The 110905-nt window shown below is 41.8% G+C and overlaps 9 protein-coding genes across 12 annotated transcripts; 4 read left to right on the top strand and 5 right to left on the bottom strand.

The window, feature by feature from the left end:
* The first annotated feature begins 10639 nt into the window (after positions 1 to 10639).
* fosl2 (FOS like 2, AP-1 transcription factor subunit) lies at positions 10640 to 19080 on the top strand. 3 transcript variants are annotated; one of them, XM_070919966.1, is made up of 4 exons: positions 10640 to 11304; positions 13975 to 14239; positions 14622 to 14729; positions 16299 to 19080. In XM_070919966.1, exons 1-4 carry the CDS (start codon positions 11213 to 11215, stop codon positions 16866 to 16868), a joined length of 1035 nt encoding a protein of 344 aa, XP_070776067.1. In that variant the 5' UTR covers positions 10640 to 11212; the 3' UTR covers positions 16869 to 19080. The 3 variants fall into 3 exon arrangements, with proteins under 3 accessions (XP_070776067.1, XP_070776066.1, XP_070776065.1); XM_070919965.1 differs by having other exon boundaries at positions 10640 to 11341; positions 13988 to 14239; XM_070919964.1 differs by having other exon boundaries at positions 10640 to 11341; positions 13985 to 14239.
* Positions 19081 to 25605: 6525 nt separating this feature from the next.
* kcns3a (potassium voltage-gated channel, delayed-rectifier, subfamily S, member 3a) lies at positions 25606 to 26901 on the bottom strand. Its single transcript, XM_070920728.1, has one exon. The coding sequence runs from the start codon at positions 26899 to 26901 to the stop codon at positions 25606 to 25608; it is 1296 nt and encodes a 431-aa protein (XP_070776829.1).
* Positions 26902 to 29491: 2590 nt separating this feature from the next.
* wdr35 (WD repeat domain 35) lies at positions 29492 to 43304 on the bottom strand. 2 transcript variants are annotated; one of them, XM_070920189.1, is made up of 28 exons: positions 43249 to 43304; positions 43040 to 43157; positions 42363 to 42434; positions 42105 to 42197; positions 41890 to 42018; positions 41620 to 41753; positions 40994 to 41159; positions 40755 to 40900; positions 40398 to 40523; positions 39905 to 40090; positions 39574 to 39609; positions 39408 to 39468; positions 38346 to 38490; positions 37842 to 37911; positions 37385 to 37438; positions 37173 to 37282; positions 36817 to 37036; positions 36632 to 36712; positions 36363 to 36499; positions 35322 to 35525; positions 35005 to 35151; positions 34280 to 34412; positions 34008 to 34118; positions 33032 to 33196; positions 32633 to 32773; positions 32272 to 32428; positions 30926 to 31166; positions 29492 to 30022 (listed from the first exon to the last, which is right to left on the bottom strand). In XM_070920189.1, exons 1-28 carry the CDS (start codon positions 43270 to 43272, stop codon positions 29872 to 29874), a joined length of 3558 nt encoding a protein of 1185 aa, XP_070776290.1. In that variant the 5' UTR covers positions 43273 to 43304; the 3' UTR covers positions 29492 to 29871. The 2 variants fall into 2 exon arrangements, with proteins under 2 accessions (XP_070776290.1, XP_070776291.1); XM_070920190.1 differs by lacking the exon at positions 39574 to 39609.
* Positions 43305 to 45357: 2053 nt separating this feature from the next.
* LOC139297872 (matrilin-3-like) lies at positions 45358 to 59284 on the bottom strand. The gene is made up of 7 exons (XM_070920681.1): positions 58951 to 59284; positions 56707 to 57405; positions 53872 to 53991; positions 48547 to 48666; positions 48092 to 48217; positions 47864 to 47983; positions 45358 to 45591 (listed from the first exon to the last, which is right to left on the bottom strand). The coding sequence occupies exons 1-7, from the start codon at positions 59282 to 59284 to the stop codon at positions 45473 to 45475; spliced, it is 1638 nt and encodes a 545-aa protein (XP_070776782.1). The 3' UTR covers positions 45358 to 45472.
* A 1184-nt stretch (positions 59285 to 60468) lies between these two features.
* Positions 60469 to 66027, top strand: LOC139298118 (G-protein coupled receptor family C group 6 member A-like). The gene is made up of 6 exons (XM_070920990.1): positions 60469 to 60638; positions 60734 to 61046; positions 61290 to 62105; positions 62705 to 62917; positions 63012 to 63129; positions 64843 to 66027. The coding sequence occupies exons 1-6, from the start codon at positions 60469 to 60471 to the stop codon at positions 65766 to 65768; spliced, it is 2556 nt and encodes an 851-aa protein (XP_070777091.1). The 3' UTR covers positions 65769 to 66027.
* Positions 66028 to 67571: 1544 nt separating this feature from the next.
* Positions 67572 to 72925, bottom strand: odc1 (ornithine decarboxylase 1). The gene is made up of 11 exons (XM_070919848.1): positions 72810 to 72925; positions 71579 to 71723; positions 71265 to 71401; positions 70826 to 70999; positions 70511 to 70683; positions 70185 to 70401; positions 70013 to 70096; positions 69690 to 69852; positions 69486 to 69601; positions 69158 to 69372; positions 67572 to 69018 (listed from the first exon to the last, which is right to left on the bottom strand). Exons 3-11 carry the CDS (start codon positions 71364 to 71366, stop codon positions 68880 to 68882), a joined length of 1383 nt encoding a protein of 460 aa, XP_070775949.1. The 5' UTR covers positions 71367 to 71401; positions 71579 to 71723; positions 72810 to 72925; the 3' UTR covers positions 67572 to 68879.
* Positions 72926 to 82305: 9380 nt separating this feature from the next.
* Positions 82306 to 94994, bottom strand: nol10 (nucleolar protein 10). The gene is made up of 21 exons (XM_070920680.1): positions 94912 to 94994; positions 94441 to 94486; positions 94248 to 94346; positions 94046 to 94123; positions 93922 to 93959; positions 93114 to 93250; positions 92919 to 92984; positions 92694 to 92754; positions 91996 to 92081; positions 91712 to 91790; positions 91095 to 91244; positions 90748 to 90814; positions 89898 to 89950; positions 87003 to 87129; positions 85602 to 85681; positions 85365 to 85463; positions 84849 to 84941; positions 84355 to 84525; positions 83688 to 84001; positions 83187 to 83289; positions 82306 to 82476 (listed from the first exon to the last, which is right to left on the bottom strand). Exons 1-21 carry the CDS (start codon positions 94975 to 94977, stop codon positions 82306 to 82308), a joined length of 2184 nt encoding a protein of 727 aa, XP_070776781.1. The 5' UTR covers positions 94978 to 94994.
* Positions 94995 to 96003: 1009 nt separating this feature from the next.
* Positions 96004 to 103030, top strand: atp6v1c2 (ATPase H+ transporting V1 subunit C2). The gene is made up of 13 exons (XM_070920454.1): positions 96004 to 96132; positions 96719 to 96786; positions 97390 to 97475; positions 97793 to 97855; positions 98052 to 98146; positions 99241 to 99332; positions 99417 to 99512; positions 99635 to 99703; positions 100491 to 100583; positions 100675 to 100762; positions 100853 to 100950; positions 101059 to 101188; positions 102941 to 103030. The coding sequence occupies exons 1-13, from the start codon at positions 96004 to 96006 to the stop codon at positions 103028 to 103030; spliced, it is 1197 nt and encodes a 398-aa protein (XP_070776555.1).
* Positions 103031 to 105009: 1979 nt separating this feature from the next.
* Positions 105010 to 106329, top strand: kcnf1b (potassium voltage-gated channel, subfamily F, member 1b). Its single transcript, XM_070920923.1, has one exon. It carries the CDS (start codon positions 105010 to 105012, stop codon positions 106327 to 106329), a length of 1320 nt encoding a protein of 439 aa, XP_070777024.1.
* The last annotated feature ends 4576 nt before the right edge of the window (positions 106330 to 110905 follow it).

Here is a 110905-nt window from a genome sequence, read left to right as displayed (position 1 = left end):
ATAGCTGGTGTAACCCAATCCTGAGAACCGGGCTAAGGACCCCAGGTTCACTGTGTTTCTATTGGTTTTAGTAATTTGATTATCTGGAAATGTGTTAGGGACTTTTAACCTTAGAAATACATCAACTAAGGTGGCTTCTGCATTATTAGCTTATCTTGTGGCCCATTTGTCTAAATCAAGTTTTACACTATATATGTTATGGTCACATGACGCATAGTGCCAAATAAGGTTGCATTTCATCATACTACCGACACATTGGGGCCAGGTATTCCAGCATAGTGTACTGCTGTGCATTGCACTCAATGTAAAGGAGTGAGAGAATAGCACATACAAAACCCACATCTTGTGACAAAATGCTCACATTTTTTCAACACTGCTATCACATCATGTCAGTTTCAAATGTGGCTTTACCACTGTGATTAGATATAGCCAGTTATCCAAAAGCCTACATATGAGCAACAATCTAAAATAAAGCATAGCGTGTCAGTAGTGTGGCGATCTCTCTCCATGCAGCAGCCACACAGCTCCAGTGTATCCACACGTCAGCACTCAGTGGCAGCTCCACCACATCAGGTCTCACCCACTTCACAACCTCTGTGCAGCTGTAAACTGTTGACCTCTATCTGCTCCTTTGGCCCAGTGGGTCATGTCTCGAAGGACTTTTCGGTATAAATACAAAAAGAGGCGCAAACATCAGGGTTGTTGCGGCAAATGAGATAAGAGCAAAGGGTGAGTGAGGGTGGGAGGAGGGGGAGGGGGGCTGATGGTGGTAGTGGGTGGGGGTGAGAGGGTGGGGGATGGCTCATGCCAAGTGACACAAACCCCCCTTGGCAGCCTAATTAAATTTTCCACTTTTCCACACTCACATTAAGCCTCCATCGAGCCAGAAGGAATGGACGCACCAGAGGAGTCGACCCCAGGAAGAAGATCAACCACCGCCCCCGCCTCCTCCCTTCCCATTCCTCCCCGCAATTCCACATTTCTGTGGTATCAATGACTGTTCAACCAACAAGATGGTAGAGTCTCAATTGATACCTTCATTCATTTTAATATATGTCTTTGTACCATTTTGTTGTTTCATTAAGAAGATATTAAGGTTTAAAGAGAAGTATGTTTCAGAGTCTTTCTTGATTGACAGGTGTCTCCATTTATCACTGTCAGTCACTAGTGATTGCTGCTTACTTGTCCATCTTCAGCTCAACTCAGGCTCTACCCTGCCACCCAAATATGTCTTTTTTTCCCGCTCCAAATGATGACAACATGGCAGCAAGCTCCAAAGCATCCATTTAGAAACCTATTGGTAATGTCACCGACTCTGTGGCCGCGTTTCTCTACAATTCTTGACCACCATACAGTGTTGTCCAAAGAAACTAAAATGTTAGGCTGATTCTGCTTCAGCTTCAGTTACACATTTATCTTTCAGTTATCATCAAAGAAGGAACTATGTTACATTTATTTTGAAAGTGCCCATTGTTGATTTATTTTGGTAATATATTTTTGAATGTATATTAGATATAGAGTCATACTTGGTTATTTTTAGATGTTCTGAGGACACATTTAATTTTTTTCCCCTTTATTAGTCAAGCTACTGACACTACAGACTGAAAATTCCACCTTGTTTCCAAAGATGGTTGCAAGAACTGATTACTGTCACACATTTGGAAAATCATTGTTTTAATAACTTGAAACGTCAGTCTACAAAAAAATCTTGGGGCACCTCTCGTACTACATCTTGAGACTTCATGAATGTGATATTGCTTTTTAGTCATCCTGACAGCTAGTGGCTATAAGGACTGAAATATCAACTATTGGATGGATTGCTATGCCATTTTGTACAGACATTCATGGTCCAGAGGAAAAAACCTACTTTGGTGATCCCCTGACTCCTCTAGCGCCACCATGATGTAGACAGTTTTGATTTTTAGTGACATGTCTTGACAACTATTGGATGGATTGCTTTAAATTTGTAACAGACATGTGTGTCCCCCACAGGATGAATTGTAGTAACCTTGCTGATCCCTACACTTTTCAACTACAGTGTTCATCAGGTCAAAAAATGACATTCCCGTCAACCTCAGCTGTACTTTTGTTTAGTGCTAACTAGCAAATGTTAGCATGCTAACAGGCAAAACTAAGATGGTGATCCTGGAAAATATTATCTGCTAAAGTGCATACTGATGTTAGCATTTAGCTCAAAGCACAGCTGGCCCTCACTACAGTCTCACAGAGCCACTAGCATGGCTGTAGACTCTTAAGCCCCATTCAGACTGGATTTATTTCTATGGGGGGGAGGGGGGGGGGTTAATATTACCTGCACTGGTCAGTGATTGTAATTCCCTCCAGAGCACATATGTGGGTGATTGTTTACAACCACCCCAATGATAATTACAGCCGTAACGGTTTTTCAGCGAACTGGCGGGTCCTCCTGTTATTTAAATCCCCTCTGGAGCAATGTTCTTGTATTTTAAAGTGGAACTCTGAGTGTTTTTTTCCACGCGAAGAGCTGCTTTTCCAGCTGCTCTCTGTGAAATTTGACTTTGGTGTGAAAATGGATGAAGTCAGAAATATTTTCTTTTTTCTAATCTGATAGAAACATGTAGCATAGACCTATCTGGGAACCAATACAACCACCAGGAGAGCAAGGCCCCACAAGCACATCAAATGGCCTGCTACAGGTAGGCACTGGTATTCTCTCTAGTCCTGAATGTCTATTGTGGACCACAGCCTTTAATTTCACCAAACCCATCCGATGTTTATCCCATCCGAATGGGGCTTTAGACCTTCTTTGTGTTCAGTAGTGTTGTAGTGTCACTATGAACAAAAGTAGTGTCCATTAAGCCTTCCTCCTTTTTTTCAATGTAAACTCTTTTTACATTTTGTTGGATGTTTCTGTGTCTGCTGATTTTCTTATATATTTAAAAACTTCATACTAAAAAAAGCAGATGTGAGCAGCAATATTTTCAGTGGATCTACTAGATGGAAGAGAACAAAGTAATTGTTGGTTAAAACTGTATTGAAAGTTGCCATATTTCTATCTGTTTACTTACCTCACATGTAATTAAGGTATCAGACATTAGTAAGATTTCACAGAGGCAGCAGTGGGAATCTGAAAGCTCATCAGTTTCAACACTGATATTCTCCCGTTTGATTCCTCAATAGGTTTTTCTCTGAGGACCCAGATAAACCGAGCTAAAACAATGTGGATTATTCTACAGTGAAGATAAGCCTCAGGGTGGCATGTGAGGGGCTGTGCGAGATATTGGCATGCATAAAACTGAACACAAAGAATTCTGTATGTTGACACTAAAAAATGCAAGATTGCATCTAAAGACAAGCCAACATTGCTAATCTTCCCTAAGCTTCGACAGGAAGTAAAGTGAAGTTTTCCAATACAGCATTGCTTGATTAAGAGACTCAGTAGCAATATGAATAAAACTGTTTGTCATTTTTTTCCTTAACAGTAGACATTTTCATCACTTCCTGGGAAACATCTTTAGGTGTTTGTGTTTCCAGACTTCCAGAAAAAATGGGTAGTTAATTAGTCAGCTGAACAGATCAAAAGCATTGAAACTCAAATGTCATCAACCAAAAATCCAAGATAAAATGATGTCACCATGGCGCCCACACTTTTAGTTTAACAGGTGATTTCTGGTAAGTGTAGTGCAGATGACACAACAGAGGTAAAGCAAGATGTGCCAAGACATATTACATGCTTAAGATTTAAAGGTAGCTTCTTCAGCTGAGGTCAAACAACAGCCAGGAAAACTCAGTTCCTCAACCAAAACCCATTAACATTCCAGGCTGCACGGCCCTCAGCCTGCTCTCAAACCAGCATACTCATAAATTACACTGACAACCTTGTTGACGGAGTGAGTTAAACTTGCCCATTGTGTGTGCACTGTGGCTGCACTAAGACGCGTCACTCAGAAACACTATTTGATTTGACTGTTTCGGGCCAACAACGAGGAAAACAACACGCAGAAGGACCAAAACAACATAACACGTCGATATAAAGCCCATTTTTGTCAGGCGGCCAACATTTTCCTTTCCTTGGTATCGGGTGGGGGGACTTCTGTTTTCTTCCACTGAAAACAAGCAGTCCAGTAAAAGTGGAAGGAACACCGGGGTCCTGATTGTTTGCGAGCTGCAGGTGGCTGTGTTGACCACTCTGTGCCTGCTCAGAAGTCCCCCGACCACTCGCGGTCTTTCCTTCTCTCAGACCCTGTTATTTGTTCACTTCTTCCACCACACTCCAACATTTCTCTCTCTCTCGCTCTCTCTCTCTCTCTCTCTGCTGTTTTCGCCCAAGCAGCGTTCCATTCTTCTTTGTCTCGAGGTAGAGCGTGTCTGTGACGCATTTCCTTCCATTGTATCAGGAACTGATACCTTAATGCTTATGAAGTTACTGTCAAGAGTGTGTTCGGGTGTGTTGATTGGAAGGTGCTGTATGCTCAGTACAGGTAAATATGTGTCTCCACTTGGCTATTTGCCTGTGGTCACTTGATTAAACAGGGCTGCCTGGTAAATTACAGAATATAGCTCCTTGCTTCACTGTAATCTCCTGTGACAAAGTGTGTTTTAGATTTGTCAGCTAGTGGGCCTGCACAATGGCATGAAAACAAGTTGTTGCTGAGGTTTAGACAGATGAGGTCACTTGGTTTATTTCCCTATTGCAACAGCAAAATAAGCAAGGAAACATTTAGTTGCTAAGTGATGGCATTTGATAAGAGGCTCCCACCCCCTAATTCCCACCTCACAGCAATTCACAGAAATCTCCTTTTATCTTGAGGTCCAGCAAACAATTCTAGCAAAGGATTTGTTTGTCTCATCTAGAAAATCAAATGGTTAAAAAGCATTTATTTACTGTAAAAAGAGATTCAGCTCCACATCCAGCTGTGTTGATGTGTAGGCAGGTTTCAGGTTGCAACACTAACCACATCTCACGCCCTGCAGGAAAGTAAGCACTTCTCCCAACTGCCACCTTTTCTTTTAACTACATATGATTAATACCAATACAATAATTTTTAGCAACAAACTTAATAATTACCATAAGAAAACCTAGACCCTTCCTCAGATTGGACAGTTTTGGCAGCTGTACTTGTATCTGGAAAATCAATCAATGAATGAACCTACAGAGAATTATCACTCTGCAGCTTTATGGAGCTTTATAGCAAGTTTCAGCTCATTGTGTAGTTGTCCAGCCCTCAACTTCACAGTTTTGGTTTTTTTCAGCAAAAAAGCTCTAAAAAAAACATTACCTGCACAACACCAAAGAGCAGACAGGCGCAGTTAGCGAATAGCTGGTCAACACAGTGGAGCATTTAGCAGCTAAACAGCCAAACATTTCCCTCAGGAGCTGGTAGAAACCAAAAACAGAGCTAAAAGAGTTTGAATATTGAACATTTATCGGGTGGACACAAACACGACTCCGAATTAATGTTAACTTTGCTCCTAACTACTGGATGTGTAAATAAGCGAGTGTTTGCAAGTACTTTATTATTTCACTAACAAACAGTGGGGTGAACTGTGAGAGACCGATTTTAAAGTGAATGGCCAAAATTAAAGAGACAAGGTGTACTGACTTTTAGTCCTCAGTATGGGTCAAACTCCAAAAATACTGGATCCTACAATTCCCATAATGCAGCTCGAGAGCATTTTTTTTTGACCATCCCTGCATGGTAAGCATCCACGTCTTTTAATCTCCACACACCCAGTTAGTAATGCTCCAGTTATAAATTTGACTCCAAGCCCAAACTGAGATAATAAGTAATACATCCCATGACGAATAAACTGATCTTTATATGTAAAATTGGTTGAGTGCCTCTTTAATTACTGTCACTAGATGCCAACAATATACAGAATTCTGGGCATGTTCTACATTTTCTAAAGTCTATCCATTCCCAGTTGAAACTGGTCATATTTGGGTGTTAATTAAGTGTTAATTAAGTGTTTTTGCATATGGGATCTGGCATTGAAGCTGAAACCAAAGGAAGGTTGACATAACATAAATGTATCAGACAGTCTTAATATGCAGTCCAGGTAGACTGTATATGAACAAGAGGAAGACACTGTTGAGCAGCTGCATTTTGGATACCTGAATGTGATTGGCCTTATTGGAGGATATGCAGCCAATGAATTCATATTCTTCTCTCCACAATCCCACACTCCAGAGGTCAAGAATGATCAAATTATCCCTCTGCGCTGTTGTGTTTGACTGCTTTACATGAATCACCAAGGCAACCAGTAAATGAAATCACTGAAGGATGGTTACTTCAATTCACAGGAGCTGTCTGCCAGTCTGGCATCCAGCCTCTTTTTAAAGCCGTGTTCGTGCACAGTGTGCACCCTGATGAAACTGCTGATTAGATTTCTATTTAAAAAGTCCGACTTGCACAAGACACTGTGTAACAAGAGAGCATGTGTTTGCCACTGCATTGTCAGAGCAAACCAAGTCATATGGGATGGTTTCAATAGATTTCATGTCATTGTCAACAGTGTGGGGAAAAAGAAAAGAGCAAGTGTTGCTCACTGGCAGGTCTACCCAGCTTCTGGTATCATGTATTGAACTTAGCAGACATGCATTGCTGCCTCTCTGCTGCGTTGCGTCATAAAATGGTATATTAACTGTTAACAGGCCACTAGCACAACAATAAATCCTACTGTCAGTAATGCTGATTGTTCTTTAACCCACTCTCTATGCTCCTAGTCAGCACTTTGGTGCCTGCGTGTGTCCTGCTGGCAGCACCTGAGCTGTGAGATTAGCCATGCTGATCATGTTGAGCTATTATCCAGGTTAAGGTATTACAACATGACAGGTGAGTGACGCTAAAGGGAAGAAAACAAAGGAAGGCAAGGGCAAAAAAAAAAAACACGGCAGTAGATGTGTAACACCAAACACAATGGTTACTGTTAATTCTGAACTTGCTAACTTGAGGAAACGTTTCAGTTCAGATAAAACGGTCTCCTCCTATCTGTTCCGCTGTGCTGTATTCCTGCTAATTATTTAGCAATAAAGTGACTTAATAATGCTGTAAATGCTGTGAATGTGCCTTTGACTAGGTTTGCAATTCATTTGAATGTATTTCATCCTTCACAAAAACTAAAAATGCACCTGAATCATCAACAAACAACACTGTAATTCACACAAAATTCTTCTAACAATAATTGTAATGATGATGGAGTAGCCGGTGGTGGAAAAAGTACTCAGATGTAAAAGTAGAAAAAAGGGAAGCAATACCTCAATATAGAAATGTTCTATCACAAGTAGAAGTCTTGCATTCAAAATGTTATTTTAGTAAAGGTGTCATACATGAGAGTACTCATTATGCAGCACAGTGGCTCCTGTAAGGGTTATATTACTATGCATTATATTATTGGATTATTATGAATTAATACCTATGCCTAAATGGGTAAGCAGCATTTTAATGTTGTAGCTAGTAGAGGTGGATTTATTCATTTTCTTCTTTTTTAAATATAGATTTAGATTTTTCTGTTCACTTGAGACCACGGTTACATGGATTACTTAAGCAGAGGTAGAACATCAACCTAGTGTAACCTAGAATAAACATTTGGCTTATTCGACTGTAAAAACAGAATTTATTTAAACATAAATGGACATTTTGAATAGTACTTTTCTTCATTATGTATTATGCTTGCAGACCCTCTAGAATATATCCAAGCCCTTATATCTTCCAGGGATCTTGGGGATTCTGGTGTGGTGCTCATAACTACAATATGCTGTATAATCTATAATAATAATAATAACAATGCTTTATATTTTATAAACTGAATATATCTTTGTAAAACCGTCAACTGCAAAGTAGTACTATATTTCTCAAACAAATGTAGTTGAGTAAAAGTACGATATTTCCCTTCAAAACGTAGTGTAATGGACTTTGCTACTCCCACCACTGGTATTAGCCTAAGGAGAATGTGTGATATGTAGGCCTATATGTAAAGAAAATGAAAATAAAATGCACACCATAAAGCACCTTAACTATTAAAAACTAACATGTTCATAGTAACACTCCTGTCTCTTTGAGTGGCTGCCTCAAAGGGCTGTCAGTGACTCAACAAAGGGAAAAACGTTGTAGGACTAAGTAAGGTGGAGTTTAACAGTTGGCAACAACTGACAAAAAAGTGCATTTTCTTATGATATAATAAGTTTGGCATTTTGTACAGCATTATAATTATTTTAATTGTATATGTATTTTTTAGATGCCAAGCACACTGTTGTCTGTAACCAACATACCAAGCAAGTAGATTTTTTAAATAAAAATTAAACAAAATGTTCTCCTCCTGCTGCAGCTGCTGTATACACCTCTGTGCCATTTATCCAAAAAAAAAATCGCTCTCAGACAAAAGCACTTGACCAAGTGGGCGACTGGCCTTTATTGACAATCTCCCTTTAGGATTTCGGATTTAGCAGACGGGCACTTGAAGGCAGCATTAGGGCCATCAACCACCTTGCGTCACGGGCACCTGCAACACGTCGGCCACGGCCAGGTAAGCCTCTTGCTGAGTCTGCTCAGTGTGGACGGCAAGCTAGATGAGATGATCCATATAGATCTGATTCCTTATGATGTGTGATGGAGGGACACCGACGCGTCAGTGGCGCACGACCTGCGGATCAGCCTAGCCTCAGTGCGCACTGACCCCCCCCCTCGAGCATATATATCTGCCTATATCCGTGACCTGACCGTCTCCTTGGGCCTCTGCACTGCAATCGGGTTTTCACTAAGTCCCTGAATCCGTCATTTACCATCAACACCCATGAAGCTAATGACAAATTGGAGCATTAACGTCTGACTGACAGGCATCACATAACGCCGTTTGTTGTGCATTCCAATTTTTGCGTGATATCTCCTACTTAAAGATCAAATTTGGACTCATGTAGGAACAGAACCTGTCACAGTGCCATACCTTGTTTTACCCAAATTGACGCCTATGGGTGCATCTCAAATTATATTACAGCATTAATTATAGGACTATGGCAGATTAGATTTCCCCCAAGCTATTAAGCAGAGACGGTGTCGCTTAGCAACACCGGTTACCGTTCAAAAGCTGTGTCGTTGGCAGGGTGATAAACATTAATCATTAATTAATATCATTCAAGTTAAGATTTATTGAACATCTGCGTGCTTTCTATCGCACCTAACCAAAAGCTCGGGACGCATGCAGCTGTGCTGTGAGTGACTTTAGAGACGCCTCTGCACATGGGGAGTTACAGATCGCTGCACAGGTCAAAAGGTATTGCAGCGAAAATGACACCCAGTAACTTTGGAAAGGGTGACATATTGGAGGGCTTGAGTACCTACAGTAGTAATTGACGTGTTCGCGCTATGAGCAAGCACAGAAACTCAGGTCCCTACGCGGCGAGTGGTCACCTCAGAAAACCCCCTGCAGATTATTTTCCCTCTGCACAACTTCCCCAACTGAACGCTGCTGCTGAAACTTTTTGATGGGAGCGACTCTTTCTGGCAAAGATGTGCGCGGCAAACAGCTTTGAGAGAGCTCACCGTAGCCAGTTATGGTGATACAGATTAAAATAGGAACCATAGCAGATTGGATTATACTTAATGCGCCATTTCATATCGTGTAACGTGTCACATTCTGGGCGCTGTGCCCTTGTTTATGAGGTGCGTCCGAATTACAATTAGCCCACATTTCACTGAGATTCCTTTGAAGCATCCACGCTGCACTGTTGTGTAGACCCAGCCAGTGGGCCACATTCATTTGACCGTTTGCATGGGATCGTGCTGTGTTCGGTGCCATCCCTTTGCGCTCCACGCCACCTCTCCAAATTGCGCACAATGCGTCGCCGCCAAATGACACACAGGCTGGATTGTGCAGAAAGGCTGCATGTCCAATCATTTTGAGTGGTCTTTATTAACAGGAACAGTGGCAGATTAAGCTCGTGTGTCTTCGAGCAGCACGAACAGCGGGCATGGTGCACGCGCGTGGCCTCTCTGCTGTCAATACATTTTAGGCACTTGAGGCTCAGCACAGCTGCGGGTATGGAATTCATGCTGGCACAGAAAACTTCCGAAAGGTGCTTTTAATGCTCTAAACTCACTTCTACTATGGTTGCGCGCATGTGCCGCGCGCCTTTAAACTAGCGCGCGCCCATACGCTAGCTCTTTATCGATACGTTTAAAGCTTTCATATCGTCGTTTCCCTGCACTATAGAGTGACTGGACCGGGACCCGCGCGTTGAGGGCTCCGAGTCCGGAGTGCAGTGCGCGAGGGGAGGGAATCCCTCCAGTGTCTGACGCTACCTTTACCAAGGAAACCCACACGCGCTCTCTGACGCAACTGCCCATTTTAGGAAACATGCGTCAATGGACCAAAGCAAGTCAGACAAATAGTGAACTCCGCGGCACGCACTGACGTCCGTATCAAAAAATAAATCTCTCCAGACATGTTTCAGCCACTTTAACTGTATCACTGCTTTTCGCTTATATCTCCATTCGTCCGCTGGGCGAGGGACGCTCACAGCGGATATTTCTTTTTCATTGCCTTATCCAGAGCCGACCCCTCTCTGGGTGGAAGTCGCAACGCCCAGGCGTGACGTAGGCTGTTTCGTTGGTGTTGAAAAGCCGTTGCAGTTCTTCATAGTGCCATTGAAGTGAGTCATCTCTAGGAAGTGTGGTAAAAAGGAAAAGAAAAAAAAGTTAGAACTGTTCCGTGAACAGCAGAGAGCTCAGATAGAGTGTGTTGTCGGCAGGGCGACGGAAAATATTCAGAGAATCAGCCGGGCAATAGGCTTTAAAGCGAATGTTAACCTGCGTGAGTCACCCTGTAGCCTAACTACGGGCTCACTCGTCTCTGCTGGATGTGACTGCTGAAGGTGTGCTTCTGACTTTAGGTTGAAGTTTACGCACCTGAGAGGATCTATGATAGTGTAGTCCAGGTCTTCCTGTGGCTCAAGAATAATAGAGGCACAGTGAGCACTAGTTTTACAAGCAGGGCTGATACACAGGAAAATATTTATCCTAACTGGTAATATCTGAGAGATGTTTTAGGTGAGTTTAGAGGATCATAATTGCACTTTGTCTTTGCCAACTCTTCTCTGGATATCTGAAATTAACGACGTCTCGAGTCAGAGGATTTTTTTTTCTGTCGGTGCCTTTTCACTGCGAGGATTTAAGAAAAAAAGGAGAGGGGTTTCAGAGCTCAGACAGTCTACTGAAATATTCCTCTTCCCTGGATCATGTACCAGGACTACTCCGGGAACTACGACACCTCGTCCCGCGGCAGCAGCACCTCTCCGGCCCAGCCAGAGTCCTTCACAAGCGGCAGCAGCACGATCGGAAGTCCGATCTCTACCTCAAGCTACCAGGTAACTCAAGGCGAACTGTCGCGACAACTAATGCCCTAACACAAATCTGTCGTGGGGTCCATTTCAAGTGCACAGCCTCTTAAAATTACAAGTAGTTTTTATAATGACACCGCGCCTCCACCCGTTAATTGTTGTTAATAGGAATTCTCCAGGTCGCTTGAGGGGGGGTGGAACTGATGAACCCAAATGACACAGATTGTATCGGTGACTCAACAGATGCACGGCTCGATCGATGCACAAGTATTTTGGACCATTTGAATTCTGTCATAAGCTATCTAAACCCAGTCGGATGACGTGGGCCTACTTTTTTTTTTTTATCAAATGTCACATTTACACACCGGCTCGGTGCGCATGCAGTAAATGGCGAACACGCGGTGATTTTGATCATATAAATAAAAATAAACATGTATTCTTCAGTCCGTCCTTATGGGAAAACACAACCTCTAAAGCTTCAGGTTACACCGGCTGATGTAAGGTGATCTGTGCAGTAGAAGTGGGACACACTGACGTGGATTTGAGCCGGAGGTTTCCAGATGTCGGTTACAGATCCAGTGCGTAAATAATAATTTTCGGGTCTTTGCGCCTGTAGCACCCCATTGGAGACGCATTTTACGCGCATGTGTTACAAGGACGATAAATCCTTTAGAACACCCACATAACATACCCTGAGCCATGGCAATAAACGGTGTCGAGATGAAAACGTATAGTGGATAATGCAACAGGCATGTAGTGCTTGATGCAGGCATTAGCATGAGGGTTAGGATGTCTCATTTCTCTTGGCCACCAGTTAAAGCAGTTTGGAGTGCGCAAAATGCGACATTAGTTCAGTTAAAGTTGGCAGGTATTTCTCTCGTTGGACTATCAGAAATGACATGACCACGGATCAGATTTTAGTCTAGTTTTTTTTCAGGCGAGTCTCTCGCGCTGCATATGGCACATTTTCTCCAGCGGGAAGTATTGAGTAATTAAAAGCCTGTATTTCCTTACTGAGAAAATGTCCAAAAATGAAATCCCCGCGTTCTGAGAGACTGTATAAAAATGCCCACCCCTGCCATCCATCTCCTCGATTTCATCGCAGACTGAGGTCTCATACATTCTCAGTGACATGTAACATACACACAGCCTACTGCAGTCGTGCCAGTGTGAGCATGCCGTGCCCATATGTTCACAAATAATAGGATATAAATCCGGGAAGAGGCTGTTGTTTACCCGTGCCCAAGTCTTCCGTATAGTGCTCTTCTGTGGAAAAGCCTCGTCAAGCTCACGCAACATTACGGTAAACGACTTTTGGCCCGCATCTATCATTGCTCTGGTTCCCTGTAATCACACGCTGGCTGTCTGTTTCCTATTACAGCGGGCTGGAACATGACCTCTTTGTTAGGTTTATTGAGACACATCAAAACAAGGCTTTCCCCCCTGTTTTTATTGGACCAATAGAATTTTATCAGACCACAAGTTTCATCAGTTAAGCCGGGGCGTCTCGATATTTTTTTGTAATGACTGAATGTTTATGTCCTTCACACATTCTTCACCTCTTTTTAATGGGAGTTTTAACACTCTACCATTGAAACCAAACTCGCCGAAAGATCTAATTCTGGCTAACTGTCAGGCTTGTTACAGCTCGCTGCTTCCCCCCTTACTGGAACTCAACGCGTTTCACATGTGCTTAACAAATCCCATACACAATGACTCACCAGATAAACAAAGTTCCAATAGACTGCCGGGATATCCGACGGAAAGTCGGGAATAACGGGGACATGGGGACGTGCGTAAATTACGCACACAAGCAGGAGTCTGTTTGTGGACTCCAGAGACATGAAGTAATACTGATCTCACATCGGTTCTCATGCTTCTGATCATTATAGCAGTTTCACACTTTTATTTTTATGCATTTAAAAATGTGAGGAAAGGAGGGCTCCAAACCAAGCAATAATGTTGTCTTTAGAGAGGAAACATAGTGTCTCGCATCACAATATGGCTTTAGACATACCCACAACTACAGGCAAATGCATCATTTAGCTTTGTATAATAATAAAACATAATAGAAAATAATATTTTTGTCAATGTCACAGATTTTGTATTTCAGAAAAAAACTCTATTCTTCTGGACAATATAAGAAGGTCTATGGCACCATATAACCCTTTCTATTATGTATCTACCCAGTCAAAAGTGCAGCTAACATGTATATTTACCCTCCTTCCAGTCCAGACATGTGTAACACTTCCCCAGTGCCATGTTTTGTCTCATGGTTATTGTAGTTAAGTGGGATACACTGGACACCTTGGGCTTTCCCACATGATTCACATCATGTGTCACTGTTTCACTCCGGGGGGTTACATACACAGTGTTTCGCCTATGTGGATTGAATCATTACTATAAGCTTGAAATGTGGAAAATGTGTGAATTTCCTAACGGTGGGTGGTGGTGTGTGCCCCTGCGATTGTGCTGTCAGCGAAATGAGGCAGGGCGTGTAGATATGAACTAAGATGCTTATGGGATTAAGTTGCATGCTCTGACCCAAACCAGTACACAGGCTCACTCCTCTACAAGGGGATGCCACCCCGCTTTTTGAGGAACAATTTGTCCTCACATGTGATCGTGCAACCTGTCTTACCACATCTCTCTCATTGCTTCTCTTCCCAGAAGTACAGGGTTGACATGCCCGGCTCCAACAGTGCCTTCATACCTACCATCAATGCAATCACGACCAGCCAAGACCTGCAGTGGATGGTACAGCCCACCGTCATCACCTCCATGTCCAACCCTTACTCCCGCTCCCACCCATACGGCCATCACCTGACCAATGGGCCGGGGCTGCTGGGGCACAACACGCTGGCTCGGCCCGGGGTCATCCGCTCCATTGGCGACACCAGGAGCCGACGCAAGAGGGACGAGCAGGTGAGGGATCCGGGATGACAATCTGCAAAAAGACCACTAGGGGATTTTTTCCCCCAATATATAGAATTTGATTTCTTTTTATATTGCTGGACTTTGCTCCAGAATGGCCTTTACAAAGCAATCTGAAGTTTGTTCGTTCTGAAAACAAAGCAAAACGCCTTATTATTTTCATCGGAAATCATTAAATATTGTTTAAAATCGTTTCTTTCGTCATGGCAATACGTTCTACGTGTTTGTATCATTGTTATTCTCCTTACAGCCAGCCGGTACTTCCCAGCTCTTGTTTATACTCTTGCTCTTCGCTCCATATTGATTGTGTGTGTGTGTGTGTGTGTCAAACAGCTTATTTTACCTGCCTTGTTTCTTCTTTACTTGCCCATAGCTCACTCCGGAGGAAGAAGAGAAAAGGAGGGTGAGGCGTGAGAGGAATAAGTTAGCCGCCGCCAAATGCCGCAACCGCAGGCGAGAGCTCACCGAGATGCTGCAAGGGGTGAGTAGAAACCTGAAAACTGGCGCCACCGGATCAGATCAGAATCTGTTGCTGGGGCCCCACTTTGATCATTTAAAAACGTCCACAAATCAGTCATCGGCAACCACCTCTAGCTGATTAACACCCATGCTTCCTGTTTTGGGGGTCGAATTTTTATGTGAGTAGTTGATGCAGAAAATCAAAATGTCAAAAAAAGCAACAAAAGAAATCGTTTGCACACAGAGAACATGTTCCACAGGCGGCACAAAAAAAGTCACACTTCACTGGCAGAAGTCCAGCTTTTTGATGAGTGATTGAACTCCACACCTAAATTTACAACCTCGCAGTACTGGTTTGACTCTCTCTTGCTGTGCCTCTGAGTGCAAGGTCTGAGTGAGGAGATGACAGGCGATGAAAAGCTTTTTGTCTCGCTCAGCTGTAGACAGAGGTAGGGCTGTCTTGCGGCACCGCCTGGCAGACAGTAACGGCAACTAAATGGACTAATTAGCCGAATTGCAGCGAGGTTGAGCTTGTCAGGCCTTAAAAAAAAAAACCCAGGAATGGAATTTGCTGTAGGCAGCTGTCTCCATGAATGCAGGACATTTTGTAAAAAGGGGCCAATTGCTTGTCTTACAATCCCACATAGAGACATGCTGCACTCACACACACAGCCAAACACACACACACACACACACACACACCACAGCCATTGCTTCAAGGGAAAAAAACAAAACGTCTTCACACGCCTGTTTTTTAAAACTCCAAATAAGGAAGTGTCGCTTTCCAGAGAAAAGACGGAGCAATATTCCTGCGACGTGTCCTCTTTGATTCGCTGATATGGTTCATTAAAGTGTCTCAGTGGGCACCTCCCCCCTGCCTTCTTGTGTGCAACTTCCTCATACCTTTGCCCCGTGAGTCAAAGTTCTCAGACAGCATGTCGGCTTATCTTTATCTGCGAGACGTCTAGAAGTGACGAACAGCTTTTGTGGGATCTGCCTTTGTCATTAATGTGTCACATTAAAGGCACGGTTGATGCAGACTTCACATCTCTGAGACACAAACAATGCACGGCCGTTACATGAAACTCAAATCCAAGCAGAAAGCTTCGAGATTACACGTTGTAAGTCTAAATGGCCCATGACAAATTCTTGATTTGACGTGTCTTTGTATGTTCAGGCAACTGCCGCAAACAAATAGTGCCCTCTTCTGGCACTTTAGGGGAACACTCATACGATCCGACCACAGTACCTTATTGTTGGAGAGACTTGAAATTCTGGCATTATCACATGTATTCAAAGCTTTGAGGCTATAGATATTTTTTGCAGCCATGTTCTCAATTTTCTTGGCTTTGACACTGAATATCAATGAAGTTAAAACTATCCGGCTTAGGGCACCTTGGTGGCCTAGAGGTTAAGGTACTAACAATGAACTGCATCAACGTCTGGCTGTTGCATGTCTTTCCCCATCCCTCTATCCCCTTATTCCCTGTCATGTGTCTGCTTGTTGCTGTCAAATGTAGGCAAAAATGCCCCAAAAAAGAATTAGAAAAACAAACCTGCTCATACTCAACTTATTTCCTGTTATTTCCAGGAGACCGAGAAGCTGGAGGAGGAGAAAGCAGACCTGCAGAAGGAGATTGAGAGCCTGCAGAAGGAGAAAGACAAGCTGGAGTTCATGCTGGTCGCTCACAATCCCGTGTGCAAGCTCCCCATCGACGAGCGCCACCAGCAGTCAGGGCACCAGCAGCACCACCAGCAGCAGCAGCAGCAGTGCGCCCCGCTCCCCCTGACCATGCGCTCCAACATGGGCACCCGGGCTCAGATGAACCAAGTGGTAGTGAAGCAAGAGCCACAGGATGACGAGGAGAAGATGGGCAAGCCCCAGCGCTCCGTCATCAAGCCAATCTGCCTGGGTGGCGGCGGCGTCAGCGGCGGGATGTACTGCACAGATGGAGACAGCCTGAACACGCCGGTAGTGGCGGCATCCACCCCAGCCGCCACGCCACATGCCCCGAGCCTCATATTCACCTACCCGAGCATGCTGGAGCCCGACAGCCCCTCGCCCTCCTCCGAGTCCTGCTCCAAGGCCCACCGGCGCAGCAGCAGCAGCGGCGACCAGTCCTCAGACTCCCTCAACTCACCCACCCTCCTGGCCCTCTGAGCGAGGGCTCGGCGCGGCTGAGAAACAAACACTGTGGCTGAAGGCAAGCATGAGGATCAACTGCGTGCCCCCCCCCCCATCCCGCCCCCTTCAGTGTCTTTTAAAGACCCAAGAGCACATTCGACAGTCCAGACCAAGCTGACCATGTGAGCCGTTTCCCCCTCCGTAGGGAGACCCACAAGGGCTACGCCGTGTGTTTCTTCTTGTTCTGCTTCAGTGTACTTTTTTTTAATTTGTAAAAGTGTGTGCACCGATCCTACAAAGTGTCATACCGTCGCCATTTCAACTCCAGAGTGTCAACTTGTTTACTGAGCAGACAATTCTGAAGAAAAACATGCCTAAACCGGGGCAATTGTGAGTTGACGTGACTGCAATTAGAGCGCGCGTTCTTAATATATATTTTTTTTAAATGTCTAAAAAGCCATGGGGCCGACACTTGCACTCCGCCAAGATGAATCAATAAATCACTAAACGAGGTCAGCATTCTACTGGAATTTCTGAGGAGAGACAGAGACAGCAAGCAAAGACTTCCTCTCATCGTTTTTTCCATTTAGATTTTGTCCTTTCATAACTCGGACCTTGATTCAGGAATTGCTACTTAGAGTGTGTACACATTTCTGACGCTCTTTCCATCTCTTTAATTGTATTTATGGCCTGTGCTGATTCAGTTTTATAAAGTGTTTTGTTGAGACATTGTCCTCTCCTTAATCTGCCTGTAGAAAAGCAAAATGGTCCTCCACAGGGTGACCAAAGCACTCCTCAGTGTTGCAAAGGATACGAGCCAACTTTCAATCAATGACTAGTTCCTCAATACTCTATACCTTCTATTTTGCCATAGTGGCTTGACTTTACAGTAGTGTTGGTGTGCTTTTCCTCAGTGATTCTGTACCTGAACTTTACAACCTGTTTATGACAAAGTGTATGTGATTTACATTGATGTCAGGGATATCTCTCATGTGTAGTCGAACCCCAATCGTGAAGAGCGTTGCAGGACTGCGGGCTGGTGTGTGGTCTAGCCAAAGTGTTGCAGAGGTGGTACTAGGGACGATAAACGTCATCGCTTCATTGTCTCACATCAAGAAAAGCTTTGTCTTTTTTCCGCTCAGACGTTTCAAAGACGACGCAAAAGTTTGAACAAACTCCTCCTCCACTGGATTTTCTGTACTCCTGTCTTTGTTACTTACACTCTCTAAATAAAGGTCTAACCTTTTTCAACACTGCCTTCTCAGGGCAGGTCAGGTTTCAAAAAGCCAAAAAAGGTTTGCGTGACACATGCAATTCGTTCGTCTTTGTCTAAAAGGAGGGATTTTGCTCAAATTTTGAAAAAGCCACTGTGGTCTAGACTGTCGCCAGCTGCCAATGATGTCAACCCTGTTTATACTGTGTTTGTAAATCTGTCACTTTTAGTAAAGAAACAATGTTTAAATTCAACTCAGATGTGCTGATTTATGGGTGTATGTACGACAAGGTACTCGGTAAAAACTTTGCGGAAGCCTTGTTGGCTTTGAACAAGGGCCAGTTCACTTTTCGACAGTAAGGAAGGGACAAGAAGACTCTCTCTACAGCTGGCCTGAGATGAAAGAGGGGGCACCTTGAGATGTAATGTTTCTGAGGATCTATGAAGCCCTTCTTTTTCATTATTTTTACCACTGTATCTTAAAGGGATGAGGGTTTCCAATACCGTGCACTGAGAAGGACACAACAGCGATATCTGGGACTTTTTTTGTTTACTTCAAACATTCCTAATTAATATAATGTCAGGGGTCAAAGGGGGGTGTCATCTTTGCTCGAAACCCTTTTTGTTATCAGAGGGATAAAAGCTGTGGTTGGAAGGAAGGTGGTTGGACTTTTGTTGCGCTGGATGCAGAAAATGGACTTTGCAATTCAATATAAGCTGCTGCTACTTTGGAAAGAACATGTTGGCTATTTATCATTTGATGATGTTGGGTTTTAACATCACAACAGCTCTTTAGTCCTGTATGACAACATAAAGAGATGGAACGATAACCAAAAACATTACTGTGGGCGAGTCTGGTATGTCTGTATGTTGAAATATTCTGGAGCCCCTCGACACACATAGGAAAGCCATTGACTGTAGATCTGCTGTACATGTCATCTACTGTCTGTCGCCTGTTTTCAACTACTATTACTTCTTTTCCAAATGCTTTAACTGTTTAAAATGATTCAAAATGAATAAAAACAGCAATATGTATAGCAGTGTTTGTTAATTTAAATGAACAATAATAAAAAAAATAATAATTTCCAACCTGAAATTGTCCTATTTTGTTTATGGGCATGCACTTACAGTAATTCATTTAACTGACACTACACTTCTTTTTTTTAAAGGGCTGTCATTCAGTCTAGTATTCAAAATATCATCATTCTCATCATTCCAAAAATAAGAAAGACTACTACTATTTTTGACTTGGTTGGTGTAATTGAAAGATGTCAAGCTAAAGACCTGGTTAACAAAAAAATGGTGTAAAAGAAAAAAAAAATCATAACAGTACATAATAAATAAAAAACAATAGTGATATTATTTACATTGCACATTCAGAGGTATTTATGTGTTAACTATAGGCTTTAAGTTTAAAATGGCTCACTACTCTAAGACTGTCAAAACAGTTGGATGCAGTGCTGTCTATCTTTCTGCAGGATATAAAGTTGTATCAGCTGCAATACAGTCACACAGCTGGTATATTCACCTTTCATGTAGAACAAACAGACAACAAATGAATTCTAACACAACATCCCTGTGCTGTCATTGTGAATGTTTTGTCCATCCCCATTAAGTCGGAGTGGACAGAATATTAGAATCACGGATGTATATTTGTATTGTTTCACTTTGAAAGTGGACACCGGAAGTGTTCAGGCCGATCATTGTGTCGGATTTGGGCGATGAAGTGAACGGTGTAGGTCAGCGTGTTTAAAATCATGTGTTTACTGCCCTCAAGTGGTCACAGCAGGGAATTACAACACTAGGTTTAAGTGGGAATTATACAGCTATACATGGTGGTTTATATTTTCAGCGGTATCAGTACTAATACGTTGCACGTTGGCAGTAATATTAATACTGTTCCGTTCACATACGTGTCTACTTGTTTTATTCTGAAAGGTGTCACCGGACGTATTGGTATATTTCTGCCTTCGTAAAGTGGACGGCTGATTTCATACAGGATAAACGACTTAACGCCAGAAAATATTGCCTTGAGCCAAGTAGTGGGTCATTTAATTAATTTGGGAGTCATGTTATTTTAAACTATCTTTATTGACGCGATGAAAATTCATAATAAATCGAAGCAAGTCAAATTACTGCATTACTTGCTTTGGGCTCTTTAGTCGATGTTTGTGAATTGTAAATTTTGAACATTTTCACGGGAAGTGCTGGTTTGTCATTGTGTTTAGCTTGATGCAATCATGTGTTCACTGCTCTCTAGTGGTCACAATGGGTACCTACAACTGCACGTTGTCAATGGCTTATGTTAAAACTAAATATCACAATTATAATTATTGGAAAATTATACCACGTAATTCAGTACACAGACCTGCAATAAATAATACACCTGGGAATGTTTGTCCACCTGAAGATCCACACAGTAGTTGTCACATTTCTCACCGGAATGATCACTTCATAATCCTGAGTAAACATGCCATCTAGTGGCTATATCAAGTAACTGCAACTGCACGTCTGGCAATAATACAGATATCTGTACAAATCACGTATTGTTATCATAGACTGATTATTATCAATGAGGCATGCGCAGTTGTAGTGTGTTGGTCACCGTGACCATTAGACAGATGAGAAAAGGCATAACAACTGTCAGACAAAAGACTCCGGGGACGTCAACGAAGGGGCGATGGTCACGTGACTGATGGAGGCAGCTGAAGGCATCAGTAAGCTACATTTTGGTAGCCCTCTTGCGAGCGAGACTACTGCACACTTCTACTTGTACTGTAGAGCTTGAAATGTAAGAAGGTAATCACGGGATTAGTGCGCAACACTGTCCTTGAAAGTTTGGAATTAGAAGAACTCTCTACAGCAAAGGAAAAACGCGGTAATCAACCTTTTCTATATGCACATGGTGCACATCTTTAGGATAATAGCAACGTTTGTGTATTTGTAATAACGTATTTTTCTGCCCTCTAGTGGACGCAGCGAGTAACTGCAACTGCACGTCACTTGCGTCAAGTCAGACATAATCACATAATAGTAGTGCTTCCGCTTTAGACATTCAAAATAAAGCTTTTATGCTACCAAGAGATGTAGTTACACACTATGGCCACTGGAGGGCGATGTAAACACCATGACACGTTGTTGTATTAACCACTAACTCTATTAAGTACCACGGCAGACACGATAATGCTTTTCAAAATCTACCGTCTCTTCTTGGCTTGATTTTATCGCTTTTCTTTTATGGTTCTCACTATTACCGTTACATCCAATTCTTAAAATACAGTTCAATATATATTATTTTATTTGACATGACTGGCAACGATGTGTTCTGTCATTATAGTATGAAACATAGTACAGCTGTACAGCGGTAATGTAGTTGTTGTGTTATATCGTGCGTTGTGGAGTTTATGGTGTAGTAACGTCTTTTTTCACTCTGACTCATACTTTCACTGTAAACCTTGTACATCATGCTTTGGCGGTACTGTATTTAATTATAATCATATAAAGCTAATTTGAATTTGAACATAGAAAACCACCAACAGAAGGCTGTAAAACTTTCAACATATAAGGACTTGTAGTTACGCCCCGTGACCACTGAATGTCAGCATCCATCCACCAGCATCAAGGCAGAAGCAATAGCCTACTGACACTTCCGGTGAGAACATTCAAAATAAAAGTTTACAGAAGTTTGTAATGACCCTGACAAAAAACGCTGTTTTGCCGCTGGTCTTATGTGAAAGGGACCTATATTACTAATACTATTGTTATTGTTGTTATTATCATTAGAGGTATCCAGTATTGTGGGTAGTATATGTATTTAGGATAAAAAAACATATCAGGATCTTCTTAAAGACGTTCTGTACTGACTGGTATTTGTAAAGCACTGCTCCCAAGTGCGTTAATATTCTCAGCTGCCAATGGCGTAGGCATTGATTGCAATTTTCCAAATCTAGCCTTGTTGGTACTAACTGCTATCTGTTCTTTGTGTAACAGTATATCCCACATAATCTACAGTGATCAAAAATCCAGCATAAATTAAAAGATCAGCAATGTGAAAGCCTTTCCGATCAAGTTACATTTTAAATGGTTGCCTTGATGTAAGAGCTTAGTCACTGTTGACTCATAAAATTGATTATGCTATTGTCATCACCTTTCAAATCGAATACTATATATGGAATTATGGAGATTTTACAGCATGCAATGCAAAACATATTCCCCCAGATTACTAAAGATACTTAAATTGAAGACAAACCAAAATGTATTCATGTCAGGGAATCTTGTGACATGTAAAGCGGCAGAATTATTCAATAAAAGACATTAAACGAAGAGAAGAAGGTATTGGCCCGTTGCTCAGCTTCCCATTTAAGTGATGAAATTCGGCAACGCCTCACAGCTTTTTCAGTATTGAACCAAAACCCCAATCTTGCCCGTTAGCCTTGACCCTTGTTATCTTTGTCAGCATAATGTAAATATCCTCTAAAAAAGCAGCCTCGAAGTTTGATGCAATAGTGCTCTTTTCTCAAAAGAATCACATTATATATATAGAACTTCCGTTTCTCCTTCATACTCCTCCACTTTACTCTTGCTCTTGGCATGCTGTAAATGTCTGTTCTTAAACACTTAAAGCGCTCTCCTGCAACCAGCCACCGGGGACAGCTTTGTGTTCAGTCACAGTCTGAGCTTCATCTTTAAAGAAATGATCTCAGCCAAATCAGTAACATCTTATATACACCATATACTGTGCTTTGGTTTTCATTTTATATTGATTAGCTTTTTTCTCTTTTTTTTTTTTCTTGTCCTTCCGGACAGCCCAAAAAAAAAAATCAATCTTCATGCCGTACGGATATCTGATCCTAACATGTGAGACACCATAGTGTAGTTGTGCTCTGTTGCCCACATCCGGCAGCATAGTGACAATGTCTGATCATTTTAATATGTCAGAGGAGTGTAATGTGATTGTGTTTGTGGACCAGCGCTCTTCAGACATCGATAGCTGAAATTCTAGCATGGGCACTAGGATCAATCAAACGGGCTGAGTCAGGTGGTTGGCACGGAGACATCACAGTCCATGATACACACACACACGCGCACACACACACACACACTTACAGCTAAAAAAATCCAAACCAAACAATATGCTACACACTCCTATGATCCATACTGTGTGTGCGACTGTTGGGACCTGGCCACACAGATTCCTCTCCCTCTCCTGTCACTGTCAGGTGTGCTCGGATTGAATCGATTTCTACCCTGAGATCTGATCACAGCCCGGAGTGAATTCAACACACACATGCATACTTGTTGACCTTTTATTCTTCTGTTTCAGAGTGCAGGCTTTTTTTCCCCCCTCCCTCCACTGTAAAAGTAGCATTTCAAGAACACGCCCTTCATTTCAACACAACGTGTTTATTGTGAGCCGATGTGCTGAGTCAGCAGAACAGCCGATTACCCCACAAGGGTAATTAAAGGGAAATTGATTTAAGTCTTGCAACAAGACAGTCATTAAGTGTGGAAGATGAGGCTCCAAAGATTTATCTTAGATGCAATTTAGATGCAATGTATATATATATATATATATATATATATATATATATAATGACTTTCCCTAAACTCATTGGGAGTCAGTTTAAATAGAAAATAAGGGCGTAGAAGGAAAGAGTGATTATGTGGGTGTAGAATATCATTGATTAGACACGGTAACGTGAGTGTGATATTTTCTTTGTCAATATTGGATTGCAATAGTAATAAGAATTCAATAAAAGGCACCATTTGGATTTGATTAAACTCGTAATGTATTTCCAGACATACAGCCTCATTTAATGTGACTGTTTAGTAAATCGACCTTGATAGTATCAGCAAGAGGAGTAAGCAGTGCACAGGTGCAGCTGAATAGGTGGTTAGTGATTGGTTCCTGTGTGGCTACGTGAGGCCTTTGACAAACATATGGAACATAGTATGAAGTGATAGGAGCAAATAGTTGTGAACCAGACGTAAGGTATAGGGATGAGTGAATGAAATAGTGTACCAAAAATCCGACATTTCTTGTTGTTATAATGTGGTCTAAATGATATCATAGAATACTGAACAATACATTGTTTGAACAGCAGCCCAGTTCAATAAACAAGGTGATTCCAGTGCTCTTTTTGTTGGCTTTCTTTGGTTCGTGTCGTCCCTTCTGCATGTATGTTGTCAACATGCATGTTAACATCATGTCAGTAACATCTAACGTCATGCCAGCAGCCTCACGGTGGTCACCATGAGGCTTTTAGTCTTGTTCTTTTAGTGATGGGGGTGCCCCAGCCTCTGTGTTCCTGTGTGGAGACCACCTGGCTCTCCTTCAGTACTGAGATGGCCACAGATATTGCTGACGGTGACGTTCACTTATAAAGACTGAAGCAATTAACTAAATCAAGCGTCCAACACTGTGTGACTTTGAGCGTCAAGGCAGTACGCAGGAGGAGGGACCCAAGCATAAAAGGTGACCACCCCCCTGAGTGCTGACACAGACGTTTATTTAAGGGCTGAAGCCACAAGCTGCTTAGCAATTCCCCGACAGCTGACGGCTGCAAAATACCAGAAGTGTTGCAGCTGCCATTTGAGAACAACCTGACTAAAGATCACCACATTGTAGAGGCCATGCTTTATATTAAAACCAACTGGCCTGAGGTGGTCTACAGTACTGGCATTCTTTAGAGGGCAGCTCGGATATTTGGTCTGTTTTCATCGATCGGCACATTCTTATCTGCGGACGAGATAAGAGATAAAACAAACACAGTAACCGTTGATGAAGGTAACTGCGGCAAGGACGAGAGCATTAGACCACAGCACGATTAAATGTTTGCTTGCATACAGATTCAACACAGACGCATGGAAGAAATACGATAATAAGACAAACCCAGACACATCACTTTATTGTCTGGTTTATTCTCCTCCGTTTAAAGGCTCTCGATACTCATCGCGGGATGAATTGTGAATTCAGGTCCTTGTAAGGAGTTTTATTGACTTCAACTGCTGTTGACCCAGGTACATTGATTAAGAACTAATTACACTGGTGACCAAACAAACAGCAAGAAGCCTCTCGTTGGACTAAGCGATTGAAAGCCTTTTGACACAAGATACAACAGAGACATGAGAACAGGACACGTGGGTCAGCGGCAGATGAGGACTGCAACGGCATGGCGGGAATGGAGATGGGCTCGGGCAGAGGACTTTAACAACTACAGAATGCTGTGTGGTATCTGTTCAGGGGGCGCAAATTAGGAATTTTAAAAACTCTTAAAAAGTCTTTTGCTGTCAAACGTCTGCATTTAATGGCTTGCAAACAGGGCATCGAACTTGGCAAACATGTTGAACTAACCTATTCCCTTAAGCCACGCACATATTTGTCACAACACAATACACTCTGCAGCTGACCCTTTTCCCTGCCCATGTGTCATGGTCACAGCTTCTTTTACAGCCTCTCATGAGTTGCGAGCGATGAAGGAGTTTGTGGGGTTAAAAGCTTTGACGTTGCATCCTGGTACTCTTTAAAAAAAAAAAAAACCTGTACTTGCTGGAGATGGTTCAGTTATTGCTTTGCCTGAGATCTAGTTGTCTCTGCCTCTGATAGAACTTGGAGAATTTATTGAAGATGTTAGTAATGGGCAGAGCCACGATCAGCAGCCCACAGAGGATGCACAGGGTTCCTATCAGCTTCCCAGCGGGCGTGACGGGAAAGGTGTCCCCGTAGCCCACTGTGGTCATGCTAATGGTGGCCCACCACCAGCCGATGGGGATAGACTGCAGCTCCGACTCTTGAGATTCCTTCTCTACAAAGTAAATGAGAACAGAAAACACGGAAATGCCCACAGACAAGAAAAGCACCAGCTGCCCCACTTCACGGGAGCTGTGTCGCAGCGTGGCACCGAGTGAGCGGAGGCCAGGCGAGTGACGAGCCAGTTTCAGGATGCGGAACACTCGCATCAACCTCAAAATCTGCACCACTTTGCCAACATTCTCCAGGTCTGTGTTCTCACCTTCATCCATCATATCACAGGCCATGGTGACATAGAAGGGCATAATTGACATTAAGTCAATAATATTGAGGGGGCTGCACAAGAACTTCCTGGTTGATGGTGCAACAGCCAAACGAAGAATAAACTCTGCGGAGAAGAAAAGAACACAGAGGCTCTCAAAGAAGCCAAGCACTGGGTTCTCAATCTCCTTCTCGTTGAGATCCAACTGATGGAAGTCCGGGATGCTGTGGACACACATGGCAACAATAGAAATAATGACCACACTTAGGGATGCTACAGCCATCACTTTGGCTGAAGTGGAGTAACCTGGATTCTCAAGCCGAATCCAAATATTCCTGCGGACATCTGCACACCAGGAGCCCTCAAACCTTTCAGTGTCCTCCTCCAAAACCGACAGCTCCTCCATAGATGAGTCCAAGCTTTGCAGGTCATCGCTCCCCTGATCCCAGCACCTATCCTCAGCAAACTCCATCAGTTCATAGAATTTGTTGCTGCAGCAGAAGTCCAGGTGGCGCTTCTTGATGCCCCAATACTCAATCTCTTGACAAAACGAGATCACGCACAGCCCGTCCACCAGGTGGATTTTGCCCGTGAGGTAGAAGTTGAGCACATAGCAGAAAAACAGCGGATTGCGGTCAAAGTAGTACTCCATTTCGGAGGGACTGAAGTCGTCGCAGAGCTCCAGGACGGCTTCTCTTGAGCTGCAACACAGAAGGCGGCCCAGGCGCGTCTGTGGGAATCGTTTCAGAACGTTGTGCTCCATCCGCTGTTTGAAGCCACCAACATTGACGTTAATAAAGCGACCATCGGGGCTGTGCTGACGAAGGATCTGTCCATACACCATGATGGAGCGGCTGCACGATGACACTGCTCAGCTGTCTTTGGCGAGAAATCTCAGAGGCTTTGTTGCCTGCGCACAAAGACACTGGAATTAGCACACCTCACACTTTCTTGTAAGTCATTCGATCACACTGAAGTGCATTACAGCAGAGCTGTCGAGTATCAAGTTGCATCTGGGTTTCCGTGACACCCCTGTGGAATGGTTCAATGACAGCACCGCTTGCTGTGCAGTTTTTATTTGCAACCTAGAGGTAAAATGTTTCCATCGGGCATTAGAAATACACAGTTACACTTCTATTTGTGTCACAAAGTCGCACATCATGACAACACTCATACTTACATGCAATGGACATTATTCAACGTTTTGGAGTTCTATGTGCTAAATTGCAACAGAAACGCACCTCAACCCATGAAACTGAATGCATACCAGTGGCTCAGAGCAGAAGGCTGCGCCGGTCGTGTTTTCACGGCAGGACCGCGGTGATACCTGCAGACACTGCCCCGTGTTGTTCGCGAACAGTGATCAGCGCTTGTAGCTCTACAACGAGGGGCGCTGTCTTGCTCGTATTGAGTTACGCACGCTAATAACGCGTTTCAAATTGCGGTGCAATGGCAAGACAAGGTCAGATTTGACACGTTCCTGCAGCAAATAACAGTTAGTCGGTGTTTTAGACTCTTTTAGGGGGGAAAAAAACGACGGCGAGACATAAAAAGTAGAAGGCTGAAGTGAAATAAAAGTTTGCGCGCCAGGCACAGGGACACAGTCCTGCACCATATGATCCTAAAGAACCGTGCACAGATTATTACTTTGCCAAACAACGTCAGGAGAGTAACACCTGCTGTCCAAACATCTCGAAGTAAACGCAGGGACTGGAGTGAATGGTTGGAGCAGCCTACCTGGCCATGCCGTGTCCCGGCGGCGCAGACGTCCTGTGGCTGGCTCGCTGCGCTCAGTCCGGAGTGTGCAGTGTACATTGCAGTGGAGTCCGGCGCAGCTTGTGACAGGACAGGGCTGCCGGGTCATTCCCCACTAACAGGCTGCTTTATGGGATGCATTTGCACTTTGATGTGTTTACAGTGGCCGGCCCGTTTTAAGGCGTCGCTGTAGATATTTGACCATCCTGCAGGTGTAAGTGCTCACAGTATTCCTTAAGGGCTGCTTTCTGTTTCTCATTTGGTTTTTGTTTGTTTTTATCCTGTTGTGGATATTTTGTGTCATATTTGGATTTGCTGTGCTGATCATTTAAAACTTGTTGGAAAATAAACTGATAGAATACAGCAGAGGGGGGGTGTAAGACGTAAAAAGTACTAAATAAACAATTGGTTGCAAAGAGATAAAATAGGATAAAACAGCAATAGGCCTGCAGTACAGTATATCAACCTTTCAAGTGCATCATTTGCACACACACACACACACACACACACACACTGTTTTTGCACGTGCACTTTTTATGCAGTTTGCCTGGCAGCAGAGGGAGTACAGGGAGTAGAAGTGTGCAAGAAACTTAGGGAAGATATGGTGTCAGAAGCTGTGTGGCTAGTGACATGAACACCTAAACATGCCACATTACCATCTGACACGCTTTGAGACAGAGATTAAAGATTATTGGCCTTCATGGGCCCAGTGACAGACAAAGCCGGTTAAAAGATTCAGTAATGTCCAAAAACTCATGTTAAAATCAGCATGTATCGGCACTTTTTTATATGTGGACATAGAGTATAATTCAGACTCAACCTAAGAACAGAATTAATACATATGCATGTAAGAAGATTACTACAATGAGTTGAAGAAACCTGGTGCCATGCCGTAATATTGGAACAGACAAAACTGGGTAATTATTGGTCAAAGTAAGTAATAATTAAGCTGCAGTGGCACACCAAAATACTCTGTAGTACTCTGAGCAACAGCAATGTAATATCCTACTGCAATGCATACCAAATTACAGAAAATATAACTAAATGAACTAAGCAAAATAACTTTTATACAATGACTGCTTGATGCTGTAGCCTGCTCAGTGATGCTATTTACCGGCAGCAGATGGCAGGAGAAGATAGCATCTGAGGCAGGTCAGCGTGGATCACTGAAACGCAACAAAGCTGCGAGAGGAGGAAGAGGAACCTCAGCACAGACTACAGCGGTGGGGCCATGAGGATGTAGTTTTTTTCCTTAAGCTTATTTTATGCAGCCATTAGTGTTGTGTGAATTATTTACCATGCAATGAATGTTAGAAGGTCAATTTAAAACAAACAAACATTGTCCTCGTTATCTGGGGAGCACAGGCATACCCCACTTAAAGAGGTATTTCATCTGGTTGGATGTACTTAAGAGCTCCTTACAAATGGTTCAGCACAGATACCTGTTTGTTAAGCACCATTCCCAAGTGCAGTAACGTTCTCAGTAAACACTACTGACGGTGTGGGCATTGATTGCTTGTTTCCAAATGGACTAGCTGGTGATAATGGTGTCTGTCCTTTGTGAAGCAGTACTTTTCCACATTGTGTACAGTGGTCAAGAATGTGGCATGCCAATAAAAAGGTCAGAAAAATGAAATCCAATCAAAATACATTTTGAAATTGTTGTATTAATACGAGTTTATTCATTGTGTACTTCCTTATAAAAAAGTCAACAAAGCAGTTGTATTCATTCATCTATTTTACAACATTTAAGGTAATAGAAACAAAATTCAATTATCAAAGACATTTCAATTGAAGCTCGCTGAACATGTATTTTGCTATGTTTGGACTGCTGACACCACACATGACAGTTTAGGTGCTTGTTCTGTTAGCATCGTCACAGCTGCCTATTTGAGTATTAACCTCATAGTTGAAACCAAGTGCAGCTGTTTCCAAAAGTAAATCTTTTGAATTCACGTGTTCCACAAACTCAAAACATATATAGACTAAAGTACATTACAATACTTGGAAATGTGGTCTTCCCTCCAAAAATGAATCCTTATCCTTCTGGGATTGACCTTCATGCTACAGGACTGTGACACAGCGGGCAGCAGTTATATTTGCTGATCTCCTGCTCTAGAGCGCAGTGTTTACACACACTGCACATCCAGAACTGGTACTCCTGGATCGGTAGACCGCTCACGATGCATGTGGGTAGTTTTCCTTCCGCCCTAAAAAGGGGAAAAATAGATAAGTTAATATCGTGATGCAGTAAGGTCATGGGAAACGTCAGTAAAAGGGTTAAAGGAAGACAAAAGAGTTTTTAGAGAGTGGTCTGTTAGTCAAATTCCCCTTTTAGTGATGAAAGCATCCACTTCATGTCCCTGGTCCCTGTCTCTATAGCTCTATGTTAACTATTTATTGCCTACTACCTGCAACTGGGTGTGGCCCTCGACACAGTGCTAGTAATAGAATGGCTAAGTATAGCTAATTAAAAATTTTGTTTTATTCATTTAACAGCATTTGGAGTTGGGTCGTGACTAGTTTTTGCCTTTTTCCCAGAGATGGAGCAGAGAACTTTAAAACTATTTGTAGATATAATAGGTTGCCAAAGCCAATGTTTAAAAATAAGCCTAAGAACAGGAATCCTTTGTAGAACATATTTCAGAGGCCATGTGCACTATTATGTGGTGTTGAGTTTACATGGGAAAAATGCAAATAAAGAATAACATAGGCTGTTGTTTACTGCAAAGTCTTGAAACTGTCCTACTCTGGCCACTCATGCTACTGGTTCATATTGTGATACTAGTCATTTAAAAACACCTAATAAAGTGTTATAGCAATTAGTGCTGTTCCTCCTGATGTAGATTTAGACAAACTCATCATGTCTGTACTGTGTCTCTGTTTCTCCTGGTGATCAGTGAATCTGAGGTAAGCTAACCTCACCGTGGAACATAATGACATAAAAACAGCATGCATGAATTTGTCCAAATATGTGAAAAAACTTGCAAAAGTCCTCCAAAACATTTTCTTGAAACGCATCTGAATAATATGATAATGCGATCTTTCTGCCACAAAGTATAGGAAACTAGTCTCCCATCAGAGTTTGGAGCCAGAGTTTGACCTGAGCTCACCCCTCTGATGATATGTCCAACTCCATCATGCGACTATCCTTTGGGGTGTGCTTGGTGAAAATCTCCAGCGCCAGATCCTCGTAAAGCTGTCGCTGTTCGGGGTTCAGGCTATCCAAGGACTCCAGCTTGATGAAGGCCTGTGAACATGTGCCAAAGGCCCGGTTGGCTGCGGAGCAAATGGCGAGCAGAGAGTAGATCTCCACCGCTGGGATGATGTCCTCATACTCACGCAGGTGAAGGGCTTTGAGAGAAACAGTGAGGAGTTAGACTTTCACTCTTTTTGGTTGACTTTAGCTCAAGTCCATAGACTGTCCAAGTAAAAAAAAATCATGAATGACAACTTCCAACCAATAGTTTGACAGCATATGAATGTTTTTCTGGGGTAAATCCCCCTCCACGTCTGAGCTTAATGGTTTGCATTCAGCTGAGATGTTATAAAATAAAGTGTAAACAAACAAAATGTGTCTATTGGCCTCACATCCAAGACAAACCCAGTTTTGCATAGGCCATGTTTTGCATGGGCTGGTAGAAATACCCTCATTATGTACGCATCCTCCTGTCAGTCAAAACACTGCTCACAGTATGTAAAATAAAGCCAGCCAGCTACCCAGCTCAGTTCCATGTCAAGCTTTCTAAAGATCACCATAGGTGGCCAGGAACATGATATTAGTGTCTCAGAAATGGAGGTGATTTTCGATTAAATTTATGGTCTTATTCGCTGTTTTTGAGCCACTTTGGGCAACATATAATTCTAAATAAATCCTAATAATTCAAATTACACAATAAATAGGGGAGGCAATAAGTAAAGCTTAAGACAAGGTAGCTAAGCTAGGCATACATGATATTTAAAACTATCAAGAGACCATTTAGATATGATATGGTAAGCTGCAAGAGCTCAGATTTAAGTTTGTGGGAGAGATAGCAGACTTTGGTCAGATGACCACAAACATTGTTTTTAAAGTTAAGCATTGCGCTCTGCCATGTACAGTATAGCCTTTGATTCAAAAATGAAATAGGAGGCCGTGTAACGAGGCTTTAACTGAGATGAAAGCGAGAGCAGTGACAAAATCAATACTTGCTTGTTCTTTTTGTTTGTCTAGCTGCTTTCTCTCCTTTTACTACTACTTATATCAGAATCATATCTACTTCAAACATGTGTGAAGAGACAAAAACTAAAAACTATCATTTATGACTTTATTTTCTCAATGTGAAAAGAGGGTATACAATATATAAACAAAATAATATCCCATAAACTCAACTCCTCCTCCTGAGTAGGTGTGGAGAATACTGCATATTAATCATTACCTTATATGTGGTATATATAAGTGTCCTATGTGATTTTGTACCTGTGCGCATTGCGTTCTCCATGTAGCCTTCATATAGCTGCCTCTGAGCAAGCAGGAAGAAGTGGTAGGCCTCCGCTCCACGCCAGGCATTGTCCACAATACGGTTGTCTGAAGAGGTTGCATCTTCCTCAAGCAGCCCAGCGAGAGCAAATATTGCCTAATAAACAGCAAATGAAACATAAACACACAATACTGTATACTGTATGCTATACAGTACAGTATATGATGCCAATCTGTACATTTAGAATACAATCTTGACTTTATCCAGCTCTAGAATAGGCCATAAACAACATGTTCAAGCTTTTATCAAAGAAAAATAGAACAATATATGTACTGTATCAAGTATACTGTAATATATTACCTCAGACTTCTTCCCTTTGGCTTTGCTCTGCTGTGACGTCTTCACCTGCTCGTGGTAATTTTCAACAAGACGTGCTGCCAGCACATAGAGCTTCTTCACCCGCAGTGGTCGGGTCCTTTTCTCCGCCTCCTCCTCTGCTATCTGTAACGGCAGCCACAAAGTCCATGGGATGAGCCCACAAACACCACAGCAATCAATTAGCTACATATCAAAATAGAATATATATACATATATATATATATATATATATGTATATATATATATACCAGGTCATTTTAGCTCAGCTCAAATTTTGGTTTTATTATTATGAAGCAGACCCCTTTATCTTAATGGAGAAGCCGCATTTTTTCTTTTCATGGCGCTACTCAAAAGGGAATGGGCATGAAAACATAAGACTACCTTAAACATGAGTTTGGCTGCATCAAGAAAATGGTGGGCTTTCCGATACAGCTCCACCGCCTCTAAAGTTTTATTCTTCTCAAGCAGATGTGAAGCATATTTGGAGAGGAGAGACTTGATCTCCTTCATGTTGTGGGTCCTGGCGAGTTCCACTGCTTTGTTCCACTGTAAGAAAACAACAACATTCATTCAAAAACAAAATTACAACATCATTACTTTTGCCTGTCGCTTTTTCAATATGGTATTCGTCGAATGAGTCCGAAACAATGATCATTAAAGTCAGTGCCATGAATGCTTGAATTTAACTTTCAGTGGAAAATCTGTTTTGAACTAATATCATTTTCTGGCTCCCAAAACTCAAACCCTACTGACAATGATCCATAGCTGTCTTACAGTCAAGGCACAATAGTTAGATAACATGAGAAACTGTTAAACTGTGCTTTTCATTCCAGGGATGAGCCAACAGGAAGGTTAGGAGGAAACCACTAAAGTGACAGGCTGTTCATTTCACTGTCACAACACAGTATTTACACAGCAGGAGAAACGTCAGAGAAGGCAGGGACTGCTAACGACTTCTCCTTCCGGATTAACACATGCTCAATTACAGCACAAAGTGAACGTTCTGTAAACTACAGTCAGCTGTGGCTAAACAGCTGCATCTTACGTTACTGATGTAAAGAAAGTTCTTTCTCTCTCTCTGACCTGAACAAAGAACAGTTAAACAACCATTTTTCTCTTGAGCCAGATGTGAAAATTGACATTGGAAGAGTGTAGTTAGACAGCAGCGTTCACACTCCAAGGCTAAATATCACTCAGGAAGAGGACAGGAGTGGGAGGACAGCAGGTGCCACAGTGACTGCTGTGGTCCAAAGCTGTCGAAGTGTGTGTGTGTGTGTGTGTTTAATCTGAAGCTTGCTGGCATGTCTTCAGATCGTCACTCAGAAACTCTGGCGCCACAGGTCTGTCCGTCTCTCACCTGGTTCAGATGGACACAGGTGTCAACAGCAGCTTTGGGCTGGTTGCACTTGAGGTAGGCGTTCACAGCCTGCTCACACATGCCCACAGTGGCAAACATCTGTCCAATCTCCTGCAACACAGAGATGGAGAACGGCGATGGAGGAGGTACTGTGGAGTTGGTTTTATTTTAAAAAAGGTACAGGTTCAGAGTCATTGATGCCTGAAACATCTACATGAAGCCCAAAGAGAATATCAAAGTTATTTTTGGTCGAACCTGAACATTTGGCTCACCGGTAAAAGTTTATGATTCTCTGGCAGCACAGTGGTGAGCCTTTCAAGGCCATCGTAGTCCTCTAACATGTAGTAGCATTCTGCCAGCCTCTCCTGGTTACGGCCCTGAAGGTAGTATTGCACTGCATTGACCCTTGAAACAGAAAGAATTTATATCTAAAACCCATAGTGATGCAACGTTTACTTTGGTCTTAAAGGATAGGTTCGCATAGTTTTCCAAGACTTAGAACAATACTTAGATGTCCGTAAGTACACTGACAGAATTATTGGTCATTTTAATAATTCCTACTGTCCATACTGCCAATTCCTAATGCTATTCCAGCTATTACGTTCCTCCCAAACGACTGTAACTTTGGAAGACACCCACTTGATTTTGCTAACTCAGACTGCTGAAGCCTCATAATAGCCTCAGCTGAACATCAGAGTGCATTCACAGAATGAGGACTGTGGATTTGGTCCCCCATCGCTTACACTGGAATCATGTTTAGGATCGTTTCACGTACTGTATAAAACAGGAGGGATGACCAGTGATTCTTTCAAGTTTATTATCAATATATGCATTTTTTTTTATGCTTGGAATATACTAAATATACCACATGGTGCTAACGACTTTCCCAAAACAGATATACTATGTATAGCAAAATAAACTTCTAACATAGGTATACATTGTTTATATACTAAATACACTGAACGAGAGAAAGAAAGGGTAAAGAAAATCTCAATACCACTTCTGTCTGTCAGCAAAGTAGTCCCCAATTGCATTGTACGCCTGTTCCAGCAGAGTATCATCACAGTCCCCAGAGCCGGTTTTGAGCAGCTGGAGAACCCTGAACCAGTCTCCCAGCTTGATCCTAAGGCTGATGGCAAGGTCCCTACAAGAAATGAAACATCCGCTAGCCATCAGGCCTAAAGAACTGGTGGCACAAGGTAACACTGACATTGAAAATGTCAAATTAACAAAGGCAAAGAAGGAACTGGATCAATTAGTGGACGTTTTAATTTCACCATCAAATATGCCCCAACAAATATCAGCTAAATGTACCTGCGATCCATATCCAGGTACATCCGCTCCGCTTCCTCGAAGCTGCTGAAGTAAGCTGCCACCTCTGCCTGTTTCATGGGCTCGCTCTGCAGGTTGCCCAGGCGCTTGACAAACTCAATGCCCTGGTAGTCTTTGCAACGGACGAAGGCCTGTTCAGCCGTCTTCAGGTCCAGTTTCTGGAGGGCTGCCTCAGCCAGCAGACGCCTGATAACAGAGAGAAGGGGGTGGTTAGCTACTGTCACCAGTAGGGCATGGCATGATGTGTATGGATAAATCCTTATACCCACTCTAATATGATTCATTTAGATTTAAACTGGAATGGAGCTACTCGTCTCTCACCGATCCATGACTAAGACTGTTACTTACTGTAAATCAATATGTAAGTGGTCTTCACCAAATAATTGTCTGTAATCAAGCCATCTGTGTCAAGCTCAATGATTCTATGACTTATAACTCTATGAGACGAGTGCAAAGATTATCCTTATGTTGTAAGATTGGAACTGACTCCAAAGAGGACGGGCCATTTTTTGATGTTGCCAGATTTTGAGGGATGCTGCAAGAACTGACACACCAGCCAGAGAACACAAATAAGCTACAGCGATCACACTGCAGCTTCAAAAGACTTGCCAGAAATCTGCTATCATCCTCCCACACCAGCATAGCGCATATGTTCAGATGAAAAATGCTAGTGACAGCAGCCATTAATTAATGCTAACCTGAGCTGACAACAAAGTTCAAATGTTTTTCCCTTCTTTCTGTCCGACACATACAATTTAGGAATTGCTTGCTTGAGAATTGATTTTGCAGCTTTGTATCACTACATTAAAATAAAATAACAGTGATACAAGCTATATGTTCATGAAAGCTTTTACATTTGTTGATTAAGTGGAAAAGGTTGCCCAAGAACTTTTTGTGACAACCAGCAACAAAGTAGATGCCTTTAAAATAAAATTAGTTTAGTGTGGTCACAAACGATAACATCTTAAACTCAAAGCCATGTTTTAAGCTGAATCAAAAGCAAAGATCAACATTTGAATTTACCAGAGTCTTGGGTGAGGATTGTCCTCAATGAACTGGGAGGCATCTTCAATCCCCACTTTTTCAATCAATGCTCGACTGTCTCTCAGTGAGCGGATTTCAAAGTTGATGAGGTTGTCTTTGTTAGGCCTCTCTGGATCCTGTCGCGCAAGATTCCATAACTCAGTGTTTAATTAAGTCAACAAAATTAAACTTTCTATTGAAATAATTGATATTAGCATAAGTGGTTATGTTTTAGATATCATCGATAATTTTTTTGACCAAAGGTTTACCTTCAGGATTTCATCGAGCAGGACAGATTTGATTTCCAGGTCTTCAAAGTTGCAAATGTATCCAGATGTTTGGATTGGTTCCTGTTTTTGTAAGACACAATACATGACCGCAAAAACTGCTGAATGTTTAATTCGTGACAACGTGACAGTGCAGCTGTCCATCACACAAATGCCTGCACACTCACCTCTGGGTCTAGGTTCCTGAAAACATACATCCTGGTCTTCTCCATCATGGCAAACAGATCAGGATTGTCATTCGCCCACTTCATGTCCCAAACATCCTTGCGCTCAAACTTGGATGGATCTCCCGCAGATGCCTGGTTTCCCGTGCTGTCGTCTGCGGAGGCACGAACCTCCAGGTCCAACAAAGTCAGCACGCCGGCGATGTCGATTATGGCCAGACGACTAAAGAAAATAATGATTACATTTTATGTGACAGCACTGCAAATGTGAACTTAAAAAATAAAAAAGATTTTATCAAAAAGTGTTCAAATTTCGAATTTTGTCAAGTTGAATCTGCATAATACCAATCAATGCTTGCCTGGAGTTGCAGTTCAAGGACAGATAGTAGGCTCTGTTGTTCAAAGTGTGTTTCTGGATGAGAACAACATTTGGGAGGCTGTATCTATGGATGGTGCCAGACTCACGGCCCTGTAAGTACATGCACCCAAACACTCAGTGTTTTACTTTAATTTTACTTTTCATTTTATTGCATGATTCAAAATGTTATAATTAAAACAGAGATGTACATACCACGATCAGGGTCTTATCTGTTGCTGTAATGCAACAAATGGGATCTCGAGTTGCCTGAAATAGAACAGAAACACACATGCGAGCCATGACAATTTCTCTGTCCTAAAAAAATCACTTTATTCTCATTTAATGTATTCCTTTGTGAGCTAACAATTTATAATAAATTATCAATAAATTCATAATAACAAATAATGTTTAGTTATTCAATTTTATACAGAAACTTCTGTCTAAAAAACTTGTGGCTTGACAAGGTTCCAGTAAATTAAACCTTGTGAAGTTTGTTTTTATGAAATAAGAAAAAAAGGGCTTCACATACAGTAGATGGATGTAACATTGTAGTTTCATAGTATACTGTTTTAAAAATGGCTGAGAAGTGTCTTTGTAGAGTGAATTTTTGATTTTGTGTTACAACCTGGATGTTACAGAAACCTGTGAAACTTGAGAGGTGGTGTCTTACTGTGAAGGCTTTTGCAAAATCTGGACCACTGTCATTGGCTGCAGATGGGTTGCTGTCAATGTGATAGACCCTGGAAAGGCAGGAAGTGGGAACAAATGAGAAAGAGACAGACAAACAGTTACCCATTCCACTGAGGTGAACTGTGGTCCGGGTGCGAGGATAGCCCTGGCAGAACATTAGGTCATGCCTAGCCTGTCTGGAACCTTAGTGGCATTTGATTCAGATGAATGAATCTCTTTCATGGCTCCGTCAGCACCAACACCCTACAGTGAAACAGTGAGCCAGTAAACCCAAGGTTTCACCCACTGACTCACAGAATCTAGCCTTGGTGGTCACTTGTGTAACTTTCCATGATCTGCTTGATGTGTACTGTAATTTCTGACATGGGCATTCTAGTTCGTGCCCGTTCACTGCCTGGCTTTGTTAAACAGTCCTTATGACATTGAGTTAAGATACAGCTCCATCGTACTGAAAATGTTATGCCAGTTTCTGAAAAAAAGTCACCTCTCTCTTCCCTCCTTCTTAGTTCTGGTCACTTGGTTGATCTCCAAGGCTGTTAATTTCTTCGCCACTCTGTATTGCCACAGGTAGAAAGCCTCTTTGGATGCAGCGATCACATGTGTCTTGGTCATGGTGACAAACAGCGGATCTGACCAAGCAGAAAGGGACAGACTTAATTACAAAGATGAAGATCGTGTGTGTGCCCAGCTTCTGGCATCAAACTTTTAATGCAGAGGACTGTGTTACCAATGTCACCAACAGAGAGGAATTTAAAGTCTGTTCTTGTTGATCTCACACCATACAGTTTCAGTACATATAATATAAATGGTAATTAGGTGTTCACATTTTATTTGGGTGGTGAAAAAGTTACATGAAATACAATTAATTCTCTTATAGTGAACTTTACCAAACTGCATTGGAAAAACCTGGCAAATTAACGTTTGTAAATCACTATAAAAATGTCGCATATTTTCGTTGTAGATAAATATAAGATAATACAGTGTGTACTCAAATAGATGATGAGGATCATGAGGCCACAAGAGGAGATGCCTCCAAAGGGCGCACTTGAACTCCCTCTCTTATTATTTACCAAGGTGGTATTGGGTATCTGAAACCCATTCAGACCACTAAGCATTTCAAATCTGCAGACTTGGAGCTCTCTTGGCCTGAGCTTCTCAGCAAACATTTGGCCACGTCAAGCAGAGACAGAATGCTGGGTGAGACATAAAGACACCAGTGACACCAACAGTGCTCACTGTCTGTTTGCTATAGGATGCTGTGGGCCCATGAAAGATGCAACAGTGGGCAGCAGGTGGCAGAACGCCAGCCACCATTTCTCTATACACAGGGTGTGATCTCTCACATTGGCTTGCTGAAATACACCAACCTTATGGTAAATTGGGACTTTGATCAACCCACTGCTGTGCCACCAGAAGATTATTATCAAGTTCACTGTTGCAAGATTGCATGCCATGTGAAAATTCACTTTAAGGGCGTGTTAACTACAAAATTAAAATGAAGTGGCATCACAAGATTAATATTTGTCGCTTTACTGTATGGACTCACCAATGTCAATGTATTTCGAGTCCAGTGGAGTCCCAATGGAGTTGCACAGAATCAAGACATACTGAAAAACACACAGTAGCGCAAACATATTCTACAGGTCAATTTATGATTCTTTATCAAAACAAATGGCCCCCATTTTGAGTGTGTAGTTTAATTTGTACATTACCCTTGCATGACTCCCAGACTCTAACTCTGCATCCTCCTGGGTAGCAATGAATTTGAAAAACAGGAGGCAAGACAGCAGAGAAACATTTGTGATCCGTACTATTACAGCTCACTCTGTATCTCCTACTGTATATAATGTATCTCCCCTATTGTATGCAAGAGCTAGAATTGATCTGTCAAAAGCAATGGGAAAAGCTTGTCGGAATCATACAGCATGTAACTAGCGTATCAAGACAACCTGCAATGTTTTACAGATCATTACAAATCCTGTATTTTTTTGCGTTCCTCTTACTGTTGCCATGTTAGCACATAGCATCCGGAGGTGTTTGTACCTGAGGCTGGGTGTCATCTGCCTTGCTGGCAAGGATGCAGAAGTCCCCTGAGGTGGTGATGGACATCAAGCTCTTGACATATTTGATAAACTTCTCGTTGTTTTTGGTGTCCCAGAAAACCACACAGTACTCTTGCCGCTCTGGCTTTGTGTAGGCATACACCACTGTGCTGCAACAGTAGCCCCACTGTAACGAGACATAAAAGAGCTGGTGAGATTTTGTGTGGGGTTTCCGGGAAGAAATATAATCAAATAAAAGACATGTTCCTACAAACAACTCCTTTGTCAGAATAACTTGGGAGGTATAGTGCGGTAGCTACGTCTTTTAGTAGTAGTAGCACTTTGTACTGTAGGTTCATAGAAAATATTTGTCTTTGTTTTTCAAGCAGTGGCGAGGAGATATAGGTTTTCTCTGTCTACGAGTGTCTACAAGAATTGCCCCCTTCTCTCCCAAAAGCTTTAATCAAAAGTCATACACAAGCGTTAACATGTACCTTGTAGTCTGGTCTTATGTTGGCAAAGTAGATGTAGGAGTCCACAGCCAGGCCAATACGCAGCCCTCCTCCCTCCCAGGCAACTCCTGTCATCTGCTTCCCAGGAACTTTTAGAGTTCTCAGATGCTGTTTAAACACCAAAAAGCATTTTAAGTGCAAAATCAAAAACAACATCTCAACAGCTCAATTCCCAGCCTTCTTGCATTTTCAACCACCCAACAATGTAGAATGGCATAACAACAGAGGGGCGGCTGTGGCTCAGGGGGTAGAGCAGAGTCCATTGATCACAGGGTTGGCTGTTCAGTTGGCTCATATGTATAAAACACTGTAAGTAAGGGAACAAAATCTTCACCTCACCTCTCCAAATGGCGTGTAGAACTGCACGACATTGAATTCCTTCTCCACATTTGAGGCTCTGAGGGAACCCGCCACTGCCAGAACACTGCCACAATGATTCCACTGGATACTGACCACATTCATCAGAGTGTCAATACACACTGGGTCTGAAGAAAAGGGCAGCAGCATAGCTCATCACCACTGGTAAACATTTAATTGAAAAGTAACCTGGAGAATATACTGCAGATTTTATTTCTTACTTTCATCATTCTCGTAGCGCATGACCTGGCATCTTCCATTGTCAAAACAGATAGCAAGACATGGACAGTCTGGTTCAACATAACCACTAGTTCCTGCGTACCAGTGGATGCCTGCTATGCTGACAGCTCCAGTTGCATTGGTGAGACAGCTGATGGTCATTTTCATCTGAAACATAACACAGATGGAACATAAAAAAAATCAACATATGCTAAAATGTAATCGGTAAAAGCGAGCATATGATAGCTAATGATAGGATCGGACATGCTTGAAAAGTCTGTTTGTGTCACCAGAGTCAGAAATGTTCAAGTCCTACACTTCACAAAACTTTACACAATTATTTCTGGATCATCAACAATTTAATATCCCACCATTTAAAGCTTTAAAGAGTGTTTCACCCCACAATGTGCACTCTGATAATGTATAATAATAGATTGATTCTTCCTAAACCTGCTGTTTCCACCTATAAAAATATCAAATGTGCACTGCCACTCCCTCTGCAAACTCTGCGTTGCACCTGCATTTTGATTAATATTTGCATCCTATGAGTCAGAAAGCCATATAGTTCTAAATGGGTACATACTAAAATGGATTGACATTTCTATTTTACTTAAGCTTGTGCACTCACTATGAAGTTCCCTTGATTGTCATAGATCTGTACTTCCCCGTTGGCCATGCCGAAGAGGAGGATCTTGCTATCTGGCGACCACGCCACATGAGCAAGCTGATTTCCCTTTAGCTCCTTTCCCCAAATCCGGTTTCCTACAAAAAAATCCTCAGTATGTGAACAAAGCATTCCTTGTCAAGGGAGCCTCAGCGATTTTATGCCAAATCTGGCTGGAATAATATTGTGATTGATCGCCATTTATTCGCAGACACGCTATGAATCTGTTTTTACCATCTACAGATCCAACAATGACGGCTCCATCTTCATACACAATGCAGATCTTCTGACCATCAGCGTTCCAACTCATGCTCCTCACCACCGACTTGTTCCGGTTGTTGATCATCTCCTCGTACCACGCACCTGAGCAAGGGGCGAAGACAAACAACTGTAAAGGCCCCATTAGTTATTAAGATAACTTGTATTTTTAGTTTGATGGCAGTTATCACCTTTGTAGAGCATCCATACAATGATGAGTCCATTCTGGTCACTGGTTGTCAGCTTTTCATACTGTTCATTCCACGTGACCACTTGTACTGCGCCTGTCAGTGCAGTAATCATGAAGTGTCAGATACATTTCCTATGGCTTGCTCCACGTCCTTGCACCACCAGACTATGTATATACTTTCATTTTGTGGACAAAATGTTAGTTTGTTACTAACATAGTATAATGATAAAAGGTTTGGCAACCACTGAATATAACTCACCACTGTGTCCCTCTAGAGTCTGGTTCATTGAGAGATTACTGGGTGCAGCAAGACCTTTCAGTTTGGCATCATCTGTTGACAAAGCAATAAAAGACTAAAAGAGATCAGGTTCGGAACCTCAACAATGTTCAAGCAATTCTCAGTGAGGGAACTGTTAAAAAAATTAAAAGGGCCACCACTCATCTACAGCATTGGAACAGTAGTTCGTAGATAAACACCAGCAGAGGTCTTATTGTTTCTTGCACTTTACTGTTGGTGGTCTTCTCTGTCTGTTTAACAGCATAATAACTTCATAGTAGTGGGTCTGTCCAACAGACACAGTGGACAAGTTGGTAATACTTCTTCTTACAGTGACTGGACACTGAGGCACCAGAACAGAGCCAAAAAAAGGCTTATGAACGTTTCTGAATATTTCTTACACAATGTAAGAGGCGTGTTTCAAAAAGCCCCAAATCACAATCACATGGTTATTACATAACTGCTTTGATTGTGTCGAAAATCTGCACTGTGTATTGTAGGTGTTCAATACTTTGTAGATTTCCTTTATAATGAATACGATTTTTCATTTTCATGAAAAAAGCTGTTCACGTGTGGCTTCACCATCTAAGGCACTCACACAGCCAGAGAGAGTGTGTACCAGGACTGTGCAGGCTGTTAGCTCCCTCCTCTCAACTTACCTGTTTGAGTTTCAAGCTTGAGCACCCTAAGGAGACCATCGTCACCTCCACATGCAATGAAGCCTTGATCTTTGTTCCAGGAGACACATTTTAGATGGATATTGTTGGGGATAGCAATCTATAAAACACGGGGAATTGAAGCCACATTGTTAACCAACTTTCTGTGTTTTAGCAGACGTATTGATAGGTGGTTAGCGGAGGGAACTGACCTTCTTGCTGAGGTAGATAAACATAGTGATGGTGGCGGTGACAACGTTTCAGCCCTCTGTGAAACCGAAATGAATATCTTATCGCGTAGTTATACTAGTTAATATAACAAGACACTAACCTGACGTGATTTAGCAAAGTAGAAAGCTAACGTGAGCTAACATTAACTTTTTCAACCTAGCTACATCATAAGGCCTCTGGTAAATGTAACGTTAGCCTATACAGTTAGCTTTGCTAGTTACCTGTCTAACGCGACATTTACCAAGTACCAAAGACGGTTAACGTTCAATGTACCTTCGTTTACAGTGAATAACGTTAGCAAATTTATTGGAAAAAAAAGTTCAAATTCGGCGTTTCATTGCTTGTATCGGGGCACTCCAATATCCACAGGCTATAACAGTTAGCTTCCCTCGGTCTCCCGTGGTAACCGTAAACCGGAAGCGTTGGATTTAGGGTCTTTCTGGTAATTGTAGTTTTTCTCTGGAGGTAGACATTCGTTTGAAGAATCGTCACTGCATTATATTATTTAGCCTACTGTAAAAACGTAGTATGTTGACCAATGCAAAACAAAATGCAAACGTGAGTAAAGTGAAGGTATCAAAGTCTTTCTCAAAACGGATTGATTTGTTCTGCTAAAAGTCCATATCATAATTGTATTAATTTTAAATGTGAGTCTGGTAACTAGTGCAACACACAATACAAGAGATTGTCTCAGAATATTTATTTTCCATGTGCAACGGTATTTCCAATAAAAATATACAGGCAAGTTGTTTTCTATCACAAAAGCACCAAAATATATCATGCACATAACTGTCAGTTTACACAAAGACCCATATATCACAAGTGCTCATTTCACTTTGTTTCACATGTGTTCCATGGCTATGACTAAAGTAGAAAATGCAGTACATGTGTGTACTGTATGATGAAAATACTGTACAGTGAAATACTGTTTTAACTGGTTACAAAAACTGAGTGAATCTTAGCTCAAAATCTCACGGTTTAAAAAAAACTTAGTGCATTGAAAATCCTCTTTAATGGCCAGGGCTGCTACCAGAAAACCTTGGTCCAAGACTTGCTAAGGATGCAAAGTACTGAAGCAGTCCAATCACCCCTGAACTCCCTAAACTGTTTTGCCTCTCCCACCAAAACAATTGTACCTGTCTGTTACAAACAAAACCATAATTACCAATCAATGCTGTGCAATAAAGTTGAAATATTTCAGGTATCAAAGAAAAAGATTATAGTAATTCACTGTGAACACTGTAACGCTGCTATGGGCCAAGTGGATCAGGCTTTTTTTTTTTGGTCTTTTCTCTGCGTAATAGTGCTGCAATCAGAGGGGTAACAACAATGCTCTTGTTGTATAAGAGATTAGCTGTTGTGTTATGGTTATGGATGGAAGCTTTGTGTTCTACCAAGAACACAAGAACACTGAGGAAATGCTCTCAGAGCAGTGAATACACAACAAGGATGTGGTACAACACTTTCTCCACCAAAAAAACATTCATAATGAAAGTAGACTTTTAACATGTTACATTTTTTTGAGGTTTACACTTCTATCTATTCTATAACATCCCTAATTATCTTACATAGTTTGAGTCTCAACCCAATGGCTTACACTTTTTGGAGGAACTGTACCTTTTCTTGCAAAAATACAGGTATATGTAAACATTTACACCAGTTATACCTGATTTTACTGTAAGATGTGATAACAGATAGAGCTGAGAATGCAAAATGCAGGGTTATAATACTGCATTATAAATCAATACCATGCAGACCAGACATTTTTACTGAAACATGAAGAGATTTTGAGGGTTACAGATGACTTCGGCTGGTCAAAAAAATTGGATACACTGCTAATCCTATACATGTCTTCTGACATCTTCATCGTTGTTTTTAATACTGCTGTTGGCCCTCAATCAGGTTCACTTTGTCTGAAAGTTCATCAAGTGAACAGACAGTCAAGGAAATAGAATAAAAAAAAGTGTAGATGCAATGTTCATCATGACACTGGGCTTTTATAAAAATATACCTCTACTAATCATCAACAGACACAAACTTTACATTCTGATTCTACTGTCATTAAAAGTACAAATAAGGCCAAATGCTTACAGTAGATGCCCAAGCTAATGCAAATATTTTTAGAGGCACACAATGTACACTCACATAATAATCAAAATTTTAATATCTTATATCAAGTTCAAACTGTAGATCCATCTACGCCTTTCAAGTGAAAAGGATATGTTTTCTGGTCAGCTCCTGGATAGTTGACTGTACTTTTTTCTGGAACACAATCTGAGCTTCACACATGCAGGCATCTTCAGTTATTTCACTTCTCATTTCCTCTGAAAGAATGAGAAAAATATGGAGAAAGTCAAAGCATGTGAGTGGTGTTTCACCATGTTTAGTGTAGCCTCTTTAAAATAGTCAATTTGGCTACTTAGTAGAAAAAAGCAACACAGCCCATCTTATGTTCCTCTTTGTGGATTGACGGCCAACATCTTTTGAAACCCCCAAAGACTTGATGTTGATGTTCAATATGAGAGTATTTCAGAGCTGACAAAATCAGATAAAAGTTATGTGTTGTTTTAAGTAAACATATAAGCATATTGGATATTGATTTAACAATATAGCAGAGATCAGGTACAATCACAATTTTTCTTTTGTGAGTGAAATTAGAAAATGTGTTTAAAAAAACGTTTCAATCACTTCAGCTAGTTAATCACAACCATGGAGTGTTAAGTTACGCAGGTCAGGTGTGGATAGCTTTAAAGAGAACACATGTTAATTATCGTTTGAGCAATATATTCACATACAATAATGACAATCAATAAAAATACAATCAGAAATCACAACAGACAAAAGGCAAATCAATTGCAACCACTTTGTTATTGCAGTTCTCGGTAGGCTCACACCACAACTTCCATTGCCTTAGCAGTCTCTCATTCCTTAAGTCAGCAGCAGCGCAGCACATGTTTATGTCCTATAAACTGTGCTGTAAATGGCTGAATCAGTAGTAGTATTGCTTGTGGTTGGACACAGTAGCTTTGGTTGCAGTCAACTGCAGACTTCTCTCCAACTAAAGAATGCAAAAAAAGAGACATGACAGGTATGATAACTATCAAAATCAAGGTTCACGCATTGTAGCCCTAAATAGACATAGGCAAAGCCCCCTATGAGTGCCATAGGCTTGACCAAACTCCAACCTGGAGCAGTGCACTGAAAGTCACATCTGTGAGCATAGACAATTAGTACTTTATTGTACAGTCTTTATCAACAAAATGGCAGAATGTTGTGTAGGTTGACAGGGTTACAGACCTGCGGTCATAGAATTGGGGTGACAATCCTGAAACTTCATTCTATTTTATACAAGCTACACCCTTAAGGTGAATTTGTGGTTCTCCATTGAGATGTTGCAATTCTTTAACATGGAAGCACAATTGCTACATAGAGGGTCTGGCTGTAGCCAATGCGCACCTCCTCAAAAATGTGAAATGTAATTACACATCATGGCTGTGTGGGCTTCACAACTATAAGGGGAAAAAATGACTTATCTTCACTTTTTCAGTAACGCTAAACTACTTTGTCTTGAAGATATATCACAAAGTATTGAAGTAGTGCTACGGCAATGAAGGGTTTAAATCTAGACTCAACTACAAATCAGTTCTTACACCTAAGGTGTCATTGAAAGGACACTTATGTATGACACTATGACAAAGAAACACACAACAGATCGCCCCTTCAGGGAGCATAGTCCACACACATTTTGGGACAACGGCGACTCCTTCTAGTTAAAAAAACATAACCCTAATCTGGTTAGGTATTGAGTCAACTGAACTGTGCGTATTGTATTTTCCAATATTCCATTGTCCAGATTGATATTGTCAGCATTTAAGAAGATTGCTATAACATCCTGCACTCAGACTGTCCATGTTGCCAGTAATAGCATGGTGGATACCCACCATATGAAGCCAGTTATTCCTCTCTAATCTCTAAATCCCTAAATTAGTGTCCTTGTTTACAGTCAGACCAGCTTCCATACAAAAGGTTAGGCTCATCCTGATTTGCAGACCACACAAATGCAAAGTTCAGTACTACTCAAGTCTATTGACCATTTAAGAGGGCAAAGTCGGGCTGAAATATGATATGATATTGAGGAAATCTACATTGGATTGTGGATCATTAGTAAGCAGACAGACAACATTTGGAAAACTGGCATCTCACCTTAAATCATCTTGCATAGTTTAGGATGTTTTGAGAATGGTTCTTGTCAAGTCAAGCACATGGTCCAACTCGTCTTTGATAAAGCCTCTTCAAGTCATAGGGAAAGAATGTTCAAGGAGCCCTTGGCCAGCTGTTGAAACTTGGTCGCTCATGGTTCCTTTAAGGCCTCATGAAAACCATGTCCATATATGCCACACTTTTTGGTACGTTACTGCCAGTCTGTCAAATTTGATCAGTCAGCCTGAGCTCAACCAGTTTCCCTAGTTGTACAAGACAGCTCACAAGGCAATAATATCAGAGGGTTGGGTGACAAATTCCTGAGGCTAAATATTCAGAATATGGTTTCAATACACAGACACCATTATGTATGTTGAAAAAAATCCAGATCCTTACGTGAGCATGTTTTCTGGTCTGCATTCAACACATATCCCACTCGACACTTGCAGTTGTATGAGTCACCATTGTTGATACAAATATGCTGGCAGTCATGTCCCTGAGCACACGCATCTGAACCTGTAAAGAGAGACACACTTAATTAACTTGGTCTAAGTAGGAGCTCTTAGTTATCATTACTTTAATATTCATGGAACAATGTTTACTTGAAAGGAAGAACTTTCTTACGTGAGCATGTTTTCTGATCCATGTTCAACACGTATCCCACTCGACACTTGCAGATGTATGAATTCCCATTGTTAACACAAATGTGCTGGCAGTCATGTCCCTGGGCACATGCATCCAAACGTGAACCTGGAAAAAATAAAAGCTCACGCCTCGGTGACTTAAGTCTTATGACATCAAACACAATCACTTGGGTATTTGCAGAGCCTTTGGTTACAGTTCCCTTTAAAAGAAATGGATGCCTCAGCCGTATGACCAAACATTCTCATTCATGCTGATCTCAAAAATATTCACAAGAGTTGAGATGTGGTGTGTCCACAAGACAACTCTCCAGTTGCTTTTGGTGCTCTGATGAACCACGCTTTGAAGATCCAAATGTGGTCCTTTGTGGAATATCTGAGGTGCTGGATCACACCACAGACACCAAATATGCATATTGAAACAAATCAGGTGCTTACGTGAGCATGTTTTCCGGTCTGCATTCAATACATATCCCACATGACACTTGCAGATATACGAGTCTTCACTGTTGACACAAATGTGCTGGCAATCATGTCCCTGGGCACATGCATCCAATCCTGAAAAAAAACACTTCCACATCTGACTTAGCCTAACACCATCAGTCAAGAAAGACTGATGGTGTTAGACCTGTTGAGACTAACAAAATTTCCTTTTAACAGAAGGATAATGAAATTCATGTCATGTACTCCATTCCTCTCAGTGCATCAGTCTGAGTTTGTTCACAAGGAGCTAAATGATTCCCAAACCATCACCTAACTTACAAGAGGAGATATGAAGTGCGTCTGAAAGTGGCTTACCCCTTTAAAGCAGTTGTGATAAGCACCAATCAGCCCATTTAAAAAAAGTATTATTATTTTTTACAGTTTCACTGCAGAAAATGACATTCTCTGGAAATCTAATACACTGGCACCAAAGAAGAGAATCATATCTTTTAGAAAGATCTAGGTTCTTACGTGAGCATGTTTTCTGGTCTGCATTCAATACATATCCCATTTGACACTTGCAGACAAACGAGTCATCAGTGCTGACGCAAATATGTTGGCAGTCATGTTCCTGGGCGCATCTATCTGAACCTGAAAAGAAACACTTCTACATTTGATGGGCTCAATTTACATCAATCTAAGAGCCCTTAGTATGATGGGTCATTATGATCAAGCAATTAAAATAACGGTCTCTGAAGCAAATCTGAGATCCAAATCCACAAAAACATCCAGGTGCTTACGTGAGCATGTTTTCTTGTCTGGATTCAAAATATATCCCGCTCGACATTCGCAGCTGTACGAGTCATCACTGTTTATACAAATGTGCTGGCAATCATGTCCATGGGCACAAGGATCAGAACCTGAAAAGAGACATGTCCTCATGTGATATGACATCTCATGACATAATTTAAGCAGGGGAGCCTCTGTCTGGCCATTGTTCCTTTTCCAATTGATGCTACTATCTGTCTCCCAAGTGTCCGACTTATTCAGCCTGACACAAATATCCTGGCAGTCATGTCCCTGGGGATAGGGTATCGAATTTTGAAAAGAGGCACTCCACAGGTACCTGACTTCTAATTACTTCTGTCAAGGAGCACTTGTGGAGCTTTTAATGGGCCACCAATCCCTTTACAATTCATAAACCATACCTCTAGGTCTATCAGTGCAGACCTAGAGGTGTGCAACACTGCACACATGCACATCAAATGTATAAGTAAGATTCAAGTTCTTACGTGAGCATGTTTTCTGATCTGCATTCAAGAGGTATCCCTCATGACACATGCAAAGGTAAGAATCGGCATTTTTGACACAAATATGCTGGCAGTCATGTCCTGGGGTACATGTTTTCGACCCTGAAAAGAGACACTTCCACAGCTAAAATACACAGCTAACTGCTTGGTGATGCTTATGATTGGCCAAAATGTATTAAAAAATGTACAAAGACCATGGCCAAATGCTCAAAGCCTCTTTCTGCATTTAATCAAGTATATACAATAACAACAATAAAGACTGTAGTTAACCACAGACAGCGTACTAGGATATGCATATCAAATCTAATGATAAAGCCCCAGTGCTTACGTGAGCATGTTTTCTGGTCTGCATTCAACACGTATCCCTCATGACACATGCAAAGGTAAGAATCGGCATTTTTGACACAAATATGCTGGCAGTCATGTCCCTGGGCACATGTATTCGAACCTGAAAAGAGACACTTCCACAGCTAAAATACACAGCTAACTTCTTTGGTGAAGCTTATGATTGGCCAAAATGTATTAAAAAATGTACAAAGGCCATGGCCAAATGCTCAAAGCCTCTTTCTGCATTTAATCAAGTATATACAATAACAACAATAAAGACTGTAGTTAACCAAGTGCTTACGTGAGCATGTTTTCTGGTCTGCATTCAACACATATCCCACTTGGCATTTGCAGATGTAAGAGTCATCATTGCTGACACAAATATGTTGGCATTCATGTCCCTGAGCACACGTAGCTGAACCTGAAAAGAGACATTCACACTAGTAACTGACTTAATTGAATTATAGCAATCAAGAAGCCACCAATCGGTTTACATATGACCATGTGCTCTATACTTGTAGGTGCATCAGTCCCAGTCTCCCAACCTCCTGCTCATTCAAAATCTTACTTCCTAATCATTTAGAACAACCTACAACAACTGATGTATGTGGGTCCACGGCACAGTGCCCAAATTAAACTTTTGGAGCAGCACCAATACTTCAAGCAATTTTAATGCACCAGAAAATTGATTCTCTAACATTTATTCAAGTAAAAGACAGACTTTGAGGGAAAACCAAGACACTGAATCCTGACATACATATAAAATTTAAAGTTAAAATTCTGGTTCTTACGTGAGCATGTTTTCTGGTCTGCATTTAACACATATCCTTCGCGGCACATGCAAAGGTATGAATCCCCATTTGTGATACAAATATGCTGGCAGTCATGCCCCTGATCACATGTATCCACACCTGAAAAAAGACACTTCCACAGCTAACACTTCCACCATCAGAACAGGTCAGCATTAACTGAAATAAAATATGACGGCCTTGCCAAATACCTTTTTCTACCTTTAACCAAGCACGTACGTTTCTAAACGTATTTTTTAACCAGCGACACTGCACTAAGGTGCCTGTCCAACAGCAAAACCTTGTAGTTTCTGTATTTCAAGTACTAAAGTAATGATTGTTGTAAACCAAAGACACTGCTCTGAGGCATGCATATTAAATCTCATAAGGCATGTTTGCTGGTCTGCATTTAAAATCCATCCAACTTGACAAAAACATACAATCCAAATCTAATAAAAGGGTAAAGGTGCTTACGTGAGCATGTTTTCTGGTCAGCATTCAATACATATCCCAAATGACACTTGCAGATGTAAGAATCATCAGTGTTTACACAAACATGCTGGCAGTCATTTCCCTGGGCACATGTAGTTAAACCTGAAAACAGACACTCCCACATGTAACACACTCAATCTAATTACATCTGTCAAGCACATATAACTGAGATTTCAATGGGCCACTTTAAACATGCATAATTTGTGGCCATTTGCTCAAACTCCCTGTGCATCAATCCCAGTTTCCTAATTTTATGCTTTTTCAAATAAATATAAGGATTCTTAATAGCTCCAAATAATGGGTTCCACATTTTAGGAAACACCTTTAGGAAACTTGAGACACTGCACCAAGAGATCGACATGAAATCTATTTATAGGGGTTCTTACGTGAGCATGTTTTCTTGTCCGCATTCAACACATATCCTTCGTGACACATACAAAGGTAAGAATCGCCATTTTTGACACAAATATGGTGACAGTCATGTCCCTGGACACATGTATCCAACTCTGAAAAGAGACATTTCTACATGTAAAAAACTGTCTCAACAACCAGTTGTGGTATAGTACTCAGGGCAACCCCATAACAATAGTCACAAGTGCTGATCTGTGCCTGACCCTGGACAAATTCAAGCTGAACTGAGCTTTCACTTTTCAGAATAACCCGAATCCAAGTAGCAACTGCCATAATTGAAGCCAGTGTGGAAGTGCCTTAAGGTGCAGTTCCTTTAATGGCTGCTGTGGTGGCTGTGGTGGCTCCAAGAATACTTCAACAATACCAAAAGACTGGGGAAAACCCCAACCTTTCTGTCATGACAAAAAATGATCTCACCAACTCACAAGCCAATGTATTTCTACAGATTTTGTATAAATACATGATACAAACATGAAGTTCAGGTTCTTACGTGAGCATGTTTTCTGGTCTGCATTCAAAACATATCCAGTTCGACATTTGCAGATGTACGAATTATCAGTGCTGACACAAATATGCTGGCAGTCATGTCCCTGGGAACATGAATCCAAACCTGAAAAGAAAAAACTCCCACATCTGACATGAAACCCTTATTGTGTAACTTAGAGAGCCTATGATTGGCAATTATTACTTTTACAGTTCATATAAACAAGCTACAAGGTGCCCACCGTACAAAGTGCCTCACCAGATCTTGCTATGTACAGTATATGGAGGATACGTTGAAACTTTCAGTCATGCAAAACACATAGGAACTGACCAAAAGATGGATAACATATCTATGAAAAATATCCAGGTCCTTACGTGAACATGTTTTCTGGTCTGCATTCAACACATATCCCTCTTGACATTTGCAGGTGTACGAGTCATCATTGCTGACACAAATATGTTGGCAGTCATGTCCTTGGGCACATGCATCTGAACCTGAGAAGACACACTTTCACATCTAACCAACTAAGTCTAACTACATATGTCAAGAGTCAGTTCCATTTCATACACATGCACGTCACCCTTTAAATGGGCTCCCTATAAGCCAATAGGGCATTGGCTTATAGGGAGCCCATTTAGGGAGCCCTTAAGACTCTAATTAAGCCTTTACTGACCACTCTATGGCCAAATCCCAATTCCCCAATTTGGAGGGCAAGATGACCACTACCCCTCGATCCCCAAAAGGGACACCCTACCCTAGGCCTAGGGAATTGGGATTGGGCCTTTATGTCAGAACAGCCATGTACTTTAGACAATTTCATACAGCTTAATTTAGATTTTTTGGTTCTAAAGTACATAGCCCAAAAGTTGGCAGCAAGAAATAACCCTAATTCCCAGTTCAAAACCCAAGGGCAGTTGGGATGTAGCAGTAATTCTAGCTGACTTACTGAACAATGATAGTCAGTCAAACCTGTGACTTGGAGAGAGGAACTACTTGTCCTTTCGTCCTCTGCTTAAGAGGTGGTCAGACACTCACTGGAGAGACACTCCCACATCTGACGGACATAGTCTTGGGTTCAGTCTAGAGCATGGGCTTGAAAACTAGGCCTTCATCATGTCCTGCTCATTTAATTTGTGCTGAATAGTGTCTGCTCTAATCTATTTAGGGCAACCCAAAACATTAGTAACAAGAGATGGTATGCAGTGTGTCCACAACACAAAATGCCTAACACACTAACAATGTCCACAGACAGCTTCAAAAGCGTATGAACTTGGAATTCCAATATTCTGTCGAAGTCCTTGCATTAAATATTCTGAAAGTTAGACATTTCTACCTCTACTGAAGATTTCCCCATCCAATCCCAAATCATTTGTTGAGCGAGACTCTATCTGAAAATTAAAACTTTTAGATATGTTCAACCTTTTTCAGCAGTAGTTTTCAGATAGTGAATCAAGTAAAAACACAGTGAGATTTTGTGACACTGAGACATTTGGACCAAAACATTAGACAAAAAGATAAAGATTCTTACGTGAGCATGTTTTCTTGTCCGGTTTCAAGATGTAGCCTGCACGACATTTGCAGTCATATGAGTTGCCATTGTTGACACAAATGTGCTGGCAATTGTGTCCCAGAGCACATGCTTCCAAACCTGAAAAGAAACATTCCAATGTCTGATTGGCTTAAGCCTAGTGAAATCAATAATTGTGCGTTATACTTCTGTGTTAGTGAGTTGTAAGTATGTATTGATTAATTGTGCAAGTTTGTAATTCTACAGAGCCATATGCAGGTTAGTTTGCTTGATCTCTGTGCTTCAAATATGGTGATATTATAGTGAATTCATTTTACTGTTTCAGATTTGTTAAGGAGGAGGACGTTACCATTTGACACTACTGGCTTTTGAATTTAAGTCTCCTGAATAACTATCCATCTTAATTTTCCAACACGATATTCCATGCAGTTCAGACCATGCAAGCACAAAATCTACAAAGTCATAATCATTGCATGTCTTTGGTGGTAACATCCCTGTTGTTGTGGATGGACAGAAGTTGGTCTCAGTGAAACACAGAGGCTGGTTGAACTCACACACTAAGGTACAAGATATAAATTTTGAATTTGCATGACATGAAAGATTTTAAGCACAGTGTGCAATAAGTTCAACGCCAGGGAGAAACTTGCATGAATAGCATGGATAACCTTAGCAATTACCTTGCTGGTTTGGGTGGTACCAAAACTTGGAAAGAGAAATTAAAAGGTGACATTCTTAAATAAATGTTTTACTTGTGGACAGTTACTCAAAAGTACTGAGCCGTCGAGAGGTTAGGGTGGGAATTTATATAAATAAATACTTCTGTGTTACCTCGCAATAACTTTTGTTACCTCGCAAAAAGTTTTGCATTCCCCTCCAATAACCTTTGGGTTATCGAGAGTGTTTTACGTCCTCTCAAAATGACTTGTGTTACCATGCAACAAGTTTTTGCATTCCTCTGGTAACCACAGCTGTAGCTCCATGCTTGGCTGTGGGTCCCATACAGTTGAAGCTGTGGCTGGAGCGATGGATACGGTTGTTGCTAGGGACACGGTTACAGTGTGTCTACACCATGGATGCATAAAGAGAACTGGATACAGCGTCGCAGGCAAGGCCCTGTTCATTCCTATGAAAGTTTCTAAGTGGCACATGACGCCAAAAAAGTTCGACTACAGAGTATAAAATTACTACATAGCTTTCGCATAGTGCGGCCCATAGAGCAAGTGCACTAGCGTTTCCTTCAAACTGCCTCCCAACTGCTTGGTCTTGGGCTCACTCACATTAATGACAGTGACAGTGCGTAGGAAAATAATGAGTGAATTTTACAACTTTTAGGACATAATGATTTAAATAAGGGCTATTTAAGTGTTCGTACTGGGAAGCTGACAGCTGAAAATCTGCTGATTTACAGATGTCTCTTTCACAATATAAGTCTATGGAAAAAAGTATTTTTGGGCCAGTGTGCATCATGTGATGGAAGTTATGTCAAATTCACTTCAAAGCCCAGTGCACTTCCTGACTGACCAGACGCCCAGGGTTTGAACCTGTGCTTTTATCAGATATACAGATATGTTACCAAAATATACCACAGGAGTTCAAGAACAGCTTCACCACAATGCTCAGCCAGCCTCCCTCTACGGATCAGAGGGAATGCAAAATGTATTGCAAGATAGCACAACATGATGCCAGGGACTGCCAAAGAATTCAAAGGGAACACAAAACTTATTATGAGAAAACGCAAAAAGTAAAAAGAAATCCCACTGTGACTTTTCGGGGGCTCTGTACAAAATAATTTGACAATTACACTTTTATTTTGAGCCCTTTCAAGTTCTTATTTTCCAAGTTCTGATATCACCAAATGTATCATGGCAATGAGCAGTTGGGCTTGATCAAGCATTCCTGTTGCCTAGCATTTAGTCCTACATTAATTATAAATAAATGTAGAAGAAAATATGTAAACGCTTTACATCATTAGCCGTTTCCTATTTCCCCCGTTTCCATTATTTATGCTAAGCTAAGTTAGCTCCAGCTTCATATTGAGCAGATATAATAAGATATAAGAGTGTTATCAATCTTCTCATCTAACAATCTGCAAGACAGCAAAATGTTGAACTTTTAATTTTTGAACAGGTCTATTGTCTTTTCATTAAAATTAGCACATTTAAAGATAACATATGTTTAAGCAAATGTTTGTGCACTCAGAGGCTAATTCAAGCAATTATAAAAACGTATGTTTTCTTAAAAATGTCTTCAATTCAAAACGCTTCCACTCAAATACATTTTAGTTAAATTTAGTGCAAGCTAATTTAGTTTTTGCCGTGCAGAATGAGTGGATGTTAATGTTCTGTCTAAAATTGCAAAAGCCCAAATTGTAGATCTGGGCAGCTGAGCACGCCTTCGAGTAACTGAGCAGGGCACACGGCATAAGGCAGAAGATGCAACGCAGAATGCAAAGAGCAGCGTGCTCCCTGTGAAAAGTAAAGGCGGCATCATATTAGGGTTTCCACCATTTTAAAGTGTTAAAGGTTGTAGAATTTGCTCTGAATTCGCAGCTCAAACAGTGATCAGAGGTTTGTCTTCTTCTTTAAGTTGGTTAGTACATGACTTATTGTACATGTTTAAAGTTGACTGCATTAACTATTATCACCATCTGCATGGCAAAAGTTAGTGAACACCTTTTTGTGGGAAGTCAAACACAACAAGTAGCAGTAAATCACTGGTTACCTTGCCCTTGTTCCTAAGACCAAAGAAGAGGACTAGTGACTTTAGAATGGAGATTCCCTCTATGGTGCTGCCCATATGATCACAGGTGAAATTTAAAGGACGGATCTGACATACCGTTGTTTCCTTCATTTTCATTATTTATTCCATTACCGTCTTTTCTGCCATCTAGGCCTAGTCCATAACCATCAACTCCGCCATCTAATGGAATATCCGCACTCCCATTATCATCATCCTTACCACACAAGGTTTCCCTAAATTTGGAAGTGAGCTTCTCTATGACACCATAGGTCTCCACATAAAAGACATGGTCATCATGTGGGTGGCTGGCCATGAGGCGGAGGGACATCATATCAGCTCTGTCTACTCCCACTGCATAGATCTCGATCCCAGATGCCCGAGCTGCAGCTGATACGTCCTCCACCTTGTCCTGGGGCCTCCCGTCTGTCACTATGATGGCTACTTTGGCGATATTCGTGGAGCTAGCTCGGGCCCCTGCCGCCGCGGTGAAAGCTTTCTCCATGGCAGTCTTGATGGCCATGCCTGTCATGGTGCCTGACGCGAGGGGCTCAACACGGGCCAGCGCCTGCTTCAGAGCAGACTTGGCAAAATACGTCTTCAGTAGAAACTCAATCTGCACTGTGCTGGCATAATTGACAAGGCCGACCCGTGTGGCATCTGAGCCGATCTCCAAGCTGTCCACCATGTCTTGCAGGAACTCCTTGGCCTTTTCAAACTCAGCAGGTCGTACACTGCGGGAGCTGTCTATAATGAAGACCAAGTCTATAGGCCGATTTCTGCAGTTGGACCTTGTTGCTGTAAAAAAAAAAAGAAAGAAAAAAAGGATATTTTGAATATAAGATGCTCATAACGTTTGAGTGCTACAATTTTAGGAGACCAGAGAAATACTAGAATATCATCACAGCCAATATGTCACCTTCAAATACTGTTGGCTTGAATTTTCCATCAGGTAATAAGCAAACAAGCAAGTAATATTCAGCTTTTATTATTTGAATGGCCCCTCAAAAGGTAGTGCTAACAGATACACTCCCTCAAGTCATTATGGCTCTCATTAGCACTACCAAATCCCCATATTTTGTGTTTTAAGTGTTGATCACTTAAAGGTCAGCACAGTGAGATAGAAATTCTGAATGGGCTGAATACAAGCATACTGCTATAAATGGGAAGTACAGTAAGATTCCAAAAACTTTTCCCAGGAGCTAAAGTTATGCATGAGTTCCAAAAGATTTAATTTTCAACCTCATTATCACTGAACTTTCTTCCTCTTCCGTAGCTGTATCAGAAAAAATAAGCTTAATAAATGAGAAACAAACTTAATGAGACAAATATGTGAGGGGGCAGTGGTGGCTTTTTAAATTTGAATCGTGTATGACACTTCAATTTTCAAATTTGCCAGAAAAGAATGTCCACGACTCCACATCTGTCTTTAGGGAGAACACGTTCGTTATGGCTAAAGTTAAGTACCTGCGCCAAGTCTGATGGATGCAGGAAAGTCCCTCGAGTCTCGAGCAGGCTGCCAGGATGCAAACGGTGCAGCTGTGTGTTGCAGCTGTGAGAGCGGCTGGTGATGGGAGGGCTGGTAGTGATAAAACCTGGAATTAGTGCCACCAGCTTTGCCAAGGGAGAGGGAAAGGGCAGAGGGGAAAACATTAGAGAAGTGGTTTTCAGAATCATCAAAGGCTCCTCGAGCCATCTGTATGAGAAAATACACGATATTACACCTCTTTTTCTTAATCAAAACACAAATGGCAGCTGGAAATGACTCATCTCCTTGCTCAATGTGTACAACATTAAGATTTCATTGTCTCATATTGGCTTATATTGGATTATATCGATGTATCGTTCCAATTATTACATATTTTCACACAAAATTACTACAAAGCATTAATATTCTTCTTGTGCATTACAAAAAGGACAAGGACATTGTGTCAATTCCGGGTACCTGAGTAGAAAAAATAGAAGCAATCTGGCAAATGGGATAGTTGCTGTTGTTATTCGTATGGTTAGAACAGACTATGAGGATTCTGAAAACACCTTTAAAAACAGCAGCAAGTGTTGTTAAGAGATCACAGGTTATGTATGCTTAGCTCTGTGGCTGGAATGTATTGGTAATAGATGACTATTGGCATAAACAGGTGCCTGGTATTATACATTATAATATTATTCATTCAAAATAATAATAATAGGTGAAGTCAGATTTTTTTTTAAAGTGATTAATTGTATGTCAAATTCCTAAATGTGTCAACGACAAAACAAAGTAGAGGGTTACTGCAGGCATCCACAGCAGGTGGATGGATACTGTCAACGAACGTTTGGGACACATAACATCTAGCAACCAACCTGGATCGCCGGTTCTCCCCTGCTTCAGGTCGTTGTTGGCACCTGCCCGGGCACCGTGCTGCTGCTGCTGCTGCACGCCCCGGACTGTGTAATCACCCAGCTGGCCCTCTTGAAACGTTTCAGAACTCGGAAGTTCGTCAGAGGTTTGTTCAATGGACGTGATATCTTCGAAGCGCTGACTGAACCCTGGTGGGACTTGCGGCGACACTCGCGGGACCGAGGGCCTAATTGAGTGGATCTGCCGGTTGCGTGACCCAAAGTGTGAGGAAGCTCCCAGAGTGGCCGGTGCCAGGATGCCAATGAAACAGAGCAGTCCCCACACGGATGAAGTCATGTTGGCTGCGCGCAACTGTCCTTCCCGTCCGCCCTTCGGTCCACTACCACTGCTGACTGCGGCCTATTTATATGATCTCGTCCACGGCCCACAAGGCGTGGGGAGCAAGAGGCCCAATCCAGAGACATGTGGAGGAAGTGAAGGAAGGAGTGCACAAGTGAGGGTGGATTCAGAGCAGCAGAAGTATTACCTTTCTATAATTCCGAGAATGTATTTTATTTGTCCTCGATTTCCAGGATTTAATATATATCATCATCTTATAAAATATGATGCATTGTTCTACATTAAACTACCAAAATGAGTGCATAAAGTAGATAACATGAGTTCCACCTCAACCAGATCAGAGATAATAATCCAATAATATAACTTCACATTCTGAGTACTTAAAGTAGTTTTGCTGCTGAAACAAACTTTTTGTACTTCTACTTAAAGAAAAATGATTAATGCAGGACTTTTACTAGTAATGGAGTATTCTTACAGTGTGGTGTTACTGTTACTTAAGTAAAAGATCTCAGTACTTCTACCACTGGCTCTAATTTTTCCTGATAAGATATTAATGTTGCATGTGTCCCTTCAGAAGTTGAACAGATAAAAAAAATAAACCGTTTTAGAAGCTTTATTTTTGTTGAATGTTAAAGCGAAGTAACTTCAAATGTCCATCTATAGTATTCCACGCACACATTACCTCATATTTTGTAATACGTAATTACCTGTTTATGAGGGCCTGAATTGATTTGAAAATATAATATATCTATAGTATTATTTCCATATTACTCTATCTCTGGTAATTGAATAAATATTATACAAAATATTAGAATGATTCATAGATAACTTAAACATAAGCCTGTCTATTTTAAGGCACAAGATACTAAGTGAGTATAGTCTACAGCATGCTGCCCTCTCATGGACTGTGGTGTAAAGTGTGCCACAGTGGGGGTTTTGTCACTGACACCTGCCTTGTCTGAGAGGAGATCACACAAGCTGTGAATCACCGTGAATGAATCACCCTATTGTTCTATTGCCATTCGAGTGAGTTAGTAAAAGCAAGTGTTTTGCATCAAGTTACAACGCTGACAACGCAAATGATTCTGTGACTTCCCACAATGGCAAGTTATATGAGAGCTTTCGTCCAGGATGCAGTTCACACTCGCATGCATGCATGTGTTTACCTCTGTGTATCCACAATGTTCTTGTTATGGTTATTTGTCAGTATCGTGAGTGTATTTTGCCCTTGTTCAGGAGAGCATAGTCCTCTGCAAGCATACTCTCCTGGAGACATCATCATTGGAGGACTTTTCCCTATTCACACACAAACCGACAGAAACGCAACGCAGGGACCACTCACCTGTAGTGAGTAAGTATGGCCTCACTGAAATAAGTCAATTTGCATGACTATAATATAACTGAATCATTTCGGAAATGTCATCTGTCCTCTGTCAATTTTTGCAGGTATGATTTCCAAATGTTCCTTCGCTCTCAAGTGATGATATACGCCATCGGAGAAATAAACCAGCGCACGCCAAGGGTTCTGCCTAACTTCACCTTAGGATATGACATCTATGACACTTGCGGAGATGTCAGCTTTGCCATCAGAGCAACGCACCAGCTGCTGAAGAACCACTCAGACCCTCAGAGCTGTTTTGCACCTGCAAACTATCAATCTGCTATGCCTGAACCCAAAACGAAGGCGGTGATTGGTGAAAGGTATTCTGAAGTATCAGTAGCTGTTGCACGAGTATTTGCTCTGTCATCCGTTGCCCAGGTTTGTTTTCTCTGTACTTGATACTATCCTATTGACTACAGTTAAAAATGCAAAAGATTTTGAATGCCTTTGCATAGTTTGAGGCTAATGATGAGATTATGACAGAATTCCTATCTAAATGTAAGATTCTGTAACATATAATTTAATAATGGTAATAAATAGAATCCTTTGTCTTTACATTTTATGCATCACTGTTACAAACTGCATGCAGGTTTCAACATAATTTATTCCTGTTTGTTACAGATTAGCTATTCATCAACTAGCGAGCTGCTCAGCAGGAAGTTGAAGTTCCCCACTTTTCTGCGAACAATACCTAGTGATGGGTATCAGACAAAGGCCATTGCTAAACTGGTGGAGCTGTTTAATTGGAAAACAGTGGCCATTGTAGGAAGTGATGATGAGTATGGGAAGTACGGCAAAGATAGCCTTGTGGACATCTTAACTGAAATGAAGGATGTCTGCATTGATTTCATTGACATCCTGCCTGATAACTTTTCCCAGAACAATTCCCAAACCCATAGAAGGCTGTCTGCGCTGGTGTGCAGTATCACAAATTCCTCCGCCGAGGCCATCATCGTGTTCACAAAGGGCGCCAATGTTAATGTCATCATGGAAGCAGCTATTAAATACAACCTCAACAGAACTTGGATTGCAAGTGATGCGTGGTCCACCTCGACAAAGATCTCTGCACTGCCAGGCATTGAGAAGGCCGGGGAGGTTTTCGGATTCATCTCGAAGAGAAATGAGGTGCCTGGTTTTAAAGACCACGTCATCTCAATGTTCAAAGGAACCACTAACGCCATTCTCAAACATTACCTGACTCTTAATCCCCTTTGCTCTAATCAGTCCGAGGAGAACAGAGCAAGTAACTGCTCGCCAAGATACAGCCAACAGGGGTCCAAGCAATGTCTGGACCTACTCTGTTTGGCCAATTACATTGACCAGGATGAATCATACAACATCTACTTAGCTGTTCAAGTCATTGTTGAGGGCCTCAGACTCTTGCTCAAGTGTGACAGCCACCAGTGTGAACGGAGCGCCAAATTTACAGCCTTGGAGGTAGGCTACAGTAAAGTTAACTTGCTGAGATGTTTTGCATTGTGCATTGTATTTTGCAATGTGTTTCGTTAAAGCAGTGGTTTGAAATGCATTTGCTTATTCGCTTCATACTCTTGCAGAGTTTTATGAGAATATTGAAGTAGTAACTGGAAGTAGCTAGCCTGGCTCTCCCCAAAGAAAATACCTTTCACCTCCAAAGCTCACTAATTGACAGCATATATCTTGTTTGTTTAATCCATACAGAAACCAAGAATAGTGCGGCACATAACTCCCCAGTAAAACCGCAGCTTACGCTTAGGTTTTTATTTACAAATGAGATATAATGTGTTAGATGTTTCTGTTTCCCCCTATTTCCAGTCCTTATGCTAAGCTTTAAGAGTTAACCGGCTGTTTCCCAAAATGTGAAACTATTCCTTTAAACAAACAAACATGACAATGTCTTTTTTTTGTTGACAAAATATACCTACAATAACTTACACTGGTCATTTTCCAACATATTTGGAAGTTTCCGATATGAAATATGCTAACTAGTAGAAGCAATAACAGCAACATTTCTTTATTTTACATCAGTGTAGTTTTGTTTATGTTTTTCTCCACAGCTTCTTATGGAAATCAAAAAAGTCAACTTCAATGTGAACAACACCCATATATTCTTTGACCCTAATGGAGACCCCCATTTAGGATATGATATTGTATATTGGAACTTTACTGAATCCAAACAGGGGACACACATAAAAACCATTGGAGAATACAGTGCACACAAAACAATCAAATTCCCAGAAGATCTTGTTAGAAATATGCGCAATGTGACGGTAAGGTCAAATTTTCGTCATATATTTATTTCCCCAAATAATTAAATATCATGTTGTGTACTGTCACATACTGATTCTTTTTTGTCTTTAAAAGGTAACTGCTTACAACTGCTCTAAAACGTGCAAACCAGGGCAGGAGCTGAAAAAGCAGGGCAAACTGTGCTGCAGTGATTGCGTTCCATGTGCAAATGGAGAGTTTTCCGCTGTAAATGGTAAGTGTTTTATCATTAATCTCAAGAAAGATGATAATATCTGCAGACTCTACTTTTGAAACAATCAACCTAACTAGATCCACTTCTACTGTTTCTCAAAACTGACATATTGGTCCTACTAGCTAATAGAAAATAAAGCTCTAAAACAGATGTTACCTTTGTCTGCATATGGCAAAACATATGGTCATGATATTGATACTATTTTGATGTATCGATTAAATTTTTTTTAACAAGAAAGGATTAAATAAAATATAAATCTGTGTTAGTTTTCATTAAAGACCCTCCAAGTTTTAAATAAAATCATTGAAAAGGCTGTTTTTCAACAGCTTTACACCTTCCTGGCCCTAAGCAATTGTTTTGATGTTTTCCAGTCAGGATTTCGACCACACCACAGCACAAAGACTGCTCTTGTTAAGGTCTTGAATGACATCCACTTACACACAGACAGTGGAAACGTTTCAGTCTTATTATTAGTGTTATTAAATTTCACTGCTGCATTTGACATGGTCAACCACAGCATATTACTAGACAGACTGGAAAACTGGGTGGGACTTTCTGGCACAGTGCTAATCAGGTTTGAATCCTATTTGAAGAAAAATTACGTGTGGAGTCCTCCAAGCCTCCATTCTCTGGCCTCTTCTGTTCAACGTCTATATGCTCCTATTAGCACAAATTATGGAAAACCACAAAAGATCTTACCATAATTATGCAGGTGGCACACAGATATATATACATAACAACAGGTGGCTATGGTCCCATACAAGCACTCAGTGACTGTATCAAACAAATCAATGATTGGATGTGCAAGAATTAAAGGACTGCAGGATCTAGAAGAACGTTTCCATGCGTTTACCTTCAGTAGGCTCGACTACTTTAATACTGTCTTTATAGGTCTCTCTAAAATGTAGATAAGGTCTACGGTCCTTACTAAGACCAGGAGAGTGGATCGCATCACTCCAGTTCTCAGATCTTTACACTGGCTTCCTGTATCTTATTTTAATCTTCTATTTTGTTCTGTTTTAGTCCTTTCAAATCCCATTTATGTGCGTCTTTTTATATTCTTTTACATCTGGTCTTAATGCCTTTATGTGTTGTGTAAAGCACTTTGAATGGCCTTGTTGTTGAAAGATGCTATACAAATGTATTTGCCTTGCCTGGCTCTCCCAATCATTTCAGACCACCTTCAGCAAAATAACCCTCCTAATTTTCTGACCCCACCTCCACCCCGTTATCATTTTCGCACAGTCCCTAAGTAAGATGGGGGTGTGTATTTGATCACTATTATGATGATAGCCATGTTTTATGTTTTATGATGATAGCCATTACAGGAATACTCCCTTAAGAAGTTGAGGTACCAGTTATAATCCAAAAAACTGTTGATACATCATTACATAATGCATTCAAAAGTTTACATACTAAACTTTTAAAAATTCTCTTATGTGTGTAGTATATCACATGTGATGTTGCACCCACCGTACCAACCATATTGTTGCCTGTCTTGGTTTCCCAAATGTCCAAAGACATTTTGCATGAATTTGCAAGTATTGCATAACCTTACTGTCACACTGCTGTACTGTAATGGTGATCAGGTGCTGTGGCTTGGTACTTCCTCATTTATGTAAAACAAAATATTCTACATGTAAGAATATCTCACAATCATTTTCAAAGGCGTTTATATTAATACTCTGTACATTTCTTTGTTTATTTCTATAGGAGACAAGTGTAAACGCTGCGATTCAGATAAGTATTCATCTCCACAGAGAGATAGGTGTTTGGACAAAACTGTTGAATTCCTACACTGGTCAGATCCCTTTATCATCATTTTGAGTTCCTTGGGAGTCTTTGGGATAATTGTTACCATTGTGTTTGCTATTTTGTTTACAATCTATCGTAACACTCCCCTTGTGAAAGCTGTTGGAGGTTACTTGTGTTTCTTGGAGCTTTTTTCCTTGCTGGTCTGCTTCTGCCTTACATTTACCTTCGCAGGAATACCCACTGCAGCCTCCTGCATGGTAGGCCTGCCTCTCTTCGGCATAGCCTTTTCCCTTTGCATCTCCTGCATTCTGGCCAACCTGCTCCAAATCTTAGTGGGCTTCAACTTTGACCTGAAGATAGGGTCCTGGATAAAGAAGCTCAATCAGCCAGTGGCTGTGGTGACCATTGTCTCTGGAATCCAGTTGGCCCTGTGTGTGCCATGGCTCTACTTTTGCCCTCCAGAGCCTGCTCAAAAACATTTTGGCAAGATCATCCTGTACCAGTGTAACAAAGGCTCTAAGAAGTTCTTTATAGCCATGTTAGGCTACAACGCTTCCTTGGCCCTAATTTGTTTCCTGTTTGCATTCAAAGGTAAACAGTTGCCCGATTTGTATAAAAATGCAAGTTTAATCACCTCCAGTATGATGCTGTTTTTAATCATTTGGATCCTCTTCATCCCGATTTATATCAATTTGTTTGGGAAGTACAAACGAGCCATTGAAAGTGCGGCCATTCTCATTTCTAGCTACAGCATCCTGGGCTGTCACTTGGCTCCAAAGTGTTACATTATGGTGTTCAGGAAAGAGATTAATAATGAGAACGCCATTACTGAGTACATCAGGAAGCATTATGAGCAGACAGACACGGCTGTGGTGAAATCCTAATCTCACATGCACATCCATAAACTTCTCTGCAGGTGCTGGGTTACAGTCCGCACAGAAATATGTCTTCCTGTGTTGAAATCATAGCCACTGTGTCATTCTCTCTCTCTCTGGCTACTGTTCACGTGCGTGTCTGTGCCGACAAACTTTGGGATACCGGTTAGCTTAGCTTAACAAGCTGTAGCTTTATATTTATCTATTTTATTTATATTTAACAGACAGGAGAGCGGCAATCATCTCATTTGTCCTTCTGTCAGAAAGTGAATAAGTGTATTTCCCGGAATGAGTGTCTTCACATACTGTATGTGTACACTATGCTAATTTTGTCTTGTTATATGCAAGACATTTGCAGTACTACAATCCTGAGAAGCTCTAAAGGTTGTGTCAGTGATACATTTGTTGCCAGAACTCCTTCTTCTTGACTGTCTTTACTGCTGTTACTACCACTGCTGCTTTGAAAAGATTAAGATTGAGATAGTTCCTGATCTTTACTGACCTTTCTCTCTTGAATTTTTTAATTTTTAAAAACCATTTTATGTGCAGGACAAAAAATGAAAAATGGTAGAAAAGACACTGTGGTGTTTATGCAAAGTAAACAAAAATGTTTGACTATGTGATATGGTTACCTTGGACCTACCTATAAATAGTGTATATTGTCCTTTTAGTATATTGTTATATTTTTAATCATATTGTCTTTCAAATATGAGTCAGACACACTGATTAACTGACACATATAACGACTGATGGTTTTGCTTTTTTGCTACTGTAAACATTATTACTCCATTTTGTGTTGTGGGCGCTTCATTAGATTTGGGTAGCATTTTTGTGTGTGTGAGACATTTTATTTGAGAGATGTTTCATCATAAAGGGTTGTATCCTCTGAATAAATAAACTTGCAGTGCACCTCCTATGTACCTTGAAAGAGTGTCTATGGATTGTTCACGGTACTTCTTAATTAATGTGCTACAAAACGGAAGACAAACACGTTGATTTAACCAGGGGTTTGAAGATACATTTATAGGGCCTGAACTTTTCCCTAAACATTACCAGACAGATATAACAGGTACATAAACATGCCAGTCTCCATTTGTAATAATAATAAACATAATTTGTTGGCTAAATTAACTCTAAACTGTGAAGAAGTAGTAGAAAGAAATATAAAATTTGAAAACATAATAATTACAGTACATCTGTACATAACTTAATGGCAAAGAACTGTTAATACTACTGTCATAGATGTGTAGTGCATATACAAGTATATATGAATATGTACATGTATCACACACATATTTAATTGAAACTTCAATTCTCAGTGACAACTGAAGTGAATCTCCAGAACAAAGTTGATTTATCTTTAAGATTAGGCATGATACAATCCAGTTGTTGCATTGTGTAAAATCTATAAAGGTCAGGATTGGCTTGAGAGATAATTCACATTCTAGGCAAAGTGTTTTTGAAACCACATGTCTAAGCAAGAGTGCTATTTGAGTAAAAGGAGTGTTCATTCAACGCTGACAGGGAAAATCAATTATCTTGTGTGTGTCTGAAGTACAGTTGTGAGTGGAAAGGCAGATAAGTGAAAAGGGGGGGGAAAAAACATCCACATCACAGCTATTATTGAGAACAACTCAACGGTGTGTATGCAAAGCTGAGAATGTCACACTGGCAAAATCACAGTGGTTCCTTCTTCAAACACTAGATGGGACTCTTCATCTATCCTGTGGATGGCTTTCTATGGTCTATAGTGCATATACAAGTGCATCAATGCCTTTTGTCCCATATGTACAAAACACACAACTTCCATAATTTGGCTCTGCACCTAATGTTTTATTTATTAATAAAATACAAAACTTCAAAAAGGTTTCCATAGGAACGCATTATGACTTTGCAATCCTGTCTCTTTCATATCCATTTCAAATGTATGGTTAAACACTGTTCCTTAATATCATAAACAGACTTCTTGCCTTCTACAAGATACAAAAAAATAAAATAAGGAGGAGAAGAGGAGAGGCGCTGTCTGCTTCTTGAGTCCCTGTGTTTTAAATGTTAATCTTGAAGATTTGTTTTTTTTTTTTTGGTGGTACCTGTAGTGTCTAGTGACCAGGACAAATATGAGGATCACATGCTCAAAATGGTTAGCTGAAATGTCAATTTAGTTATGCATCTATATTGCTGTCTGACACCCAGAGACGCACTACATGGTGTTTTGACATGTACCTATTAAAATGCCGCACAAGAGTCGCTCTGGCCATAATCAGCAGAGAAGCATTTACAGAACACAGACAACCTACATGACGAACACCCATAAAAAAAAATTAAATTACATAACCATGGTGTTTCTTGATATGTTAACATCTTGAGGATTAACACTTGAGGGGTTCTGTACAGAAGTGGAGATCATGGAAAATATAAATATAAACATAGCAGCCATTTTTGAGGAATTAAATCACCCCTCCAACCACCTCTTTGCAAGTTTCTAGCTAGGGATGTGCCCTCAGCTCTTAACAGGGCTTTGTAGGGTCAGCAGACCCCACCCCCTTACATTTTGCAGGCCAGTCAGCACTGGCCATAAGCTAAGCTGAAAGCAATCTGCTACTATTCTTCGATATTATTCAATTAATAGCATGAGTAACCCTTCACCTCTTGGACTTTTGCTACAGTTTCAAGTGTTGAGTCCTATGGTGACGGGAGACCTTCAGTGAAATAGTTTTGTGATATATTTTGCAAAGCAAAAGGTTTCTCTCCCTACACTATTCCCATTCAGCAAGTAGATTCTCCATGAACTACAGATCTCCAGTGCTTACAGTCATTCCCCCACATTAGGACAGTAAGACTGCAGCAACAAGTTCAAGTACATAGTTGCCCTGTAACACAGAGACACTCGGAGTGTGATTCAGCCTCATTTCATTGAAGGTTGATCCCCAGCTTCCATACAGAACACAGAAATTTGTGCAACATGTCCCTCTCATTCTCCTGTCAAGTAACTGGCCTTGAAATTTCACGTACATTGGGGGAGAAGAAAAAAAACAAACAAACAAAATAGAACCTTCTCCAATAATAACTAACAAAAGGATGCTAGATGTAGAGAACATTGCTGTGATGTACAGTTTGTAGTTAAACTACATGGGCCTGGCAGGGCTTAGTAGGCATCTCCAGGCTGCTCTCCCTGCCACAGCAGGCTGGCACTTCAAACAGGCAAGTCTCCTCTGCAGGAGCTGGCATGCCCTGGGAACAGATCTGCTGCACATGTTGCCTGTAGAAGACAGATAAAAGTTAGATTGTCTAGAACAAGAGACGCACTTAAACCTGCACATTTTCCTCATGGTCAGACAGATGCCAAAAAGTGATCCGTTATTAACTACCACTTTCAGCTTCTGAGACATCTCACTCACCAGGCAGGGCGGGACATGACATAATGCATGTCAGGTCTTTGGAAGCCATTGAAGGTGGAGGAGGCGGCCACGGTGTAGGCACCCATGTTGTCAAAGACCAGCCAGTCACCCACCTGCAGGTCAGGCAGGTTACACTGCTCAACAATGCGATCAAGGCCGTCACATGTTGGGCCCCAGATACTGCAGGGGTACATGACCTCATCTGGCTTTGGCTTCTGTCAGTAGTGAGAAGTGGGGACACGAGGTTAACCATTAGTTTCACCTTTCACTGACCCACAGGTGTCATGAGAAACCTTGTTGCCATTTCAATCCTTCAAATGTCACTGACCTTGTGTAGTGTTGGCAAACAGTGAGCATGGTCATAAAGTATACAGTTGAAGGATCCGTACACGCCATCGTTGACATAGTACATCAGAGTCCTATCATTGGTCGCTTCATCTTCCTCTGCGAAGGAAGCATAAATCATGTTACTACCAAGAAATGTTACAAATCTGCTTTCAGAATAAACCATGTTTCTAATCAGGGCTGTTACCATCAGAGACTGGCTCCTCGTCCATGATGACCTTCTTGGCAATGATGTTGACAACCAGTGTGTAAGCAGAGGCCACATAAAAGCGCCCTGGCTCAGCAATGACCTTAATGCCAGTGTCAGCAGGGAAATACTTATCCAGGGCTGGGTTGATTACTGCTGTGATCTAGAAAGAAAAAAAAAAAAATCACGGGTCAATATCAAACTAAACTGACAAAGGCTGTACTGCCTCGTTTTATTTAACAAAAAGTCCTAAACAGACAAATAATGTTTAGCCTATGAAATGCCACATGGAATGAAAAAAAAAAAAAAAGAAGCAAAGATACCTCTTCAAATTTGAGTTCAGCATCATCTGAACCAGGGAAACCACCTCCAATATCCAACAGGTCCATGTTGAAGCCCAGCTCATCCTAGGTCACAAAATTAAAAGTCCATGTTTATTTTGCTGGGTGGAAACGCACATAAATTACAGTTGCATATGCATAGGTCACAACTTACGCCCATATCAAAGACGCAGCGGGCATCAGTGATAGCCTGGGTGTAGGTCTCGGGATCAGTGCAGCCACTGCCAACATGGAAGCTGACGCCGATCACATCCAGCCCCAGTTCTTTAGCCCGCTCCAGAAGACCTCGACAAGCTTTAAGTGGGGCCCCAAACTTCACACTCAGGCGACACACTGCCTTTGAGTCATCTGTGGCTATACGCAGCACCAGCCTGGGCACAAAGCAGAAACACAGTTAGTGAAAAAGACAAAAATGGAGAATGCAGATAAATACAAATATACCACTAAAGCCTCAACATTATGGATGGTAAAATGTCTCACTTGGCATTTTCATGACAGCGGGCTACTTTCATGAGTTCCACCTCGCTATCAAAGGTCATCATCTGGACTCCATGGGCAGACGCATACTTGATCTGAGAAACTTGCTTGCAGGGGTTGGCGTAGATGATTCTGCTTGGATCCACTCCCAGAGACTGAACCAGCTGAATCTCGGTCTAGTGGGGGATAATGCAAACAGTCAGCAAATAAAGTGCTAAACTAAAAACACGAGCTGCCAATGAAATTTTAGCTAATCAAAAGAGCTTTGAATCATGTTATTCTGAGAAAATCTAGTGCAATAGATTTTCCAACACGCACCTTGCTTGCACAGTCAAAGCCAGTCCCCAGGGATGCCAGTGTCATAACTACAGCCCGGCTGTCATTGCATTTGACGGCATAGAAAGGAGTGACGCGAGGCAGGGACCTCACCCAGCGCAGATGTTTCTTCAGCACATCTCCCAGGTCACAGACGTAAAAGGCGTCCCTGTCATCCTGTAATGTAGTGGATGGAAAAAAAGGACATATGCTTTACAAAAGCAGTGCTGGAACAATACATTTTCCCCAATATAGAATATTACATGATACACTGCAAACAACAAACACTGTGTAATATAAAAACAAATATTTGCACCATCAAGGTCTTAAGAGTTAAGTAAAAGAAACAGGTTGCTTTCTGTTGCATCCTGTTGACATTCATTACCTAACAAAATGGGACCATCTGCATATCCCCTAAACAATGTCAGCACAGGACACTTACAGTCATGGATGACTCATTGATCTTCTGCTCAACAATATCCCGGGCAGAGAAACCCTCCTCCAGGAAAGAGAATTCGAACTCAGTAGGAGTGACAGTGTTCATGGTCACAAGAAGTCCTTTTGATGGTCACTAGAAAACTGGAAGGAGGAGGAGGAGAACACATTGAGATTTCATTCAGCTTTGAGAACAGTATCTTTTTTGTCCTTGATTAGTAAAGTCTATTTTATTTCTCACTCAAAGGAAAGTATAAAAACTATGCAAGTATAAAAAGGTGATAAAGCAGTTTTTAAATCAAGTTGCAAACAGACACTTACTTGAACGACAGATGTAATTTAGTGTTGCCGTTACTCAGGTGCAGAGAAGCCAAGGTGGTTCACCAGTGAAGTTAAATCCCTTCAAATAAGACTCGAGGCCAGGGCCTGCAGAGTAGCCAGTGTGCGTTTTCCTAGAGTGATGATTCTGTAAACAAGAGCATTTAAAAAAGTTTATGGGAGAATCTTTTTTCCTTATTCGAATCGAGGGTCAAAGGGCAGAGGTGTTGTATGCTGTACAGATAGTAAACCCCCTTGAAGCAAAATTGTGATATTGGGCTATATGAGTAAAAACTCACTTGAAAGTATTTTAACATAAATAAAAAAAAACCCCAAGGGGAAAAAGCGAAAGAAGTTGCACAACTAGTTATGGACTCAACTTTAGAGGGTTTAAGGTTCAAGATTCAAACCAGAGTACAATTTACAAAATACATTTATTCTGTTTCTGAACACAGAATTTTATATTTATAAGTTCAACACAAAGTTACGAATTACTCTATTGAAAACATTACTTTAATTTAAAATTGATCTGAGGCATGCGCAAGACATTACATGTCCAATCTACGGTCTTTAATTGCGCGCTCCATTTTATAACTATGGCATGACAACTTGACACCATCTGCACAGGAAAGGTCAAAGAAAAACCAAGGTTTAAGTCCCGCCCAGTCCAGATTTAATCCAATTACAAAGTGGACCCGCCTTTAATTCAAAAGAATGGCATGAAAATGAACCAATCAGTGACTAACAAATGACGCACACGTCAATATGCCGGTTCCGCTTAGAGCTCCTCATGCCATGAGGCGATATAGCATTTCAAGTTACCGTTAACGTGGAGTAACGTTATCCTCGTCTGCATTGCCAATTCGAAAACCTGTTCAACGTAACGTCAACACACCGAAGACTATGATCCATGAAAGGTTGCCATGACGGGCAAACTTTAAGCCGGTTAGTTAGTAAGATACAATACCAACACCAATAAGATAAGAATTAATAACGTTAGCTAACGGTAGCTAGCCAGGCGTCTGTCACATCGGCCACGTAGTATTGTTAGGCAACTCCAGAGCGATTAAATTTGAAATTAAATTGATGTTGCGGCAAAATAGCAAGAATACCCTAACCTAATAAGTCATCTTTTCATTGTAATTTTAAGCCGCCATAACCAAATCAACGTGCTCGCTAACGTTTCTTAAATGTGACGTTCTTAGTAAAACGGGATCGAAAAGTCCTTACTTACCTTAAAAAGCATTTACAAAGAGTTTGTCCATTAGACCAGAATGCTGGGATTAAAAAAAATAAGGCAGTTCCCCTTCCCAATGACGCCTGCTGCTGAAGGTGTAGCCTCTCTGCCAGGACTGAAACTGAAGTGGAAGCCGATAAGGGATCCCGACAGTATTTATAGAGAGCGCGTTACTACGGCAACGCAGCTAGCTGAAACCGGCCTCCCATCCACGTATGAACCGGTTTAGCCTTCGTCACCTCATCCACATGGTGGGAGAGGCAGACAGAGACAGGGACCGCTAGACGACTACCACACACAAGATTACTAGAGGTACCACAGCCAGTTCAAACCGGCCTCCTATCGACGTAAAAAAAAAAAAAGCTTTAGGCTTGTCACTATTGTGGTAAAGTCAAGGCAGACAGGGCCCACCAGTTAACTAGTTAGCTCTCACAGGACTGTCTACTTCTCATGTAAAAAAAAACTGTTGTCTTTCCTGACCTCACTGAGAAAATTATTGTAGAAAAGTCTCAAACTTTCAGAGGAAGTCCAAGCATTCAATAAAAAGCCTGCATCTTTGACTGTGTGTCTTTGTCTCTGACCTTTGTTTGTTTACCTTTTGTTGTGCTTGTTTTAGCTGTGGCCTATTTCTATCTATTTGAGAGCAACAAAAAACTTAAGTCCCTTGTGTGTGTTCACATACTTGACCAATAAAGCTGATTCGGATTCTGCTGAAATGTACCACAGGCATGCTAACCAGGACTGCCTCGCCAGGCAGTCCTTGCCACACTGCGTAGGGATTTGGAGAAACATTATATAATAAGCATTAAGACTTGAAATGATTAAACTAATCGTATAATTTATTACACGTTTCAGTCAGTTTTCAACTAAAAATGCCAAACATTCTCTGGTCTCAGGCTCAGAATGTGAGGATTTGATCATGCTTCTCTTTGTCATATGATAGTAGCCTAAATTGAATATCTGTGGGGTTTGGATTGTTGTTCAGATAAAACAAGTGCTGAGAAATTATAATGGGCCTTCTCATTTTATAGACAAAGCGATCAATCAAGAAAAGAATTCACAGATTAATCGACAACGAAAATAATCATTAGTCGTAGCCCTCACAAGCATGCTTTGTGCTTAAATTGACCTGACTTCATGGCGATGATCATCAGTACAGGTTTCCAGTGGCCAGCTGTGATGGAAGAAACCTGCACTGCTTTTGTGTTAATCCCAGAGATGCTCACTCACGCTGGCAGACAGCAACAGTCTGCTGGCTCTGACTGACGCCACGGTCTCAGTGACATGACCTGGCTGGACGGCAGTCTGCTCAGTCTCGCTCTGAGTTCCTGACCTGCCTGATGAGATTAAAGGAGATCACAAGACGAGAAGGCAAGGTGTCAACACAGTCACGTACGACACAACAACTCCGTAGAGTCAAGCTCTATAGATATAGATATTCAATGAATGCATTCATGAGTATTACTTGAGGGAGTGGTGCATTTTTATCATATCTTGTCCAAGTTTGTAAAAAAAAAACATTTGCCATGAATAGATAAAAATACATATGCCACTGTAAGCCACTGAAAATGGTGTGCAGGATTTTTAAAAAGTATCTTATAGTGCTTTTACTTGTAAGCATTAAAATGCCTTTTCACCCAGACCTCTCAAATTCCTGTTCCCCCCCCCCCCCCCCCCCCCCCCAAGTCTGCACAGTCTAACCAGTCCAAAGGTTGCTTTCATAGACATTTGGTTTGCAAGCAGACATTACCAAATGGAGGAAAATGAAGAATTTGGGTAGTGTGACCCAACAGTACATGTGGAAATGTTGCACAAGCATCCAGGACGCTAACAGGAAACTTTAGGGCTTCATGAGGACCACATATCTGTGGGCTTAATATCTTTTCCTGGTCTTAGGCCACAATCAAGATGGCATTCTGCTCCTTGCACAATGGGGTTTCCAGTCAGGATTTCTGCAGGGTTGGTGAATGAAGTCAATTTTTCCAAGCAGTTTAATTATCAAAAAGTGAAAAGCACAGCCTTTTCTGAAATGGTCAAAAAGTTCAGATGAGGTTAAGCGGCAAACTTGTATGATGACATAATCGGCAACCATTGTCATACATTGCAGTTTTCCTTATAGCTCTGCCCTGAGTCTGAACTTGTTCTAGCAAGCCTCACCTCCTATGCAGAGCCATGCCTGTCAGGCAGGAAGTGGGCCCACACTTGGGGGCTAATTCATTTTCAACAGATGTTTATCAGCTTGTTCAAAATCACAAGATCACAAAACACTTTAAATGTATTACATAGCAAACCCGGGTTAGATTGTTTCTCTTCACTCCAGTTATTTCCTTTTGTTTCTGTTTTTGTCTCTCTTCCACGAAATGTCTGTCTGTGTCTCTACCCTCTCCTTCACCCCTCTCCTTCTTCTCCACTTGTAATGTCTGTCTCTCGCTCTGTGTGGAGTTTCTGTTATCATTACTGTGGACCATTGTGGCCTAACCCCCACATCTACAAGGCCTCACAAAAATACAAGGATGATGATTGTTATTGGCCACCCACAAGATACAGTGCAGTGTACGGGGCCTTGAGTGACCGTGAGTCGTGTATCACTGCATCTGGCTTTGTGTTTCTCTTCACTCCTTTCTTAGCTCGTACTTGCACAGTGAAATGCCACAGTCAGTTTCACTGTTTCATCAACTTGTGTTCCTGTACTATCCAGCTCAGTGTGCAGAACACGGCTTGTGACAATATGCATATGAAACATACCACAGCATTGACTTGCATTCCTCAAGAGAATAAACTGTACTTCATTTGTCACAAGTTGAAGGAAGCTGATGCCTGGAACAAATGACACCACTCAAAGTGAGTTCTTCTACACAATGTGTCCCAACAACTTGTGATATCAGGCATACACATTTATAATTCCTTTTTTTACACATGGTAACAGTAGTTATCTACATCTGTGTCTGGTCTGTCTCTCGGATGTTTCTCTTGTTTACCTAAACTGAAGCGACTTACCTGGTCAAGATGAACTGAACTGAACCGTTTTACTGTCTTACAAGATGATGCCAGATAATTGGAATCTATCAGAGGTTTGAAAAAGAGGTGCACAAGCTTAATAAAGTACATATTTTGATATGCACTATTTGTGATAGTGTGTAACACCTATGATAATTAAGCATGCCACAACTGTCTATTGCACATTCCCAATAGCACACTATGGTTTAGTATGTTTATTTTTTGCATTTCCAATCCTTTTTTGCTCGTCCACCCATCTGCACTTCCTCATCACATGATGTCTTTGAGTTGTCAGCAGTGGATTTTTTTTCTGTCATCTGAATAGAGACACTAAATGTGGAATTTTGAAGATATTTTATTGGTGTTTTGGTCAAACATCATGTTTTAAATGTTTCCATTTATTGAGCTATGACCAGTGTTCCACAGGCATCCATTAATTATCCTGTGACGGTAAATACTACCCATAAAAGGTACATAGTAGTTACATGATAATAACTGTGGCTTCATATAGTTACTAGTTACATTTAAGCTGAGTCGTTTATTCAAGTAGCTACGTAGCTGTGGGGTCAGGGGTCAAGGATTGGACTTCACAAGCGGTTAACAGGCAAAATCCATGAAGGTTTGACCTCAAGATACCTGAGCATTGTCGGCTGGCCCAGACAGCTACTTATGACACCGGAAATCTTAGTGTTTCTCTGCATGGCTGCTGGCTCATCCGAGCAGATGGTACCTGTGGTATATCTTTACTCTTTTGACTCTGGTCCATTTGTCATTTCAGATTAGACAGAGCGACTTTGATGGGGTGAGCCCATGACACACAGATACCTTAATCGACTTAAAGCTCTGATTACAGACTCCCCCCAGACAGCTGGGTAGAGTTAAAACCATTGCACCACACAGGCACTGAACCATGACTAGCCTGCCACAGAAAGGAAATGCATTGTTGTAAACTGTATTGCAGTCCCTGAATTTAGATACAAACCTGATGTCGGTTTTCTCACGTCAATGCAGCTTGGCATGAAAGGTCAAACTGTGTCAAACAATAATGAGACTACTTACTGTGACAAAGACACTCCAAGGGCAGAGTGGAAGGAAATGTCAATGTCTGTATTTTCATAAAACAGACAGACAAAAGGTCCCCTCAAGGAATTCTACGTGTCCCGCTGCACTTGCTTGCTGTGATGGTCATTGTGGCTGTGCTGCCAATGATATCATTGTGTTGCTAATGATATCATTAGCAACACTAGAAAACAAGCTAACTGTCCCGGTGGGTTCATTTAAATAGTGTTGTTAACTTTCCATTGTTAGTTATGAGGCCACTGGCTTCCCACTTCACTTTAGATATGAGGCCACTTTAGACAGTTTCACAGGGACATGACAGTGATAGCTATTTTGTACAGATGATGTACTGCTATGGCCTCCTGCTCCAACAAGTCAAAATGCCCGCTGCGAAAAAGTCCTGTTGTCATTACTGAGGATGTCAGCATGCTGACTTTAGAATTTAGCTCAAAGTAGAGCTGTGCGTGGGTACAGCCTCACAGAGCAGCCAGCATGGCTGTGGACTCTTTGTCAGAAAGAACCATGCACCCATTTGCAGCATCCCTCCACCATGTTACATGGTATTTGGGACATAAGGCCAGCGAGGAGGAATCTTTTGGATGCAAGACAAGAAGATCAAACTTTACACTTCCTTGCTCCTGCAGAGCGTATGATCCGAATTGATTTTGGGACTCCTTGCTGCATAGGAACAGTTGTTTTCTGAAATGACTGTAACTCCATAGACAAATATGTGAGCCGTGTATTTTTGAAATGTCATGGTGAGAATGTTGAGATATCATGCAGCACCAGTGTGTCTTGTATCACTGTGTGACTGGAATCTGAAGGTCAGAATGACTCCAAACTCCCAACCTTGCAATGTTGAAGGTTGTTACAGGCCCTTGTACTTATTAAACTACTTTTACAAAGTCAAAGGCCAGAGATGATATAATACTAACCCTAAAAACCTATTTTCACTCTCCACGCACGGCTGGTACACAGATACAATGCCTTTCAGGTTGTTACCACTCACTGTGGTATTGTTTTGTAGTCGGAATCTCTGTTTTTTTTTATTTTCTGCTGGGGCACTGGTGCTGACACATCTGGGTCACATATTCAACATCACAGTGAAAGCTCCCTGTGACGGTGACCTAAATTTATTTTGCGTCTTTGTAGGTACGCCTTTCTGTCAGATGGACACAGGAAGAGGATGGAGTATGAATGAGAATGAAGAGTCAGTGTGAATACACATCTTGCCAGATTGTTACAGTCCCCTAGTTTATGTTAGGGGTTATTTGTAATCACTGGACTTGGAAACAAGTTTAGGACAACTAGTTATTATATAGAGTGTCAGTTTGTGACTGAGAGAAATCATCCATCAGGTTATCCTTTGAAGGTTCACGAGGGGCTGGAGCCTATCCTAGCTGACACTGGGCTCCAGTCAATCACAGGGGTGTCACAGGGATTTCAGAGTTGCCAGTTAACCTAACCTGCATGTCTCAAACCCCTCACAGAGGCAGCAGGCTTGAAACCAGAACCTCCTTGCTGTGACGCAACAGTGCTAACCACTGCACCACCATGCTGCCGAAAACAGTTGCTCTCAGAGTTTTCAGAGTAAGAACGGTACCATCAAAAGGAATATCTCAGTGGTAAAATCTTATAAATTCTATGCATGGATGTAACAAAAATGTTCAAAATATAATCATTTGCATATCTAATTATCCAAATACTATATTAAATTAAAAGATTTCAATTAAGCCCAATTACGGTCGAAGCGATATCAAACGGTTGTTATAATGAAATTAGCCTTTGACCATGCAGCTGCCCCACTTGCCCTCTTGTCAGCTCTGTCCCTGCAGTGATGAGAGGAGAGCTGTTTAATCTGGCTCTCTGCTGACTCATCACTTCTTCTTCTTTCAAGGTTGAGTTGCCCAGAGTTGGTTGGTGGGCCAAAAAAAAAAAAAAAAAAGTGATCTATTTTCACTGGAACATCTTTTGTGCTTTCCTGGGTTGGCCTGAAGCTCGGTGGACAGGCTGCGTCAGCACATTTCACTCCTTTGATCCTTTTGGGTAAAAAAGGCACAGACTGAAGAGAGGGCTCGCTGCCTCCCATTTTAGGTGTCATGGTTCTACCATTAACACAATTATGTTTGCTCTATGAAAAAGGAGTAGAAGCAAAAGAGCAAACCAGTACATATACATGAACAGGTGCCTACAAAGCTACAGCAAGTTGGCGTGCATTTGTAATCTAATTAAAAGTCCCTGCAATGTAAGTGTCAACAGATAACCTAATCAAGGTTCAAGAGCTTGATGACCTCTGAGTGGGTGCTGTTTCAGAGCGGAGCAGCTGTGCATTTGATGATGTGAAGCCTCCTGAATGGAGGAAGATGTCACAGTGGGAAGCAACAGAGTGGAGTTCATAGCTAATTGTGCAACCACATCAGTGAACATGAGTCACTTTCCTTCAACTGGGGAACCTCTGATGGGATTAAGTAGGAAATTCACTCCCTGCACATATAAAGATCCAAAATAAAACTACTAAGCCCTCAACCAAGAAACAGTGGCTGTGCCAGTTCTAATTGAACGCCCTGTTGCAATTCAACTTTCCACATCGACGCAGAGAGCAACCATTTTTTGTGTGCCATTTTTGCCTTTGTTTTAAGACAGCGGAGAGACAGGAAACATGGCGAGACAGAGCAAGGGGGTGACATGCAACAAAAGTGGCATGCAAAAAGCTGGAATCGAACGGGGACATTGTGATATGTGTCTTAGATCCTGAACCCCAGGAATACATAAAAGAAAAGGTACAAGTCATGTACATGAATCTATTTAGACTGTTAATCAGCGGATGCATTTACATATTTTCTCACGCCACCCAAAAGCTGCCATACTAGCCGCTCTGTGAAGCACAGCTGTGTTTCGAGATAAATGCCGTCATCAGCATGTTAGCATGCTGACAATGACAACATGCTAATGTTTAGCAGTTTTACCATATTCACCATCTTAGTTTAGCCTGTTAGCAGATTAACATTTGATAATTAGGACTAACAAAGCCCAGCTACAGGTATTGGATCATAAACGATAGTACTGGACAGAAACATAATCAGGTAATACATTTATTTAAATATTTTTCCAGAAACAATGTGCTGGTTACTCTGCAGAGTAATGGACACACTGACTCACAGCACTTCCCTTCATGAAGGAACCACAAACCTTCATCAGATATGGTTTGATTCAGTCACATTAAAGGATCCCTGCTTTTTGCTTCCTATGTTTATAATTAAACATGAAACACACCATCATTTGCTATTACACCCAATGTCCTACTGCAGTGAAGCTCTGATTTGCTTTGACTGGAGTCAGCAATATCTTTGATCACAACAAAAACCATGCCTTGATAAATTCCGTGAGAATCTTCTTCAGAAATCTTGAACCACGAGGAATACTGCGGGTCTACATAATGGTTTGGCTTACGAGCCTCTGTGGAAATTCAGTTTCCTTATTCTTTGTAGGAGCTTTGGTTGACCCACTTCCTGTGGCCTGATTTGCCAGTCGTCATGGTGAAGTCAAAGCATCCTGAAAAGAAAATGGGGCAATTTGCCTGGAACCCAGATTAAAGAACTATACCAGATGACGCGTTGCTAAATGATGATGTGTATTTGCTCTACAGTGGGACAGTGTCCCTGGAGTCCCAACACAAAGGAGTGAACTAGGCTGGAGCTTTGTCACCTGGCCTCAGTAACATACTCACTACTGATGGTCATCTCTCAGCAAATACCTGGTTAAAAAGCTTCCTGTTCATCCTTGAAAGGTTTTGTACTAATTAATTTGTGTTTTAAAGTACATTAAAACCTGACTCTGATCTATCTGACTGTTTACAAAGTGACAGGGCAATAAAGGCCCCGTACAAAATTAAATGGGGGGCCGTGTCTCAGGAGGTCGTCCAATGCTCACAGGGTTGGCTGTTCGATTGCCAGCTCCGCCTCCAGTGACCTTGGGCAAGACACTGAATCCCAAATTGTTCCCGATGGTCAGGCCAGCACCTTGCGTGGTAGCTCGCTCGCTCTCGCTCTCTCTCTCTGTGTGTGTGTGTGTGTGTGTGTGTGTGTGTGAATCGGAGGCAAAATTGTAAAGCACTGGACAAAAGTTATATACATGTAATTCAAAGGAATGGTTCGATATTTTGGAACAAGCACTTATTCACGTTGTGGCTGGTGGTTAGATGAGAAGATTGTTGTCTCACAGATGTTTATAAGCCAGCAGCCTTTTAGCCCGGCTTAACATGAAGACTGAAATATGGGGAAGCAGCTTGCCTGGTACTGTCCAAAGGTAAATTGCCTACCAGCAGCTATATATATATCTCACCAATGAAAACGTTAGATCTCATTTGTTTAATCTGTATAAAATCCAAAGTGTAAAAACGACAGGCAAACAGCGGACAACAACTCCAGGAAGCTACAGGTCCCAGCCAAGAAATAGTCTGGCACATAACCATAAAGCAGTGTATTGTCTGTTTTTGCACTCAGGTTTTTGTAGGCAGACGGGTCATGGTGAAAAAGCATGGTGACATCAAATGAGTTCAAATGAGCCTGGGGGCCAGTGTTGGCATGCTAAGGGCTTAAACCCACCTCCCTCCCATTTGAGATGGGCCAATGCTGGAGCAGAGGGTGTTCACACCATCAGCACATTGGGGGATGGGAAGAGCACACCCGGCAGTCCTTCTATTTCCAAGAACTGCAGTTGTTGGCGGGAGAAAAAAAAAAGGAGAAAAAAAAAGAAGAAACCCCCCCCCCCCCCCTTACATCTGACGTATGTCGGCAGAAAACTGCTGCAAAGAAAGCATGCTCTAGTTTGTCTGAGTATTTGTACATTTTGAGCCATTTTGGAAAACTGTATATTTTGATTTACAACAATGAAAACAATGTAGACAAGCAAATGTTGTACCAAATATAATATATAGCACAAGTGTCGTTAACCCAGTGTTGCCTTAACAATATACAGTAATAAAGAGCATTAAAAATACTACCTTTCTTTCACATACACACATACCTTTTTTCCCCCTTCATTAACTGAAATTGTAGGCTCCACTGAGGAGCAGTTGTAAGAAAAAGTTGCACTCAAGGTATTTTTAGATAATGACATAAACATTATATGCACACAGGCAGCGTCATCTTTTTTTAATATGCTCTGATTTTGCAGAGAGCAGTTAAACACATGGCCCGGACCACCCAGGAGCAAGGGGCAGGCTCGTCTGTTCATCAATGTCAGTCTCTGCCACTTGTGCAGAATGTCTGCAGTATGTCTCTAGAGCTTAAAGTCTGCATTCTTCGACCCTCGAAGACATAAGTTGAGTTAAAGGAAGACACTACAGAACTTTGACGAGAGCCAAGGACTGTGCTGGCAATGCCTCCATTGTCCATCCTGGACAAAAGGCCCTGGGTGAGGACTAGGGCTGCCCTCCTCAGAACCGGCCTCTGCCTCCCCCTCTTCCCCTGCCGCCTCCCCCTCTTCCCCTGCCGCCTCCCCGGCCTCTCCCGCGGCCGCTGCTCAGGTGTCCGGCCGAGCGCCTCAGCTTCTTCCTCTCCTCGTGGTGTTCCCAGTCTGCCTGCTGCTGCTTCTTCTGCTGCTCCGACTGGAGGAAAGGAGAACAGAATGATGCATGTTAAAGAATGTTCTGCTGTACATTCATGGAGTAAAGAAACATCTACAACTATTACACACTTCCAGGTAGGGGCAGGGGACGAATTCCATTCAGATGAATAAACAATAACATACCCAAAACAACATGACACGAGTCTTATGGTTTGCGTTTTTCATATATTGTATGGTTTTCAAGGTATTACTTCCCTGCATTATACATTTTAAAGTTATTTTTGTACATTTATTTTCTTTTATATATATAATTCTGTATGTTGTGGTAAGAATGAACCCCTTTACTTGTATGAAGTGGTTGTCTGACTATTGTTAAGGCAGTTGGTCATATTTTGTTCTTGTTTGGGGTTTGTTGACATCACCCATAGTTAATCACCACTACATTTGAGTATGTTATTGGTGGTATGGGAATACTGCCACGTTGTCATTTGATATATGAAATGTCTGACCAAGGTCGCTTTACCAAAATGTAGCTATTCAATAAATTTACTGTATGAAGTTAAACCATCTTCTTGCCGATACATCTTCAGACCACCTTGGTGCATCCTCTCCACCATGGACAATTGACTGCACCAGTTGGTTTACAGTAGATCCAGTGTTTTATATTTGTACTTCATTGCTTTAAACAATGGAGTGGCAGGAGCGGGTTAAAGGAGTGACGGAGGATGGTGCACCCCGTGAACAGTTTACCTTTTTGAGAGTGAAGGTCAGCTGTTTGCTGCCCACAGCGGTGTCGGCCATGTTGCTGGTTCCAGAGTGTTCCTCTAGCTTCAGACGGTCCTCCAAAGAAGCCCTGGAAGAACACACACATTCCTCAGACACAATACACCAAATAACAAACAAAGAGTGCAGTCATACAGTAGTGTTATTATTTGGGCTCTTTACTCGAGCGCTTTAGTTTTGTTTTTTATTTTAGAATATGAATTAAAATGGTCATTTTAAGTCACATTCTTATTTATGGATTGTAAAAATATGTTTTAAGTTTGTAAATCTATTCAGTCCATTCGTGGTGCTATTCTATTCAGCATGCACCACAATGTTTCTTCCATAACATGGACAGGTCAGGTTATCCTGTCATAAACAGCTGCAAAGCTGAAAGCAATCTGAATAATAGTCTGGGTTTCCAAGGGCCCGACACAATAAGCCAGCACTCCTCTAACAGTTCCACTTAATACATTTCCAAAGACATACTTCTGTAGTCTCTGCTTGCGGGCCATGTCGTTAAAACTTCGGAACTCCTCCCCGGATTTGATCTGATAAAACCGAGGCTGACTTGTCTTCTTGCTCCCAGCGATGTTTGAGGTTTTCTCTCCTCCATTCTGTTCGCTCTCCAGCAGGACGGTGTTGCGGTCTGCTTCCTTCCTCTCCTGCCGCCGGCGGTCTCGGCCCTCCTGCAGCAGCAACCTCCGCTGCTCCCTCACCTCCTCCACCCAGCTCTTGTCGTCGTCCGAGCTCTCCTCCTCGGAGCTGGCTCGCCCCTCGGGCTCCTCCTCGTCTTCAGCCGCCTGGACAGAGGTGTTACAAAGTCAAAGTTGTTGATGTGATGTTCTTTCTTGACACTGAGGACAGGCCTGACCCCGCGTCCTAAACAATGTCTAGCAAATACAGTACGTGCAAACACAGAGTATTTCCAATACAAGAACTAAATGTGGAAAGCCACTGTTTAGTTATGCTACTCCCTTCTGGCTCAAACCAATGAAAATGCCTCCAAAGACTTGTTTCCCCTCTCACATGGGAGCAGCTCAAAACTTGGCAGTTCAAGTCTGATGCCCTTCACTCACATACTTGCATTTCTGAACTCCTGGAGTTGTTGGAGTTTCCATACCTGTGCAGAACATGTAACTAAGTTCCACGTTACCTGTTGGGAAGCCTGCTGAGCCAGTAGACGTAGCTTCTTCTTTCTCTTTTGTCCGACCTTGGAGACGATGGGGTTGAGGAGGCGGAACTCCTCACTCTGCTCATCCACCTGGTAGTCGGGGTTTTCGAACATCACCTTGAAGCGGTCGTCTCCCAGGATGCTGGGGAGAGCCTGCCGTGTTGAAAAGTTGAGATTTGGTAAATGATTAGAGTCGATGGTTATGTAGAGGTCTATTTTCATCCCCCCCTTTTGTCTTCAATCAATCAATTTTTTGGTTAAAGTCTCAACTGAGTCTAATTTCATAACACACAAAGTTCCCAATCTTATGAAGAGTTCAGAACAGAATTCAAAGAATAAACAACGACTCAAGACAGATGATGGGTTTTTAAGGAATATTGCTGCGATAAAGACAATATCTTCAGAGTTAATGAATTCAGAGAAGAAGCAGAAATGAAGACTGAACCACCATGACCTTGTAATCTATGTTCACCTACCTTGCCCTTCTTTTTCCTTAAGGCCAGCTCTGCTTCGTCATCACCCTCCTCCATCAGCTTGAGAGCCAGCTCCTTGTTCACCTTGGGCAGCTTCTGTCTCAGTCAGAACAAGTTGAACGGTTCATTACAGACAGTCACACAGAAGTTTTGCTAGAGGTTATTTGTTTTAAACTTTTAAGTCAAGTGTGACGGATGTAAAGAAACTTTGCATTAAGGCGTTGAACAACAGCCTCCGCGCAGTAAACAGTGCAGTTTGAAAGATAAATATTACTCCAAGCAATGCTTAGTGGAACTGATATGTCACCATCAGGAATGTATCCCAACGATGTGAGAGAACTAGAAAAATGTGTAAGGAAGTTAATGGTATGTGTTGTCAATACTGAGCAACAAAAAGTCAAAAACTTGTGATTTGCAAAACATAAAAAATAAAGAGGATAATTTATCAGTTCCGCAAAACTACCTACAAACTGGGTGAAGCTGTAACCACAAATGAGACATTTTGTCAGGACCTCTCACCTTAACCGGCACTCTCTGGGTCCTGGACTCCTCAATCTTCTGGCGGATCTTATCCTTGCGATACTCCTCATATGCAAAAGGATTTGTCATGCTTTTGACCTGCGGCGAAACGAAACAGCAGAACTGTCAAATCTAAACATACCTCTTTGAGAACAAACGCAGGCCTATTTATCAACTGAATTTATCAACTCAGCTAATCATTTAACACCAAACTGATGTAGCAGTTAGACACCTTACCTTGTGATAAAGCCTGATGTCCATGAAAAAGCCATGCATGTAGGCTCTCAGGAGAGATGATCCCACCAGGTGAGACAGACCTGACACAAATGAGGAAAACAAACAATAAAGTCAGGAATTAGCCAGACATTTATGTGAAAAAAAAAAAGAAATGATCTAAAATCATGGGAAGAAATATATATTGATTTTAGCCTTGTTAGTGGTGTGGTTGTATAGATGGCCATGTCAGTGTTGGTCGGTCGGTCCACCACTGTGGTCCAGACTGAAATATACCAACAACTCGTCATGACTTTTCCTCTATCACCACCATGAGGTTGACATTTCTGGTCGAGTGAAATGTCTCGACAACTATTGGATGGTTTGCCATGACATTCATGACCCCTTCATGATGAATTGTAATGGCTTTGGTGATTCTGTGACGTTTCGTATTTTGGTTATTGACAAAATTCCTGCTAAACTAATAACATTCCCATCAGCCTCAGGTATACTTAAAATTAGGATGCTAAAACAGTAAACTAAGATGGTAAACATTATATCTGCTAAAAAGCAGCAGGTTAGCATTGTCATTGTGCGCGTGTTAGCATGCAAGATGCTCAAAGCCTCACTGTGCCTTAGTAGCATGGCTGTAGACTCTTAAGTCTGGTTGTTTTCAGGAATCAAGAATAAAACTGTGATTTCAGTACGAAATGTATGAGGGAAAACAACTGTAGCAATATGTAATAAAGATGAGAGAATCACCACCCTGAGTTACTCACTCTAGGGTGTGGTGCAGGGGGTATGGGAGCAGCAGCAGCGTGCATAGGTCGGGTCGATTGTTAGAAAGCGTGTTTGTTGCGTCAGTCTGCCAACAAGTGAGAGCGTGTAGACAGAGGGACGCAGAGAATGTGGGGTAAGGGCTCTTCCCAGGATCTTCGGTAGGTGTGTTCTGCCCGGGCTGCCTCACGGTTACATAACAGGGCCACATTACGTGGCTCCTGTAAATCAACACCGCTGCTCCCCTGCCTGCCCCCTCCTCTCCTTTGACTCCCCGGCAGCCAACCACCTTTCTGCTTCTTGTCATTTGATCTCTTTACTGCTGAGCCTGCATTCCAATGTTCATTCAACCCTTCCAGGGTCCACTCCCCCTACCCTCCTTCCTCCCATCCCCACACATTACTTTTCTTACCTAAAGCCTCTCAATCATTCACTAGGTCTCTAGTTAGGTAGTCTAGCCAGCCATGCTAACCCCTGAGGCGGCAACATGGCTCAGATTGATTCATAGTTTTGGGTGTAACTTCCAGGGCTGGGATTAAATTCCCTATTTGTGCCGTGATCTCCTTTTCTCTCTTCAGTGGAACTGGTTGTATAACCTCCACACGTGGTGAGGTTTGTGAGGACAAATGAAGGCAGAAGAAGTCTCACCCAGATTTTCCAGGTCCTTTCGGGTGACAAACTTGTAGTCATCATACACTGTGCTCTCCGGGCTCTCCTCCAGTTCCTCTGTCAGGTTGTCAAGGAAGGAGCACCACCGAGGCGCAGGGCCCAGAGCCTAAACACACACACACACACACACACACACACACACACACACACACACACACACACACACGGTTCAGATTTAGACTGTTGAGTAAGTCCGAAACCTGTCGTGTATTTGTTGAAACAAAAATAGTCTAACTGTCCGAGTCGTATCATATCTTTCCATTCCAGCTAGACATTTCCAAGCTCTTCCTTTTTCCGTGGAATTGTGCTGACGTGTAACCCAACACTGGTGATACAGCGAAGGCGTCAGCACAGAAAAGTGTCACTGCTTCTCAGGTTGAACAATCATTTTTCAGTACAATTTACAATTTATGTGTTCACAGCAATAACAAGCCATTTCTTGTCACTATCCTAACATTGTCGCTTCAAATTCTCAACAAGAAACACGCTCATATAATATTATCAAACCACCAAATTTCTGTTATGTTCCTGTCAACATCTGGTCAGGAGTGATCTGGAAGGCAAAACCAATTAGAGATGAGGCCGATTAATCAATTAGTCTATCAACAGATGATTTTGAATTGGCAACTATTTTTTTCAATCATTCAAGTCATTTTTTTTTTAGCAAAAATGCCAAACAGTGCCTAATTCTAGCTTCTCTACTGTGAGAGTTTGATCCATTGTGATGGTAGGTTAAATATATTTGTGTTCCTGACTGTTGGTGTCGGATCAAACAAGCAGTTTGATGGCATCGCCTTGTCTCTGGGAAATTGTGATGACCACTTTATACTATTTTCTGACATTTCAACAACCAAACAATTCATTGTTTAAGTAAGAAAGATGAATTGATAGAGAATTGCTTGTAGGGCTGTGACCACCAATTATTTTCATTGTTAGAACCTCTAAGGGCAGTGGTCCCCCTAGTTTTGGATTTCTAATCTTTTGTAAATCACTGGATAATTTCATATCTTGATCCCTTATTAAAACAATTCAAATAAAAATAATTGCGAATTGAGACAAATAGCTGAACTTTATTTTGTCTACTATCCCTCACAGTAGAGTCCCTTTGAAGGGGGTCCCTTCATGGCCGTTATAGACAGGAGGAATGATTACAGAGTAGGCCTGGGCAATGAAACGATAACGATATGTACCAGCGATAAGACACTTGATAGAATGTTCGATAGTTTCACTTAAATGCAAACCGTCATGAACGTACAAAACGAATACGCCCTGGCTCGTAAGCAGCCTATTGTACGGAGCTGCTACGAGTGACACACAGACAGCCAATCATTTGGTGTCTTGTACGGTTGCACCATCGACATGTGGCACAACAACAGAAACAGCGTGGAGTGAGAAAGCACAGGTCAGCCTGCGAGCATACGTCCTACAGCACTAAAACGATGATGATGAGAGGTTGGTTAAATGCAACTTTTTTTTCTCCTGGTCTTTGATCAATAATGATCAATAATTATCAATAGACTGAAATGAAACGTGATAACATTTTCAGTCATATCGCCCAGCCCTATTACAGAGACCCATAACTCTTTCAATTTACACATGGCATGTGACTGTATTAAATCCCGATCCTATCCTTTAAGGGGTCACAACCACTGTTTTTGAGGCTGTTGTTTCATGAACAAAGTGTGTTATCTGGAAATTTATGGAAGTTTAGTCTGAATTTCTTCTCGTTTGCTGGTGTCGTGTACCTTAATGGCGTTCATTTCTCGGTATTGCTTTAAAACTTCAGGTTGGGGGACTGAAAGACGACGTCTGGCATCTGCTGACAAACCTGGATTGATATTAATTTTCACTACAATCACATATTCCTTGTCAACATCCATGGTGTGTAATCAAACCCATTTGTTTTTATGTCACTATCTAGTGCCATTTCTCAAAGTTCAAATCTTGTTTGTCCCTGCATCCCCCATATGTGGGTATAGAAGGCCCTGAACAAAACACTGAGCTAAGTGAGGGTTAATTAGCTTAAAGTGCGGCAGATCAAAGATCCACTCATGTTATGAAATCTAACTGAGCTGGAATCAATGGATAGGTGGAAGAGACTAAACTCAGTGTTTCTGCCTGTTCTGATGACGGAGCCGTGTGGAGTCACACTCTGAGGTCAAGGTCGACAGAATCCAGCGTTCAGCACCCACTCATTCTTTAGTTTCATCACTGCTGAGCTGATAGCTTCAAGCCGTCTTACAGAGATAATCAGAGGTGTGTGAGGAGCACAGGGCTGGGAGCAGTGTTTCTGATGCAGAGACATTGCATAAGCACACATGGCAGGTTGCTCAAGTTTGCTTCCTGAGACCATTAGCAATCGCACAGCCTTGAAACTGACAAGCTGGAACTAAAAAATGTGACCAATGTCATCAACCTAACCCCCTCTCTCTAATGCAGGACAGAAGGCCCCAAGTTCAGCACATGTCTGGAATATATCCATTTACACAAAGCAAAGTCTAGTTTACTGTACACACACACACACACACACACACACACACACACACACACACACCTTCTCTAGAATAACGCTCGCTATAAGATCATATCAGAGTCACAGGACACTGTTGATGACAACAAGCTTTACTCATTATGCAGCGGGCTTGTGAGAACCAGATTACACGCTATTGCTTGCTTGCTCCTACACATCTTCAAAGAGTCCCCCGGATCACTGAGGCTTATACACACAGCTGTCCTGTAACATCAAATATCCTTTATTGAGCAACAAAGCATTTGTCTCAGATATGTGCTTGTCAGCCCAGCACCTGATGAGCAGGAAGTGAACGTGATCTGGCTGATTGTAAAGTCACCAGTAAAGAATGTAAATGCACTCACCGGGACGTAGAACGTGTTCATCTTCGGGTCTTCATTGGCAGTGAAGAGCATACCTGTCAGTGCGACACAAGATGCAGGCAAAACAGAGTGAGGACGTAAGCAGGGCATTAATAGAGCTCATATGTGGTGTAAACATGGAATTTAGTTCCAATTATATGTACTTGAAGGTCATATTAGCCTTTATAATGGAACTGGTATGTGAAATAATTTAAGTACAGAATTCATTTCTTCCCCAAGCAGAAAAAAACATAAGAACTAGTGTCTTTAACTCGCTGCTCTACAACAGCTTTAGGGACGAAACATAATTTAAAAAAAAAAACTTCAAAGCAAAACCTGACAAGATCAGATTCATTCAGGACCAAATGATGATTTCAATGATGACTTCACCTTCAGTTTTGTTCCCTGTTAAAATGGATTCAATGATGGACAAGACAAAACAGCAAAGGCAAACAGTGCGTGAACTCTACTGTGAGATGGCGCCACCTGGAGGTGAAAGACAGCTGAATGCTGAGGTTGCGACAAGGGTGCACTTTCTGCCCTTTGAAGGCCGATTTAGAGATGCATGCAAGTATGTAGCTGCCAACACTGCTATCTGCAGACACAACACTGAATCCACCACCCAATTTCATTCCTCCCGACCTCTTCTCACTTTATTTGTGGTTGCTTTGCCAATATGGCCTTGAAGTCACTATTCATGTTGGTAGATGTTCATTATGTCTTAAGTATTCTAGCTTTTTAGAAGTTACTTTTCTATGCTCCTCCTCTGGTATTTCAGCTGCTGACACTTGAAGTTCAATGAATGAATGAAGTTCATCTTATCTCATGATCTTGTTGGAGAAGTTGTTCTCACCTGAATTAGGGTAGATGCAAACATCATTGATGTTGGTCTCCGGCTGTATGGAGGAGAACACCTTTCCCTGTGGTGAACAGATGGAATACATAAGAGATCAATGGCACTAGAAAGAGTCTAGACTGATCGTCCTGTCCTGTACTTTAGCAAACATTTCAACACAGTGAACATGCACAGATTTCTGGCAACAAGTTGCCATTTTACATGGGCTGATATTAGTGTAAGGTGACTTGAAAATGCTAATATATAAATATGGAAACACCCCTCATTCATCATTATTCATCATCATTCGCATGCAGCACAAGTAAGGTAAGTCAGGTCCTGTGATAGCTGTAACTGAGTCTTACTGTGTCTTTGTTCCAGAATTTTATAATCTTGGAGTCGGCAGACACGACCAGGTCCAGCTGAGTGTGGAAGTTGAGCGACTTGATTGGCAAGTTGTAGAAGTGGTCTTTAACCAGCAGTGGCTGGCTGGAGCGCAGGTCATACAGCAGCACCTACAAGACCAAGCAAAGGGTGGATAACACCACTAAAATTACTATTTAATTCTGCAAGAAGTGGGTTTCCAAATGCTAAAACAATACTGGAAAAAGTTAAGGATGTGTTCAAAACCATTATCTATATACTCCCAACTGCAACTGTCACTTTTACATCAAAACCAACAGCTAAGAGGCGACATCACTAGGGCTGTTCTAACTTTTTAGAGGAGGCCGCATGACATCAGCCACTTCTTTGTGAGGCGACTAGTCTCAGGAAGAAGAGGCAGAATTTCACACCATGTGGGCAGCTGATAGTTTGCAACGACAACAAACAGAGAGGAAGTGGAGAATGAAGCTGTAGACCAGTGTTACAGAGTTTTCTGACAGACATGCCAACAGGACTGATGTCCACCTTCTGCACACGGCCTCGTGAAAATATTGTGCATCACACTTCTTTGAATGATTAGCCCAGATCATCGGCTCACCTGTCCTGTGCTGGTGCCTACTGCCATGGTGAGGGAGCCGTTGAACTTCAGCGCACTAATTGAGGGCAAACCTTGAACTCTGTGAAAAACACGATAAAAATAACACCATATCAACAGAGTATTAAGGGGATAAAAAGGTAAAGTGAGACTGTGAATCAGACGAAAGCTGGACATCTCTGAAGTGTACCATAATGATGCACAGCTTGCAGCTTGTTTTTTCGTGCAGAGGAGAAAAGTGCCATGTGGCTACATATGCATCGTCAGGCTGACAGCTTGGTACATACTCTGTTCCTTCAGTGAGGCTGCTCAGGGCGCAGTCCAGCATGCCCACTCTGTTCCGGACACGGGGGTCCCAGCACTCGACCCTTCCCTGGTAGCGGAACGAAAGAGATGTCAAACAGTCAGACGAATGCAGGGTAACGGAAGAGGAAGCTTGGATTTTTTAAGACCAATAAAAAGCTGCAATTGGGCAACGTGATGGCAGCTCCTAATGTAAGTGAGAGGTAACGGTTTGAAAGACTTGAACTTCAACACTCAGAAATCACGTAACAGACTTATTTTTATCAGCCCAGCTGGTGTGTGATGAATATACCAAACAATATCAAAGAAATGAGAGAAGAGAAAGATCTACTATTGGGCAATCCAAAAATGAATAAAGCCAATTACCGAACCATCCTCTATGAAATAAAAAAAAAAAACAAATGGGTGAAATCAAGCAATTTCTTTTAAACACATGTAGCACAAAGAAACCTGATACTGCATGGTCCAAAAATAGGTCTTCTAACATTTTCACCAAAGACATTTTAATCCTTATTAGGAGCTTTTATTTTTATAAACACATTTAAGATTTAGTTCAGTATGAGTCTTCGTATATTCTAAATCGCGCTTAGCAATGAACAGCCATGCACACACAGTCACAGTTTCTCTTGCGTCTGCTAATAACCGGTGCCTCATCTCACACACAGCCTGCTATGGCACTTACCTCAGAGGTTCCTGTGGCAAACAAATGATGGACGGGGTTGATGTCACACACATTGTTCTCCCTGGCCGAGAAGTCAAGAAAAAGATGCAACGTGAACATCGGCAAAGAGCTCATCAGTTAATGTCTGATCGCACCATAGACTTTAGCGGTACAACAATTTTGAATCTACAGTTAACCACATGCTATTATTGGATCTGATAGGGAAAAACACTTTGTTATGCTTACACAGCATCGGTCTGAAGTGAGCTGAGGAAGCGCCCCTGTTCCAGGTTCAGTCTGAACACCTCTGAACTGAAAATGAAAACAAAAACATTAAGTGTTGCCTAACCAGCTTATTCTTACGACATGCACAGGATAAATCTAAACAACATGCAAGGATGACAGAGTGCCTCTGCATTTATCACTCAATGATGCCCTCACCTTGTCCCCACAAAATAGAGGTCACAGGAGGGGTAATGGTAAGAAAAGTCCCTTCCAAACTTTGGAATACGTGTCTTGTAGTAGTGTCCGTGCTGCGAGTGGAACTCCACGTAGCGGTCGCAGTGCAAAAACACCAGCTGCACAGACACAGACACAAAAAACAGATGAAAGCAAATGTAGTCAAAAATGCTGAAAAACAATGAGCATTTCAGGGACTTTGGTTTGACACACATAGAAATGTAATTGCATTACCATTATGAGAGTGATGAGTACATTTAAACCATAACCAGTTGTGCTATTTATAAAGATACTCCAAAGATTATTTTTGGCATTTTGGAAGATTCTTTCCAAAATACCCTCATGTGCAGTGATGTAGTGTGTGACTGTCACCTCTAAAAAGAACGTTTACCACCTCTAAAGCAATGTAATATTTTTAAAAGATATGAGGGCAAATCTGAAGGCTTTGTGTAGAACAATACTAGGTGACATAAAATCTGGTAAATTGGTAATACAGTTTTAACCTAGTAGTGACTAGTAATTAACAGGTGGTCGCACAAAAGAACCTGTCTTCATTTGCTATACTGAGTGATTTATTTTTCCATTGTACCATTAAAAAACTTTTTGTATCTGATCCCTGTAGACACATCATTTCACAGGTAAATAGATCAAAATTACATTACCTCCAGGTTCCTTTAAGCGACGGCATGACAACACTATGTATTTACAAAGCCAAAAACGTATTGAAACATGTGCATACATCAGATCAACACAGACCATACATAAAAACAAACAATTCCAACAGCATTACCTTAGAGTAGTCATCGGACAGGATGTCAAAAGCCAAAACTTTGAAAGAGAGAAAAGAAATCCATCAAGTTCCATCGTACATGACATGGGTGCCATACAACAAGTGGGTGCGTCGGCTGACTTACTATCTGAATCCAGACAGCGCTCAAACTTCAGGGACAGCTGGGAGGTATCATAGCAGCGAATCCTGGGTTTGTAAGTGCCTGAAATGAAAACATACACAATAAAATGGAGTGACCGCCTGAACATTCTTGGAGGCCTTGTTCTGACCGACAGCCGATGCCGCAGCTGAAGGTTTGCTGAGAAACCATCCACAGCTGGTCTTACCTGCCGCCAGGACGAACTGACCATCCCTCGACACTTTGATGGAGGTGCACACTGTGGGCATCTCAAAGTCCTGGATGAGCTCAATCCTGCGCTGGATGTCTGGGAAAAAACGAACAGAAAAGTCAGAATAATGGCACACATTTCGGAGAGAATTAACCAGTCTGTGATGCTGAAATTGTAGCAGTCAACTCACCAACATCTTTCTTTTGTAACTGTCTCTTCTTCCGATCTGACAGCCACTGCGTTGAAGAGGCAGAAGAAGTCATTAGGATGTGGCATAAAGATAACAAATGAAGCAGCGCTTAACCTTATAGTTTTGTTTCATATCACTCACTTCCGAACTTTGTGTGGTTTATTTTAGGTCAATTAATATTACTGGTACAGCATTTACTGAAATGAGGTATGGAGGCTGAACTGAGAAGTCTCACATGATGTTAGTCTACATAGCTGTGTTCCTTTATCTCTATGAAAGGTTACATTATGGTGACGTGTTATTGAATAGAGATTTACATATACATATTCACTATACACAATGTCAGCACTAACGTTAACGTTACTCTTGTCACGGCTAGCTGCGTGAGCTAGCTAGCTAGGCTCAAGGTAAGCAATAACTTTATGGCTTATGAAACGTAACTGTGCGTCAGGAGAAAGCCGCGCTTCTTACCTCTGGAAGAGACTTCCCATGGCTTAAATTGTAAATCTTCACATCATTCACACTAGATATCTGCATTGTAGAAAGTGAATGGGACTCTGGTCTAACATAACACTGTTACTACACCGGTGAACTGCACTCAATCCACGTTGCTGCCTCTGAGCAAAAACAGGAAGTGAAGGTGAGTTTTCAGAAATAGGACCGAGTAGAAACGACACTGACTGAACACAGTGCCCCCTCCCCCCCCTCTCCGAAGTTATTCTGCATTCAAATAACTGAAGGAAAAATGTTATCGATAAAATTGATAAAACTGTACAAAAAGTAAAGTTTCATGTTACACATTTTCGTTTAATACCATGGCTTTTATCTATAACGTTCGCATAGGTCAATTATAGCTGTGCTTAATTCAACTAGAGATGTTTCTGTCGCCGTTTAACTGTCAAGGCCAAACCTCACAGACAAACTAAGAAACACGGATAATGGCAACCTAAACTATTCTGCAGTTATGTATACATTCATAATTGCAATACATATTGTAAATTGTAAGTTCAATGTTGAACATATAGAAAACAGCACAGTAAAATGATTTTGTATCTTGGAGAGAGAACATGTAGAGTGACAGCAAGGTTGCACATTGAAAGTCAACCAGTTTTCGGTGACGTCTACTTGCTGAAATCACTTGGGGCGATGCAGCAGCTTCCTGTGCTCCTGGAGGACAGTGGGCCGGCTGTCAGTCAGTCTCAGGTGGAGCTGCTGCTCACACTTCCCCAACACTCAGTGGGACTGCCTCAGGACGGCCATGAAGATAACTTGAGGGTAAGAATCCTCACTCCCCACTGAAAGGTTATTTCTTTTCATTTTTATATTTTATTTGACTTTATGCAGCCTTATTTACCAAGGGAAAAGTATAAATATGGAAGAGAAATTTTAAAATATATATATATATAAACAGATGTACAATCATTAAATGTAATTTTAAGAAGTTACAATGCTTAGCACAAGAACCTATTTATGCTTACTAATGTTTGTTTGCTCTGGGTCGCAGTCTATTTGGTGCCAAAGCCTGTTCTTGACTGGAGGTCTCTATGCGAAGCGCTGGGAGCCATGACAGACTTGTGGTTGATTTCTGTCCCCCTGGACAAGACCAGTTTAACCAGCGTAGAGACGCTCAAGCGCACCATTGCCAAAACCAAGCTGGCCTCCTGCTGCAAGTTCTCCATTCCAGATCTCAAGGTGAGGCTGTGTATCATTTGTCCCAAAAAGAGCCTGATGGAGCCAAGTCAAGTTTACAGAGTAAAATCAGATATGCAAGAGTCTCTCTTCTTGACCCGTAAGAAGTGCATTGTCAAAAACAAGGAGCAAGAAGAATTGTATGTGTATGTTAGTTCTGTGTTTATACCAGTACAGTAGAGTGTCGTTGAGGAGGGTGATGGTGTTTGGTGTCCTTCTCTGGTGAAGGGATAAAGGCTCGGGTTGCTCTCTCTACAGTTTGAGGCAAAATTTCCATCTGACCCATTTCACTCAATGTGATCAATGTTCACTTTGGCTGCCAGGGATCTCATTTTAACAGCAGTTGTTTTTTTCCCCAATTCTATCAAGCGTTCAAACACGAAAAAACCCTTTAAATGTGCTATTGAATGGAATATGTGGACGTCTCCAGGCTGAATATTAAAAGCCTGTAAGTTCACACAAGTCATTATACATGGTATACATGGCTGTTGCTTGTGCTCAGTGATATGAGCTCTCTATGATGTCAAATCAATGATACAGTAACAGCCACAGTAACATTAACTGTGCTGTCCGTGCTGTGTGACCTCAGGTGGGAATACTGGACAGTCTGCTCAGCGTGTCAGATGATCTCTCCAAGCTCGACACACTGACTGAAAGGTAAAAGAAAAAAAAAGGTCCAAGAATAATGAACCAAACTGAATATGTTGCCCATGCTCTGTTGATGCACACAAGACCCGCTTGCCTCAATGGTCATTGCACGTGTGTAGCTTAATGTGCAGCTTTGTCATTAATTAAGACTTGTGACCCTGAGCTTGCGTGCGGTCTGTGCCATGATTAATTGATGGTCAGGGGCAGCTGACGGTTAGTTTTCCCTCCTGATTTTATATTCATTGTTGGTGCATCTGAGCTGACGCAGTGCAAGTAGGGATGTTTAAGCCTATCTGTGACATCAAAATGTGGCCTAGGAAGCTCAAACCAGACATATTTTGTCTCGTAATTGAGTCCGGACTTTTATTCCGTTTGAGCCATTGTTTTCTGAATCTCTCTTCAGCTTTACGTGGATAAATAAAACCTTTGTTGGACATGAATAGTTCATTGTGAGCCTCAGTGTCAATGACAAAAGCATTTGGAGAAAAGAGATTTCCAGGAAAGGAGCCAATAAGTGATTAAAACTGTAACTAAATAAATAACACATAAGATACATGGATAAAAAAGTTGAGGGACCCATGATAATAATGGTTTTTCCTGTTGCCCTGCCAGTGTGATTAAAAAAACATATCAGTGTATGAGGGAGGTGATCGAGCAGTCCAGTGACAAAGTGCTGGAAAATGCCTTAGCCAATGGAGGTGAGTCACACACACACAAACACACACACACATACATGCTGAGGGTGTTAATTACATTGTATAGAAACTCATTAAGTAAGTGCAGAGAAGCCCCAGGCTACATGCACGTTGCAAATGAGACTAAGAGCTACTTAAACCGAGTTCCACATGGATGTATACACACAAACATCCACTCCCACACACACGTTTAGAGCTAACACAGCCTGCACTGATCCCTTCACTGTGTATTAGCCGCCTGTGTTGGGCAGTAAGACAGATCAACAGCTGCCCAACACAAACCAGGCTAACCAGTGTCTCCGATCACTTTCCCCCATCAGACCACGGCACCAATCAGAGAGCCGTCCCGTCGCCCCTGAAAGCTTACCTCAAGTCTCTGAGGGGTATTTTATCTGCTGCCAGTTTGCTCTTTGAGTTGGAGTGCAATGCCGTGTGACTCCCCATACAAAGTGTGCTTTTCTTTACAGAACTTCTACCCTCATGTGTTCTGAATGACACCCCTATTCCACTGTGCGGTGTTTACGCTTGTGCAACGTTTGGTTTCTTGTCGGGTTATGACTTCTTGTGCATGTTTCTCAGTGGACCTGGTGAGCTACGTGACCAAGTTTCAGTGGGACAAAGCCAAGTATCCCACAGCTCTGCCTCTCTCCAGCCTGGCAGACGTCATCAACAAGGTACAAGCTAATGAAAATGAGGACGGCAATATGCGACATGTAAATACATTCATGACCAGTCATAATCACCTTAAAGAGGTAGCTCCAGCAATTTAATTATTGCACTTTGGCAAAGACACAAAAGAAAGAGTGAAAGTCACAGTGAAACAGAAGACGTCTTTAGCTTCAGTGATGTGAAAAACTGTTCAGTTACGAGAGGGATTTAAATAGAATCCTTCAGATGTGATTGGACCTCTCCAAAGTAGGCGCGGCTTAGCAAACACAGCATGATACGGAGCTGTAGGACTGCTCACCTCCACCCACACCTCCCTCACCGGCGCTGAAGTTAATAAATTAGACATCAACCACATTCTTTGGAAATGTAAAAAAAAGTATTAATCCAAACATTCACGTTCAAATATGTTGCTCTGCTAGCTACCCCATTACCACATTTGAGGTGCTAGTTAAGTTAGTTTTCATATTCCAATTTCACATTTAGCATCTAGCAAGAGATAAACGAACAATTAACACAAGATTAGTAGTTGGGAAAAGTATTTCACCGCGGTAAAACCAAAATATCGTGACTGGTTCCTACATTTCCCACAATGCAACACGACAGCGTCTTTCAATAGACGCTCTTCGCCTGGTTTTTCACACTCCACACCCCCAGTTTGTAACACTAGGTTTCTGGTTTTTTAGTCTCCAGGCCCAAGTTTAGATGACATTATCAGGGTTTTGTTTTTTTTTTTTAAACTTTGGGAAGCTCCTTCCAGAGCCACAGGAGGCATTTTACAATTGTTTTCACAGGCTGAGTGGTAACGATGTGTAAAAGCAATGAAATGTCCCTTTAATGATCAAGTGTCTTACATAAAAAGAAACGCAACTTTGCCACATATATTATTTTTATTCCAAGGGATTTTGACAGATCCAGATTAAATTGAGTTTGAAATAAAATCGTTTTCTGCGATATATCTTTGCGTGTGCATGCAAGCGGCATGGATAAATAATTATTAAAGGTTATTAAAGGTATTCAGTATATAGTCACTTATCTCTTTGAGGTTATCACATGTGCTCCTGATGCTTACGTGTGCTGTTAATACCTGCATGTGTGTCAGGAAGTTTCCCTGATGGAAACGGAATTAAAATCCCGAGCGGCGGCGTACAACAGCGTGAAAATGAGCTTGCAAAGCCTCGAGCACAAACTAGAGTGAGTGAACTCAGTTACATATGAAGTAAAAATACATCATTACATTGACTTTGAAACGCTGAAGTGGAGTGTCTGTCTTTCCAGTGGGACTTTGCGAACTCGCAGTCTGAACGACATAGTGAGAAAGGAAGACCTGGTGGTCTCAGAGTACCTCACCACCCTGCTGGTAGTGGTGACCAGGTCGGTGACACATTTACACTGAACAGTTTAAGTTCTATATACATTTTATGGTATAACATGAGTGTTTGAGTGTGTGTGTGTGTGTGTGTGTCTGTATATTCATGTGTTGTTTTCGGTCACAGAGGGAGCTACTTGCAGTGGGAGAGGACCTATGAATCTTTGTCCGAGTTTGTGGTTCCACGGTCCAGCAGGTGAGCTGTCTTTATGCAGGCTTGGCTGTAAGACAAGTCATTCCACTTGATCCACGTACGAGTGCCCCGGCAAAGCTCTGAGTAGTGCCTGTTCTAAGTATCCGAAAGGTCAGGCGAAGGAACCACAGGTGTCCCATTACTGGCAGAAAGTAAGAGTCCGTGTGGCTTGGATCCGTAGCAAGGGAGGAAATTTGGATTAAACTGAAGTTTTTAATATTTGAATGCTTTATGACATCATGCCAGAACTTGAGGCCTGAGTAGCACACCTTACATGGAAAAGTGCTTTGTAGACTGACAGCTAAAGCAGACCAAGAACTGAAAAAGCGCTGTCTAACCCAAATTTGTCACGGATGAATTTTAAAAGGGTTATTTTGTTTTCAAAGGTAAAACACACAGGACAGATCGAGTCCTGGCTGTTCATCCGCATAACATCACAGTTAGAGTCTTTGGTATGGATGAAAGGAAAATACTGGTTAGTGTCAGTGGATATAAGAATATGACTTAGACCATGGGTTATGACTAGCATAACCATCGTAGTGGTGAACATAAATGTCTGCACCAAACGTTCAGCTTGCTAACATGGCTAAACACAACGGCAGGAAAAAACATTTGTTAATAGTAATATGACGACCCTTCATTTCACCATATGTAGCAAAACATTTGAGCATGGTATCTAATGCAGTTTTGCAGTACGTCCATAACACCTAGCCTCTTTGTTGTGTTTCAGCCTGTGGCTGCGTGGTGATATGTGTCGCTCTGCTCTGTCATTATTTTGTGTGACCATCAGGAAGCTGCTGGAGGACGGAGAGGGAGGCGTTTTCTCAGTCACACTTTTCAAGAGAGCTGTGTGCGAATTCAAAGCCAGAGCCCAGGAGAGCAAGTAAGCAGGGCGGATAGGCAGAAAATACCCCATCAAGCCAAAGCTGTGTTGTCTTTGTCAATTACCATAGTGTAGCTTATGATCCACACAGGTTCACCGTGCGAGAGTACAGCTTTGATCTGGAGGAGGAGAAGCAGCAGGAGATGAAGAAGCTCAGTGCTCACAAGAAGGAACAATATGTGAGGCAAACATCATGTCGGCTTCTGTGGCGCTTTTGGATTTGTGTGTGTGTGTGTGTATATTATACATGTGCATGCCGTTCTCCACAGGGGATCTTTGTGCGTTGGCTGAAGGTGAATTTCAGTGAGGTGTTTGTTGCCTGGATTCACCTGAAAGCGTTGAGGGTGTTTGTGGAATCAGTCCTCAGGTCAGTGCTGAAAATATTAGTGATTTTCTCATTTATCTCTCCACATTCATAAAGAAATGGCATGTGATTGCATGTGTGAGTCGAGTCATAATGATCTCCTCCCGCCAGGTATGGATTACCGGTGAACTATCAGGCTCTTCTGCTGCAGACGGACACAAAGTGCTCGAAGAAACTGAGAGAACAACTCGCCTCACTGTTCATGCATCTGGACCCCACTGCCACCGCCAGCAAGACAGACGTAAGGGGCCCAGTCCACCTTCACTGCCTCAAACGTTGCTCATAATTATGTCATAATTATGATCTGTATGTGTGATAAAACAATCTCAACGCAAGGTCCACTCAATACTAGCCTTTTCTGCGTCTTTCAACCACAGCTCGCAGTCTTCATCAGCAAATAGAACTGACCCAGGTGACCTGATCATGTGATGACACCTGAGTCAGTCCCAATCAAAGTAATGATGGGAGTTTTAATTTGAACACAGGAAATGTCTGTTTTTCTACTCTTAACATGGCGTAATATGGCACGAAAGCGCATCAGCCTAAAGCCTTCCTTGGTGGAAAACCTCATTAACACAAGTACTGCACTCAAGTTCAATTTTGGAGTTACTTGTATTTTAATTGTATCGCCATTTTGTGCTACTTTGTCCTTCTACTTAACTTAAGCACATTCCAGAGGCAAATATTTCACTTGTTTCTCCAGTATTATAAACATATTTTGCCCTGTTGCAGATATGTCCCCGTTGGCTCATATGTCAGCAATAAGTAGGAAGAAACTGCAGTACAGAAATACCCAAGATACAGTACGTTTGAGGTCATTTAGAAGCAGTGATGCCGATACTTACATCGTCCAGCAGAGAGCACTGACAAGTTATATTCCATCTGTAAGATGTCGCCCTCATGACGTATCTTAGTTACAATTCTTAATTCCTAATTTAAAGTGTCTTTAAAATGTTTATTTGTTACATTTGTTCATGTTCAAAAGCAATTTCAATGTATATATCTTAATATACCATATCCAATAATATGATATATAACAGTACAGCTCTGACAGGGGCCACTTAACAGGGGCCATGGTACTCTGTGGAGTTTGTGACCTCTAGCAGCGCTATGGGAGCAGTTTTTCTTTTTTTACAAGTGGCCCCCGAGCACGATGACGCACATGCACACACACACACACAGGCACGCAGACGATGCAATACACAGTCCAGCCAAAGGTTTCAAACTGTTCCGGTGATCAAGAGGCGGCGGCAATGTGCCATCAAATTTGACTGCTAGCAAGAAAACATGGATGTAAACAATACATGTTTAAAAAAAACAACAACGAACGTTGCAAATGTCTTGCAAATGCATTCAACGTGTTTGTCAGACCTCATAGATACACACGGCGTTTTGGTGAGTAACGCCTAAACCTAATATTGAATACAAACACAACTTTTGTTTGTTCACAAGACACCTCCATAGGGAACGCTTAAACCTGCATTAGTCGCCTCGAGACTCTAACTTTGTCTGTCTGCTGTTTGGCGCAGGTAATGTATTATTAGAGATTTGTAATTAAGTTGTTCACTGTAACACCAAAGCACCATTGTGGGTTCATTGCTACAAGCAATTCCCTTCACATTACATGTAGTCATTTCATCCATTGGTACTAGAGGAAGATTGATTAGAGCGGCTTTAAGTGACATCCTGAATGCAGTACTTTTAATTGTAATGGAGTATTTTTGAATTGTCATATTGCTGCTTCGACTTAAAAGATCTGACTGTGTCTTCCACCACTGCCTATAGCCAGTTCATTAAAGGTTTTGCATTTAGCCTCTTGCTTACGTTCAGTGTCCGAAAGGTTCAAACATACTGAAGGCTTCACTATCAAGATACAACACTCAGGCAAGAGTACATCAAATAAGAGACAAACACTACTGCAGTACAGTTTTCTTTGATCGGTTTTAACTGGTTCAAGGTGTTCTGTGCTTTTCTGCCTCCCTCTGCCGAGCAGGTAAGCTGTGACATCCCGGGACTCAGTCAGCAAGAGTACTTCTCCTACATCTGCTTCCACATCAACACCAGTGTGCTGGAGACCAGCTAGCAGTCAGCAAAGGGAAGACCCACTCCGTGGCCCAACAATGAGGGCCCTGACGCTGAACATAAAGACCCTCAAGTCTAAACTGAAATGCATCCAGAGAAGAATATATAGTTGAATATATTGGTTTTCTACATTTCTCTTGAGCCAGATAAAAAAAAAACTGTCCAGCTTCCCTTGGACAGCAGAGTAAACAGTCTTGTCAGGTGAACAGTGGATGAATCGGGGCCCTCTGCACCACAATATCAGCTGCTCATGGACTACACTTTGTGATGTGCTGCACATGGAACTGTGGAACCATTTAAATATGTTTAATATCTTAAAGATTACGTTGTACAGCGTTTTCTTTTGAAAGAACGTACTGTAAATGTTAATGTCAGCGTACAGCTTCAAGCATTTTCAGTGAGTACATTCTTCTTAGAAATCCTACACCCATTACAGTGTGTACTCATAAGTCAGCAGAACAGTCGAGTCCATTTTTCAGTGTATTCTGTAGGGACAGCATATCATGACTCTGTATATATCACTTTTCTTTCAACTCATATTTGATCAGAATGTTTTTAAATGTAATGCTATCAAAGGCAGAAGGAGTACTTAGATTCTTTACATGAGTAAAAGTACCAATACCACAATGTAAAAATACTCCATCACAACTAACAGTACTGCAATCAAAATCCTACTTAAAGTTATAATCCGTAAGACCTTCATGAAGTCAGACCACATTTCTGGTCAAATTTATGGTCCGGACTTTTTCAGCAGTAGCCATTCAATGTATTTACATTCAGTCTGTGTAGTAGTTTTCATTGTTAGTAGCGGGGTCCGCCATTCCTGCACTCGCTGTTACCGCCGGTAACCACAGGTGTCGCCAAATCAGCCAGCACTGAAAGCTTAAGGATTATAACTTTAAGTACAGAAGTAATATCATTTAAATGTACGTAAAGTCAAAGTAAAAGCACTTCTTCAGCAGTAAATTGGCCCCTGTGACTGACATGTTATTCTATATGATATTGATAATAAATTGTTGATACTGATGCCTCTGTGCTTAAGTAGAATTTCACTGTTGTAGCTATTCAAGGTGGAGCTTTAGTTTTAAAGGGGAACTTTGCCAATTTTACACGTCAAAGTTATGTTTACAGGTCTTGGCGAGTACTGATGCAGATGTGGCTCCAGAGGGAGCTGTGAGACGTCTGATAAACTGCCTCAGGAAAAGAAAAAACTCCGGAAGTGAACCCACCAGACTGCAGGCTACCTGACTGTCTGACCAAACTGTCATCAGTCGGAAAGTTTGCTTCACAAATTTGTTTTGTTTGCTTTTTTGCTTTTTATTTTTTTATTCTTTTTATCTCTTTTGGCCTCAAACTTTTATTTATATGAAATCATGTTTAGAAGTTTAGACGGGGGATCTAAACTTCTAAACATAAAGGAAGAGTTCAGCTGTCAGATACATTAAAAGTAGGACGCAGATAAGCAGCATAAAATAGATCCTCAAAATGGTTTAGTAGGCCTACGTGAGCATATGTACATTCCACCACTGAATGCTATGATCAAAGGAGAGTGTGCCATCTCTGTTCTAATTCATGGCTCTCCATAGTGCAGAATGTGGCATGTACCTTCTAAATTTTAAATGGACAATAGGGCTGTACCCACTGGGTTAGAGTGTGTCTTTTAATTCTTGACTGAATCCTCTTTACAACCACCAAGCAAGCTGCACATTGCATCCTCCAGACATGAAGAAAGACCTGCCTCCCCCTCTGTCTCTGTGTGTGTGTGTGTGTGCGTGTGTGTGAGAGGGAGAGAGAGAGAGAGAGAGAGAGAGGTGGGAAGTGTTAGTGAAAAGCTGGCCGCTCAAGCTGTGCCATTCAGTGCGTGAGACTGGGACTGGAGAGGAAACCTTTACGCGCCGAAATAATGGACGTTGATTCTGGTTAGTACGCTTTACTTCTACATCACAGCATACACATTCATCCAGTCAGACGTTTAGTAAAATGTGGACAGTTCCAAAGCCAAAATATAGAAGTGGTTTGTGCGCCGAGGGGGAGATTGCCGTGAACATTGGCGGAGTCCGGGTGGTGCTTTTCGGGGATGTTTTGAACCGCTACCCGGAGAGCCGACTGGCGGAGTTGTTGAACTGCTCAACTCAGAACCATGAAGTTATCTCGTCCCTCTGCGATGACTTCGATCCGGGCAGGAAGGAGTTTTATTTTGACCGAGATCCCGACTCCTTCAAGTGCATCATCGACGTTTACTACTTTGATGAAATCCACATCAAGCGCGGCATTTGCCCCATCTGTTTCATCAAGGAGATGGAGTTCTGGAAAATAGACCAAAGTGTCTTAGACGAGTGTTGTAAAAGTTACCTAAGTGAGAAGGAGGAAGAGCTGAACGAGATTGCAAACAAAGTGAAAGTCATTCTGGAGGATCTGGAGGGGGATCAGTGCATCACGCGCACCCAGCGGTGCCAGAGGTTCCTGTGGAGGCTGATGGAGAAGCCCGGTTCCTCCCTGCCGGCGCGCGTCATTGCCATCGCATCCTTCCTCTCCATCCTGGTCTCTGCGGTGGTGATGTGCGTGGGGACCATCCCGGAGCTCCAGGTGACGGACGGCAAGGGAAAGCTGGTGGAGCACCCGACCCTGGAGGCGATCGAGACCGTCTGCATGTCGTGGTTCACCGCGGAGTACTTACTGCGCCTCGCCTCCTCCCCGAGCAAGCTGCACTTTGCGCTCTCCTTCATGAACGTCATAGACTTTATGGCCATCATCCCTTTTTACGTGGTCCTGTCGCTCACCTACCTCGGCACCACATCCATGATGGAACTGGCTAACGTCCAGCAGGCAGTGCAGGCGCTCCGCATCATGCGCATCGCGCGTATTTTCAAGCTGGCGCGCCACTCCTCCGGGCTGCAGACTCTGACCTACGCGCTGAAGAGGAGCCTCAAAGAGCTGGGGCTGCTCCTCATGTACATGGGCGTGGGGATCTTTGTGTTCTCGGCGCTGGCCTACACCATGGAGCAAAGCCACCCGGAGACCCTCTTCAGGAGCATCCCGCAGTCTTTCTGGTGGGCCATCATCACCATGACCACGGTGGGCTACGGAGACATCTACCCCAAGACCACGCTCGGCAAGTGCAACGCGGCCGTGAGCTTTCTGTGCGGGGTGATAGCCATCGCCTTGCCCATCCACCCCATCATAAACAACTTCGTGGTCTTCTATAATAAGCAGAAGGTGCTGGAGACTGCGGCGAAGCACGAGGTGGAGCTGATGGAGCTGAAGTCCGGAAGGGACGCGCGCAGAAAGAGCAGGAATTAAGACATTAAGACTGAGGACGCAACGAACGTTTGAGCGAGTGAAGATTTATCTCTAAGGACGTTTTTAACTGCCGTCACACTGAAGCAGGGACGTTTCATTCACAAGTGTGGAAATCAAAAAGTCTCCTGTCCAAATCTAATGCGCAATAACAACATGCAAAACATCTAAATTCCTTCACATTAAGACACTGAGACACACTGGGACAGCTCCATGCAGTGACACCTGTACATAGCACCATAACAGAGATGTTGTCCTCACACTGCTGTGTTGTTTCTGCTGCCGTCCTGACTGTCGTCATAACTGTTGTCACTGCGAAGGCTGTTGTTATAGAATTAAATGTTGTGCATGAAAAAATCAAACAAACTCGTACATTCACTTGTGAATCGTTGAAGCATCACCTGTAACATGCTACGTCATGGACAAGGTGGAGTCCAAATTTCCAGATTTATATATCATTAAAAAAAAACAAAAAAACAACGAGAATGTCTTTTGGAGGACAGCAAATGTCACGTTTAATCAAGTGAATATGTAATATAATCAGGTTTCAGTGTTTTGGTGGCAGATGTATCAGATAGAGACTTCTAGGTACTTGTGTGGATGGATTTCTAGCTTCTATTTTACACAACGCTGGTGTGTGATTAATCTCTTTGATCAGATCAGTCCAACGTTGATGGAGGAATGTTTTGTGTTAAGACGGCTATCAGAACGATGTGCCCTGTGTTTCTGGCTGACCTTCGTGAGTATTAATTCCCATTTCTTTCCCGACAGTGAAAGATGGCGTGAACAAAAGAAAAAATAATAATCGAGACTTTAAACAGTCCAATGTGCTTTAAAGATACTTTCCAAAAACAGGTGGACCTTTTAAAGTTTGTTTTCATTTATTCAACTTATTAAAGTCCAGGAGACACCAGAAACAACCAGACATGAATCACAGGTGACTGCTGAGCTCCTCCAGAGATGGGAACAAATATTCACTGTTTTTACTCAGGTCCAAAGGTAAAGTGTGTGTGTGTGTGTGTGTGTGTGTGTGTGTGTGTGTGTCTTTTGAATTTTCCATTCATGCCAGCATGTTCATGTCCACTTCAAAGTAGCATTAAAATGCATGCAAGTCATGTGACCACTATAAGCCGTGGCAGATTTTCAATAATTGCATTCTCAAATCTTTTTATGCAAAGATCCTTCGTGTGAGTCGTTCAAAACCGTATACAGAAGAGGACGAGGAAGATCCTTTTTTGGCTATTTTTCACCTTCATTGGACAGAATGAACAGGGAGTGAAGAGGCAGACAGGAAATGGGGGCGGAGAGAGGGGCCTGACATGCAACAAAGGTCGCTGTTGCAGTTATTTGGCATGGGCTTTAACCATTCAGCTACTGTTGATGAGGTATTCACTTGCCAAAAGGTATAATCAAATAGTGGTGAAGGAAGTACTTTAAGTAAGAGAAGTAATATCCTACTGCTGTATAGAAATACTCCATTACAAGTCCTGCATTGAAAATGAAAGTAAAAGTGAATATTATTATCAAAATGTATTGAAGTATCAAAAGTAAAAGTATTGTCCCTGTGAGTATTATACTATTGCATGTGTGTTCTTACTGATGCTTTCATGTGTGCATTCCACTGCTCATTTTAACTGCTGGGTAGTTTCATCATTTGTGTGTAGAATCATCATTTGTAAAGTGACTAGAAACTGCAGCAGTCAGATAAATGTGGTGGGGTAAAAAGTGAAGTATAAAGGAGCAGCAAACATTAGCATAAAATGGAAATACCTGAAATGTGTGCTTAAGTATAGTACTTGAGGAAATGTACATTATGTACTACGTTTCTGCGAGACAAACTTTTTGTGAATTTATGTGAGTTTACAGAAGTGAGTCTGCCTGTGTGTAGTCCTGCACGGTGGGCTGCGTCTCCGAGGACCCACAGTCAGTGTTTTATCTTCCTGCCGCCATCTTGTGTCGAAACGGCACAGGGATGATGACAGAAAATGCTCGGAAAAACTAGATTTTATTCCACTTAGACAGGGTTGTATTGTAGGCAAGGCAAGGGTTAGTGTTTGTTGTATGGGTGAATGCCACTGTTGATCCTGTGAGGTGTGTGTGTGTGTGTGTGTGGTGTGTGTGGTGTGTGTGTGTGGATACACATTCAACAGTCTGTCCGTGTCGTTCATCTGCATGTTGCCGTGTAAGGTTCTGTTTCTTATGCATCGCATGTGAAACAATCCAAGTCAGTGGTCTGTGAGAAACTGCCGTCCCCCCAGCGGGAAAACACTTCAAGGCTATACACACCCACCCACACACACACACACACACACACACACACACACACATACTGAACACTCAAAAACACTCCTCTCCCTCTTTCCTCCACCACCACCACCACCACCCGCTGTTTTCTCTCTGTCTCCTTCTCACTCCTTCGTCCTGCCTCCACTTCCTCATCCTCCGTCTCAGATGATGATCTGTCAGCTTCTCTGGCTGAGAGAGCAGCGATCAGACGCAGCGACATGCAGGGCGTTGGGTGCTGTCGTATTTTGAGGGTGTGTGTGGCGATGCAAAGGCTCACACTCATAGCTGCGGATTTTAAAAGAAAGCGTATTGCACTCTGAAGGTAAAAAAAAAAAAAAAGAAAAAAAGATTGTTAGTGAACATTGAAGGATGAAGGTGAGGGCAAAGGGAAATGAACAGAGAGAGAGAGACATTAACTGACATCGAGTTTAACCAAATATAGCACCTCATATGTCATGCATCAGCAGCCATTACAGATGACTCAGTCTCACTCCGACTGGATGGCACGGACACACACAGGTTGAAATGACACGTTGCTGACCACAGTCTGAAACGACCTTTAAAGAGCCGAAGAGACAAACCGATCTTTCACTCCAAATGTGCAGCTGTTGTATGAAGGTCCATGTTGCTGATGTACGATGTATTTATTCCTGTGGCTCTCCTACTATGTGTGATTCATGGCAACCTGTAAACAAACGCATCAAAGACGTAAGAAACCTCCTTGTCAATACCTGGCTTCCCCCAGTGTGCTTTGACGCTCCGCAGGAGAGGTCTCCCACGATCCTTATAGTCCCAGAGTGTCCGGGGGAGGATTTAATGGTTTTGATTGAAGAATGGTTTAATACTGATAATTAGTCCTTTTTAATTAGTTCCCACTGGATGTAGTAATGCAGTAGTGTAGGCGAATGCATAGGCAGGTTCAGGTTTAGATAGCTGAAGTTTCTGTATCTGTTTTTTTTTTTCTTCTGTGCAGGGTTTCTTGAGACATGAGCACTGGTGCAGCGATCACGTTAGAAAGTGACACTTCTCAAGTGGCAACGACAGCATGTGGTCACAGCGGAAAACAAAAAATACGCGCATATATTCTCCAGGCCCTTCGAAAAAAAATGCGGGTAAGGTTTTCAAATCTGATGATGCTGGTGGCTTTCGCTTGCAGAACATGGGGTGCACATTTAAACACAAGGGCCCGACAAAGCTGCTCCAACAATGATCTGTGCATGAAACAGACAGATTACAACACCAGCAGTAAACAAAGGATTGAATTAATAATCTTTATTCTTATACATCATACAATCTTAGCCTTTGGTAAATCTACAGGCCGTGCTAAACACAGGATCTAATGTAAATGCAATACAAACCTATCCACTGAACAAATCCATGGAAAATTAACAACATTAAGGATTAGGAGGGTTTCGATAACTTTATTGATCTAAAACTAACCAGTCTGGTCACACGTCACAAAGAACCACACATATAAACACATGTTCCATGAGGACATTAGTAATGCCAATCACAGTGCGCAAATATGACCCACTTATAATAACAATACATGTGGAAAAAAAGCCCAAACAAATTCATTAGAGCCATATATCAAAAATACATCCAATGTGACAGAATACATGCACATATCACGTTCATGTGGGCACAAAGGAACGACCACTCAACACACTGTGAAAGCCACTCAATGCACCACACGGGGTGACTTTTATACTGAGTTTAATTGAAATTTAAATCAGGTGTCATATGATAGCCAGGAATGGGTAACTTAAAGGTTGGCAATTCTACATGTAGGGGCATTTTTTAAACTTACTGCAGCTGCTTGGCAGGGCAGATATGAGTGGTTGGGTCACATGTCAAAATTTCGCCCTTCAACCATGGTTTCTGTTTAATTAGTTGAAAGTCAAGAGCCAGTTCTCGATATTAGTGACAGCAGCAATCAGCCCTCCTCTGTCTCGTTGCAAGATACTGACCCTCATTACTAGAAGATTCAAGGGACAAGGGAAATGACAAGTGGATGTTTTTTCCTCCAGACTTGAATGCTGAATTTAATAACAACTGACTTGTAGTGCCCAAGGAAGTGGAATTTAAAGGCCATAAAAAAAATAGTAACAAGAAGAATTTCATAATGCACCATTTAATTAAACATCTTATAATTTGGAAATAACATGGAAATGTACTCACTGAAGAATAAGCCTCTAATATATGTGCATAAGCCCAGATACAAGCATCAAAATGGATAGTCAACTTTAGCTGTCATTGCAGTTTCATTTTAATCAAAAGATTATGTGAGTGT

This window comes from Enoplosus armatus, chromosome 15 (genome assembly GCF_043641665.1).
Source record: "Enoplosus armatus isolate fEnoArm2 chromosome 15, fEnoArm2.hap1, whole genome shotgun sequence".
Classification (NCBI taxonomy): Eukaryota; Metazoa; Chordata; class Actinopteri; order Centrarchiformes; family Enoplosidae; genus Enoplosus; species Enoplosus armatus.
The sequence above is the reverse complement of the archived record's forward strand: the minus strand, read 5'-3'. Positions and strand labels throughout refer to the sequence as shown.

Coding starts and splice junctions, on each gene's coding strand:
- kcns3a (XM_070920728.1), bottom strand. CDS start 26,901: ATGGTGTATGGACAGATCCTTCGTCAGCACAGCCCCGATGGTCGCTTT.
- nol10 (XM_070920680.1), bottom strand. CDS start 94,977: ATGCAGATATCTAGTGTGAATGATGTGAAGATTTACAATTTAAGCCAT. Junction 90,815..91,094: donor AATTCTGGAACAAAGACACA/GTAAGACTCAGT, acceptor TGTTCACCACAG/GGAAAGGTGTTCTCCTCCAT. Junction 85,682..87,002: donor AAAGGACCTGGAAAATCTGG/GTGAGACTTCTT, acceptor CATTTGTGTCAG/GTCTGTCTCACCTGGTGGGA.
- odc1 (XM_070919848.1), bottom strand. CDS start 71,366: ATGAACACTGTCACTCCTACTGAGTTCGAATTCTCTTTCCTGGAGGAG. Junction 70,684..70,825: donor GCTTTGACTGTGCAAGCAAG/GTGCGTGTTGGA, acceptor ATCCCCCACTAG/ACCGAGATTCAGCTGGTTCA. Junction 70,097..70,184: donor GCTGCGTCTTTGATATGGGC/GTAAGTTGTGAC, acceptor TTTGTGACCTAG/GATGAGCTGGGCTTCAACAT.
- LOC139298118 (XM_070920990.1), top strand. CDS start 60,469: ATGTTCTTGTTATGGTTATTTGTCAGTATCGTGAGTGTATTTTGCCCT. Junction 61,047..61,289: donor CTCTGTCATCCGTTGCCCAG/GTTTGTTTTCTC, acceptor TGTTTGTTACAG/ATTAGCTATTCATCAACTAG. Junction 63,130..64,842: donor AGAGTTTTCCGCTGTAAATG/GTAAGTGTTTTA, acceptor TTATTTCTATAG/GAGACAAGTGTAAACGCTGC.
- LOC139297872 (XM_070920681.1), bottom strand. CDS start 59,284: ATGACTTCATCCGTGTGGGGACTGCTCTGTTTCATTGGCATCCTGGCA. Junction 57,406..58,950: donor GGGGAGAACCGGCGATCCAG/GTTGGTTGCTAG, acceptor TTTTTTTTACAG/CAACAAGGTCCAACTGCAGA. Junction 53,992..56,706: donor TGAAAATGAAGGAAACAACG/GTATGTCAGATC, acceptor GTTTCTTTTCAG/GTTTGGAAGCATGTGCTCTG.
- atp6v1c2 (XM_070920454.1), top strand. CDS start 96,004: ATGACAGACTTGTGGTTGATTTCTGTCCCCCTGGACAAGACCAGTTTA. Junction 97,476..97,792: donor AAATGCCTTAGCCAATGGAG/GTGAGTCACACA, acceptor TTCCCCCATCAG/ACCACGGCACCAATCAGAGA. Junction 100,584..100,674: donor GCCAGAGCCCAGGAGAGCAA/GTAAGCAGGGCG, acceptor TGATCCACACAG/GTTCACCGTGCGAGAGTACA.
- fosl2 (XM_070919964.1), top strand. CDS start 11,213: ATGTACCAGGACTACTCCGGGAACTACGACACCTCGTCCCGCGGCAGC. Junction 11,342..13,984: donor TCTCTACCTCAAGCTACCAG/GTAACTCAAGGC, acceptor TTCTCTTCCCAG/AAGTACAGGGTTGACATGCC. Junction 14,730..16,298: donor TCACCGAGATGCTGCAAGGG/GTGAGTAGAAAC, acceptor TGTTATTTCCAG/GAGACCGAGAAGCTGGAGGA.
- wdr35 (XM_070920189.1), bottom strand. CDS start 43,272: ATGTTTATCTACCTCAGCAAGAAG. Junction 43,158..43,248: donor TTATCTACCTCAGCAAGAAG/GTCAGTTCCCTC, acceptor CGTGTTTTATAG/ATTGCTATCCCCAACAATAT. Junction 40,091..40,397: donor ACATAAGACCAGACTACAAG/GTACATGTTAAC, acceptor GTCTCGTTACAG/TGGGGCTACTGTTGCAGCAC.
- kcnf1b (XM_070920923.1), top strand. CDS start 105,010: ATGTGGACAGTTCCAAAGCCAAAATATAGAAGTGGTTTGTGCGCCGAG.